Genomic DNA, 127,039 nt, shown 5'->3' on the forward strand with positions numbered 1-127,039 from the left:
ACAGGTTTGAAAGAACATGTATGAACGTTGCAGGAGCAGCAGTCAGCCCCAGTGATTTCACAGTGGTGGATCCTAAAGTTTGAAATGTGTCCGCACGTAGCGTGCAGTATGGCGTAGCAGAAGTTGCCACTCTCACTGCATTTGCAGTCTTCTTTTAAAATGAATGAATTGTGTGTAATCAATTTAACCGGCAAATTGCATCAGGTATCTGTTTAAAAGCGCACATTCTAGTTTGCTTCATTTGAAAAGCCTGATTTTCTGCGGTCTCGTACCTGAAGTGAAGATCTTAACACTTCTGTCGTAAAGCTGATCCTTTAAACCCAGTTCTGCTATAAAAAGTTCGTCAAAATACCTCAAAAGACAAAATTACCATTCATCTTCCGCGCAGTCACTGAACAGATGGATCCATGGGGGTGAGTGCTGCAAGGCAAGGCATCTTTTTTTTCCCTTTCTGCTAAATTTAACATAGGCTTCCGAGTCACAGGTGCCAACAGGCGGGTTGCAGCCGCGGGTGGGTTCGACCCGGGTGTTCTGAGTTTTGCCTTACAAAATGCCAAGTTTCTCGTGGTTTCAGCTATTAAGTCCCATTGAGGAGATGGCTGAGGAACCTCTGACTTTGCCACATGTTAAACACTGGCCAAGCAGCAGGAACAGGAGGAGATGGCTACGTGATCCCGCGTGGAAGTCGGCGGGGAGGGGGTGCGGGGCTGACCCTCCCGTGAGGCACAGCCGCGAGGGACCGGCCTGCCGGAGCCCCCAGCGGGCGGGGCCGCGCTCCGGGCCGGCCCGCGGCCGAGCGGGGCTGCTCCCCCCTCACCGCGTTAGCACTCGTGTCCGCGGGGACAGAAGCGGAGCGGCCCCGCAGGTGCCGCGGGGACCCCCCCAGCCCGGCCGGGAGCCCCTGCTCCGAGCCCCGCGGGGGCGGCGCTGCCCGGCCCGCACGTGATCTGGCAGCGAGGAGCCGCGATCGTACCTGGAGGCGGCTCCGCCTCAGTCCCAGGAAGGGAGCGGCCGGATCCGGCGGGACGGGACGGGACGGGACGGGGCTGCCGCCCCTCAGAGGCCGTGAGACGCTGCCGGCAGCGGCCATGGCTTTCGCGAAGGCTCCGAAGGACCCTTTCGGTACCGCCGTGGGCAGCCTGGTCGGTGAGTAACGGGGGGGGGCGCCGCGTCCCGCCCTACCCACAGCCCGCCTGAGGGGAGCCGGGCGCGCGCCGTTTCCCGCCTCGCCGCCCGGGGCCGTGAGGGGTGCGGAGGGACGGTGCTTTCCCGTTCTATCCGCCCGGGCCGGCCCGGCGCGGCTTTGGCGGTGCTCGGGGTCCGCGGCCGGCTGTACGGGGTCTGCTTTTGGCCTTTCAGACCGGGCGACGTTTGGAGCGCTGCAGGCGGAGGAGTGGGGACAGTTTATGCACATCTGCGACGTGATCAACGCGACGGAGGAGGGGTGAGCGGGGGCAGGGGGCTGTGGGACCGGGGATGGGGGGGGGGGGGTATGCCGGTGTCAGAGGGGCCGGCAGTGCCGTGACCTGCGCCCTTCTCCGGTGGGAAATGACAAGAGCCGGTTTTTCGTCTCGGAGGTAGCACCGGCGTTGCTCGAGGGCAGGTCAAAATCGAAAAGGCGGTGTGCGTAAAGTTACCCCAAACGAAACAGCAGCAGGGAGCGGGGCTTTTTGGTTCCTAGGGAAGAGTTTTGCCTGTCTCGGTGCTTTGTGGTCAGCCATCAGGACTTGGAGGGATTAGACTTGTAGGCTGTTCCCCATAGACAAGCGCTAGCAAAAGGTGGTAACCTAGGTTTCTCACCCAGGTCTCACGTCTTTCGTGTAACCTGTACCGCTTGTCAGGGTAAATGGGTACCCCAGTGCTCTGCAAAACCCAGCCTGGAAAAAGACCTTGAGTGTTTGGTTGCCTACGACGCTATTTAAAACTCTGTGCTTTTAACTTAAGCCAAGTTCCCCACTATGCAGTTTCTCAGCCAGCCTACATGACAGCAGGAGTGAAGCGACGGCTGGGTTTCTGTGCAGTGAGATCCATCCTACAAAGGCATGTATCCAGGGCTCCCAGGACAGAGGTGGCCTCTTGCACTGAACAGCCACGTCCTGGTTTGCTCAGCCACTTGCTGCCTTGTGCTTCCTTGTTCCCACCTGTAAAAGGGGGGAGAAGGAAATTTGTTCTCATGTAAGATCTGCTTTGGCATTGTACTGCAAGAACTCACTGCTAGCCGTGGCATATTTTAACACTGGAGAGCTTTCTCCAGGAGAATGAGGTATGCCTTAGTTTTTGCACAAGTATCTTTTTTTTATATTACCTTTTCTTTCCTTTCATTTTTTTTCGGATCCCACACTCTCACCCATGGCTCTTAGAGCTTGGAAGGTCAGTAATAACTCCCTTCTGGTCATTGCCATAAGCAACAGCACGCTTTGACCCTCAGCGTTAGTTTTTACATGAAGCTTCTATACAACAGAGCTTTTTTTTAAGAAACTGTTTCCTCTTGTGCACAGCTTATGCTTACAGAGGAACTCCTTATAACTTCCTCCTAGGCAACTACTACTAGTCACAGCCTGTAACAGGATACTAGGAACAGCAGAACTGCTGTATCTAATTAAGCAAATGGTTATTTTAATGCAATATCCAGCTCCTGACAAGAGCATTTCCAGATGCTTCAGTGAGAGAAGCAAGAAGCAGGAGTAGAATAGTAGTAGTACAGCTTTCTGCAAGGGAAAGTTTTGTTCTCTCTTGTGCTCCCGGCCATCACTTGATGCTCTACTAGTATGACTGGGTATGATACAAAATTGAGAAAAATAGAGAAATCTCTTTTTCTGATGAAGCACAACAACATTTCAAATTGAAAAACGCAGTAATGGTAAATACTCATTTAATTTCATTGGCTTTGAAATATTTTCAACAAAGATTTTATTTTTTTTTCTTATTGAAACATTGTATTTGTGCCTATTGCTCCATCTTAGATTCTGGAGAGATCCTAAAGAGGCTTTAGGACATCTTGTTTTTGTTGATCATGAGCATTGATCTGGCCCTAATAATTGTGCACTACAGATAGCCCATATTAATCAGGCAAAACTGTTTCCCACATGTGATATGCTTGATACCATCTTCCACCCTTTTCCTCCTACATAGATAGTTAAAAGATATAGGGTGTATATATAGAAATCAAAATGACTGGGCTAGAAATGCCACTATCTTTGGGGTGGAATGGGTTGTCCATCCGTACATGGTGATTACTCAGATGAGTTTAAAAGCATCCTGCAATTATAAGATTGGAAGTTAGCCAAGACACCCCTACTCCTGACAGCACTCCCAGAATAATATTTTTTAATTGCATCATATGTGAAAAATAGGTACCAGTCAACTCTTGATGCAGCTGGCAATAGTTATTCCCTTTCAAAGCAATAAAAGCTAGATAAGTAAATCTGTTGTACAACAATGAAATAATATCATTTTGGAGGAGGCTTTGCAGAGGAGAATAACTTTATTTCTCTGCACAAGTCTCTGGAGTAACACACAGCCTGCAATAACAAACCTGATTCACTGCTTTGTTACTCTAGCTCAATGCCAAAGTGATTTTGCTGAAATCAATGGGGCAATTGCTCTAGTTTTATGTGGGTGTAAATACAGGGGTGAATTTGGTCCTGTATGTCAGGCCAGCATTTTTGGCTCTTGGATGAAGTTACGAACTAGAAAAACAGTCTAACTTTACTGGAAACTTTCTCTACTTAATTTCTTGTCACAGGCCTAAAGATGCAGTTAAAGCACTAAAGAAGAAGCTTTCAAAAAACTGCAACCATAAGGAGATCAGGCTTACCCTGTCCGTAAGTACAGCTATATTTATATTAATTAGACACTGAGAAGGAAAACATTTTAAACGATAAGGTGGCATGCAAATTATCACTGACACAACTCTCCAGAATGTTTTCTTTGTTGTTTGTGTGTTACATTACTACCCCAGTGCAGATCAGATGGTCTACTGGCGTTCCATGGAGTCCTGGATGATGCAAATTCTTAAATTTGTTGTTGCATTTTTGTTTTTTTTAAACTTGTACTATGTAAAAGTAGTATAGTTCTTATTTACTCCAGTGACTGTCCCTCTGTCAGTGCCCTACCTGTTTGTGAAAGATAAGGAGGTTACTATATTACACAAAAGTGACATTTGACCATTCTGTTACTTGCCTTGTGATGCTGATCTTAGTTAAACTGAGCATGGTATGCAACATGGTAGAACATTCTATTACTTGCCTTGTGGTGCTGATCTTAGTTAAACTGAGCATGGTATGCAACATGGTGGAACATGCAATACCTGTTTTGTAAAGGTAAGTGTTATCGTGTATAAATGAGAAACTTGAATGAAAGTGTAACAATGGTAAGTTAAGCAAGGGAGCAAGACTCAGGCTAAGCCACGTAAGATTCAGATGTTATGACTGAAGTTCAGAGTGGCTGGGAATATACTCAACTGAGGTAACCTGGCCTCCAGGATCTGACAGTGTTTCTGAACTATCCCAGTTTGGGGAAGCGTTGTGATTTCAGTCAATTTAAGGTTTACTGGATTATGTTAACATAGTTCTGTGCTTTCCACTAGACTGATAATGTAGGCAGCAGCAGGAAGTTCCTAATGCTGTCATAAGTCCAGAGTTCCCAACTTGAATTACTCTTGACTGACAATAGTGCAACTGTGAGAAGTATCATTTGTATTTTAAGTTGTTGGGGATTTGTGTCTTTCGTTGTTTGTCTAGAAGTATTTTCTTCACTATTTCCTTTTTTGAGGTTGTAGAGGCCTGTCTGCCTTACACTAAATACTATTACTCATGGGTTTGGTATTTGTTGTGCAAAATCATTATCTATATCAATATGTGCTGAGAAGTGATGAAGGAAGATAGGTGATCGATAGTGTCTAATTGTAGGACACTTAGCAATTGCCCAAGTGTCTCCTAACAAGTTAAGAGGTACAGGTAAACGTGTTAAACATACCAATGTATATCTTCAGCTCCTTCCATTTCCGCACTTCTTTCCTGGCTTCCTCCTCCACTGTCTCGTGAGTCACCTTTCTGTGTGTTCTGTGTGTTTGCATAACAGAAACACTTGGTTTCCGCTGTAATTGCAATCCCTGTATCAGATCTGCTTTCTTTCTCCTACAGTCTTTGTGCACGTAGGTCCTTTGCTGAATATCTGACACAGTCAGCTGGAGTTATGATAATCCAGTGCTTACATTTAGGAGCCTTTCTTTGGATGTTTACTCTGCAGATACACCCAAGGTGACATTATAGCTTAGCACTTAAGAACATAAAAGTGGGAGAAGCATCTTGTTTCAGGTGTATCCAAGGAAGAACTTTATTACGTTGACCTGGAAGCTCATTGTATTTGCTCACAGATGGAGTGTGTACTAGGTTTCAGCTGTGCTTGTGGTTCAGCGCTTTCTCACAGTCTCTTTACTATTCCAGGCCCCTTTCTCCATGTCTGTTCTCACCCACTCACGTGTACACATGTTACTGTGCCTGCCAGGCAATCACATCCTTTTGGCCCAGCTTCTGTTTTCTGACTGTATGTTTCTTCTCCCCGAGTTCCTTTATTTTTTTTTTTATTTGTTTTAAAAAAAAGAGGTGCCAGCCTTTCCTCTAACTCCCCCTCTTCCTGCTTTTGTTCTTATGTAAGGTCTTCTATCCTTTGCCTCTCCCTCTGCCCCGGCTCCTTTCCTTTTTTTCTGGTTTTCTACCAGTACTGCCATCAGTTTGGCATGTGTAAAACCTTTCCTTTGATCTCATTGCTGACCACATATGACTCTTAACTCCTTTGTTCCCAAAATAGTCTTTCTATGTGCTATATCTTCTGGTTTTATGTTCTTGATTGCCTTAATGAAATTGTTCCTATTTCCCATTTTGAAATGCTTAGATTGGAACAGCAAATCATTGCAAATGGAAAAACAGAAATAATGTTCAATTCCTAAAACACAAGCCCGCCCTACTTCCTGTGCAACTCTTATCTCTGAAAAATTGTTTTTCTCCCAAATTGCTACAAAAATAAGGGCTCTTTTTTTGATGAACCGTAAATTATTGCCTGTATTTCCTACAGTAAATGTGGCCCTCCAGCTTTTGACACCCTACATCAAATTGTCTCTCCTACCTACGTTAGATACAACTAAGAAGGCACCAGATCTACAAATAGCTTTTCTTTTGAAATGCACTTTGATCCACTTTTATTTACTCAACCTTGAAATTCTGGAATTTAATCTTTCTAATGAAAATGCTTAAGGAGCTTATTCCCAGAGATTACACACAGGGCGAAATGTGAAAGTCTTCATCTGAAGTAACATGACTGCACGTGTTAGCCCTGATTCTGTCACTGAGACGTGTTAAATCTCAACAGTGTCTTCTTCCTTCTGGCTCATAGATGCTTATTTATTTACTCGGAGGAAGAAAGGTGAGTGCCAGCTATATAATGTGGTGGCTATGGCTTGGCTTCATGCACTCTGATCTATTGAAGTTACATGGTGCTTGTGAAGTCACGTGGATCGAGGTGTATGTGTCAGGCCATGAAGTTGCTTCATGCACAGTCTTTGATAAAGCCAAGAGATCAGGCTTGGCAGTGGTGATTTTGCAATCAGAGTGGAGAGGATTAGAACTTTTAGGCAGGAATCCAACAAAGTGTGTATGTGTTATTTGACTTCTTATTAGTAACAGACTTCAGCTACGTAAACTGTTTACGTAGTGAATGCTGAGACGCTTGTTCAGTTGTCTCTGTAGATCTCCCTTGGTTTTGTAAAGCGTTTACTGCAGTGCCCCAGTTCTGGTGCCTATAAGGTCTTAGGAACTGAACAGCACATAGGGAAGTAGTTTATGGAATGTGTCCCTCTGTACCTGGGTCCACACATACACTCTTACATGCAAAGCAGTGGGCAGAAATTTCAGATGGAATTATTGTTTCATTTCTGCATTGTTGGAAAATATTTTAAAAGAAGTCATTGGTTAGAATTAAATTTTGGAGGTGGTTTTTTTTTTTGCCTTAGGCTTTTTTCTCGTTTTCCTTTTAATACTCTGTAAGTTTTCAGATGTAAGAAAATTTTAGCATGGCAAATGTGGCCTTCAGATTTTCCTTTGTTAAATTAACATTTCACAAAGCAGAGGATCTACATAACCAAAAACATGAGAGAGCCTTCCAGTTCCTTAATCAAAAAAGTCTTAGTCAATTTTATTACACTTTGTTATATATGGGCAAAAAGGAGAAGAAAAGGACATTAAGTGGGAGCAAAAGACTTCCATATTTCCATGGGGGTTTTAAATATATATATGTAATTTGAAAGATTCAAGAGTTCTGAAAAACTAGTATTTTTGAAATGCAGAATCTTGGTAAAGTCTACATAGCCACTACACTGTATTTGATGAATGCTGCTTGTACAGGTTTCTTTTAAATGCTGGCACTTGGAAACAGTGTCTTGCTGTTCAAAAACTCTACTGGGTGGACATCAGTATATGTTTAGTAGAGTGCAGTCCTGTAGATGGATTAATGACTTGTTCCCTCTGAGTCAGAAATATGAATAAGCAAACTGTTCATCTGTGTTTTCGTGCATTCACCTTAGGTCTGAGAAGTATCCATCACAAACTACATCCATTCATTACAGCATTATGGACCATACCTGGCTGCTTTAGGAGCACATAGCCTTACTGAATTCTGAGTGAGGTCTCTATTGATAAGGAATGTAGTTGACTTTCTGTTATACCCACTAACTTCTCTCCTTTTTTGTTTCTGCCTTACAGTTTGTCATCACCTCTGGTCAGATGCCTTTTATCATTTTAGATTTGTATTGCTGTCATGTGAACCAGAGGGCTTTGGCTGTGCAAGTCGCCCCCATTTTCACTCAGTGTAGATCTCTTCTCAGCTGGATGTTTGGTATCAGCTAGCCTGGAACATAGCAGGGCTGTCAATTCCAACAGTTCTCGGGTCCTGCCTGTCATTTAGAGGAAGTTTAATGGTTTGGTTGAAGTTAATTTGCCAGTTCTGTTATTAAAAAATGTTTCTGTTGAGATTCCATTGTGCTATGTGGAGCAGTGGTTGACCTGGCCACCTTGGATCTATTAATTCCAATGGAACTGCTTGGGAAGGTGGAGTCCTATTTACAACGATAAATAACCATATTGAAATTCTAATGAAAGGTGTTATTAGCATGAAGGTGGCTTGTTCATGAACAGTCCAGTTAAAAATAATTGAGTCAAATTCTTCTTTTTCTTACACCAGTTTAGTTTCGCTCTAAGTGAGTGGGCTGGATTGGCATAACTGAGTAGAGGATCTAGCCCATTAGTTGAGCACTTTCATTCAGAGGGTAAATACTCAGTCCCTTAAGTAGGGAATTAGTAATAGGGAGTTGCATACCAAATTTCCCATGCACTGGGTTGAAAATGTTTTACACAGACCATCTTTGAAGTACTGCACAGGCAAATGACTTGGCTTATTAGCATATGTTTCATGTACTCTTTCAAATGAAAAATAATGATCCAAGCCAAGATTTTTTTTGTAATTATCTCTCAGTTTTTTGCACAGCAGTCTGCCAGCATCTCTTTGTTCTGCCCTGTTTTCATTTCAGCAATGTATTTTCTTCTGGTCTTAAACCTGTTCTCCCATAAGTTCCTGATCACACTGGGAGAAAAATCCCCAAGTCCTCAGGCTAAAAAATGAGTTACTAAAATGATTTCAACTTAGTCAAATATAGTCTGCTCTGAATAGGAAACTGTATTTAACCTACTTCTATCAAGATTACAATAGTGTCCCTTAAAATCTGTGTATCCTTTTGAGAATATAGCTTATCTGTGGCATGATTCGGGGGAAGTTTTGTCTCAAAACCCATGAAATTTTGCAAAATTTTGTTAATTTCTACCCTTTGCTTTCACCTTTCCATCTTCCCTCTTACATTGGGAGGGAAAGTAAAGATATGGTTGAAGAGCAAAAAGCAGAAGAATGACCACTTTTCATTACATGGGGCATTATATTGCTCTGGTTGATCTCCAGATTTGAGCCAGGCAAGATGCGTTCTGTTCCTGATTCTGCCCCTGCTCTTACTGACCCCAGTTTCCTATCAAGACTTGTATTGGCCTGATTTCAGGTGACTGGGATGTAGTGACAGCTTTTGATATCTCTTCCGTAACATGGGAATTGTAGTCAGCCACCTTGACCTGTACAACAGAGAAATACTATGTCATTATCACATACTGCTATATTTGATAGGGCAGACATGTTGCTTGCAGGGATCCTACTCTAAGCATTCCAAGCAGAGTTCTGGAAGTAGACTTCTTTCATGAAGATGAATCTGACAATTGGAACAATTCAGCTGTTCTGTTTCAAATCAGGGTGACCTTTAAAACGTGTGGAGAAATTGTACTCCAAGTTCTTGAATTTGTTCTTTTCTTTTTTTTCATTAGTCTCTCACTTACAGGGCAGATTAGAAGAGAGGCATTTAGTAAGCTTATTGTCTTCTCCTGTAGAGCTCTTCAGAATCTGTCAGACCAGGGTACCTATGTGGCAGGCAATGAATTAATTCTATTACTGAATCTGTACAAGTAATTTTTTAAGCTATGGACAGATTTCATGCTGTTAAGGTACTCTGTGTTCAGTAACTGCTATGACATGGAAACAAGTGTGACCATACTTCTCTTAAAACTAGTATAACTCTGGCTAACACATCTTATTTTGTATTGTATGTGTATAACAGTGCACACAGTGAGCTACTGTTTCCCTGTAGTAACCTCATCAGGCATTCTAGTGAGATAGCTGGCAATGACCTGTTCATATCCATTCGTACTCTTCCCCATAACACCTTGGAAAAAATTAAACAAAAGGAAACAAAAGCAGTCAAGTTGGGTGGGTTTTTTTCCTAGTATCTGTGTAACAGAAGCTTTTTGTGTGTACAGCTGCTTGACATGTGTATAGAGAACTGTGGCCCAAGATTCCAGTCTTTAGTTGTGAAGAAAGATTTCTGTAAAGACAAGCTGGTGAAACTACTGAATCCAAGATACAATCTGCCAATTGACATGCAGGAGAAAATCTTGACCTTTATCATGGTAAGCCTAGAGTAAACAGTAAGTATTTGTGTGTCTGCTATATGGTAAACTTTTAATGATGCAGGCCATTTCTGTGATGTAACATACTCATGGGAACCTCTTCCTGAAGCAGACTTTATTCTTGCTGCTCCCCCTTCATGCAGGGGTAGCACAGACTGGAAGACAAAGGGAGAGAACTGGAAAACTGTCAACCTCCACCTTTTATATTCCCTTCCCAGATTGTGTACGTGCTCCCTCTGTGGCTGCACTTAGCAAGCAGGATGAGAGGTAACTTCAGAGCTTTTGTGGTTCCTGCTGCTTTGAATTGAGTTAGCTGGAGTGGATAGAGGGAATGACCCGCCTTTAGTACCACATGTTTTAGAAGTGCTTGTCTGATCCACTTACTGTCCATTTCTGTGACTGTTATTGTTCCTGTTACTTCAAAACTAGACGTGGGCCCGAGGTTTCCAAGGAATGGTGGATGTGAGCGAAGTAAAAGAAGTTTATCTAGAATTGCTGAAGAAAGGAGTGGAGTTTCCGTCTTACGACACCGGCAGAGGGGGACCTAAGGTGGGGATACACAAGGGTACTTCACTAAGCATTGTAAATCAGAAACAGAATGTGTTAACTGTATGAGCTCTGTAGACAAAGAAGGTGTGTTTGGGGTTTGTTTTTATTTGTGGTTTTTTTTTTTTTTTTTTTAATTTAAATGCTCCAGGGCAGAATATGACCAACCCACTTAAGCATGTGAGCAGGAATCGGTTTCAAGTATAACAGCTAAGATGACAACAAAGAAACCTGGCCTATATAATAGTTGTGGATATGTTTTCCAAAAGGAAGCCTCTCTCTCTTGAGACTTTCAAAGTGTGTAAAGGATTCAGGCATACTGTTTAACTCAAAAATGAGAGCTGAGTGCTACAAACTTGTCAACTTCTGAAAGCCTCAACTAAAATGAGCAAGTTTTTTAAGAAAACACATACTGTTCAGAATATGAGCATTATCTATCTTTAAAATTAAACCAGGAGAGGTAGAAATCTAGAAGAAAAGATTATTGTCTATATATCTCTCCAGCTGTTTGCACAGCCTGTACACAATAAATGTTATTTAAACTTATGTCGTGGGTAGCATTGTGTAGCATCTAGGACATTAAATATAAGTAAGGCTTGAGCGCTGGACATCAGCTGAAAGTACAGGACATGTGTTAAAGCCATTCTTTCCAGAATTCTTTTTCTATTGGAATAGTTTTCACAAGAGTTTTGAGAAGTGTGAAAGCCATCCACCACTGAGTGGAACCTTGGAATTACAGAATTAGATGTCTATAATCAGTGCAGACAGGACTGATTCACATTTATCCTGAGTTTGATTTGATTATTGAATAGTGGAGTGCACAAAAGCTTATGTATTTAAAGGTTGTTGGAACAAGCTGTGTGGAGAATGCTCTCAATAGACAATAATTTTTTTCCTCACCAAGTACAGTAGAGATGATTCTGTCTGCCATGTGTATCTGCCAGTTAAAATCAGAGGCAAACCTGTTGATCTCAACAACAGCAGATCTGAACACAATTTTTACCTTGGTCTCTAGGAATTGAGGCACTTTAAGTGTGTAGTCTTGTGCAGGTTGGGTTTTGGATTTGTTTTGGTTTTTTTTATAGCAGTTGGTTCAAATTCAATGCAAACAAAGCTTTCTGCAGACGAAGTGTTCCAGCTTTTCGATCCAGAAAGCCTTTGTAGTTCATCTACAGAGACTCAGACTTAACGCCCCAACCTTTCCACTGCTTCCAGGTGTGATGACATTCTAAACTATCCTTCATTGCAGAATTGCAGTGGCACTTTGGGAAGGGCTCTTGGCTGTTAGATGGCTTAAGAGCTCAAGGAGCTAGCCTGTTCTCAGCCATACCCACTTTATCCTGTAATGAAATTTACTTGCAAACCCATTTAAAAGATATCTGAATTCCAAGCCTCCTTTAATTACAAAAAATCCATTAGATTTATTCTTGTAAATAGACCTTGCTCAACGAATTCCCTGGGAGCATTGATTATGAGAAAGCTAATGCCCAGTTGTCTAGTCTGACAAATATGTTGTGCAGCTCTCTCATCTGGATGTCTGCTTCAATTCTTTTCTTAAACTCAAGCTCTGCTCTTTTGTCTTTCAGCAGACTTCATCTCAGCCTTCTGCAAAGTCATCACCGTCTTCTGCTAATCCTGCAAAACGTTCTTTACTGCCTCTTCCCACAGGCCCAACATTATTGTTGACTCCTGAACAGGTACAATACTACAGGTTTAGAGGAGGGCAGGCTCACTTGAAACGTACCATTAATGTGTGATTTCAATAACCAGACCACTGGGAGGGACCATCATTTCAAGTGGCACAGCTCTATATCCATGGTTTTAGGTTTATTCTCTTGAAGATGTTTTATATGGTGGTATACCAAGGCAAAATAGGCAGAAGTGGGTTCAATAAATGCAAGGCTGTATCTCAACCAGAAAGTGGAATCATTTACTCAAGCATGAGAATCTTGAATGATGTCTAATGATGTTGTTATACAAATTGATAAAAGTTACTTCAAAGATAAGTGCGAAAGCCAAACTTACTTTTGCATAAGGCTTGTGTGAAGAGATGATCCTAAAAAGCAGGAAGGAAAGGACAGTTCACTTCAGTTCCTGCTTGGCCTGTAGGTAACTAAAAAGAGTAACAGTAACATTAGTGAGAGGGATTAACTGCAAGGCAAATGAGTAGTACTATCAGATTTGGATCTTAGTTTGACTGCACATATAAAAGCTGAGCTAATTCCATTCATTTTCATGGCATGTTACTGGAATAAAATAATGCTAATTAGGCCCATATTATACCTAATGGGGAAGAAAGTATGTATTAGAGGCAAGAATTACTCTGCTCACTCTGTTCACTTACACAATATTCTGTCCTGTTGAACTCAACAGATTGGGAAACTGTACAGTGAACTGGATATGGCAAAAATGAATGTGAGAGTCATGTCATCAATATTAAAAGAAAATGTTCCAGGCTCTGAAAATCCAGATGATATGAATCTTTTACAGGTATGTGATAATTCATTGGTAGGGTATGTTGGTTTGCTTTGATCAAAGTTGATTTTAAAATGTGTTGTATCCTTTCTTTTAACATCTGGATTCAGATGGCCAGATGGAATCCAACAACAGGTTTCTACCTCTGGTTTTGCTCAGCTTTCTTGTCTCCTTCACCTTCCCCTGATGTCTAGATAGTCAGGAAAGGACAATACAGCTTGCAATGCAAATTTAAGCTCTAGGGAATTCCAAGGGCAAAGGAATTTCATAATGGAGCGTTCTCTGTTAAGCATGTTCTGTCAAACAGCCCTGAGAACATTCCATTTGAACGCAGTTGCCTTGTGGGAAAATAGATGATGACACAGCCTTTCTCTTGTATCCGTCCTGGAGTTTTCAGTGCTCTCTTTATTATTACCAGTACCTTAAAGGCAGACTGAAGGCCAGTGAAGAATATGAAGCGTTGGTTTTATGTGCGTGACCTCAAAGATTGGGAGTTTGCTGTGCTATAGATGAATCCATGTGCTCTTAAAGTGTAGCCTGAGGGAAGCGTATTGCAATAGTCCAGTTTACATTTGACAGTGAACATGCAGATGTTCTTCCTTCTGTGATGTCATTTCTTCTACTTGCTTGTGGTGTTTTTTTTATTTTAGAAATTAAAAATGCAGTATTACTTTAGTATTTCACTAGTGACCTATGTCAATGGACATTTTTCTGTTTCGTATTGTCTGCAAGAATTTAAAAAGCTTTTATCACATCCTTCTGCTTTTAAACTTACCTCTGAACTTCTATGATGAGGAAGAATTTTTGGTAATTTGTCAGCATTAAATGTGTTGGAGAGCTGATCTAATTTTTGCAAGCCTTCAGTGTGCTTCTCTTGCCCAGTGGAGAGTTTCTCCTTTGCAATGAACTCTTACTGGGTGCTGTTGGTTTGCCTTCAAGGTCATGCTGTTCAGCTGTGTCCATTTATGGATTGGTTCACAACTGGAAGTGAGATATGGAGAGATAGCAGCAATTTGCCACTGTCTCTCATGTTTAATGACAGGCAGCGCTGCTGGTCTAGGGGAACCAGATAGGAGACAGATACAATCTGTCGGTGGTTTTTGCTCCCCTGGAAATTCCTCACATCTCCCACACTGTCTCTTTTGCAGAGACTTGTGGAGCTACAAGCCCAAGGAGGAAGGGCCTGCAAAGCACGGGTCTGAGCAGAGTAGACCCTAAACACGGGCAAATAGCTGTTGCAATAGGTTCCAGAGGGCTTGCTTTGCCTGCACTAAAGGATTGAGTTTAGGTTGTTCCAGCAATGGACACCACCTAAGCAGCTACTCTCTGGCTGTTCTGTGCACAATAATTGACTTCCATAGTGCTACTGCCACTAGGGAGGTTGCCAAGGTGCAAACTGGCCTTGATGATTTAACCAGCCAGTGAAAGATACCCCAAGTAGGAGAATATGCTCGTTTAATATGCTTGGCCACCTCTGTCCAGTCCACGACAAGGTAAGCATTTCTGGTTGTGAAACAGGAATAGCATGTCTTTCATTTCCTGTCTCCTACTATGGCCCTTCTACATGTGGGTGCACAGATCAGATTGCCCACAGTAAACCAGTGGATTCTTATTGACACTCCCAGTAATAAAATTGTTGGCAAAAGTTTGAGGACAGGGTGTGGAGTTCTCACTTGTGGGAGAGTGACTAAAAACTCATTCCTTCTGTGTTAATTTCACTGTTGCTCTCTCTGTTCTCTTCCCCTGTGCACTGAGTGGTGTATAGCATCAAGCATGGCTAGCCTGCTCCTTTAACAATGTTTAATGTTCCCTTTTGTTTGTGGCTCTACCTGGGTTGCTTGGATTAGGCTTTTGTTGTCAGAGAGCAAAGTTCTTTATTAAAAGAGCTGCTTGTTTAGGCTTTGAGTGATTTGGAGACATTAGTTTCAGTCTTTCTGATTATCTGGGGTCTCTCAGGAAAAACTGTAACAGGGTAAACTTTATCAGTGCAACATATTTTCAGTTCTGTAGCTTCATTAGTGGCTAGGCTCCTCCCTTTCTCCACCCTGTTTTGGACAAGCTTTAAGATGGCAGATCTCACTTGAAATGTTGTGCTGATCAGTAACGTTCGCTAAAGAATAGCTGAAACTCAGCATCAGCCAAGAAGAGTAACAACCATACTTGGTGGACATGCAGGAATTTGGGTCCAGATCATCAGTTGGTAAGAATTAGCACAAACTCATTGGAATGACTGATGATTGTTTTACCAGCTGGTAGTCCATCATTGTAAAACTCCAGTTTTCAAAATGTAAGATTGCATACATTATTGTGGGTAGGAGCAAAGCCTAGCAAATCCATGCTTGAAATGAGTGTCTCAATTTCCTTCTCTATTGAATATTGATACTTACAAAGGAGCTAGTCTGCCTGTATAATGGAGTCATAAGAAATACACATTTTTTAAATGCGGATCAGATAGTAAAGTGTGGAGTTGGAGAGGTTTAAATTTAATTACAGACATTAAACTGAATACATTTTTGTGTGTTTTATCCTGGTCTAGTTGTGGTTTAACCCCAGCCAGCAACTAAGTACCATGCAGCCACTCCCTCACTCCCTTCCCACCCAGTTGGATGGGGGAGGAAATCAGAAAAACAGTAAAACTCATGGGCTGAGATAAAGAGAGTTTAATAGGACAGAAAGGAAGAAAATAACAATGATAATAATAAAATTACAATAACAATAAAAGAATTGGAATATACAAAACAAGTGATACACAATGCAATTGCTCACCACTTGCTGACCAATACCCAGTTAGTCCCAGAGCAGCGATCCACCCCCCTCCGTCTGGCCAACTCCCCCCAGTTTATATACTGGGCATGACATCATATGGTATGGAATATCCCTTTGGCCAGTTTGGGTCAGCTGCCCTGGCTGTGTTTCCTCCCAACTTCTTGTGCCTCTCCAGACTTCTTGCTGGCTGGGCATGAGAAGCTGAAAAATCCTTGACTTAGTATAAACACTACTTAACAACAACTGAAAATATCAGTGTGTTATCAACATTATTCTCATACTAAATCCAAAATATAACACTGTACCAGCTACTAGAGAGCAAATTAACTCTATCCCAGCCAAAACCAGGACAGCTGTGAAGATACAGTACTGAAAGATACAGTACCCTGTAATCCTTATGCAGATTTGGCAAAGGGGTGCAAAATTTTTTTTTACATAAATGAAATCATTTATTTACGTGAAGTATATGTATTTTGAGGAAAAACCAGATCACTTCAAAAATAATACCAGAGCAATTTCTGAATAGCAGTGTGCAAATAGAATAATTTCCCTCTCCGTTTTTTGGTTTTTTTTTTTTCCCCTTAAGAGGAGCGAGCCAGCATTTGCAAATGTACTGCGGGGGGTGGGGGGGAAATTTTAGCTGAGTCGAAGTTCCTGTTGCTAAAGAATTTGTTTCTTTGAACATGCAAAATCTGCAGTGGAGAGTAATACAAATAAGCCATCTTTCGTTTCAACTAGCAATAATGCAAAACTCAGTAAACTCTCATAATTCTCCTATCAGCTGATTCTGCTAGGTTTGTGTTACTTTCTCAAAAAGTGCATAGATCAAGCGCATCCAAACTTCCCCACTTAGAGGAATAGTTAGAGCTAGAGAGTTGTGTCACAGAGCATTTCTGTCCTTTAGACTACTATTGTCTTTTCTGCAAGCAGATGTTGAGCAGGATCACATCCATTACATCCATGTGAAGTATCCTGCTGAGTTTAATCAGCTTCAAACAGGATTGAATCAAATTTGTTCTGCATCACCTAGAGATCTTCGTTATTTTGCAGTTTGTAGTTTAGGCTTGAGAGACAGATACATCTTTAGAAATAAAGGTAGGTCAAGAGGTAGGGATTAGATAGGAGTGCTGGCTGTGATGATAGGAGCTGTCAACCTGCCTTGCAGAGATCAAAGACATGAAAATTATGCTATTTGCAATGTTTGGTATGCATGTGGTTTGTGTAAATTAAGGAATGTTACCTGTGAGTCTGCAGCGCTCAAGTGTCTTATTTTTCTCCAGAACTGACAAGTTTGGAGACCACTGTTATGATCTATTTTTTTTTTCCTCTGCATTGGGCAGAAACTGTATAAGACCTGTCGGATGATGCAGGAGAGGATCATGGAATTGTTGGTGACAGTGGAGAATGAAGATGTGATAGTTGAGTTAATACAAGTAAATGAAGATCTGAATAATGTCCTCCTGGGACATGAAAGGTAAGTACAGGGCCTCTCCCTCACATTTGGTATCCTAACTGAATAAGTGCACCTAATGGACATGGATGGTCCCTATGTCTAATGTTGATCCTCCACAAGGAGATAGATTTTATCCTTAAATCCAGAAAAGAAACAAGACTGAAAAAGAGAAAATTATGTATTTGCCTTCTCCTAAACACTTCAGAAACAGTTCATAAAGGTAGTTAGAAAACCATTAGAATGGGGTAAAAGAAGTTAACAGCATAACCAGGAAATCAGATGGAGGCACACAAAAGTAATTTTGGAACTTGACATTCATTTTTGGTAGTGAACAGTGAATTTGTAATCTGCTACAGACCCTTTGGTATTGGTGATGGTCCTTATCTCTTAAGCATATATGCTTCCAGGAAAGAATACTTGTTCTCCTTTCTAAACAGCTTTGACAGCTTTACTGCAGAAATCAGCCATGGAATAGCATTCTGCCTCATTGCATGCTTAAGAGAGTTGTTTGCTTTTCTCAACTGGATTGAAACATGCTGTTCTACTTGTCTTACAGCAGAAAATGTTTCTTTCTTTCACACATGGAAGCACCGCAGTGCTTGCATTGATATCCTGTGTATTTGTCTATTGTGTCATTGGTAGCATGGCAAGATGCTAGCAAAACAAATTAATTTTAAACTCAAAATTCCAGTATTGTCCCCCAAAATATCATGAGTATACTCATGGAGAGTATTCTGGCTTAACAGGAACTAGCCTTCCATGTTAAGTAGTTGATCTCCTCCATGGCTAAGAAATGTTCTAAAAGTCATTATGCATCAAGTGCAATGGTTCGTGATTAAATTTAGCAGATTTAGAGAATTTAGTCATCTTTTCTTTTTAATCCTCTTCTGAATGCTGCACTGAAAATATCACTAATTCTTCTAAGCATCATGGCACAAACTTTGGGCCTAATCTTGACAACATTTAGTTTTCATTTATCCTTAAATCTTATGTCTACAGCAGTGTTGCCATATTTTACAGTAAATGCCTTGAAAGAGTTCTGTGCTCACTTCTTGCTTTAGGAAGTTTTTCATTTTAGTAAAGCAAAAATGGAATTCTGTTCAGCTTCTGTAAATCCACTGAAGTCGGATGTGGGCTTACATTTTTGTTATGACTGATGAATACTGACGAGGCCAAGAACCTTTTGAACTATGAATAGTAGCTTGCGGGTATAATTCAACAAATTCCTTATGAAAGACTCACCTGATGATTGAAGGAGCAATTAACTGGCCATTGTAAAACTGGACAGAAAACTACTGCATTTTAGTACTATAATGTTATGGCTTATATGTAATGAGTCTTCCTGGGTGTAGATGCATTGCACTTTAGAGTTGATAAGTATTAAAATGTATTTGGTTAATGTTTGTTGCATAAGACTTGTTCTTTGGAACTCCCTCTGAACAATGAGATGTGTAAAGGACAAACTCATTTTAAATAGCTGCATCTCTTTCATACTGTATGTATTGTTTGAAGACAAGTCATGCTGCATTCTCTGTTTCTGATTATTAATGTAGAGTCCAAATTAAATCAGGAGCAATCACCATTGTGCAATAAACGGGCCTCATGTATGTAGCAATGACTCCCTCTAGTGTCTCTAGCAACTTTTTGGTTCTTCCTGAATTTCAGATAAATATTTTATGTTCTGCAGTTGGAAAGGCTTTTTCTTCTGTTTCTCCCTGCATATATACTATCTTTGTGGGCCTCACCAGCATGGTAACCCTGAACAGCAAATGCAGTTGTATAGACAGTCTCATGTCAATACCACTTAGGGCTCTTATTTCTGAAACAGATTGACCTTATGGATGCTGAATATCGCTTGACTGTGTCTCCTCTGGACCCAGTGTAGGACTGTTATGATTCCTAGTATATAAATATTTATGCAGGTGGATTTTTTGGTTTCCTTTTTTTAAAAAAAAAATAATAATATTTCAAATGCCTGAAGTAATGAGAGGGCTGTGTGCCAGAACAGGTGTGTGGTTTGTCCTCAGATGCTGTGAGGGAATGTGGGGACCTCTGAGGACAGAAGGCTTCCTGGGACTCAGTTGGAAGAGTGTTCTGGTCAGGGGGAGCCGGATTTGGCATAGTGCATGTTCATAGTTACCTCTCTGGCATGAACGTCACAGAAATGTAAGAATGAACGTTTAACTCTGCAATTTCAACAGGTTCTCTCGAAACAGAGTTCGTTTTTTGGAGAATCAGAGAATACAACGTGAACGCACAGAGGTGAGTAATTATAGATGAACTGGTGAACTGCAGCACTGTAAACATTCCTTTTTCTGTTCATTGTGGAAGAATACACTTTTGATATAAGCAGATTTTATTATTCTCTAGTTGAGAGGTACAGGAGACAACAGGCTGATACTACTCCTACTGATTTTTCCAAAGTCTTACGTGCAGAATTTCATGCAAATTCACATAATTAAAGTAGCAAATAGTGTCAAATCTAAGATGGACGCTTGGTGAGGAGAAATGAGAGCGATATCTATTCAAATGCTGGTTTATTATCTCTACAACTAAGCACTATTATCTGCCATATACAAAATGAGGAACCATAATGTTCCTTTTCACTTGTTCTCTTTTGAGCATTTATAGACTGAAATACTATTACACTATCGGAATTCACTACTAGTGGTGTTGTTTTCTGAGTCAAAGCTTTTTCTGAATTGTGAATAATGGCTTGTGGCAAATTTTTAATGACTACCCTTTATTGATTGATAATTATGGTTGTTAATTATATTGCCCAAAGTAGTTTTGCATGTTTCACCTCCTGCTAAGCCATAATTGTGTAGTCACCTAGCCCTCAATATGAAAATGACTGCATTGTGAATGCTGAAATACAGCTGACAATTATTAAAAAAGGGTACAAGATGATCTTGTTTTCCTTGAAAAGTCACTATTAATACATTCTGATTATGTAGGTGGATGTTTTTCCTTGATGGATGCGCTGTTGGATTAGTTAATAGTCCAAATGGTGCAGTCTGTGCATTTTTATATTATTCAGGAGTCTCCAAGTTTAAAATGCATAATCTTTTTTAAAAAATATTTATTTATTTTTTATCTGGTGTGACCAAATCTGTATAATTCAAGACGTGGTTTCATTAAAATCTTCGGTTGGCTACATTTTTAATTCTAACATGTTCACAGGCAAAACAAATGGAAGCCTTTTCCATGTCCTAGGAAAAATTGTTGTGATTTTGAACTTCTATCCAAAACAGGACTGAAAAAATCAATCTCCTAAGTATGTATCAAATCTCAATAACACAAATAAGTAGTATCAAAATAATTGTGCAGGATCAATCAGACCATTGATATTAAACCTGTATGTAAACAAGATCACGGCTGCTTTTTAGAATTGAGTCTGTTCTGTTTCCTACTTCAGAATTGTCTTCCTTAATTTTTTGAAATAGCAGCCTTGCTGAAACTGATCTTTTCTGGAAAGCATTTTTTGTTTCATTAGCTATGTTTCACACACACAGAAAAAAATCCTGGTCTTCTCTCGTACTTGTCAGTTTTTAATATTATGATTTTAAAATTTTATATTCTGTGAAAATAGCTATTTGTTTGAAACTATACAAGTTCCTTTAAAAGACAAACAAACAAACAACACCACCCCCACAAAAAAAACAAAACACAAAAAAAACCCAAACAACTTTATTCCTTTTCAAATGTTAAGCTATACAGGAAACAGCCATCTGCTCCCTCGAGTGATCTACTTGACCTCTCTGTAGATTCTCCATCTCCTGTGTCAACAGTGGTGCAAACTGACTCTGCAGTGTCTCCTTCAGGCCTTAGTAAGTGATGAATGCACGTTTCCCTTGCAGTCTGATTTCCTAAAGCAAACCAACAAGAGCTTGGTGGAGGAATCAAGAAGTTCCTTCTAAGAAAGAAAACAAAGATACTCCTTAACTTTAAGGATGTTCCTTAAATCTCCTTAAAAGGAGAATTGATGTGTGTATGTAGGAAAAAAAAAAGTAAGATAGTATAAGGTTCCCTGTAATTTGTTTACAGTAGAAGCAATAATTTTCTTCTCCCATTAACATAAATTTGAACAGTAGAACATGCTCTGTTTTCTACTACAATGAAGACTGTAAAACAGTCTGGTAGTTGCTTGTTCTGTAGGCTTGGAAGAAAGAAACACAGATGCGCTTTTCTCATACCCTCTTGATGTCCTAGTTTTTTTCAGGAGGCACTTGGTGTTAGAAACAGTTCACTTTGAGAAAGGTACTCATCTCCTCTAACTTCAGACTTCTTTCATAGTCAGAGGAGTGAGTAAAGCTCCTGACTTTGGTACCCAGAATTACTGTTTGCAGAAGCTCCTCCTTTATCCGCTCTAGGGGAGGCCATATACTGAAGTTAAAGATGTGAATGTGCCCCCAGGAATAAATGCCTGTAATTCCATTTTAATCTCTTAGAAATAGCGAAAGGAGTTTTAAGTGGTATCTACCATGTATAGCACTACTGATGTTCTGACATTTGAAGGAGATAAATACATTGCATCTAAAACCTTTTCAGAGTTATTAAAATCTTGTCTTTCATGTGATAAACAGCAACTCGTTTCAGACTCTTTATATGTCTTCCAAACAAAATTTTACCCTTTCAATGTTCATAGTAGAAGTAACTAACATTTGCTTAATAATGTTTAAATGATTATTAATTATCACTTTGAATTTCAGATTGCATATCTGCGCACCCTGAAGATAAAAACAGGCATCATCCATCAATTTATCCGCAGCTAGATTTAGCAACTACAACAAAAGCTCAGCAATTCCCGTGAGTAATCTCTTATCAAAAAATTGTAACAGATAAAAGATCTTCAGAGGTATTAGTACTCTGTAATTCATCTAATGATTTTATAGAAAGCTGTGAGAACACAGATTTACTACTTTTACACATTAGTCCAGTAAAACGAGTGAAAACTACCTGTGTGCTAGACATTGCTTAACATGTTTAAAAATACACTACTCCTTGCAGCACTGTTTAGACATAGACATAAATTTATCTCAACAGTTAAAACATACTTGAAATATATATGACTTTCTGCTTGAGTGTTGCCAGTGCTCTGGTGAAAGGGAGAAACAGATGAATTGTATGGGTTAATAAGAGTTTAAGATAGGAGAGGTGTCCTTGTAGTTCCCTACCTTTTATGTGAGAATGGGACACTGGCCCACCTGCCCATGCTGCTTGCAGTTGTGACATAAGGTAAAGACAGACCAGCAAAAAAATAATGTAAGAATCAGAATATACAGTTTTTATAGTTTCTCAGTTACTTTCAATGTATTACTCTCTCCTAGATTTGCAGCTGAAGCACAAAACAATAGTGTAAGCAACCCAGCTGGACATTCATATAGTAATGTGAGTAATACTCATGTTCAGAATTATTATTCTGTACTAGCAACTGTCAAATTGAGAACTCTTTGGATTTATTCCGACTGCTGTCCAATTGGGATACAAAGATCTGTTCAGTGGCCCTTCTCCATACATCAGGGAACGCTCCATATTTGGTGACCAGGCCAACTTTCCTCTTTTGATACCACAGGTGCTAATATGAAAGTATATTTTCTGGGGTCCAGCACAGTCTCAGGGGAGTTTGCAGAAAGCAGTTGCTCTATTATTTGTATTTAATCTGTTGCTGTGTGAAGCAAGCTGAGGTCTCCTCCTGCTGCCATTATGTTACTCTGGTGTATTTCCTATTTCAAACAAGATATTAAAAAAAACCCCACAACCCAACCCCCAAAACTGCCCTACCCCCAAACAACCCACCAAAAACCCCAAACACTTAAAAACCAAGTACAGTGTAGGACAAATGGCATCTGCTGCAGGCAAAACACCCATGACAGAAGGAATGCAAATAATATGAAGGGGCTTTGAGGTGATGTTATGAATTTGAATGCTTTTCTGTGGTAGGCAGTATGAAATGAGAAGCAGCCCCCAAATGCACGTGCATATTCCCTATTTTAAACTGCAAGTAAATGCAGATACCTATATTGTGAATACTGCAGTCTTTGAGTCTCTGTAGTGTAACAAATTACTCAGAATTATACAAATGTGGTAGAGGTAACACTAGAAGATGTTTTGAACTTTGTGTGGAGAATGGAGATTAGATTGATAACTGTTGACCTGAGAACTTACCTGCTATAGTCTGAGTCTAAAGATAAGACAGCAGTTATATCAGTTAATTCAAACCAGTTCTCATAGAACAATCGTTCATGCACTGTTTTGCTTGATCTCCTTAGTTGGCGACCCTTTTAAGCCCAGTGCCTCTGAATCCAGTAAATCTGCAAACTTCTACATCATTAAATGGACCGTCACCAGCAGGTAATAAATACTGCAGACCACCTAACTTTCATGGAGATGTATTTTTCTTGTTAGAACTTAAGGGCTTTACATAATGGCTGTTAAAGACTAGAGGCAGCAACAAACATTCCCAAAAATCTTATACTGCTCATGGCTTCTCTTAGACATGTCTGTCCATTTTAGCATTTAAAGCAACTAGATGCATAGGAGATAATCTGCTCCTTTCAGGAAGATACAAAAAAGTAACATGCAGTAAGCATGCTTTTCATTTACATTTAAATCTGGCTTTATCTGCCTGCCTGTCTTTATTCTCCAGCTGCATCAAAGAACAAGTCACAATCACCTCATTACTACGAGATAATGGAATTTGATCCCTTGGCTCCCACTGAGTAAGTAACTTTTAAAATAGATAATATATGGTTTAGGTGTCAAAGGCAAGAAGGCTTCTGAGTTGGCTTTTTCTTCTGAGTGACAAAACGGATCACACTATTTAGACTTGAGCAAGCTGACAAACTGGATCGCTAAATTAAATGAGAGTGGCTGCATTTTGTACATTTTCTTCCAGTATTTCTGGCATAACCAATTAAGGAATAAACTCCTATAGTGTGTTGATTGAACGACATCTGTAAAAATGGTGGAGTAATGCTGCATCAAAAACGATCTACTAAAATCTTATCCAGCAATATGAAAAGGTGATAAGGGTCCTGGTAGAGGAAGATCATTGACACTTCAACAAGGTAGTTCTGGAACAAGGTAACCAAAGTCATTCCTGTTCAGAGCAATCGTAATTTTTACGAATGTTGTTCTACTGCATATCAAGAAAATCCTCAATTTAAATATAAGCTACAAAAGGGAATGGATGCTGGGGCTCTTTAGAGGGCCAAATAGTCAGATAGAAAGTAATATGAAACTAAACAGATGGCAGAACTCTCCTTTCTACCAGTAATTGCAAAAAAATTTGAACCGTCTACACAAAACTTACTTCTGAGGAACCATCAAATTCTGAGGTAGAAAAATCTCAACAAAACTTTTTTTTTTTTTAACTAGCGCAGAAATTGCATGCCACGTGATTACACTTGCCATTTGTGTTTTGCAGTCCTGTTCCCAAACTTACTTCATCAAAAGTGACAATGTCCAGAGGTACCTCATTAAATGCATAATCACAGATGCACCACAGGATTGGCTTTTTGTTTCCATGGAACCCTGGGCATCCTGCAATTGATGCTACTCCATTAGGCAAACTATAAACTCTTGGCAGTTCATGCTTGGGCAGGATTTCATGGGTATATTTTGTCAAAATGAAACAACTGTGATGTAGGATTTGCCCTGTTTCTCCTCTTTCAGAGCTATTTATGAAGAAATTGATGTTGTGCTGAAGACAGAAGTTAAAAAGAATACAGAGTGCTGAAGGTGGAGGTGAAGTCTTCTGCTGAACACACGTTATTCTCTGATGCTGGTCCTGTGCTGTGCTTGTATTTTGACACAACAAGCAATAAGTATTGGAATACTAAGCTGTGTGGAAGTTGAAGCATTACTTGGATCTACACCTTGATAATTTGTCCTAAATGTTCAACTGTGTACTCTTCAAGGTGACTTGCATGATTATTTTTAAAGTATTTTAGGGGCCTTTAAAATATGATTTTCAAATTCACCTGCATATGAAGTAACACTTGACACCTGACACAGGTAAACAAAAAGGACTTTTGCAACTATAGAAGAAAGGTTTTAAGTTAACTGTTCCTTTGTACTGCTTTACCCCTTTATGCAGCAAACAAAACTGAATGTTATGTTTACAGAAACTGCAGAATCCAGTTTCTATTTTGGCCTCATTGCTGTCTGTGTTAATCTCCCTGGGAATTTATTAAGGGGGTTTTGGTATGTAGGACTTTTCTAAAATTGGGCCTCTTGACAGATGCCTGAAGACATGCAGTGTTACTTTCCTACATTCATATTATGAATACAGATTTCGTTTTCTTTCTAAAAGCCTGCAATATAATTGGATTTTTGTCTTGGTAAGAAACGGAGCTGGGCCATGAGGTGCTGTCATCCATGATTAACAGAACAGAAAAAAAGCCTGCTTGTTCCTATGTTGTTGTTGCTTTTCTTTACTGAGTAAATATTGGAGGGGGATCAATCATTTCTTTCAATGTTCCTGCCCTGCAGAGATTGTTGTTCTGGTGAAGGATAAAATAATCATCTACAATGCAGATGAGCAATAGTTATCCATTTATTTTAATCAAGTTGTTTAACCCTGTTAATAACAGTTTTATCTTTTAATAATTAAAGTGCCTTATCTATTTTAATGCTGAATGTAAAATGTGCACTTTAACAGGTATAGTTCTCTGAATTTATAATTGATATAAAATTTGAGAACTTAGTTCCTATGTTCATAGCTGATAAGCTAATTTTCTGTGAAATACTGCATTTTAAATGTTCATTATGTTAACTGTTTAAGTTCTCAGCCAGTTTTGCAATTTTTGTAGCATAAAATTCCAAATAAAAGCAAATGCTTACTGAGAAGTTAACCCTCATCACTTCTGAGTTTTTACCAGGTAACGTGTGTATTCCATGAAATACCAAATGTAGATAGCATTGGAAGTATTTTAGTGTGAATCCCGGGTGTTTCATTGCAGTTAGCAATTTTGCAGTTTGCTGTGTGACCATTAGAACACCTTACTTCTATCAAAACAACAACCTTGAAGAAGTTTGGGGGCTTTTGTAAGCACAGGTGAAAACATAAGCTGCTTTCTTCTTATTTTTCTTGCGTTATTTGCAATGGTCTGGACAGCAGCCTGAGAATACTGCTGAAAATAGGATTTGAGGTAGATTGATCCCCCCCCCCCCCCGCCCCCGCTTACAGCTTAATTGTATTGGTAAAACCCTAGCACGCTGAAGTGTAATAAATTAAAATAGGCTATTTCAGTATGGTGATCCATAATGGATGATTGCTAACTGAACTTTGCCATATTTAAAAGCAGCAAAATGGTCACAGATGAAAGGGAACCAGCTTATTACTGAGATTAGAGAGCTCATTTTAGTTGGCAAGTGCTCAGTCTCTGTGCAAACTTGGGCTTTCAAACTCGGGGGGGGGAGGGGGGGGGGGAACCCCCCATTTTTATGAAACTGGGACTTGCCAGGGGGATATTCCTTTTTTCTGAAGCACATGGCCACAATAAAGCAATGTGTGGAAAACTCCCATCATCAGTTCAACTTCCAAAAAGACAATGGACTAAAGACAACGCATGTAAATTTTTTTTTTTCCTAGCCTGGATTCAAAGATTTGTGTTGATTTCTGCCTCCGCCGCCCCCACAGCATAACTGGAATTATAAAGTTTGCTGCTGGCTTCATACAGATGTATTTCACTTCTGTGGGCTCTACATGTTTTGGTGGATAAATTGTATTAGAGATGAAAAGTTTTAAAACTTTAATACACAGTGAAGACCTGACATGTCATCCAGAATCTATTTAAACAACACATATAATTGGTACAGTAATGCATTTTAAAGGTAGCACCCATTTATTTTCAAAAAAAGCACTTTTAAAATTATTGTATGCAAACACAATTGAGACTGAAGTAACTGGAAGTTATTTCTGATATACCCATTACCTTTTTAAGAGTCCAAACAATACAAAGTTAGTCAGTTAGTCTTACTTTGTTAGATCTCATCTGCTGAAAGGGGTAGAAAGAACTGGCCTAGCAGATGAGATACTGGGCTGAGATTAATTCCTGTCTGAAAATGAGTAGGTCACTTACTTAAACTTGCTCTGCAACTCACTCCTCATTATTTGCAAAGCTATGATAAAAAGTTATTATGCCTACCCCACAGATAATGACCAAAAGTTACATAAATACAGGCTTACGTGTTCTGATGTTAAACAGTACCTCTGAACAACTGCTGCGCTGCTGGGCAGGCTTTGTCAGACTTAAGCTCTGAATGGAGTTGATTTTCCTTTTGGCTCTTGAGGAGACTCCTTTGCTATTAACTTAGCCTGCAATTCAGAGCAGTTATTTACATGCCGCCTTTCCCTTCAGAGCATTTCATACACGAGCCGAGCTTGTCTCTGTGTAGAGGTGCCCAGTGTACAGCCCTCTCAAGAGTGAAAGAGCAGTCATTAGCAGTACAGATATTTAAAATGAGTTGAACACAACATCAAAATTTGAATACGGTATTTCAAAATGGACACCATACCACACATTTGATGTGCTTACATTTAAATTACTGTTCCTCATTCAAATGATAACAGTTTTAGAGCAGTCTGCTCTTACCAAACAAACTACTGATTCAGTAATAATTCGAGAGGGTGCATCATCTTCCGAATCATCATGTCCTCCTGTGTCATGTGAGGGTTACATAGCAATACAGTCTAACTTTGTTTAGCTTTTGAGATTTCGTGAACTGATTACCTGTTTTTACCTTTTTATAAAGGTAACTTTCATGGAAGTTATTCTTCAGAGCCAGCAATGCAATTTTAGATGCTTAATAAACTGATTTTTTCCTCTGTATTTAAATGAAGATCTCAGTTTACACTTGGGTTTAAAAATTTGCCTCACAGTGTTCAGTTAACATGTATCATCTTACAAAAAGATGGCTTGAGAAAACCCTCTCCCCTCCAGGAACAGCACGTTCCATTCTATTGTCTGATGAAAAAAATACTATCCCTAAGAAATAATATTCCAACTACATAAGTTATGGGTTTGGGTTTGGTTTTTTTTAAATGGAAATACATCCTTTTGTAACAGCAGCATGTGCCCATGGTGGTTTAATGATATAATTTTGTCTTGCACAGTACTCCTGCAGTTTTTCCTTCTGCTGAGAAATGGTTTCAAAACTGGTATTCAGGTAGCAGAAGTCAGATTGTGCAGCAATTGCCCATTACTGATATCCAGGAAGTGCTAACTTCTGTCCTTCCTTTGCTTCAAAAAAAGTGTAAGAGAGAGTGATCAAGTCAACTTTAGCCATTTTAGGGTCCTCCGCAAATTCTGGATCAATGTAGAAAAAGACAGGCATGTCCACTTCCTCTTGAGGATTTAACCGCTGTTCTTCAAAACAGAAACACTGCAGGGGGGAAGGAAAAAAGAAACCAAACCAATTAGACAACGATAGCTATGGTAAACTTTGTCTCTGCCAACACGACAGAAAGCTTCATCTTTTAAAATGAACTCTCATTCTCTGTACATTCCTAGAATCCTGGGAAGGATCAATCATATGAGCAACAAGACAGCAATTCTGTTTCTCTTGGGTTACAGGAAAAAAAAAAAAAAAGCTCTTAATGAAGTGTCCAAACATGCAAATTGGCCAGGCTAGCTCATCTTGTTACCACTTGCCCTCAAAGTCAGTGGTACTAAATACCATTAATTTGGGAGCCACTCTAATTGGACATGTACTGCAGCTTGTTATGAAGACAGTAAGGCTAAGAATGAACTGGTGCACTGTCATTTGAAAAAATCAAGGTATTTTCTTAAAAAGTTGGCATACAAAGAATGGTATCCAGGATTAAAATGAGAAAAAAGTTAGTGTATGGAAAACGATTCTCATTCATGTAAAGAAAAATGCAATCTTTGCTTTGTTCACACTTACTTGTATTTTATTGAAATACTGTCCTGCTTCAAAGGGTATTACGTTGTAGGTAGAGATTCCAATTATTGGTTTGTCAGTAGGATTTTTCGCTTTATAAAATGCCAATGCAGTCTCTCCTGGTACCACCTGTATAAAGTAATTGCACAGTCATTTTTAATCCACTGCATCCCTCAGAGTTCTTCAGACTTTAGCTAGAATTAGTTCATTTTCTCTTTTGCTGTTTCAAGTTGGTTACTTGACAAATACTTTGCTTATAAACAATTCACCCCCATTCAAAATGAAAAGCATCAATAATGTTATATGTGTGCATTTTTAACCTTAACCAGTTTCCCACTGAAGACTTCTATTATTTGCAGCAGTTTAGCAGCATACAGAGCTTTTCTAATATGCAGGTTTATATATGGTGTACACTTAATTTTTGAGGTTGTCATTCTTTCAGTACTGGACTCAGAAACCAATGACTCCCGAGTGTTTTTATTAAGAACTAATTTTAAACAGCAAAGTTAGATTAAAATGTTCGGGGTTTTTTAAAATATAGAAACAGCCCTACAACGGTAGGGGCAAGAAGAGAAAGTACTAGGGGGGGAAGTCTGGCGAAACCCCACAGGTATATATAAACATACTTTTGATGGCAATCCGATTTTGGTAGCTTAATGGGATGGCAGGGGAGCAACTATATTTTAACTACACCCCAAGAGGCAATAAACGTTCTGCCCTCTGGCAGAAGGAGACATCAGCCCTGCCTTCCTGACCTGCACCGAAAATTAAACTCTGACGCGGAAGGACTGCGGGAGCACGCTGGCCTAACGCGCCCTCAGTTGTGTGTTCTTCCAGACCGGGGCCCAAATACGCAAACCAACGGATCTGCGCCATCAGGATGCGAGGTGTGACAAAAAACGCAGGAGGCGAAACCCGACGCCTTCACGTCCGAGGGCGAGGGCGAAAACGAAGTCACTCACGTAGATTTCGCTCTGCTGGGGCTTGAAGTTCCACTGGATGCTGGAATGCACGTCCGCGTTGAAAGTGACCCTGATGACCCGGTCCCTCACCGGCTCCATGCTCTCGATCTGCTCCGAGCTGTGGCCCGCGCCCGTCGTTCCGCCCAGGCCCGTGGCCTGACAGAAAGCAAAGGCGGTGAGCGACCCGCGCCGGCCCCTCGCCCCCCGACTCCGCCGCCCTTCGCGGGCGGGAAGGGGCTGGCAGCCACGCCGGCCTCCCGCGTACCTGGCAGTACAGGCGGTAGAGCGGCACGGCCGCGTAGGACATGCCCACCATCCCCACGGCGGCGGCGGCGATGTAGGCCAGCGCCGACCGGTTCCGGCGCCGCCATTCCTCCTCCTGCCTGCGGGTGAAGGGGTTGGAGCTCCTCAGCCCGCGGACCCCCCGCGGGGCCGGCACCCCTCCGCCCGCCGCCGCCCAGAGGCCGTACCGAGCCGTCCCCTCCGCCCGCGGGGGCTCCCACCCGCCGGTACGGCACGGCCGGGGAAAGCCCCGGCCCAACGCCAGGCCCCAGAGAACGCCCGGGCCCCCGCAGCGGGCCCAAGCCCGCCCGCACAGCCCCATACCCGGCACGGCCGCAGGCGCCGGGCGGGGCGGGCCGCGGAGCGCCGCTCTTCTCGCGAGATGGCGGCGGGGTGGGTCCGCGCTCACATCGCTCCGCCGCCTTCCCCGCCCAGCGGCGGGGGGCGCGGGGGGCTGCCTGCTTCTCCGCTGGCCTCCCTTGGCTTGGCCCGGCCCGGCCCGGCCCGGCCGGCTGCCCGACGCCCCTTCGGCGGTGTGAGGGGCGGCCGCCCCGCGTCCGCCTTCTCGAGGAGGCGGTGGGGCTTGCGCCGCGGGGGCGGGGGAGCGGGGCGGGCCGCCATCGCGCCGCTGAGGGGAGGGAGCGCGGCCGCTGAGGGGGCTCCCTCAGAGCGGCGCTGAGGCGTGGGGCGAGGGGGGGGGGGGGACGGGGACGGTTCCCGCCGGTTGTCTTTCCCTCCCCGGCGAGACCGCTGAGGGCGGTGGTTTGCGTGTCGAGGTAACTGTCGCAGCCCGTGAGGCCGGCGAGTTGTAGCCCCGGGCTCTGCCGGCGACGCTGCCGGGGCTGGTGGTCGCGGCGCCGCCGTTGCACCGAGCGGGCTTTGTCCGGGAGCACCGGAAAGTCTGCGAGCGGCGGGTTAACCTAGCGAAGCCGAGGTGTGTGTGTGTGTGTGGAGGGGGGGGTCGTTCTCCTCTAAGTACCTCAGCGGGGTTCTGTGCGGGGAGGAGCGCTCCGACGGGCCGCAGGACGGGGTGGTGGACACGGGAACCTTCCTGGCTGGTTCTTCGGGGGCTGCGAGCGCAGGACAGAGTGCTTGGAAGTCGCCTTTTTGCCCGTGCTCCTCATCTTGGAGCGTTGTGCTTCTGCAGGCAGCGAGCCGGCAGCACACGGTGACCTGCACCAGGTGGTGCGAGGGTGTTTGGACAGAGAGGGGAGACTCCATCCCTTTGTTTTCCTGCAGGTCTCCCTGTCCTGCGGACACCGGTTTTATTTTTTTTTTGTTTTTCCCAGCGGTGCTTCTGTTCCTGATCAGTTTCATTTCTTTGTACTGTACTGTGTAGGGATTTGTTTTTGTTTAGGCACGAATGTTGACATACCGCAAAGTGATTGAGCACTGTTTGTAAACAGCGGTAACTTCAGGACGGGCAAGGTCAGGCAAATTCACAAACACAAACTTTTTTCCACAGGACTGGTGCCGTGCATTGTAACAAACCTTCGCTGTATCAGTGCTCGAATTTATTGCTTTAGATCACTGCTCTTCTCCTCTCGTGCTGGTTCCAGTAACATGAATCACGCAATGACTTTGGCAGCTCTTCATTTCCCATTTAGTTTTGTTGATAAAGCCCAGAGCGAATCGTTTGCCATTTAGTTGTGTTGGTAAAGCCTGGAGCGGAGCAATATTGTGGTGTTTTCTCTGTATTTAGATGGCGGGGTTTTTGATCCTTTAGGAGGAGATCTGAAAACGTTTACTGCGGGAAAATTTGTGGTATTCTGAAGTGAATTTAAGATTTTTTCTTTAATGCAGAAATGCGGACCTGCAGGAATCGGTCAGTGTGGTTTTGTGGAGACTGACACTGTGCACCTAGGGAGCCTACTTTATTTTAGCCCAGGTTGGTAGGGTGTCACTGGTACCGCTAGCACCTGTGGCCATCCTTTGTCTGTGCATTGTTCAGAGAGTTCCTTGTGCCCCTCGTACCGTGTCTTGGGACTAAGACCTTTTCTTGTTCGTGGCCATGTGAGGGTTTAGCCATACGGCTCGTGAGGTCACGAAGATTTGCTGCTGATACAAACAGATACTTTTGCGTTAGTGCTTTTGCAGTAATTTCACAGATGATTGTAGCTCAGTACTTTTAGGGTTGTATTTCTTGTTGACCTGTTGTATGCGCTAATAAAAATACAATGTGAATTACTGGGATTTTGCTGCGTTAGTGGTACATAACCCCAGTTTGTGAGCGTTATGGCCTGTGTCTTACATACTTCATGTGAGAATTCCATAGACACTGCATCCTAGACAGTAAGTTAAAAAAATGTGAGAAAGCAAGACACACAAAACACCTCATCCGCAAAACAACATTCCCTCCCCAAGTAATCTTTGCTGGAAAAAAATGAGATTGTTTTCGTCTTTAGCAGTTACGTTACTTTATCCTGGAATTGTAATCTCGGTTACTTCCATTTTTTAGAAGATTTTAATCGTGGGGGCTTCAGGTTTACCCTAATTCCTACCTCATAAATTAAGAGGAAGTTAGGCTGTCAGGTGTTTTGGTACAATATACGGCGAAGTCCGAGTTGTTAACTGCTTATTGTTTTCAGCAATGAAGTGTATCTGTTTTATCGTGAAAGTTCCCTTTTCCCACTTGATTTCAGCTAGTCAGTAATAAATAAGAATTGTTGTTGGTGTCTGAAAATAAACATCGCCATGTAAATTTCAAAAAGTGGTTTCTCCTTTTTTACAGCAGTTATTATCCTGGTTACGAGCCAGTACTTCATGTGTCAGAATTCTTCATTTCGAACTTTTATTAAAATAGTGCACCTAAGAAGATGTCCAGTACAGATCCCCTAACAAATACAGATAAAAAGTAAGTACTTTCCCCACCCTCTGAGGAGTACAACAATTACTGGATTTTAATATGAAAATTCTTCCAGTTTTTTTAGTAGGATCTTGTTTTGATGAAGTCTTAAACAAAAATAACTTTGATTGATAGTGAAACAGCCTGAAGCAACATCTTAGAAAAGCTAATACCAACAACAGTGAATTTACACATAAAGGGAAGAAATAGCTCTTAAGCTTTTCATTAAGTTAATCAGCACTTGGTTTGGACTGGTTCTGTAAAGATAAAACCCTGCACAGAAATTCTTTAATGCTTCTGCAGCTATGAAGACATACTTGTGAGGTATATAGCAGATTACTTCCTTGTACATCTAGGGTACCTACAGTGACATAAGACACTGTATGGAGTTTATGTATTATAATGCGTTACTTGTTCAGAATACTATGTCTGTGTGCCTTTAATGCTTTATATGTAATGCTTTGGAACCATCTTCTTTTTCTACTAATGCCATGGGATATATAATGATAATTATATACATTCTATAAACCGTAATGTTATCCACTTAGAAGTTGTAAGTTGGATCAGATTCTAAATGGCAAGCACAGATTCAGTTGTGATTGAAAAACGTAACTCCAGTCCCTTCCCAAACTGCTAAGTAACCATGCCAATACTGTCATCAAAACCATAATTAAAAACGGGCACAGACAGCACTTGCTGGACTACCATGTTTGGTGTGCTTGTGCAATAGAACCCAGCAAATAGTATTCAAAAGTATCAGTTGTCAGACAATTTAGCATAGATTTTGAATTATGCCACCTCATAAATAACTTGATTTTTTTTAAAAACAAATCCACAAAACATAAAAAAATTAACTTGCTTTTTACTGGGATCTGAAGAAGCAAACACTTTGCTTGTCTGATGGAAATACAGGGTGTGTAATGCAAAGATACATCTTTAAAACAGCTATGACTTGCTAGATTGATGTGGAAGGTATATTACATGAATAGTTACTAGATCACTGTATTCCAAAGGCAATTTTTCACATAAGAGGTGAACATGAAAGGTGCATGTAACTGCACTTCAGCTACATGATGGTGGAAGACTATAATTTTCTATACTTATTTATTTTCTTTCTGGGAGACAGTATCAGTGCACAATGCTTCAAGAATGTACTTGGTTATATGTTAATTGAGGTTTACCTGAACTTTAAATAATACCTTTCTTCTCTACAGAAGGAGTTAGGCTGAAACCGTTCATGCTTCTTCATAATTACAATGTTGCTCAAGTTTTTTTTCATGTTTAACAATTGCCATATAATGACATGTGTTTTCTTTTAATCTTTATGACCTGATCAGCAAAATGTATTTTGAATAATTAGTGGTTTTGGATAGATCAGAAGTAAGTGTTCGTTCATGCTATACGATACAGCGTTCTCTTGACTGTGGTCCTTAGTATCATAATGAATTTTTATCTTTTAGGGTTAGTGAACCTGAAAGGCCATAGTTGCCTAATTGACTTGTATAGGATTTTTGTAAAAGACCTTTGTTTTATTTAGAACAAAAAGATCTTGTGAGTTGTGCTTCTGAAGATCCTGCAAATCTTTTTGTCCTCTGCTAAATTACCCTGTAATCCATCTCAGTTGCTAAAGCATTACAAAACTTCCTTTAGGAAAGGTGAGTCATAATTAATAATGTTGCCAGAATAGAGTAGTTTACTAGCTGTTCGAAAAAGAATCTTTGTTTGTTTGCTGCATAAAATAACAAATGATATCTCTTGAAAATTTATTCTTACTTACTGATAATTAGATTTTATGGAGTCTTAAGTGGTTACAGTATTCCTAGATCTTTCTGGAAGTATAAAGTAATTTGTGTTTCCCTGAGTATGTTCTCGAAAGGCAGAGAACTTGCAAGAGAAGCAATAATGCCATTCTTCTACATGAATCCTTCAGAAACATTAAAAGCAGCACAGCAGCAGAATTTTAAGGTAAAGAGGGGTAGAAGCCTTGGGGATGAGTTCAGGAAGCTGAACAATGCATAGATTTCTTTGATGAAGGGATGGAGGAGCAATTGTTTGAACAAGTGATGTATTACTGATAATAACTAATAAAAAGAGGTGGGAGCAGTAAGCTTCATAGTACTTTATATCTGCTTAAATTGTTAAGAAGTTTGTCATGTCTGGTTTAATAAAAATAATTTTTTGCTTTTTAATGATGAAAATGCATAGCCTTGAGCCATACTTTTAATTGGAGGGGTGGGGGGTGGGTGTTTCTATTGCAGAAAACATGACACTGGAAACAAGCCATGCTGGTCTGCGTGATTTGTTTTGACAAATGTTCCTCATAATGATACCACAAATTGAATTCCACTGGTGTTAAGAACAGTGACAATTTTGTTGAAGAAAGGCTATTGGTATTTTATCTTCTGTCACCTTACCTAGAGCAGATCTAATTGATACGGCACTTAAAATATCGATGGCTTTTCTTTCATCGGACTGTAACGCCACTAACGCCAACAGAGTTAAACTCATCAAGAAAAGACTACAAAGGGCTGAATTTTCATCACTGAATGGATGTGAGCAATCCAAATGATGCCAGTGGAGCTCTTCACATTTCAGGAACGGGGAAGGCTGCTTTGTGTTCCCACTTCCATCACAGATCTGCTCCTTAATCTGTGGTGTGTCGCTTTACCCTTCTGCCCCTCTTGTGTGTGTAGATGCAGGCTCTGCGGGCTCTAGGGACTGACCTCTGTATATTTGAACACCATATAGTGCATTGCCTATAAGCAAAAAGATCCTTCCCCAGAACGATTACGTGCTAACGAAACCAGGGTCGCTACAACTTTAAAAAAAAAAAAAAAAAAAAATGCATGAGATAAGCATATGCATTCCTCGCATAGCCAAGCTGTCCTGCTGTGCAGCTCTAGACGCTGTGACAGATGCTGTCTCATCACAAGGTTACTCCCTGCTAGAGAGGATTCACCTTTCTGCTTAAACAAAGCCCTCGGTGAACACAGACTATTTGGTTGTAATTTTAAACTGCAGTCTTTTTAAGATCTTTTAGAAAGAGTGGGAGTAATAGGACTGCATCTTCTGATGCAAGCCTGGAAGAAAACAGTAGTTAATTCACAAGTTCTGAAAATACACATATCTCTACAAGAGCAAGCCTCATATCAGAAGAGAGTATTACCTCTGGGAACAGTGGTATATTTTTTACTTTTTCAACTAGATTATTCTCAGGGTAATGATAGAAATTCATGATTTTCATTTGCTTATACAAAAAAACGGATGTGTCGGCTTCCATTTCTACAGAAAATTAGTAACCTAAGTTCTGCGTTAGCTTTGGACTGTTGTATATTGAAAGAGTAAAAACCAAGTTAAAGCATGACACAAGTCAATACTGTGATTGAGAATGCAAAGTAATAGCATAATGGCATTTGTTTGATTAATGCTTTCGGTCTGTCTGCTTTGTTAGCTTTCCCTTTCGTTTGTGGATGTACATAATCCAGTCTGCTAGGAAGATTGCTTTAGAAAGGTCATGAGTTACTGCTTTTGACCTGGTTTGGAGGGAGCATGTAAATTATTGGAAGAACATGAGAAAATAAGTTTATTTTAATTATTTCATTTGCCTTTGGCTGCTAGATACAGATTGCATAATCACAGTTGTGGTAAATGCAAGTAAATTTTCTCTCCTTTGCGTTTATCAGTCTTTAAAGTTGCTATGAATTGCCATTTCAAACAGAGAAAAAGTAAACATTACCTCCATAGGTGAATTAGTCCATGTGACGCAGAGGGTTTCAGAGAAGATTAAGTAGGCAGAGACGCTCGTTTCAAGCTCTGTCTGTCTGGGTTTTTTTAGTTAGTAGCAGAAATTGTCCTGCATGTAACCTTTATCCAGCTGAATTGGAAACCTCCGGTGTATTTTGGTTGCTTTGTCATTGTCTTTGCTGCTGTACTGAAGAATGTCCTTACTCTCACCAGGAGATGAAGATGAACCTGAGCGTTTTGATGGTCTTTCTCTCTTATACTGGTATGCTTAACCATTAGGTTCTGACAGCATTTTTCTAGTCTGTAATTGGGAAGAGTACAGTAAAGATAATTTAAAAGCTGTAGACATTTTTAGCTTCTTTTCATAAGCAGCCAGAGTTTACCAATTAGATTGTTGTTTAAGTGTCAAGTAATATCTATTTTGTGAGGGAAGGGTTTTATTCTTCCATTGATAAACCTAGATAAATACTTTCTGCACATAAATGACTAATAATTTCTCAGGAAGACGGATCAAAAGAATATCTGGAGCTGTATGTTCTGATAAATCTCTAGAAGATACAAAACATAAAGCTGTTGAACTTCCTTGTGTATGCTGCTAAAAAGTAATAGAAAAAAAGTATTAAAAAAGTTCATTTTAATTGCCTTTACTAGAACATCTACACAAAATTATACGCAATTAGTCTGTTAGCATTCCAAGACTTCAGTTGGAGTGTTTAGTATTTAGTGTATAGTGTACATTTTTAGCATCTTGCTTGTTTATTTCATTTATTGCCTCACACCTTTTCTTCTCTGCGCTAAAAGCTTGCTTACAAGTATTTTTACATGACTTCTCAAGGAATGAGCCATGACATCTCATTATTTAATTTGCATCTTTTTCTACGAAGAACATTGAAATTATTTTTTGTTACTACTGCCAATTGGTTTAGAAGCCTGTTTCCTTATTTATTTTGTTAAGCGTATTTCTAATGTTTTGGGGGAAGTATTCTAACATTTCATTAATATTAAATAATGATAACATGACATAAATGTTGGATGGGTGCTGAATCCAAGTCTTTTTTATAGTGAAACTGTTAAAGTCCTGTTTATTTTATTAGAACTATGACAAGTGTCTTGACTTGAAGATCCATCTCTAAGTTATATGGGAGAAAAACTAACACTGGAAGTCAGCAAGATGTGATATGCTAAGCAAATTTGGGGCATTTGAAGAGCCTTGTCTTTACTTTTATGGGATGAAGTGATTTTAAAACGGCATGTATTGGAGGGATGTAGCCTTTAGACCATAAATACAACTGAATGCCTTATAAAGGTGTCTGCTCAAAGTGTCAGTTTGTTCTAGTTGCAGGTGACAACATCACGACAATTTCACTGTTTCAGAGATATCTTAGTCCTCTCCATTGTGAATTACTACTTTGTATGTTCTCTGTATCCTCTTTGTCAGAATGCATTTTATATTAGTTAGGATCTCTCTTTTGGAAGTATTGCCTGTTACTTCTAGAAATGTAGATCCTTTCCTGTGAAGTGTTCTGTGCCTATATTTGGTCATATTTCGTGATCATTTTATATGGTAGTATATAAATAGGTTCTAAGATTTCTGGTGAACTCTGAACTTTAAAGTCTGAGATTTGATCTTTTAAGAATTCATGAAAGTAGGCTTCTGTGCGAGGTTGAAATAACATTTGTTCTTTTTTATTTTAATAAACTGCTATGTGAAAACTGCTGAGAGCATGGCAGAGCAAGAAACAGAACAGTAGTAGCAAAAGGCAAGTCAGAAAAAAATAGAGTAGTTGTCTACTTATTTTAAAGATCAGTGTATCTTCTTTAAGTTTTCGAAGATCGACACAAATCAGGACAGACTTATAAAGAACATGATTTATATGTTGTCTTTCAGCTTCAAAACAGTTTAAATGCAGGGGATAATTGAAGTGACAGTACTAGGTAGTAATGCGAAAAACTCCACTGTTGTACAGAAGTAGTTTATCAAACAGTTTTGCTAGAGGAATAGCGGATTTAAGGATTTATTCTTCCTTTCTGACTGTGATTAAGTAAAAGCACTTTGGCTCACTTTTAGCCTTACAAAGTGTGCCTTATGCTCTGTCACATAGTAGCAAGGTCATGTGCAGTCTTGTCAGTGGCCAAATACACTAACTAGGTTTCATCATTTCTTTTTAGCTTATGAAAAAAATCCTTCAGGAATTACTACAGTGAAAATTATACAGTTACCCAGTTTTCTCATACAAAACCAAAAGAATTATGGGTGTTCTTTAGAAGCTGGATCTCTTGCCTGGTGCTAGAATTTAGGAGCATTTGGACCTTCTGGATTTCTCTCTTCTCTCTGGCACAGCACCTTGTAATGACATGTACTCTGGCTTTTGCAGAAATACCCAGTTTCAGACATGGAGTTCAGGCTGTGTGCTGGATTTGGTTGCGTGGGAGGATTTGGGTCACTATGTCCTCCACTTTGATCTTCTTTTCGCCCCTGCTAATGAATTCTAGTTGTTCCATTTCACTTTAACATCATGCTCTAGAAAGTGCAACTCACTATCTGATATAGAACAATATGTAGGTCAAAGCAGAAAAACCCAAGTGCTTCTGCTTTTTTCTAGAAGGGATCTGGTGAGTCTTCTCCAAAAATGGTACAGTGGTAGGACAAAGGAGCTGTGATACAACTTGAATTTTTTTATAATAATTCATCTAAATGAAAATAAAAATGGCAAACGGTAATCTGGATTCATAGGAATTCTTAATGCTTTACATTCTCAGAGTAGCATGCTGGTCATGTTTCTGATGGAACCGTAAATTTATAGGTTTCAAAACTCTAATTTTACTTTGTATTCTTCCTTAATTCTGTAGCATTATCAGCTGCCTCCAAAATACTCATCTGCCTTTAGACAATTTCAAGTGCCATCCTGGTATTTTGGCTTGGGGTGGGAGGGTACACAGGGGAGCAGGCAACAGAGTTTGGAATGAAGCCTTTTTTTAAAACAGAGAAAGAAAACAATGTTGAGTGAAGAAATGAGAGACTGTAGGGAAGAGATTATGTTCCTAAATAACCACAAAATTATATGTTAGATATCTTAGAAAATATTTTTGTATACACTGTCTTAGCTGTGGTTTTGTTTTAATATTCATTACCTGATCTAAGATGTTATGATATGTTTTTCTATCCTAAATGCTAAGCTGGACCAGGTTGTGGGATTTTGTTTCTATTTAATCATAATCCTTTTATTATATACAAAGTGGGATTCACAATTCGGCCTGAAATGCTTTGGGGGAAAAGGAAGTAAGCTACATATACTTTGTTTTACCTCAGTACCTTGTATGTGTTATGAGGAGACTGATTTTTCATTGGGGGAAAGGGTGTGGAAGAGGTATCAAACCACATGAAGCTATCACTGGAGAAAACTGGTTTTGGTTTATATTAGAGTTAAAAACATGGTCACTGTAATTTCTTTGATATTAACATAGCTCTACATATGTTTCTGTAATTAGGGATTTAATGACTTTTATTTTATTTCTTAGGACTATTATGGGCCCTCATGGAATCAATCGAGCTGTTCACCGCATTTCTTTTTCTGATTGTCAAAATGGATTAGGTAATTAGATTGCACATTCTGTTGATTCAGAGTAAACCAAATCTAGAAGCACCTGGTGAGCTTTTCCAGTTCACACTGTCATCAGTAGAAGTTAAATTTATCTGGCTTTTATGGATTTGACTGTAAATCTGTTTAGCACAGTAGGGGGAATAACCAATTTCTTGTGTGTTTCTTTTGTTTGTTCTGCAGGAGTTAAAATTATTGGAGGTTATCGGGCACAAACAGCAGAAGATTATGGGATTTTCATAAAGAGAATTCTACCTGGAGGGGTTGCTGCTGTAGATAGTAAGTAATTTTATTTTTTTTTTTGCAAACACGCTGCATATAAAAAGCTGTCAAAAGAAGTCTTTATTTTACTTTGTGGATAAGGATATTTAAAATAGCATGGTTTAGTCAGGGTTCATGATGTTGTGGCTTGCTTTAACATAGAGAAATGAAACTTGGACCCTTCATGGAAGATGGAAGAAAAAGATTTTAATACTCTCAGTTCTTGAAAATGTGTTCAAATATAGATATGGCTGGTATGAAAGCAATTGGCAATCTTTCAGAGCTGCTAAATAAGTGTTGAGATGCTGAACCTCTGTTAATTCATAAGGGATAAGAGAGTTGTTTCCTTTATAGAACTAGGTTTTTTAATGAGTTCTGATTTTTATTTTTTTTTTAAATGCTGATTAAGATCTTCAGTGTGGAAAGAAGAAATTATACTAGGTAGAGTTTGCAGTAATAAAGTTACAGAATATACTTCTGTCCTAGGCCCGTATATGGGGTTTTTTGAGATTCCATCTGGTCTTGCGCAGAATGATCTTTTAAAATAATCTAAATCTACTTCAGAAGTAATAGTTCCTAAACTTGAGATTTGCAGAAGGTTAAAAATAGAATTTGTTTTAAAAAAAATCTTTTGGATCTCTTTATTAATGTATAAAACATTGATTGCATTTATACATGGTCACTTACATGTATGTTAAGAGCAAAATTCAGCTGAAAGGTAATTCCACAACTGTGAAATATAAATTCCAGTCCCACAAATACTTGTGCTATATATAAATAATACAAATAGCTTAATAACACTTATTTTCAGTGGTTATTCTGTGGTTAATAAGACCGATTAATAGTTACAAGTCTTATCACAATGACCTAGCTTAATTATGACCAGAACCTAATCTGCTAAAAGTCATAAAGTTGTTTATTGCATTAGTTCACATGAAAGTGAAAGAAAAAGCCCCGTTTTATTACCGTGATATATGTTCACCATTTTCCTGTTGATTCATGTGTTACTGTCGATTTCATTACAAGGCCGTTTGCTCACTGGTGACCTCATTTTGGATGTCAATGGAGAAAACTTAATAGGAGTAACCAATGAAAGGTATGTTTGTACTTATTACTAAATGTTTATTAGAGCTTGGAATATTATATGGGGATTTTTTTGGACATTATCAACCACTGATTAAAAGAGCAGAACTCCACTGAGGTCCTTGGAATTCAACTGGCAATTAATTTATCCTGTAAATCTAATTCAGCAAAACTATTGTGGAAAAGTGACAGGCCTTTATATGCCCTTGTAATGACAGAATAACCTAGTTTCTTAATGATGTAGATTATAGAATGTATGTGAAAATAGCATTAAAACATATTAAGCTGTTAAAATATTTTTATAACTATGTTGGTTCAATACTGGTGAATGTAAATGATGCAGCTAACAAGTATCATTGTAATGGGACAATGAAGGAGAAAAATCTCTAGAATATGTTGGATGGTTTCTGTAGCTGGATCACCAGAGATCAATGCAGCTTCGTGTTGGAGACATGGATTTAAAATTCAAAGAAAAATTACGGTATATATTGCTGAGGGAAAGCCTGAGCAATGAAGCATACCTGAGCAGTAGTTTTATTCTGGTGTAGGCTGTTAATCCTGAAGGAGGTCCAGGAAGGCAGTAAGATGGACCAAGGAGAGATGGGGACAAAAGGGAAGGGAAAGAGAGGGCGATCCCAGTTTATTCCTGTCATCAGCTACAGACTCACAGACTGATCAGTCTCTCTCAGTTTGCCAATGCTTAATTTGGGTTAGCTGCTGGCAAGCTTTTTTCTCTGTATCTGGCAGTCAAAATTATTAACTACGTTAAGAATTTGTCCATTTTCCAGCACTCTTACCGTTACTTACCATGTACTTCTTGACAGTACCTTGGTATACTGATTTGGTTGTTTTTCCCCCGTTCTAGGGCTGTTGACATCTTGCGAACAGCATCAGCATCTAATCACATGTCTCTGCTAGTTGCTAGAGATGAAGAAGCAAAGTAAGAGAAAAAGAAAACATTGGTTTAGCCTCAAAACTAATAAAAAGCCAGCACTATATCTAAGGTTGGGTGGGCAGGCTTGCATGTATTTTTCTTTCAGATTAGTTTTAATCACAAAATTGTACCACGTCACATTTTTCTGTGTAGTATTCAGTACCAATTCATTCCGAGACCATTTGCATCAATTAAAGTAGGAAGCTCAGGCCAATTTCAGTTTAATGAAGAGGATTGAAATGTTATGTTACCAGCTAATACTATTAAAAATTATTTGCTGTGATAGTTTTTTTTAATACTTTGCACATTTTAAAATAATAAAAAATGACGAATCTGTTAGACCTACAGTACCACAAAACTGTATGATTAAAGCTGGTCTTGCCTTCTGAAACAAAGGCAGATTTAGTTATTGTTTCCCCTCAGAAGTTTACTTTTCAATCTTTAATGAGCTTTGAATTAGTTTGGATAAGTAGGTTAAACTGTTCACTGCAGCAGGTAGTCCAAAATATGTCCATTATAAGGACATTTATGTTAAATATTGCTTTAACCTTGCTGTTTAATGTTAAGCATATAAACCAATATTGGCAGAGTATAATCAGAAATGCTAGGATCCAGGTCTGTATCCCCTTTTGACTTAAATCTCTGGAGGAAATGGCTGTTACGTAACTATATTTGATAATCATTGCAAGAGAATCTGCTGTTACACTTGCCTTTCCTGGGGTGCTCCGCTTACAGAGTAATCTCCCCATAAAGGAATTTTCTCTAAATTCCTTTAGCCTTTTGTCCGATTTAAGCTTCCTCTTTCTGCTCCTTTATTTTTTTTGTATTTGACAGACATTTAAATCACTCTCTAGCCTCTGATCTCTCATTTTTTCAGACTGCCTAGATATATGCGAGGTCCACTCTTAATCTGCTTTTATCTAAAGCATACTGACCTACTTCCTCTAAACGCCTTGAATAATTAAAATCCATCAGTCCTTTTACTGTTCTGGTGGTATGCCCAATGGCCTGTGCAGAATTTGCCACTACATACAGTCCCTCACTTAGACACCTGTGAATTAATTTCTTGTGACTGTAAATTCCTGTGGTAAAAGATTATTTGATTTCTACTCAGCTGTGTTTATGTTGCCTGGGTCTGGCATTAGTTCAATAAATTTTTTCATTTAAAAAAAAAATGCATCCAGCAGGTTTCAATAACCCTCTGCAGTCACTGGAATTACTTGGCAGTTACATTCCCTGCAATCAGTTAATTTATGTTCTCTCTCTCTAATTCTGTAATATGAATTTACTGATGTTTCTGGCTTACATCATTCTAGATTATTTATATGTTTTTTTTGAACTGTTATCACTGAGGCATAAGCATAATTAAGATTATAAACTTTTTTTTTAAATTAGGCTGCATTCAGTATTAGATTAATCAAGAGTTTTTGTTTTCTCTTTAATGCATGTAATACAGGAGGTACATATTTGCTGCTTTTTTGCCAGCTTGTTACAATATGATTGGTTTCTGCAAAGAACTTCTGCTTTTATATTTCAATTTTTTTTTTTTCCGACAATGTACCTGACCAAGAATTGCCCTTTATTTCATCTGTTGGGGCTTTTAAAAAAAAGATTTCATAATGAAAAAGATAAGCAAAGCCCAAGCACATACAATATTTAATATATAATGGTATCTACCTCAGATTAAATAGACTGTAAATTTCTGAGAAAGCTAAATAGAAATTAAGAATTTGCATTGGTTTTAGTCATTCTTGGATAATTAATAAATATTTCTTCTATCCTCTTTTTTGAGGTGCCACATCTTTCTTTGCCAACCTCTTCTGGGTTCTTGTTCAGTATAGTTGAACTAACAGCATTCTTTAAAAATACGAGTATGCTATAGATATATTTTCTGATTCCTTCTAATATAAACAACTTGTTCTGGACCTAAGTAATACCACTGTCTTATCTGTAGTTGACTTGAATTCCAAGTTTTTAAAGTTTTGAAATCCAGGGTAAAGAGAGGTAATAATTAAGCTTTTCAACCAGTAGTCCGTTTCATTCATAGTCTATTGCTATTCCATTCTTATCCTTCTGTATTACATTATCTTTTTCTTGCCTCTCTCAAATGTTTGACAAGGCTTTCCTCTTTCAGTTCAGGTTGAGCTTCCCTCTCTGAGGAAGGGTAACTGTTCAGTAGAAACAGTAGCATGTTTCAAAGGGTACATTTAAATTAATGCCAAACCCTGACAGAGACGATCTTTTTTTTGCCACAGGAAAGAATTTCACGACCTGATGGATAAGTATGGCTCTCACAGTGACACCAACTCTGCAAGAAGTTCTCCAACACAGCTGTTAGCTGGTAAGAGATTGCTTCCCAGCCTGACATAATCCTGCAGGACAGTAGTCATACTTTGGTGGAGTAGAAGCTTTAACTTAAAAGTCTTTTCATTTGGGGGGAGGGTGTATTGAAGGAAGACTGAAAGTCAGGCAAAACACACGTTTACTTAGACTTTAACATTTAGTTTGTAGTCTAAACATGTAACTTGAGTGGTTTGTGTGTCAGTTTCCCCAGTTCTTAAAAGAAATATAATACCACCTACTTTCAGCAATTTTAATTAATGAAAAATGTGAAAAGTATTTGGTATTTGTAGATTAAATATACCATAAGATTTCAAAGTACTAATAAAAATTTGAGCTAGAATACCATAAATTCTAATCCTTGTGGAATTGTTGCCTAATTAGGGTGCCTTTATATAGCATGAGTGATTTTATGAAAGTCAGTTGAGGGGGTTTTTTTGCACCCAGTTTGAAAAAAACCATCACTTGTTATGTTTTAAAGAATTATTCCTGGAACCCTCGGTGGCTCGCAATTCTTAGCTGTGTAGACTTGAGCTTTCTTTTGGTTGTCTGATTGCTTATAGTTTCTCTGTTTTCTTACATGAAAATAGTCATACTGAACTTACTTACGTGAGTTGAAATTTTGTGCTTTTTCCTAAATGTGTGTTTTATTTCTTTTCTTCATTATTTCTTTTCTTAAGCAAAGTCTACAGACAGCCCTTCTTCTGGGTCATCCTCAAGGTCACAGAGTCCTCAGTTGCATCCGAAGGATAATATCAGCAGAAATAATTCTGTCCCAACACCATCTCCAAAGCTTGCAAAGTACTTTCCAAAACTGACTGTAACTCTCTTGTGTGAGCTGTTGAAAATGCTGTATTTGGCGCATCAGGAAAATTTTGCATTGAGTGCTAAGTGTCCAATTTTTTTTTTTTTTTTTTAATCCTGTAACTTATAATACTATTGCTGTTGCAAAATTTTGGTTTTAGTAAGTTATTTTTCTCATTTATTTATTGCTTATATGGTTGAAGTAGAATAATCAGGTTGACTTTTGATCTTAGTGTCTCCTAATGAATTAATGCTTCTGGTTCATGAGTACCTAGGTACTCCCATAAGCCCTGGATATATATATAGTAGAGAGGAGCCTTGTGAAAGAATGTGTTGATTCTTTTTGTAATTGCCAGAAGTAACTCCTGAAGTTGCTGATTTTGTAGTAAGTAGGCAGTGTAATGGTTGACCATGGCGATTAAATGTCTCCTATTTCTGTTTGTTGCTGTAATACATATTTGTGCAATCAATAAGATAAAGATACTATATCACTTGAGTCTTTACTGAGTATCTAGTTCTGTGAAGTAATTGTACTTTTCTTTCTCTTTGTAGGGATAGCGCATTTCAGATAATTTCTGTTTGCAAAGGAACAAGCCTAGGTTTGAATATCATGGGAGGAATTAACAGAAATGAAGGGCCTTTGGTATATATTCAAGAAATTATCCCTGGTGGTGATTGTCATAAGGTAAAGATCTTTCTTCCCTCCCTCCCTCCCTCCCTCCTCCTTCAGTCACCTGTATTTTTGCCTTCATTTAGTACCTACTTCAGTATTTTATATATACAGTTATATTTTAAATACAAAATTTGTTTGTGTTTCTCCTTGCTTTCTCTTTAAACATAATTATCTCATTGCACCATAGCATGGTTACATGGTAATGAAAATTATTCATGAGTTCATTTGAGGTAAATGAGGATCTTATTCCCCAATTTACCTATGAGAAAGTAAGAAATCATCTTCTTTATGAGGTTGCATAATGCAAGGTATATCAGCAAGGATGGGACCAAGCTACAGGTTGCATCTCTTTTTTTTTTTTTTTTTTTTTTTTCTCCTTGGACATTCAAAAAATCATTCTTCTCTTAGACTTAATTTAGATGGGTCCCTGCAGTTGGAAAGCATTGTGTAGGCAAATTAGAAAAAAAATATTCTCATAATGCAGACTAATAGAATGTGTGAATCGGTACTGATTACTGTTTTCATTTATGACAAATGCAATATGTAAATCAGGAGGGCTTGCCAGTTTAAAAAAAAAACAAAAAAAACCAGAACTGTCTGGTTCAAGTACACAAAACTGTTTATCCAAGTGTCATCTTCTGCATCTTGAGTTATTATGGTTATTTTGATGTGTAGATAACCAGTTTCTGCCTCTTGCCAAGCAAGAGGGTATGGGTTAATTTCACGAGCAATGAGTTTTGCCCCAAAACAATCTATAGCTATTTGTGACTGAATTTTTGTAGATTAAAGTTAATCCTAAAATGCCAAGGTGGGGGAAAAAAACGCAAAGTTTCTCCAAGACTTCTTGTAGTAGGTAAATGGTAATCATTCTTCTTTTGTTTTCTCCTATTTTGTTGTGGCTTCTAAAACATTTTTCTCATTGTAAACATATAATTTAAAGCCTAACACACATAATAGATAGACTGAGACCGAGACATTAATTTGTAGTAGGTTCTAATATTAGCAATAGTAGAGGTAATTTCCCAATCTTGGTTATCCTGTTTGAGAAACCTAAATAGCAAGCATATTTTAAATCTCTGCCACATGAGGGCAGCATTGAAAAGGGTATCTTTTAATAGGCTGGATGCAAGCGAAATAAAAGATATACAACTTTTTTCTTTAATCAAAACCGAAACACTAAGTGACAAAAAAAGGTGGTAAGTGCTATCATAGGTTTGAAATAATACAGCTAAAATTATGGTATGCCGGTATTAAAAATTTAAAATTATACTGGTCTTGAAAAGGTATTTTAATTGTTTCCTATATATCTTTTTCTGTACACAGTTTTTTTCACATGGTCCGATTGATACTATGATTAATTTCTTAAGAGCTGAAGAACACAGACATTATGTGTAATTTGATGTGTATTACATTAGACAAATGTCATAACTAACTTTGTAACCATAGGTGAAATATGTGAATTTTCAGTTAAATTGTTGAGGCCTTTTTTAAAATGTGAGTAAAGAAAGCTTTATCTTAGTGAGAAATCTAATCTAGCACATTTAAAGTCTTGTCTTACAGTCTTCGAGAAATGTGATATGTTTCTGTGTTGGTAGAAAGTTTGCAATGAATTCAACAGAAGGACAAACTTGACAATGTTATTTCTATTGTGGTTTTGACTGGTGAATTCCTAATAGATTAATCTGGTTTTCTCATTAAGATTAATATGGCTAGCAAGTGCCTGAAGAGTCCCATGTGAAGCCAAGAATGTTTGGTTTTGAAATACAAATTAATCCAGCTCACAGTTGTATTAGGAATACAGGAAGCTTCCTGTAGTCAGATGGATTGGTACTCCTTGATGGAAAATTTACTATCTGTGGTTTGTTTGTTTGGGGTTTTTTAACAGAAGTAATGCATCTGGGTCCAAATTTCTTCTTCTACACAATATCTGAGATCCATTCTGTCCGATGAAGCTTTTATAATGACTGCTATCATGGTGATTAAATGATCATATGATCTGCTGTTTATTTCTGAAGATTGTCAGGCAGAATATATAGCCATTCTTGATATTTCTTGTCTTAACAGATCCAGAGGAATATGTTAGTGTTGTGATTCTACACTTCTTTCTGTAGTGTTAGCGATTAATATAAAATTTGTGGGTTTGTTTTTTTGTTTATTATGTTAGGATGGACGATTGAAGCCTGGAGATCAACTTGTGTCCATAAACAAAGAGTCAATGATTGGTGTCTCCTATGAAGAGGCAAAAAGTATAATCAACAGAACAAAGATGAGGTATCTGTTACTGTCAAACACCTAATCCTCCAAAATGGTTTATTATATGATATTTATGAACAGATTAATGCAAAATGTCTTGTCATGTGTACTTAGAGGAAATACAAGTGTTATTAGGTTTTTTTAAATATTCAGTTGCAATATTATTTCATAGAAAAAGACTCAAATGCACCTTTTAGACCTGTAAAATTATGATTCTTTAATTCCTTTCAAATTAAAAACAAAACCCAAAACCACATTATTTGCCTTTTTTAATGATGGGGAATAGAACATCCTTTTAGAAAAAATAATTAAATAAAATCACACACAGTGTTGTTGGGGAAAATGTAATTTTTGCAAGAGTAACTTATAATCCTCTGAAAAGTATAGTATACAATATGTTGAAACTTTTTTAATTTTAATTTTAGGTTTGAAAGCTTTTGGGAGATAGCTTTTATTAGACAAAAAAATGTTCCCAGTTATTCAGAGAATCTGCAACGTCCTTCTAGCCTCTTAGCATCTTCTGTAGCATATGGAGAGCAACAGGCTGCAGTACTTAGTCCTCTTGCATCTCCTAATGGGAAGCTTGTTTCAACATTCACTCCAAATGCTGTGAGTATACTTATTACTCCTCTCAGTATAAAGAGAGCAAATGGTTATTTTTCCTAATTTTATTGAAATTTCAGTATAGGGTTATTTTAATTCAGTTTCCCTTCTAGTAAGAAAATGATGGGCTGTTTTTCCTGCACAATATTAATTCTTTGGAATATCAAGACTTTTCCAGAAAACATGTTGTATAATGGTAGAGTAAACCACAATGATGAGAGGGATGAGAGTATTAGTTGACTTGTGTTAAGAAAACAAATCAAATAAAGTAAGCGTTAACCGGGTTCTTAGATACAGAGTTCTCCTTACTGTTTTTCTAGGGACTAAAGTTTCAGAATTAGATACATAGTTATATATTTCAGAGATAAATTACTCTCTGATTACCACTTATGTGTGAGTACAGTACAATCTCACAAGTTACACTTCCTCCATGATGATGAGATTTTGATTAAAAATCAGAGTCCTAGAAGAATGTGGGTTTCTTCCCCTTTCTTTCGGCTAAGCAACAATTGTTGGTTTAATTCATACAGCGCACCATTAGTGTGAGGAAGTAATGTTGACCACAAGAAAGAAGATTTTAAAACTACTCTATTGCAATTTTAAAAAAACATTTTCAATTTATCACATTTTTAAAACTAAATATTGTCTTTGAACAAGGAGGACTAAAATGCTCCATGTCAAACACAAAGTCAAAACAGGTGATTCTCAGTTGTTCTTACATTTGTACTAAAAATTCTTGCCCATTTTTCTTTCCTGTTAGAGATACAAACATTGAAACAGGTTGCCTAGAGAGACTGTGCTATCTTAATATGTGAAGATATCCAAAACCTAACTAAGGTTTTGAGAAGGCCCTGATCTAAGTTTTTTGAATGGCATTCCTTCTCACCACTGTGGCCCCCCCTGCCATGCCTTCCAATTTCTCCTAGGGTTGTTTTGATCTCTCCAGCCCTGTTTCTCCTCTGGTTTTCCTTCCTCTCCCACTCTTTTACATTAATGTGTATTTCTAGTTTGGCTTGTGATCTGCTTTAGAAATAGTATTTCATGACTTTTGATTTTCTTTCATAGATGGAAACTGGAGTCAAGATGGGAGAGCAATCTCCAATTACTTCTCTAGACAGCAGTCCTACTGATGTGTCTGCCACTGGTAAATGGTGATTTAATTCCCTGCCACCCTGTTTTTTCTTCAATAACTGTCATACAGAAAATAGTACATAGTGAGACTCAATAGTCTTTAAAAAAAGGAATATTGCACTATTTTGTAGTACTAAATGAAGGACTGAGATCAATGGATTGTTTAGTAGCTTCTGTCAAATATACATTATCTTACTTACATTATCTTTAATAAACAGCTGAAACCAAACAAAAATGAGTGATCACAACATTTGCTATACAGCAGTAATGATAATAGACTCAGTAGAAACCAGATAATGAAGACTCACATATAGATCAAGGTTAGGTTGCCATAGAAACTGTGCTTTCTTGATTTGATGAAATTCTGTGGATGTATACTGCTTGCATTTTTTTATTATTTTTTTTAATCAGGGCAGCCTACTGGAAGCATAGAAATAACATGCAGACCTCTAACAGTCAGTTTTTCAATTAATAACAAATAGAATATATACGTGTATATTTATATTTGAGAGTCATGACGTTCAAACAAAGATAATAGTCACTTTGATCATATCTCTAAATATATGTTTTGAAAACAACACTGAGGAAAAATGGAGGTTGTGGAATTTGGTCAGAACCAAATCTGAACAATTGTAATTCATTTGGGAAGCAAATATGCATTATATTTACAGTGAAAATGCAGTAGTCTGACATAATAATGAGAGTCTCCGTTGACACAGTAATATAACTGATTCTGTTCTGTATTTCTGTATGAAGACCTGAACTATATTCTTTTCCTTCAGGCGGTAGTAAGTAAGCATAACCTGTGCTTCTCAACTTGATCTCTAATATACTGAGAAGAGGGAAGACAAACATACAGGATCTGATTCATTCTAGATGTCACTCCACTGATGTTATTTAAATTGTACCTGTGTTTATAATGGCCCATATTAGATATCCTAATTTTAAATGAAACAGTCTACTTATTGCAAATCTGACCAGTTGTCTTCCTTGCTTGAAGGGTGAGCTGACTGAATGTGAACTTTTGAAACTGGAAAGGTTGTAGTATTGAATACAGCTGGAGTTTAATGATCACACAGTTTTTTCATATTAATCATGAAAAACACCACAACTAAATCAGGGGAACAAGACAAAAGGCTATTTTTTAATATATTCAGAATATAAGACTCTTGGTTAATAAAATGTGATACACAGGAGCTTCATTGATGCTTAAAGAGACCAAGAAGGCCACAGTTTCTTAACATATCTGAATAATGTAGCTAGTAGAATGGAAAGTAGAAATACTTGCAGCTTCGGTTTGTACTGTTTCTTGTCATTTTTCTTTTTAGTCATACTTAATAGCACATCCTTTGTCAAAGCTGCCACTTCTCTCATGCTGCCCTTTTTCAAGGATAACCTTTCAAAGATGACCTTGCAAAAGTAAAGTAGCTCTTAGACTATTTTTTTTAATGCTGTAAGAAGAATGAGCATAATTTTGATAAATTCTTCCAAAACTCATACACAAGGCTTTTTCATTCTGAGTTGAAAAGAAGTGTGCCAATTCAGCTGAGGTTCTAGCCCACTGTCTTCAGAATTTAATATAGCATGTGAGAGGTGTTAGTGTCAGAGATTTTCAAGATGTTTTGGTTTATGCTTTTGGCATATAAAGAGAATGTAAATTACTTTGCGCTTGGAAACAGATATGCTGTGAAACTTAAAAAAAAAAGAAGAAAAAAAGAATTCTGTGTAATTCCTTCTGTTCCTTTAGAGAGAATCTCAAAACTGCAAGATCCCTTAGTTTTCAAATGCTGGTTTTGGTTTCAGTACCTCTCTAGCCCATTAATGAAATAATGAATTAAGATCTAAATTACATTTATAAATAATGAATGCAAACAAGTATTCTATTTCCTTCTGCAAAAAAAACAAGTCAATGGATTTGTTCTATTTACATACATCTAAAATCCAAAGAAATTGATAGTTAGCTGCTCCTTTTGCCTACTGTCTATGATCAAAGGCTTCCAAAGGTTGCTGCTTCTTGTGTTGTATCCACAGGTGTGTCTGAAACATGACAAAGCTGTCACTGCATTTCTCGAGTTCCATTAAAACTAAGCGCACCCAACCAAAAAAAGCAATTATTCTGAAATCTTGCATATGGATTGCTTAGTACTGCTAGCTTCTTTTCCTTTCCTCAGCTTAATTATTTCTGTATGTTGGAAATAAAATAGATGCACCATAAGTTATTAGTGCAACTAGCTAAAATTATGCAAACTTGTATTTCTGACTATAAGGACTGGAGGGGAGGGGAGGATGGATGATGGCTTAATGGATGGTAGTTCTTGGAAGACAGTTCCTCCCCAGGAAAAATTACTGAGGAGCCTGCTGGAATTCAGTCTAAGCTACCTCCACACAGCCCTTAGTTGGCAACAGGTCATTCCTTCTCTTTCCACAGTGTTTTCTAGATCACTAGATATGGTTTTGGGAACTGGTGATTATGCTGAGGGTGTGTCTTGAAGGTCTTTCTCGGAATTCACAAGTGTGTTTCCCCTTCTGTTTCCAGAGTAACTGTGTATCTCTGAGAGAAGAGAAAATATCACAAGTCTAAGCCATATGCTTGATGGATCATTCAAAGTTATTCCTGGTTTCTTTCTGCTAATTTGCTACTTTTCACTTTTTGATGTGAAAAAATGGTTTAAGTGATTTTTGTTTATTATAATTATGTCCTTAAAAAAAAAAAGTCAATCTAAATATTAACATTTATTTGTGGTATTTAGTTGGCATCTGTTTGATGAGCAGAGCTTCAGAACAAATTTTTCAAAGCAGTAGTTACACTTAATTTTAAATTTTTTTCTTCTTAGTTATCGCCCCCAGCCAGAATGACGATTATGAGCTACAAGGAAGGAACTCTACTATTCGTCTCAAAGCAGAAAAGCTGGAGAGGGTAAATACTTAAAATCTTTTGAGTTTTCCTTTCTCACCCTTCATGATGCATGTAAAACATCTGGAGAATATTTTTAGGTGGACAAACTTTAAAGTATAAATTACACACAAAATTTTCTGTTTGGATAGTTCTTTCAGGTTGCAGGCCAATATTTCATTTTATATATTGGGCAAATTACTGTTTTTGTTAATCTAATTACTGATTAACTCTTCTGGGAATCTGAACATCCCTCAGGATTTTTAAGGCAGTTATTAAGGACAAAGGGGTTTGCTTATTACACTCATCTGTATTCAAGGTTAAATAATATCTGAATATCTCTCAATTAGAAAGAAAAGTCACAGAGTGTCTCTGGAATAAAAGTGTTGTCAGTGAGAGTGTACTATGATACAAAGGCTCTTTGAAGTATAGCTCTTTAATTACTCCCCCATGTCCCTGCAGTCATTATCCCTAGTCCTTTTTTTTTCTCCAAAATAAGTTTTCTCTTTCCAGGCATTGAATTATCTTGGGATTCAGCCCACGGATGAACAGCAGCAAGCCCTAAGGCAGCAACTTCAGAAAGATTCTAAAGGAACAGTGTCTTTTGGAGGTAATAATTTGTTAATTACCATGGAAAATAATGAAATGTAGAAATACAGAAATGATAGATAACAACCATTAATACATTTTCTGTCAGCATTGGGTTGCTGCTGCAAATAAAATGATACTCTGAGGCAAGAACCTTATTCTACTGTGTAAAAATAAGCTTGGAATTCTGAAACTAAGTAATTGGAAAGAAAATCACAAATTTATCTAATTAAGAGCAGCCTTGAGAAAGTTTTGGGTTTGTGCTCACAAATTCCTAAGCTTTTGCCTCGACAATAGGATACTGAAATTGTTCCAAAAATTACTTGGGAGAGTATTGATGGTTAAAGAGACTTCCTGAAGCAACTGAACTGAGAGATTATTAACTTATTTAGTTTGTGAGATGAAAGAACGTTGCAACTATTGCACATAGAAGAGGTTTACATGGAGACAATCATGATTCTTCTTCTAGCTAAATCTAATTCTGATGCGAATGAGCTGCTTCTGTTGGTTGTGACAATTTTGGTAGGTGACACTAACAATTTAAGAATATTTCTCATAAACTGTGAGACACATGATGGTTCTGATGCTAAAACTGATGGAAATTTTCCTAAAGTTTACAAAAACCAGCATCATACACTAGTATATGAAAAATAATTTCTTGTACTTGACCATCCGAAAAGACACTGGATTTTTAAGTACCTTATCAAGAAACATACGGGATCTTCCATCAGATTTTATGTGGTATAAACAAAATGACCTTTATATTTCCACTTTTCTGTCATACATAACAGAATATTTTTCTTCTTTTAATACATTCAAAATGAATGGATAATCCAAGCCATGTTGATTGAGAATGCTTTAGTGTTTGTATTTAAAACTTTCAACTCGGTCAACATCAATTTTACCAGGTCTCTATCAGGGATTTAAAGGAAACTATGAGGTGTGAGCTAGCACGGAATGTTTTCTTTTTCCTGCAGAGACACTGTATCTCCTCTAGTAAAGTCAATTCATTGGGAAGGACAGGTGTATAACAGGGGTGCAGAATTCTTTTAATTTTTCATGGGGGTCTGCCAAACATAGGGCATCTCTACCCAGGTACTTTGAAGGTGAACTTCACACCACCTTTTGTTTTGTTTTCTCCTTCACAACTTGATTCAGGGATATTTCATCCCAAGACCTGTTTTGTACATTTTTACTCTTATTCTTACCAGCTTTACCAAATGTTTCTGTTCAGAGGTGTGTCTGACTTTCATATTTTCCTTTAGAAGGCTTCTAGAGGGCAGATGCTGCGTTTAGAAAAGAGTAGCCACACATTGCGATATTAGTAATTGCGTTGCACCTAGTGATACTGCTACTAAACTGAACTTGTGAACTACAGCAGCAAAATCTAAACTGTTTTTTAGATTTCATCGAAGTTTCAAAGAATCTGTTCTCTATGGAATTGAATGCAACAGATGATGGCCAAAAATCTGTAACATTTGGGATCAATGAAATTGCCAGCTTACTGGATTCACAGGTAAAATATGTGCCTGTGCAGTGTTTAACTGTTGGAAGGAGATTATTGGAGAATTTATTCTATGTAAGATTACTCCAAATCTTGGGCAGATGTTTACAACAGCTCCATATCATGGTGTTCTTTAAGATAACCTAGTTTCTGTAAAGCTTTTTAAAGCAACCTACTTTGCAGAAAGCAATTCACGTAATTATGTTGTGATTTGTTATTAAGTGTGGACAACAGTGATTTACTGAGGTTTCTTAATGGAATACATATTGCTACTACCTGTGTGAATGATAAACAATTATTGGGCCCAGTGATTTGAACTACTGCTACATCACTTTATCCTAGAAGTGAGCTTAAGAAAGAGCATTTGCAGCATAGGAATACTAAAATAAAATTACATATTATTTAAAATATTGAAGAAAACAGGGGCTATTAGTGTTGTATTCTTGGTACTTCTAAAAATACTTGTATTAATCCTTTTTAACAGGAAAAATAATTGTTTATTTGGAAGATAAGTTGGTCAGAATTTTCTTAAACATTTTTAGTATTTTCAGTGCTTTAAGTTATTTTAAAATTAAGATTATCCTCTCATTTTATTAACAATACATTTTATGATAAGATGTTAAAGATTATGGAAGATACAGTTAGCAATACATTCTTAACCTTACGTATTTAAATACGCACAGTTTGTAACCTGTGATTCTTTGGAGGATGACATGGAAAGGCTTAAGGAAGAAAGAAATGAAGCTTTAAAAGAAATGAGTAAATTAAAGGTAATACTTAATTCTTATTTGCTTTAAATTATTCAGGAGATGAATTTCTTTTTGACTGTATATAGTAATTTACTGTTTTTCTTCTGAATCTTATGTGCAATTTTTGATGAATAAATAAAAAGGCAGAGCAAACAGTCCTAATTATGTTTGGAGATTGTATGCTTACAATATATTTCTGGAGAGAGTGAATCTTATTTGTTAAATAATCTTGCTTTTTAATCTGATTCACAGAGAAATGAGACTAAGCAGACATTTCACAAAAGTGAATTTGGAGAAGTTACTAATTTGCATAGCAATTTTATTTAGAAATGTGTGATCCTAGTAACCGCAGTGTCTGAGCATATGCTAATACTTTTGAAAGAAGTCAGAACTGGAGGATAAATTAATCTGTTTGCAAAATTAATACAGATTTTCACAGACATTACAAAATATGCGAGCCCTAAAGCAACAAACATATTTATTGTTTCTTAATACCCTGGGTGACAAGCACAGTCCTATGCTCCTGAATTTCTTTTTTGACAAGCCAAAAGATAAAAAATTCTGGTTCTGTATTCAGCGTACCCAACTCTTGTCTTTGCACAGGACTGGAAAATTGATCCCAGGATATAGGCAGTTCTAGAAATTGCCTCCTGGTCCAAAAAAATTCTTTCTTGCTGTAGTTACAAAAACATTGGGTTGATGTGCCCAAAGATCTGTTCTTCATTCTGTGCACAAAGATTCTTCTGGAAACTTTGCACTGAAAAGAAAGAACATGATTTATATTGAACACTGAAGTAGTGAATACTTATCATGAGTCCCTAAATTGCTGATGTGGAAAACTGGCGATGATCAATCTATAATCACCTCATTTCTTATAGTCTTCCCTTAACAATCTACAGTCAAATACTTGATCCTGAGTGAGAAATACTATTGGTCTGACTCAGTATAAGAATCTTCATGCTTTTAGAGCACTTTTTTTTTCAAATTTTGTTAGAACTTTTAACCTTCTGAAAGTGGCATACCTACAGGCTTCTGCTATCAGTAGGTGAGTGAAAGAATGGTCAAATGTACAATGCTTTAAAATAAGTTGATGTGAATATTAGGTTGTACAGCAGTCTGTTAAACCCACAAAAATGTCTGTATTCTGCTATTTGTTAGGTGGCTAGGTAACAAGAGACTTCAAATGTGTATTTTACTTATATCACATGAATGTTCAGTAAATAATCCTCAGATGCTCAAGGACCTTAAACGGTATGAATGAACTCTCTGAAAAACTAGCTTTTAGAGATTAAAATCTGGTTTTGTTACAGATTTTATAAAAGCTGTTGATTATTTATTATTTCCACCAGAACTTTTCTAGTATGTGTGTTTCTGATTATACAACATGATTAGCAGACATATGTTGTGGCCTAGAAACATAGTAGTTGTGCAGAAGGCAGTAAGTACATTGATAGAAGTTAAATATTCCTACCTGTAGTTTTGAAAGAGCTAACTGGGTTTTAGGAATAAAAACTCTTTCTCTTTCAGCCTTAAGTATTAATTATTTATTCCTTTTTTTTTTTTTAACAGGAAGAATTGTCTGAATCTGTGAATTTACAGAAACAGTTAACAGAGGAGCTACAAATAGTCAAGCAAGTAAGTTGATGTTTCTTAAAAACACAATTTATTTATTTTTACTGTTTTTTGTGCAAGGGAGAAAGGAGCACTTCTTTCTTGATGCTCGTATAGACTATACTTTCACACTGATTTCAACACAAAGTGGTTCTTTTGTTATTACAAAGCTTTTGATTAGAATTGGAGAATATTGATCCTTAAGTTTTTTTGGAGCGATAATACTTCTCTGCTGTTGAATTGAGGTAGGAACCATAAGACAAGCTGGATCAGATATGTTGGATAATAATGTAGTAGTACCTTTCTGATCTTAAGTGTTCTTGAACTGATTTTGCTGTTCTTAGGCAACAGCATGCCTAATCTACAGTCCTAATGTTAGCTACTTCATATTCTGTCTCCTTTATCTATCTATAATTATAAGAGAAGAAATCAGAGTTTCTCATGAAATTAAGCCTTCTTGTGTCTTTTAGAGGAAATTTCCAAATAAACATTAAGTGTCATGTCATTTATAGCCTGGATTCAAAATCAAGTAACTTTCCTATTTCCTGCTTCTACTGAACATCATCCTGTCAGCTCTTTTCTTCTTATGAGCTGGCTGCCTTTCTTCTCTCCTGCACTGCTACACGTATTCCATGTAGGTTTCTCATGGCTATCTGTTCCATCAGATGTCATATGTAAAAATGCAAGATGCAGTTTAAAAATCTTCCTGTGTACTATTATATAAAGATTAGTTTTATGCTTTTGCTCCTATGTGTAGATTGTTCAGCACCTCCTTTATCACCTTTTATTCCTTGACTATAAGAGAACTGCTTGAAAGCTTTTTCCATTAGTATTGTGATGTTGCCCTATATACACTGTGGGACAGCAGGGAAATAAATTGGATTCTTTTTGTGATAAAATTTAGCTGGAAGTATGTTCCAGTAGTGCACCTCATGTTTCAATTTGCTAACGGGTATTCAGTCTGTTGCTCTAGCCTAGAGCAGATGTTCAGTCTATCAGTCTAGACTAAAGCTAGTACAAAGTACAAACCCCAAAATGCAAACAGTATGGACATCAGGTCCTCAGCATCAAGAGTTTCAGTTCACATACCTGCTCTTCCTGGGAATGTAGACTTGGGCAAAGCTGTTTTAAAATGCTCTAAGTGGCAGCAATGCCAATTTTCTACCATGTGAGGTCCTCATATTTTTATTTTTCTCTCAAGTACTGTCATGTGATAGTGAAGGTTAGTTTTGCAGTAAACCTCCAGGGGATAAATATTCTGATTTTCTAGTAAGCGTTTTAAGTAACTGCTGTTGAAAAGGTTTCATGTAGCGAAGTGAAAGAGAAATAATAAATTATATGTAATTACAGCGCTGTGTGACCTATTTTAGGAGATAGAAGCAGGCTTTTAATTGAAATTTTAGTTCTGTTTGTACTTGGTGCATTTTCAAGTGTTTTCTATATATTTCTGTAGTTCAGAACCAGTGTTGATGCTGAGATTCATGGTGATATGAAGTTTGAAAAAAATAAGCTACTTACAGTACAGGTTGCCATTTAAATTATGATAATGCATTCCTGCTTGAGCTGAAGTTAGTGAAATGAGTTAATAAGTACAATATTGAGCCCTAATGGCCTGATTAAAAGTAAACAAACAAACAAACTTAAGTATGTGCTTAAGGTCTTCTGAATTCAATACAGTTTAAACATTTTTTTTAAAATCACTGCTTTCCTGAAAAGAAACAAAAGGGTTTTAAATAAGGATATAGGATACCAGTCATATATTGAGCTATCTTTCGTGGAATTTCTATTGTCTACTAATTGTGAATCACAGAGATTACAGCTTAATTAGGACAGGCATACAAATATTCTGGTTAATGAACATGTTTTGTTAGTACCGATTCATTAAAAAGTGCTTGAATCAGTAGCTAACAGGATAAACAAACTCTTAAGATTAGAAATCTTGCTAAATTTGAAATGAGGTAGTAATTATTTTCAATTATTGGTCTATGACAATTAAAATACCTTAATTTATAGATCTTTACTTTGAGATTTTGATATAGCACTATCTTTGGGTCTCCCTTGAAATCATATGGAAGCTGAAATTGGCACAAAACATAGAAAGGCACTTTTGAGTACCTGAAGTCTTGTCAACACCATGAATGTGAGATCTGTAACGATGTCTTCTATCTTCCTGGACAAGTTTGACTGTATTCTGTGCTGCCTGAAAGTCCTGGGTCATACCAACCTGAATGATTTCTTTACTAGAGTTTTTTTTTAATGCAGTTATGGTCAGCTGAAGCACCTTAGCTAAACATAGTAAATGTCAAAGGTCATAAAGATAGGATATTGTTTGTGGTATCCCATACTGACTGCTGTGCTTGTATTTCATAGGGCTAAGAATTGCTATTCTATGCTTATGTTTTCTAAGGGGAAGAGAGGTGCTTTGCAGACTAGACTTGAATGGCTGCTATTTTGGAAGCAATATGTAATTTATTTCCCCCTGCCTGAAAGAAGCATTGAATTTATTTTTTATTTCATTAGCTTTTTTTATTTTAATATATAGTAAAGACACTCAAAGTTCTTTTAAAGGATGTTTTCAGCATACAATTTTTGTAGAATTAGTGAATAAACATAATTGAATTGTAACTACAATTTTTCATGTAGTTTGAAAGAATACCTTTGTTCCTGTGTTTGTGGTGGCTGGAATATTACTCAGATAAAACCTTCTCCTGACACTTGAATTTATCCAAGGAAGAAATAGAACCTGGCTTTGAAAGAAACCTGTACCTTGAAATTGATTCTGTTAAGGATTCAGTTTCTCTCCTCCAGCCTGCAGTTTCTTATTTGTTGTAGTGGCTTCATACCAGATTAGGACAAATGGTCCCATCAGGCATTTATATAGATTAAATATTAGCAGCTGCAGATTCCATTTCTGTTGCGTCTTCCTTCATACAAGCAGTCGAATGGGACAAGAGAAAATATTGCTGAAGCATGCTGTAATCCATCTGTTCTTCACTGATGGGGGCCCCTTACCTGCATATAAGTAAGAGAACCCACCAAGTCAGCGCAGTGCCAGCTTCAGTAACTGTAGAACTGGGAAACCTGATGGTATTGTTACCCTTTGTGCCTCCCTGCTCTAGCAAACAGCTCTGGTTTGTCAGAAAGTTTTGCTAATTCTGGTTTAGTGTAGATAATCTTTTCATTGTAATGTAAGAATCCATTGTTCATTAATGATTCCTTTAGGTCTTTCACTGTTGAAATCTGGTCGTACTTAGTCTGCTATTACAGAGAAATTAATATTCAACAATTGGGTTTCTGAAAAAACAGTGGAGGAGTAAAGGCAATTCTGGATTAGAAGAGATTAAACCTTTATCTCAAGGAGGTCTTATTTCGAAATGAAGACCTCCCTTTTCATTATAGCAATTTTCCCATGACTTTTCTCATGTCAGTTTATTTCAATAATTCCTATGTGTGCATTTTTAAGATGCCGCTCTTTGTCAAAGCCTCTGTGTTCTTTTATATTAGTCAAACTTAACACCAGAGCATCTTCTCTTTTTTGTCTCCAAGACTCTTTTTCCACCTCCAGCCTATTACTGAGGGATACCTTTGCTACTGAAGACTACCAAATCATCCTTTGTATCAGTAGGGCCAGCTTTTCTGGCTGTTGAGTCACATTGTTTGTTACCGTGGCAAGAAAATGTCATCTACAGAGGCTGTATTTTTGACGTCTACTTCTGTAGATTCATAACTTCTTAGAAGCCCCTGTGTTCTCCAAATTGTTTCTGGGAAAAAGAACTGGTATGAGCAGTTTGCAGGAGGGGTGGATTGTTCTGGTGGTCTTTCAGTGAGTGCTTTCAGTAATGACCCCTTGAACTGCTTTTAGTGCTGTGCAAACAGACAACTAAAACGAACTAGTCAAATAACAGAAAGGCATGCAGCAATAAGCTTTTGACTAGTCTGTGTTTCCAGGTGGAGGTGATCGTTATGTAGAACAGGGTCATCTAATGCTTTGTGCTTCCAAAAGAAAAAAACCTAAAAATCATTATACTTGCTGTCAAATTAAAGGTTATTTAAATTTATCTCTTATCACTTGTGTTCCTATAACAGAAACCTCTAAACTATACAACACCAATGTCATCTGTATTCACTAATGATGTTGCTGTTTGCTGCATGTGTGGTTACTTCTTCTAACGCTTTATTTTCTAAGAGACCAGAATGTCCTTGGCAAACATCCAGATTGGTATTATATTGCAAAACCATTGTAAATATGAGGAAGATGATGTCCTATATATATATGTAACAGTGTACAGGTTAAAAGTAGTCTGAAACTGAGATTGGTAGATCATTTTACAGAAAAAAACGTTATAACAAAGTATAGAAAAACATGACTTGAAGGATAGTGACTGCAGAGAACAAATGCTTCTAAGTTAGGAAATAATAGAACGAAATCTGCTTTTGTAAGCTTAACTGACCTCTCTAGAGATTTATATTATGACACCTGTTAAATATTATATGAAATTTCTTCCACAAAAGTAGGAAGATTTGGTCATTTAGGTTTTTCAGAAATAGTGATTTCAAGCCTAGTTTCTAGAAGGTTATTTCCTACTTATCGTAGATTCATAGTGTGTTTCTCCTCTGCCCCTACCTGTTTCCCTTCTAGTCCCATTCTCAGTGTTATAATAATAATAAGGTATAATAGGTAGACTAGGAATAGGATATTCACCTAAGTGTCCTTAGCTGAGGAATTCGTACAAAGAATTTCTAGCTCTGTGAATTTGTATACTTAAAGCTTATAAATAATGATTTAGAAAATTCATTTAAAGTGACTTTTTCAACAGATTAATAAAAAGCTAAGGGAAAAGATGGTTTACTGGTTTTGGTGCCAGTGAGCCTGTATGTCTACATTTTTAATGAGCAGTTTGGTTTTTTCCTAGTGTAAACTCATCTGTTGTCCAGACCTTTAGTTTGACTTTATAAATTTACAAATCAAAGTTAACTTGAACTAATATTCAGTAGTAAAATGAACTGAGCAATATCCTTCTTGAAATGAGATTTTACATTGAGGGATTACTTTAGCTGAACTAAAAGCTAACAGTTTCTAATTTCCTGTTTTCCATACGTTATTTATATATAAATTCTATATAACACTATTCTGTGATAATACAGGATAATGATATAAGAGAAGGAACTAGGCAGAAAAATAAAGAACAGCACTTATTTTGAGAACAGTGTGGACTGAATACTTACATTAGTCCCTCTACATGGTGTGCAAACTCTGAATTGAGTGTGAATTCAGGCAATAATAAAATGAAATAACATCTCATTAAAGTACTTTTTTAGTATAGAAGTGATGGAGCAGATTAACAGTATCAGGTGCATTTCTGTAAAACCTTTCATTCAATTAGATTTACAGTAACTGTAGAATTCGTGATTTAATTTATTAGGAAAATTCTCTCTCTCTGTAAATACCTGTTCTTTGTTTGCACATCATACACTTAAAAATTAGCAATTGAACCATCTGACCATAAATACTAGAAGGCAGCTCTAATGCCAACTCCAGTACTTTTGAGCTAAATCTGTACTTCTTTGTTAGCTGGAGTTGTAACTTCTCGGCTAAATTCTATCATCTATAGGAAGCCAAGGCAGCTGTAGAAGAGACAAGAGCCCTGCGAAGTAGGATTCATCTTGCAGAAGCTGCACAAAGGCAGGCTCGTGGAATGGAGATGGACTATGAAGAAGTAATTCGCCTATTAGAAGCTGAAATTGTAGAGCTGAAGGCTCAGCTCACTGATCATTCTGGCCAAAATAAAGTAAGCAAAGCAGTCGCCTGTCGTAGTTACCATGGTTTCCTTGCTGTTGTCATGTATCTTGTTTTCATTTTCTTTTCATCTGCTTTTCTAAAGTAGGTCACTGTTTGTCTTGTATTATTCAATAACTGGAATGATGTGTAGTGAAGGGGGTAATGTGAAATGTGTGAGTCTTCCTTTATCCAGATATCTTTGGGCTGGAAAAATACGAGCTAGAAGCGTATGTGGGTCATAGGTCAAAATGGCATATCTCAAGCGTTAAAATATGGAATACTTTCTGGACTGCAGATACATTGCCTTTAAAGACTATACATATATTTGTATGTTTCTGTTAGGCAAATAATAACGGTATAAAGTCCAATACTGTTCTTAGGTAAATTTAGATTTAATCAAGATATTCATTTAAATGGTACTAACAGTATCCTGCCTATTTTTTTTTTATTTTTTTTTTTAATTGAGCCTCCTATTTTAAAACCACTTGACCTCCAGTGAGGCATTTCAAAACATGCTAAGGAATAAAATTTTTGAGGCACTTTTAAATTTTTCCCCATAATTGCAGATCCATTTTCTCCACACAGCTTGAACAAGAGCAAGCAGTTTGGCATTTGTGTGTTTACCTTGTTTTTCTCGTGAAAAATGTATATGCATATGAATTGATGAAGAAAGCCTTCTGAAATGTTGCCTTAGTTCATCATGAGAATTAATTCAATATTACAAGGTATTAAAAGGTAAAACTGAGCTCTATGGTATACAAGCTTGAAAAGAAGCAACATAGCAAGTACATGTAGCTCCCAGGGAGGAATGCCTCTCATCTAATTGTGTGTGTGATGAGATGAATCACACCCTAGAAGTTCTTCTTCCAGAACATCTGGGTGAGATGCCCCATCTTTTATGTCACGTATTTTTGCAGCACTGTTTTCTAGGATTTGAATAAATACAAAAATTTAAAGAAAGTTGGAGCATGTGGGTTGCTTTCTTAGAGATTTGTTACCGAGATGCTAGCTTGAATTCCTGAAATTCTGAGTGAGCACTCAAATAACTCAGTTGAGATGTGATTCTCTGCATTTCTTATTCAAAGGAAGCAGTATCAAGTAGGTACCAACTCTATAGTATACTCTTTTTAGTATGAAAGAGTGAGGTCCCTCTGAAGGTTACCAGCTCCTTCTCCAATAGTGGACAGTGAGATTACCAAAGAAAGGTGTTTTAATCAACAGATTCTTTGACATTCAGAGTGATCATGATTCTGCTGCTTTGTACAGTGTATACAAACAAATATGTGTACTCATTTGCTTCAAGTAAAGATAATATGTGGGGTTTGCTTGTTTTTTTTATAAGAGTTTTATAGTAGGTAATGGGCTTTCAGAAAAGATCACCTACAGTGATGTAAAAGTTTATTTTTACTGATAGTGATATTTTCTTAATTTTGGAGAGTATTTTGGTCTAGATCTTCTGTTCAGCAGCCAACTTAGCTAAACAAACATGCCCATATACATGTGAATACTTTGTTCGTGTGAGAGGACCACAAGTAGTGCCAGGGACTCAAGCTGAAACCTTGAGCCTCCAGAACTTGATCTAATGGGGCTCACGTTCTCTGTAGCTGAAGTACAGAGTGATGCATAACACTAATCAATAGGTTATATAAGTGCATGTAGAGAAACCCTAGGGAGTAATTTTTCTCCAAGATATGCCATAATTACTCTGTTGGCCAAAGGATGTACAGATGGAAACTCATGGACTGAGTTTGTTCATATACTGATTATTTATGCCACCCTGCTGACAGATACTGTCACCATCAGGTTGGTGGTTTTGATCCATTCATGAATCAGTTCAAACTGTCTTAAGTTTTAGCCCTGCTACTCTTGTTAGCCGCCTATTTCAATTTACCTTTTTATCATTTGCCAAAATCTGTTGCAGTTTGGGAGCTGATTTACTAGAAGATCAGGCATACCTGCCTCAGGAGCAGCTATGTTTTTCAGAACTGTAGAAAAGAGTTCAGGTTAAACATTTCAGAAATCCATTTCAATTCACACCATATATCTATGTGAGCCAAGGGAGAAAATGATTAGAATAAAAGCCTTAAAATATCTTTCCCAGGATAACATCCAAGACTTGAGAAAGAGAGTTACAGTGCTTGACTGCCAGCTGCGGAAATCAGAATCAGCTAGGAAGACCTTTGAGGTGGCTACTGAAAAATTGCTACAATTTGTAGAGGTAACTTTGACTTTCATTTCTAGTGATTTTTTTTATCTGGAAAAGTTTTGTGTTGCTGTTTCTGAGCAATAAACATAATAAACTGACTGTAAACCAGTTTGTAGAGATCCTTTCATTGCTAGAAATAAAGATGGTGTATAAGTGTGCAGATCTATGTAGGAATTTACTTAATCTTTAAGTTTTGCTGTATATGAAACAAATGAAACTGATCAGATAATTTTTTCATCTAATTTTTCGCAAACTCATACCAATTTCTGCAAAATATCCCAGAGGAGAAAGGCAGGAAAAGTAATATTTGATAATATTTTGAAATGTTATGAAACAAAAAAAGTTATGTTGTTACATTGATTGCATTTAAAGGGGTTATAGTGTTTTGGTTTTTACTTTTACACTTCTAGCTGGGAGAGACTAGACTCTTTAATTGCAAATCAAATCCCCTACACCCAAATAGAACATCAAATAATAAGGTGTTAACTTTTTGACTGTGTTGATTTATGAATTGTTAACTTCTTGACTATGGCCAACAGGTTGTGCATGAAATACTTTCAGATAACTCTACTTCCTCGACAGTTTTAAGGTAATGAAATGGCATAGTTATTAATATTGAAATGGCAATATGAATGTCGAAAAAGTCTACTATTGTTTCAAAGTTTCCAAAAACTGTCTTGTAGCTATTTTTCTTATATATTTTGCTGTATGTTTCTTAGTGTCATTTTATTGGAGGAGAGGGAATGGCATGAATTACAAACTAGGCTTTCCGGATACACTGTTAGTAATTACATAGCTACGGTTGTCTGGATGCTTCCATAAAATAATTGTAACATACTAAGGATTAGTTAGAATTGCAAGGAACCTTAACAGTCGGTTATAATTTTTTTTTTTTTTTTTTTTTTTTAGATTTGCCCAGGAAATTTTGCATCATCATTAAGCCAGTAGCATATAAATAAATTGATAACATGTATACCCATTTAAGTTGTATTACTTTTCTTGTTTAAAAATGTACCTAAGAAAATTCAACAAGGTTTAGAGCAGCCTTTGGTCCTTCAGAATATCCGCATGATTGTACCTATATATCCCAGATAGCTTTCCATTAATATTTGTGTAACAGTAAAGTAAAGCTCTCAAGGAAATCAAATTTATTTAAGTGAAGTTATCTGGGACTTTATTTCAAAAAAACCCTGCAGGATCAGATCATCTATTATACTGTAGATATCTGTGTTCTCACATGCTAATCCTAATCAATTAAATGCAGTTCCCTGCATTGACACCGCACAAGAGTGATGTTGCATGTTTTATAAAGTTCGCAGACTTTATTTTAGTAAATGGATTGATATATAAAATACAAAGCTAAGGTGACAAACTGACTCACTAACAGCATAAAAGATAAGAATTGGGTCCCCTAAAGCTGTGTCCCTCCCTTCTTAAATGCTAATATGAAAATTACTTGTAAGTTACTTTCCTGACACCCACTGAGTTCTTGACATTAGGTTTTGAGACATGAATGTAGTTTGAATTGAACTTTCCTAATACCTTTATTGTACTGACAGAACTGCTTCTAAGGCAAACTCATCAATTTAGTAGTATGAATCTTTTTTGTTCATACAATGAGACCAAAACCAATCTAGAAATACAAGTCTACTTTATTAAAATAACCATTTCTTTCATAATTGTACAAATAAACACTCTTTTTTTTTGTTCTTCTAGTGACAGAAGAACAACATTGTCTGCTAAAGCACTTCTTGCACGGTTGGGAAGGATTGGACCTACTGTCACAACAGCTCTTGCAGCAGAAGCGAGAGACCTTGCCAAGTCTGTCCGTGCCATTTTGGAAGTAGATTGTGAGTGAGTGTGTATGTCTTCGTGTGCGTGTCTGCATGTATACATATGCATAAATACTTCCTTTCTTCTATCAGATGTTGTGGCTTTAGCATCTTGCTTGCTAACTGAGAGTAGCATGTTTCAGTAATCAGCATGTGGGCTTTTTTTCTTAAATGTGGAAGGATCCTGAGTAGAGGTTCTGTTTGGTTTGGGTTAGGACTGTGGTATAGGTAGGGGATCCAGAGTCCAGTGTCTTTCAGAGTGGTGGATGACCTACAAACACAGGGAAAGGGCTGCTGCTGCTAAGGGCTATCCCCTTTGTTTTTCTAACACTCACCATAACCTAAACTTACCCTACCCACAGTCAGAACCTTCTCCTACAATTGGACTATTTTCATATGGTGATTTGGCCACTTTTCTGTTGTAAGCTTCACCCAGTAGAATTGGTTCACTGTATTATTTTTTCATTTCATTCCAAGATTACAGAGCTGCCTTAATTCTAGCTGCTTAAGATTTAGTCAGTACTTCCTAGGACTGATATAGAATGCAGAATGAGGAAGAACTAGTATCTGTTTAGAGTTAGAAGTGGTTTTCTCTATTAATACCCTTAAAATAGTAAGTGCATTTCCTCCTTAACTTTAAGCAGATATCCCAGGATAGTTTATTGCATGTGTTTTACCAGTGTCAAATGGGTGGAATAATAATGACCTTATTTAAGTAAGTTCGGTATATTTTCTAATTCACTGAAGGTTGTGGAATAAATAATAGTGAGACTTTTACAGAAAATATATAGAGTAAACAAAGAACAAAAAAGTAAATTAAATAAATCTTTGTAACAAACAGTGTTTTGAATTATAATGAAGTCACAAAATATTTTTTGGATCATAAATACCCAATGCATTTTTCTGGAAGAATATTTCCTTATCTGATAGCATGTATGTTGTTTTGTTAATTGTCAGTTGAAAATTTCTTCTGTTTATATTAAGCCAAAGAGAGGAATTTTGTTCCTCTTTTACTGTTCTTTTACTAGCTTTTAATAAGAATACAGTTGTTTAATAAATCAAGAAAATATTTATTTTTCTGAGGTTTAACCTGGGAGTAGGTAGACATTTCTGAAAAGACGTAATAATTCAGAGATACACAATACTTTTCATCCCATTCTAGAAAGGCTGACTGGGCAAGTGATAAGTTCTATGCAAGCTGAAATTAGTCGCCTGTTACAGAGTGCAGTAAAGCCAGTGGATGGTATTGGAGACTTCAGTGATTTGCTGCCACAGAGCAGATCATTTAGAGATCTCTCTCAGTGGATTCAATCTTTCTTTTCACTTTTGTACTTCTGTTTCCCTTGCCTTTTGCACAGTCTCTTTACTTTTGGGTTCAACAGGCTTTTTTCTAGCAAAGACCTCATGAAAGGAAAAACGGAAGTGTAATATTAGAAAGTATTTTTGGTTCTGTTAATAGCATTCATCACTCTTCCAAAAACAAGGACTTTCTTGTAGTTCGAGATCATCTTGACCTAAACATTAGGAGGAAGAAGTCAGAAGTAAGCATCACATGGGATTCTAGGGACTTGGGTTTCCTTGTCTCAGAAGACATTACCTGAAACTCATTGAAACTCACTGGTGGGAGTATTTTCATTTACCTTGATGGGCTTTAAACAAAAGCAGTCTAAGTCAACAGGATTATGGAATATAAGCTTTAATAACTCAGTATCTTAAACCACACAGATATAGATCCTTCTTCCAAGATACAAAGGATGCATCAGAAGGACAAGATTTCTTCACATTTTTAGAAAATCAGGGCATTATTGTTAAGGATTTTTAAATGTGAGTTTTGAAGTCAGGAAATGCCCTTGAGGAAGCAAATCCTCCAGAGCTTTCAAATCTGGTATCAGTTCATTAGCAAAGAAGATAGATATTTTTATTTAAAATTGGATGTGAACTGGCAGAATAAATCATTCATAGCACCGGAGGACAGTGAAGGTTCAGTGTCAGTTCAGTGTGCACCTTCATCAAACTATAATTAGAATATAAACTTAGTCCAGGGTACCTTTTTTTTTTCCTGGAAAACTTAAAGCAGAAAATTAATGCCAAAATGAGGAATATGAAGATTTCCAGAATCATGTAAAACTAGAAGAATTTCCTGACTGTAATGCTCTTATTTTCATACCGGAATGTGTACAAAATGTTATTCTTCTGAATTTACATGAACATGTATCAAAATGTCTTACTGAAGATTTTATTGCTGTAGGGAGTGAATGTAGCTGCAGTTTCATTTGGAGATACATGTATATCCTCGGGTCATTATCAGAAATCTGTTCCCATTGGTAAAAATTATGCTAGTTCATGAGCAGTTACTGTAATAAACTGCATGCAGTTAGAAATCTAAGAAACAACTGTGGCTTATTATATGATCCCCTGTTCAGATCATTGAAATGATTGTGTATTTTGATCGTATTTACCTATAGTTGAGCAGACATGTCAGTTCTAATCCAGCTTAGATGGACTGATTTGCAAAAATAGAACAGAAATGGCCTGACACATTACAGGAGTTTTTGGAAAGGTGAATTATGGTTGACAGTAATCATTGAATCAAAGATTTGAATATCCTTTTTACATTGGTTGGGAATTAATTTAGAAAGGGACTGAATAAATATATTTGTTGAGGCAATGTTTCAAGATATTAAAAATGTCTTATTTGACATTATTTATGCAACATTTATTTATTACATCACTCTATGGAGAAGAAAGCAAAATAAGAAGATGAAAAAATTGTTCAAAAGTGTTCAGAATATTAGAGTTAGAATTACTGGTGGAAGCAAAAAGAGTAACACTGGCCAGGAGAGGAGATAATTGGTTTTCCACCAATGACAATGGTACAGTTCTGTCACATTGAGTTGTTTCTATCACACTACACAGGAAATCGTGCAAGGAAAACTTTTAGTTCTAAATGCAACTGAATTGTAACATGTGGTTGCGTCAAACATAATAGGTAGGATACATGTTAGAAAGCTCTGGAGCCACAGCAGGGATCCATTTTATGAACCTGAGGGTTAAAAATAGCTCTGCAGAGAAGGATTTAAAGATTGAACGTCATCCTTCTGAGTTCATTCTGATTTGGAGAGTATTACAGATAGATTTGGGCTCTGACGAGCTTGTGTATGAGATTAAAGCTTTAAACCTCGCTCGCTTTCTCTCTCTCGCTTTCTCTCAAAAAAAGTAGTTAAGGCAGAGTAACTATTTAATAGCATTCTGTCTGCAGTGCTCTATGCCAGATTCTCACAAAATGTTTCCCATGTGATCTTCAGTTTTCTTGCAGATGGGCTGTCATAAAAAGGGGGCTCTCGTGTGTGTAGCATTTTGCAAATATCATACATCAAAGAAAAAAGTATAATGGACATTACATTGCAGACTGAAGGTTTTCTTGTTTTCTGGAAAGATGTCCACAGCATAATAATTTGCTAAAGAATTCTTAGAGAATTGGAGTTAATATTTTTGAAATTGCTAAGTGGATAAAAATATATAGCTGGGCAACCATCATGATACATTTTACCTTCTAAATAGAACTTCTCTTTCATTATTTGCTTCATTTTGTACAACATGAAGTAAAGGAGCCCTAACCAAAATATCTTTTCGATACACTTACAATACACGTGAAATAAAGTATCAGTGCAAAGACAAGGTTGTGGAGTGTTCTTCCAAAAGAATACTGCTTCCCTTGTTAAAGATCATCCTTGACAACTGGGTCAAAGTGACATATTTATGAATTAGCCACACAAACTGTCCTCTTCCTCCATAATAGCAGGACATTTTGCCTGAGAGAAGAGGTTTAAAGAAATTTAGTGTATTCCTGAAGATCTCCAAGTACATATTGCCTTGTGATAATGCTGCAAATAGGTTTTCAGCTTTGTAGGTTGAATGACAGCTATGTGAGGTCAGTTTGGCGATTCTTCAAGTGAGGACTCTGTTTGGAAAAAAAAAAAATAAAAAATCCCAACTCGTTTTCCAGTGCTTACTACTCCAAGATCCTCAAGATCCAAAAATGCAAATAAGAAAGTAATAAACAGAATAATCAAGCTCATCCCTTGAAAGATTCATCCTTCATCTTCTTGAAAGACTGTAAGCTATTTTTAGACAATGAGTCTTGAGAGGCCTTTCTGCCTTGTAGAATACAAGCATCTCCTGAAGACATAAAATTACTTTCATCATACAAAGGATAATAATGCCTTAGTGAAAGAACTGTAGCACTTAGTACACCATATGGTGCAAATCATGCTAAAAAGAATTGAGAAAGCATTTTCTTCTTTTCTGTTACAAAATTAGAAAAGAAATACACTTGGTACTGGTAATGGCCAAAATCTGATTAACCCTGGAACATACTTATCTCTTCATAAAAGAGCAGGCAATCGGCATTTTGAAATGTGCACTAGCATAATGTAGCTTTCAAGTATTTTGACTGCTAATTTCCTCACTCTGCCTCTGAAATTTCTATCAAAAAATACAACCTTGCTGTTGTTGATATAATCCCAGTCATCAGTATCCATTAAATGCTATGAAGCCTGCTTCTCTGCTCAGCAGGAGCTCAAGCAGTGCACCTTGAACTATTTTTTCCCATCATGTTCCTTTAATCTGTTGTCAGCCTGGGATCTGACACATGGCAATCGTGCTGAAGTTCACTAAAATGACCTCCAAATTAACATAGCTTCCAAAAATGCTACTTACCTTACTGATACTGATCTTGCTAGTCACTATACATTTGATTATGAAGATCCTACAGGCAGAAGTTTAGTTGCCCAGTTTTTGTATTCATTTTCCTTGCATGCTGACTATCTATAAAAGGAAGGCAATGGAGATTGCTGGTGGTCAGCATCCATTAGTGCTCGTTCTCTTGATAGTTAAGTTGCTTTTGATTTTTGGACCACAGACCAAGTCTTACGTCTCGGGCATTAAAAGCTGAAATATGGAATCTATCCATTTTTTCAGTTTAGGTGTTTTTTAAGTATGTTATGGTGAATTGCCAAAACCATTCCATATTCAGCAAAGTGTTAGTTGTCCCCTCCCATTCTTTTGACAGTGTGGGTGGAACAAAGTTAGAAGGTAGAGTAGCAAGTCTTCGCAAATAATAATCTGCTATTTTGAGAAGAGCTAATATTGTTAAGTATTTATATTTCTTTTATTTATTTGTTGCAGCCCTGGTGTGTTTGTTTATTACAAAAGAATTAATGCTGTATACATTATTACTATTTTGTTCTTGAAATTAAAGATGAAACAGTGCTATAATTTTGTACAGATAGTTGGCTGTAGTTCATCAGGAGAGCTCTGAAAAAGTTGACATGTAATTGTGGGCTGTCCCCCACACCTTTTCGGTTTATGTCTGTACATCAAAATCCAGATTTAATTGTAAGATGGGTAGGCATACCCTGGCTAACTGACTTTTGTTAATTAGGCTAGTGATATTAAAGTTGCATTTGCAGAGGCTGAATATCAAAATATGAGTCTTCTGTTGACCCCAAGGATATTGCCTGATTGCTAGCACTTGCTGAAACTCATTCTATCTTCTTATGTTTTTAGTATCAGAAATAGAAAATTATTTCCTGCAAGATCATCTTTGTGGGGACAATTCTGCACTGGGAGGATAGCATACTTTTAATATTCTTTCAGCTAATAAACTAGAACTATACCTTTTCTTCCTTACTGGAAGAGCTGCTTGGGAAGGAGCAGGATAATGGATAACTAGAAAGATAACTCTTTGTATTCATTGTTCTGGCAAGGCCATAAATATTTCAGTGAATTACTGAAATCAGAAATAGAAGAGACCTATTAAATTATATAACGTATATCCTGAATGCATCTGTACAGCTCCCCTTTTTAATAGTCGTTGACTAACAAAAGAATTAAATCTTAAAATTAGTGCTATATGCTTTAAAGAGGTTATGTTTGTTTGAAAATTAAACAGTTTCTGAGACAGCACTTCCATTAGAAAATATTAATTTGTTGAAATTAAAATCTGTTTCCTTTGAAACTTTCAACAACAACTAAAGAGGTGAGTTTTCCCAAAAGAGAATTTATCAACTGTTTTATCCAGTGAAAAATTTCAGAGTTTTGCTAGGCCCTGAAGGTTGAAGATTTTTTTCTTCAGAATGGGAGGGTAATTTCATTTTTGTAAAAAGTAATAATATAAAGTTATTAAATTAACTTCTTACTGTTGAATCTTTTCTAAGTTGACATTTTGAAAAAAAGAAGATAAATTCCGGAATCACCATCAGTTACCAAAATCGGTAATCTTAGAATATGACCTGGTCATCAGTGGCTCCATTTACTTGCAGAATCATGCTGAGTTTTGAGCTCATGGGGACTGCTGTCTTTTGCCACAGAATATTGGCACTGTATTCCTCATGTAGCATCATGGCATTATACCAAACATTGTCAACTTCTCAAGAACAATGCTCAAAAATTGATTTTTCCATACACAAGAGCAGGACTTAGGTGTGCCTGTAGCATGTCTTCCTGGTCTCCACTGAGTTCTGAAGGCAACTTGAGACATAAAACCTCTTCCTTATGTAGTTGAAGCATCTCCCAGTTTGTCTTGAATTTGGAATTTAGTTGCTTTCTTGTTTGCTCAGTCTCATCTTGTAAAGGTAACTTAGGTCAAGACAAGGTAGAGCAAGAGAGGAGCTTCATGCTGGCGCTGAATGCATCACTTGACCTAGTTTCTGCGGGGCAGTGGTTTTCTGGTTTCCAGCTCTGCTCAGCAGAACACTTTGTAGGAGCTAGGGTCAGTTGTCTTCCAGCTCAACATGTGCTCGGGATCATAGGTCCCTGCTATCAACCACACACTGTGAGTGACACTATGCAGAAACGGTGGCTACTACACAAACTGATAGTTTGTCCAAAAATTAAAGTAGCAAGAAATTTCAATATTATTTTTGATTAAATTGCAGAGTACCCACATTTCTTGGCTGATCTGAAAACTTTGCTAGTGCAACACAGGAATATAGTTTGGGAATTGAAATAAAACTTAGTAATTTTCCTTTTACATCTTCAGTGGTGTAAACTGAGAATAACCCTTGGCTTCATTTTAATTGTTCCAATACATAACATCAAATACACGAGATGAGCTTTTGCCCTGTAATATAGACATTGATGAATTTTTGCCTCGTTCTGAAAATGAGAATGTTTCATAAAAAGATTGATAGCTTATCAGCAACTCTTTAGACGCACTGCAAATCAGATCACAATGAGAAGCCCAAAGGTGAACAACTTACGTACTTTCCGAAAAATTAAAATTCAAAGTTGCATAACAGGCAAAATGGTTTCTATAGTCCCTAGGAAAAGAATCCAAGCATATTTAATACAATTTTACAAGGACACCATCTAGAATTTAAAAGCTTATTCTACATAACTGTTTACTGCAGAAAGACTTTGAATTTTCTGCAAATCATTTAAATTTCCAATCTTGCCTGCATGGTAAATAAGAATGAAGAGTTGTAATTTTGACAGTGTTCAAGAACTGTTTGAAAAGGAAAATCTGTCCAAGAATTTTAAAATGTTTCGTTGCAACAGAAAGGAAGCATTCCACCTGAGAAATATAATAGTGTACAATTCTTAAAATATTTCCAATTTAAATTAAAATGAGTGTGCTTGGATATTAAATTAAAAATGGATCACTAGACCTGTGAGACAAGTCCATTCTTGAATCTGTAAATCTAACATGATCTACTTTATTTCCATCATTTGTACACCTTGACTAAAATTATTATTTCCATTTCATGGAGGAATTTGAGCCATGAGGCGGCTGACTTGCTCATTCATGGTGAGGTGGTGGTGGGGAGGCAAGGATTTAACAGAAGTCTTCTGAAATAAATATTTTTTTTCTGACTAGGTGTCATATCTATAGGAAATCCTGAAAGCAGCTTTTTTTTTCTTCCTGGATAGTAACCTACTACTACTAGACTCTATTACAATATAGGTAATATTCTTCTACATTCTTAGATAACTGTCAAGTTTGTTAGTGATTTATAAAAATACTTTGTTTCTGTTTTACCATCACTGTGTGTTATATTTATGCAGTGCATTTTCACTGAACAAAAATGTCAGTTGGTGCCTTGACTGTGGAACAGTGTTAAGTAGCGCCTTTACACTGTCTTACCCTCTTAAAGGTTTCATTAGAAAAGGAAAATGACTAATGAGGAAGCATCGACTTAAGAACAGAGACAGCCAGCATAAGCTTCGTTAAAGTTTTCTGAAAAAAGTTTTACTAGTTTTGGTTTCTTGCCTTTTTTTGTTGTAGTTGCTATATTTTGGTACTATATGTTTGATGTTATATTTCAGTGCTGTGTACTTGATCCAAAATAAATTTTTAATGCATGGTTATCTACATATTTCAAAGTAATTTAGAATTATAGCTGTGGTTTCCAAGCTGTAGTTTGTCAACAGCCACTGAACCACCAAACTCTTGTAACTGATTTACAGCTTGTCTACACAAACTTAGCATTTTTACATTCTTCTCAATTACAAGATTCATTATGATAATCTATGAGAATTTTTGAGGGTGGGTAGTGATGACTGACTGAAAACAATTTGAGACCACTGAGCTATAACATCATGACTGCTGAAATAGCAGTATTTAAGTGCATACATGTACCTAAAAGCAGTACCTGTAATGTTACATAAATAAGGTCTATGAAGCCAAATCAGGGTTGAATAGTTTATTAGAAAGGTAGTAGACAGCAAAAAAACTTCCACAGTTTTACCTTTGGCTGTGGTTTTGTTGTTGTTTTGGTTTGGTTTTAGTATTATTATTGGGGTGTGAGTTCAGGTGCTATCTGACAAGCCTAAAAACCCCCATATTATAAAGCCTGTTTCTCTGGCCAGGATTGGTTTTGTTTTACAATAAATACTTGGAAGGAGATAAGTGAAGAGTTGTTCAGTACATAATGTAATTAAAATTTATTACTCCTGTGAACATAAGACATAAAAATGCCTTGCAAATGGGAAGCAGAAGAAATGTCTGTGTGTAATGTAAATTATGCAAAAGTTCAGAAAACTAGCACTCAGCTAGTACTTTCCCACCAAGGAATCAGAAAAGATTTGGCTAGAAAGGACCTCCAGCAATTGGGTAGCGCATCCACCTGCCTCCAGCAACATGAATTATATCTATACTAATCCAAACATGTATTTGTCTAGCATATTCCACAGCTTCTGTAGGCTAACTATTCCCATCTTTAATTATCTTTGCCATTAGAAAGCTTTTCCTTTGGCCTAAATCCTCCTCGTTGCAGTTTAAGCCCATTACTACTTGTCTTCATCCCTATAGTTATTGAAAACACCCTACTACTTTCCTGTTTGTGGCATCTTTTAACATATTTGAAGACCATATTGTGTCTCCACTCCGTTTTCCATTCCCCCAAATAAACTGATACCAGTTTGCTCATTTTTTCCTTACAGAGCATGTCTTCTAGCCATTTCATCACCCTTGAATTTCTCTGAATTCTCTCCAATTCCTCAAAATTGTATTGAGTTCTGTAGTTGAGATCTTCCTGTGGGAGACAAAAACGGAACAATAAGTTTGTTTGCTTTAATATATAGCACACCAGCTCTTATGTCCCCAAATGGTGTTCCCTTTCTCTGATAGCTTCATGTTAGCGATTCGTATTAAGTTTGGGCTTTCCTGTACTTCAGAGCCTTTTCTGCTGAACCAAAGGCTAGCTAGACAGACCCCTCTTGCTTTTGTGCAGCTGATTATTTGCTCCTGAAGTAGTACTTTACTTTTGTCTTTATTGAATTACACCCTATTTATTTCAAATATTTGATACAGTTAGTCAAGCTCTTACAAAATTATAATCCTGATTTTCAATGACATTTCAAAGAAATGTCCGTTTACAGATGGGTTTTAAATCCTGAATTACCCCTGAACTTTCCTTACTTGGACTAAAACTACATTTTGTTGAATGTGAGTGAGGAATTACATTGTTCTCACCTAACTGGTCTTACTTGTGGGTATTGTTGCAGGACCTAGCAATTCGACCCCACTTGTTTAATTTGATGTCTGAGAATCAGAACATTACAGTAATTGTGTACAAGTAGAGAAGCTATATAAAAGGTGACACTAATACAGACAGAATAATTTTATAACCTGATCAAATAAAAAAAAAATATTTAAAGTATCAATGATGAACAAGTTGCTACTTAATTTATTGGTGATCCAATCTTATTCCCAATGTTTCGCAGCAAGGAAAAAGACAATTCAATGTCTAAAGCCTGAATTTAAGACAGTTCTTTAATGTGACCTAGATTTCAGAACTCTGTTGTTGCTGCTAGGAAAGCAATTTATTCTCTCTCCATTCACTTCCCTTTAATGAGAAAAGATGAGTCAGCTTTTGAATAGGCACTGTCTGTACTGACTTTCAAATCAAAACATTTTAATAATGAAAAACAAGTAAGTGATATTATTATACCTTAAAATGCAGATGAGCTAACAAGATTATTGCAGTCTCATTAGTTTAATTTCCAGTATCTCTGAAGGAAGACTTCATTAAAGAGCAGACCTTTAGAAGTCTATGGACTCGTTTAGTCCATACTGTGTCCCCACTATGAAAAAATTAATTGACTTTGTGCTCTTCCCATACAAGTTGTTCTTGCTCTTGGTAGCTACAGAGACTGAAGTCAAAACTCTCCAGAACTAACAATTTTACTGGATGGTAAATGCTTCCTAAATTGTCCCTCTATTAATTTCTGTTGACATAATGCTTAGAATTTTGGTATATTAATCCTTAATTGTAGTATGATGTTTTGACATAAGAGGGGAGGAAAAAAGCTTCCAAATTTTATAGCACAGAGATGCAAATTGCTCACAGAGGAAACACACAGATGAGACGGGAATTGAACCTTGAGGTCTCAATCCCAAATCAGTGTCTCAAACTCAAGGCTGCCCGCCCTCTTTTGATTTGCAAGCACAGTTCAGACATAGTCAGCTGGTTACGAGGAGATGTAGGTGACCTGGTGTCTCTCTGTGGGTATGTATGTCTCCACACCAACCACAGAGCAACTGTCTCGTTATTTCAGGTACCAAAAAATAAAGCAACCAGTCCAGTGTGGAGCTGAACCAAAGGAGTTGTGCAAACTTTTGTGCAGTTAATGCTGAGTTAATTTTCTGTGGCTACACAGCTATGAGAGAGCTGGATTAAAGCTGGCGGGGGGCGGGGGGTTGATCAGACCTTTGTTTCGAATGTCAGTGTATGCTAAAGCTATCAGTGCTCATCTTGTCTAAGAAGGTTGGTATGCTTTTCTGTCAGTTCCTTCAGTTGTCACATTTTTTTCACTTTTTTTCAGTAGGTAGGAGTGAGAAGCTGAGGGCTAGCAGAGTTACTTAGACATATATGGTGCACAAATGTGATAATTTAAATGGAAAGAAGTACAGAGAAAGTTGATTGCCAAGAATGATATAGGAAGCTTTTAAAAAGTATATTATAAGGAGAATTTGCAAGAGGAAAACATAATCGCTTGGTGCTTATGAAGGAGACCTAAATGATGTATAAAATGTGCATAAGCCTCATATTAGATCTACTACCTCATGCCATAAAGCATATGGATCATTAACTGGAAGTTAAGGATGGAGGTTTTGCCTTGCACTGGTGATTGCTACAGGTATTACGTTAGAATCCTTTACAGCTAAGGTAAAATAAAGTATGCTAATTTAGGCACAGGCGGACTTTTTTTCCCCTTCAGATTTATAATAAAAAAGGAAAGGTATCTATCCTAGTTTCTAAGAACTTTTGACACTATTTTTAAAATATGCTGACTTTAAAGTCATGTCTTTCTGTAAATAAAACCCTTCTTTTATTTACATGTAGCTACAGCAACAGGCTAAAAGGATATCTTGTATTAATGTATTTTTAAAATTCTTGCTTCAAAAGGAAAAAGCATTACCTTGGTCTGTACTTACTGAGAAATGAGCTCAGCAGAGCATAGTTCTGTGTCTTTCAATTGTAGGTGGTTCATGCCAGCCCCCTGTGCAGTTTAATTTCATCATCACTGAAAAAAAGTAAGATATTACTTAGCAAGAAAGGCATATCGTGTAATACTATTGCTTTTTAGATCTCAGACAATTTCTGCTCAAATCTAATTTTAGACAGTCATTTTAATTCGTTACCAATGAATGCTTTCTAATTAAACTTATATTTAACAATCACATGCGTCAGTGAGCAATGTGAGATGACAGTGATGGAAGTGGGTGGATAGCACAATAGATGGTGACAAGAGAAGTTGATCCAGTAAGAAAGGAGGAGATGGATGAATTCCGGAACAGAGGAATCAGGGGAACAAGAGAGTGGGGAAACTGAGGAGAAAAGAAATGGTTTAGAGCTGGGCCATACAGTGAAGTATTCCAGGCTATTCCTAATTACCTAGTCCTGGTGGTGAATGCCCTGTGTGCAGAGGCTTTTATTTCTGGAATAAGAATGTGTTATTCCAGATTCTTTTTAATCAGCTGAAGGTGGATTGTACCAATTCAGAACAAGAATGTTCTCAAGAGAGTACTTACTTCTATGAATTTAACTTTTTTTTAGCCCATGTGGCATTTGTGTAGAATTCCCCAGTTATGGGCCATTTCTCTAATTTTATAATAAATAACGTGTTTCCTGACTTCTGTTCAGCAGTTTGAGATTTGTAGGTATAAACAAAATTAATTTCAAATTAACTTATGCAAATATTCCTCAAAAATTACTTGTAGTGTATTCAATCAGCAATTGAAATAATAATGTGTTCTTGACCAGTCACAAATAGACAGCATCACGTTAATAGTCAATACTGGAAGACTGTAGAAAAAAACCTGCAATTAATTCATAGAAAGGAGTTATATTTTTTTTAAAGCTGGATAAGACTGAAAAAAAAATGTAATGGGAAGCATGCTTACCATTTTTAAGACCTTATCAGGGAGCACTAATACCTATATGATCTTAGAGTGCTGTATTTCTCTTGCTGTGTCACTAATTGAGACTCTGTTATTGCAGCCTTTAACATTAAAATAAAATAAAACATCTTTTTTGTTGGCAAACTAAAGCAGATGGGAGCCACTAGAGGATAAGGAGAACTGATATGATTTTTTTTTTTTTTTTCTTTGCAGCCTTCTCTGTGAAGGAGGTAGATTTCTGCATTCTGCAGTTTTCTGATTTTCTGTATTTCCTCCACCTTATCCACAGATTCTTCAACCACAATAAACAAAAGAATTTGGGGAGATTGGTCACTGCTTTCTTATGTATTTTCACTGGACAGCTGGTAGCATTTTAGTAAGAAGCAGTGTAGGTGAAAAATACAAAAATAATTGTCAGATAATCAGTGTGCTAAATGCATTTTTAAAAGACAATAATATGAGCCAGTAGATTATGCAGACTTTTTGTATTTGGTCAGAATGAGCTAGTCTTAAACTCCTCTCTGCTTTTATTATCCCTTACCTTTGAGGGCTTATGCTTTCCTGACCTAATGGCTAAACAAGCATATTACATTCATGACCATATAGCTATAGTGTTGAAGGACATACTGCTTAATGGTATCTTGGCTTTCTCCAAATTGATTGTTGAACTTCTGACTATCAAAGCTGTGGTATGTGAAAAGGCATTGTAAGCCAAATGTGACACACATCGATTGTATTATAAGCATATTGAAATGATAAGCTTGTTTTTCTCAATGTAAGTTGCTAAAGAATTCATTTTTTCTGGAAGGTGATTACATTACAAAAATAATAATCACTAGTAGTACTTCGAATTCCTTTCACATCAGCATATCAAGGAATGCAGTCTTTCTTCAGCTTTTTGTATGCTAAAAGATGTTCCCAGTTTCACATCAGTAGCTGGTGCAGATGCTCAGATTCTAGCCTGTGACAGTAAGTAATGGCAAGAATCTTCTGTTTTACCTCTGGGCTAAAAGGAGGACTTATCCAAAAGTCGATAGGTTTTTTTTTGTTGGTTGCTAGTGGCTTATTTACCTTCCCTGTTCTCACAAAAGTCTGCGTCTTCCCCAGTGTACCTTAGAAGAACAGCTTCTATTTGCTGAAGCAGACTGTTCAGTACTTAATTGGCTGTACTCTTTCTATTCCCTTTAAAAGTCGGAATGTTCTATAGTAACATTATTGTGAAGTATGTACTGCAAGCTCTGGTGACTTCTGCCATATCTGTATAATTGGTTGTACACGTTTGATTGCCATCACCTAAGCAGAAGAAAAGTATTTTATTGCCCTTATTAAGTGTGTTGCGCTTATTTTGTACTTTAACTACTAACCTCCTGCATGGATAAAAATGAGCATCAGCTAGATTGTTTGCTTCTCATTTTAATAACAGTCCAAATTGCTTGGATCCTACAGTACCTAAAACTTTATTTGAAAGGAGAATATTAGTCTTTATTTGAAGGATATGTAGGTTTGGGGTTTTTTTGTTGTATTTCCAATATTCAGCTTCTGAAACGTTTTTAAAGTAATGTTTCAGGAGGGCAATTCTTGAAGACACATAGCAGCAACCTCATTGCTCAGATGAGTATAGCTCTCACTCATTTCTGAAGAACTTAAGTCCACACGCTGGGCAGAGTTTGTTCTAAATTTGGATTACCTTATTTGCTAGGTAGGAGAGCACTATGTCTACAATAATGTCTGATCACATTTACTGACTGAGGTAATTCTTATTTCCTTAAATTAGTCAGTTGATGGGTCATTGTTCATATATTACAATTTCTGTTGTATCCATACTGTTTCTAATTAACTGTACCAAGTTATTCACAGACAAGTATTAGAAGAAAGACATTTGTAACAGTTTGTAATTTCAAAATTACCATAAAGATCTTAAAGTTGATTATATAATCCGTTAGCACGAGAAGCGAACTATTTTATAACTCTCATTCTAAACTGTAACCTGATGTGTAATTGTTTTAATAAGAGATTAATGAGTTTGAACATAGATGGGTCAGTTATTAATCATATGATTAATAGGAAATGGGAAAACACAAGGTCATCTTTCACCATGCCCTGAATATTCAAAGTAAGAAAAATATTTTTCCTGAAGCATGGTTTCTAGGAAGACTGAAGGGAGACAAGCCGATCTGCCAACCATGCTCTAAATTAGCGTACATTTCAGTTGCTAGTATTTCCCAGATGTCTCCACTTCAAAACTACTTACTCCATCTTTGTTTTATTAAATTACCAACAACAAAAGAAAAAGAACAATTTCTTTAAAATGGAATTTGATATGTGAAAGAAAGGAATGGAATGTCCCCTTAGCAGAGTATTATTCATAAAATGGAACACATTTGTTTGTGGGAAGAGCACTTAAAATGGGCTAAAGAATAAAGTGGCACACCAGCAAATGCCAGAAGTGCATACTCGCATCTGAAAGCTGCTTTTCTGAACCTGAGTACTTATACTTAATTCATAAATAAGCAGTACAATACAGTATATATTATTGACAGCCTCAAAAAACAAAGGGCCATTTTATGCCTGCACCCCATTGAACACCCTCAACAAACAAGGCTGGCTATTTCTCCACAAATTTTTGCTTTAGCTGTGTCAAATTGTGTAACTCGCAGAAGAGTGAGTTGTCTTGCATCATACGATACCTCTAGTCTCATATCTGGGATGTTCCCATATTCCAGTAGCACTCAGGAGTCCAAGACCAGATAACTGAGAACCAGCAACTCAGATTTTCAGCTTTCCATCCTCTTTACATTGCCTAGATAGCTCAAAGAGAAGAGCCAAAGGCATTTGGGTTCTTAACTACCCAATTTTGCATTATTATTGAGGCCACATGAAGAAGGTTTAAGTGTTGGTAAGAGTTGAATTGGTGGGTATTGAAAAGAGATCAGAATTCAAAACCTCATTTACCAAGTGACGGAGAAAACTGTTTATCGTGTTCTTTAGGAAATCTTGTAAATCAGAAATACTTTTAGAAGGTAATTCCTATTTCTTAAAAAACTTCATCATTTTTGAGAATCTAATATTAAATATAAATAAATCATAAGGAGGTAAATAAAGGGTAGTTCTGAGCTAGCTCATCCTCTCTTACTTAAAAAAATATGTATAACTGAAAAAGTCAGGCTAGGTAAAAGGATATGTAAAAAAGACATCCTTATTTCTGTTGTTGGTCAAAGAATGTGTTCAATGTGATACTGAATACTTGTACTATGTGGCTTTTGAATTCCAGCTGATATTGCATCCCTTAAGCTCGATACTTTATATTAATTCCAGATGAGGTGGTTTAATGATACAGCCATGAGATTGTTTAGCCCTAACAGGAAACGCATTGTAGCCAGACATCCTTTTTATGGTGGATGACAAAGCTGTGACCGCTGCTGGAAATCAGCTTATGCTTCACAAAAGAGTTTTTAGGGTGAGATTACCACCTCTGGTAGGCAGCTATCCCTAAGCAGTGTTTCCAAATTCATCAATAATGTTTGTATGACTGTTTGTAATGGAAGCAGGGTTTTAAAGTCTGGCCTTAAGGCCAAAATAAGGCACTTAAGGACATACTTATCTTGAAGCATCTAAATAGTCCCATCTTGAAGCATCTAAACAGTCCCACTTCAGCCAGATCTAGATCGAATCCTAGTGAACAGTAAATTTTTGAATAATTCTTACTACAGTCTCTAAATCTCTCATTTCCTTTGAGCAATTTTTTCAGAAAATAAGAAAAATAAAATGTATTTGGACCGCAGTATTTAGGCATTAGGGAAATAACTGTCAGTTTTGAGTCAACTGAATATTCATGCTATGGTATCTGCTTTTATTAGTTTCATCTGCTGATCTCTACATTTCTTTCGCTTTAATATTTTTTTACTAACTTATTGGGAAAAAAAACACCCAACTACATTACTGCAGGGTTTCTAGGTTTGATAACTGCCCAGTAAAATGGGGCTTTTTCCTAATGTCTGTATTTTCCCCCTTCTTCCCTTAGGGACATGCTTTGATTGATCATGCTATGTGCCTCTTTTATTGAGGGAGAGTATATGCATTCCATCTTGGAAACAGTAGGCAAAATCCTCAATGTCTGTCGCTTCATACAAGTTTATAATTTGGGCTGATGCTTATCTTTCTACTTACTGCAACCAACCAAGTATCGATGCTGGTGCATTTTCTTTGTCCTGTTAACCTAAGGAGGTGATAAAGATCAATGAGATGCACACTTTATCAAGTATCAGGAAAATTCTATTTGCCCTAGGGTTTTAATTCCTTTCTGCTTTATGTAATGTTAACTTTACAGTAGTGGTTATCACAGCAGGCATCTCGCAGCTGAGGAGGCAAGCAGTCACCAGGGACACTGCCTTGCTGCTCTGTGACCAGCTGCAACACTACTGGTATACATACAGCAGCAAGCGGTTAGTTGTTTTTCTTTTTCACGTAGAATTATAGAAATCTCTTTTGCATTAACCCTAATTAAATGCATATACTCAGAACAAAATAATGGTAGGTTATGTATTTTGGCTAACATGCACTCTCTCAGGAGACTATTTATTCTGTTTGGGCTTTTGACTGTCTCCATTTCTTTTGCATGCGTAATTACTTTTGCAGTTTTACCTTTTCTTTACCTTGCAAAAGATAAATAATCACAAATATTTGAATAGCCAGAAGCCCTGTATTTTCTGCTGAAAAGAAATTATTTTTAAATACTGGAAATCTGTAATTTTTTTAAGATGATATATGCAGACAGCTGCAGCCAAGATATATTATTTATGAAGTTTCATCAAACACTATAGCAATTCACAGAAGAAATTATAATTATGTAGGAAACCTAATACTGCCCAAGTTTATATAGGCTAAATGCTGTATCTGTCAGACTATATTTCTGACTGTTTGAGCTCCTTTACTTCCCATTTACTCCAGGTGAGAGCTTAGCAGTCTTTCAAAGCAAGTCCTAGGGCAGGCAACAAATCTGACCCTGGATTGTGTGAAAAAAATAGAGCACTAGGAAGTAGATCAAATTATGAATGATTCATGGAGAAAGTGAGCTTGAAGGAAGTGAAGATGATGTCTAGGGAAATACAATGCAAAGCATGAGAGCCTCCTGGCTACCATGGGAAATACCAAGAAATATAAGTACAAATCTAACTGTGAAGGAAAGGAATAAAGGGAACAGCAGTGAAAAATGAGTGGAGAAAGAGTAAAGAAGTGGAAAATAAAGGCATTAAAAACCCTACAGGTGTAGGTGGAACTACAAAGCATATAAAGAGTGGATAGGATATACAATCCAATGCATATAAAGTCAAGGCAAATAAACTGTGGAGATAATCTCCAGAGTCTCATTTATAGGTGACAAATGTATTCAGTGTTTTTGAAAAGGGTAGTCTTTCATGGTTAATAAAAGACTACAGAGCATCAGTTATCATTGCTACCTATGTGCTGTTCTTCATTTAGAAGGAAAAAAAAAAAAGAAATAATTTCAGTCAAATTACTAGTGGAAAAAGTGTAATTATCACTGTTGAATGAAACAGGTGATGTAGGGGATCCATGGGAGCACAGAGCAGATGCTGAGGGGTTTATTCATAACAGCAAATTCGTTGTCATTTATTTTGTATATGCATGTTGCATGCAGAAGTGAGGAAAGGCCAGGGCAGATGGAAGCAATTGAAGGATGAATCCTATTGCCATTTAAATCACTAGAAAATAGCCATGTTGAATAAAGGTCCTATCTTTTATGGGAGAGGAAGGAAGAACTAGTGATCATGTCTAGCATATTTATAACTTAAAACATTCTTTTCTTCCTTCCTTCATGGGAGTCACAGCCTGAAAACCATTACACAGCAACTACCTTGTATTTAAAGGGAAGTAGCTGTGGATTATTCTCTCTCAAAGGTAGTAGGTGGCATGTTTTGAGGAACAGACTGTATAGATCTATGCTACATTGAAAAATGGAAGAAGCCTGAGATAAGTGACTAACACAGGGTAAAAGTGAAAGGAAAAAAAATCAGTCCAGTGTGCTTTTTGCTTTTCAAGCTGTACTAAACAGCAATGGTGCTGTTCTACAATTACCAATTTTCAAGTTCTTGAATTCTAGAGTTTTGGTAGACTTCTTGTTGTTCTTCACTTGGTGCCTACAGGTATAATTACTTCTCAGATGGTTTGTACCTGCTTCACTGTGCCAAGTCATGATTCAGTAGCTGTAATGAACGCTGTTCATCTTTGAGAACTAAAGTTATCCCTTTCCAGGTTTTTAAGAAGTAAGGACCACACTAGGGACAAAGGTGTGATGATGAGAGAAAAGAAAATGAGCCTTTTAAGAAAGAAATTCCCAAAAAATATGTGTGCACTTAGGGCATGCCTTGGTATGAAGCAGTTTTCAAAGATCATATGGTGCGTGCAGTCCAGCACATTTTCCAAATAAAAGTTTTAAATCTAAAGCAGGCTCACAGATGGTTCTAATGAGCTGGTCTTTGAGATATACTGTGACTTGAACAAAAATAGTTTAACTCCTAAGACACTAACATTTCGAGATGCTTTTAAAGCTAAAGCACTTGCAATACAATTTTCATGCATATTTTAATTTTATATATATTTCTAGTCTCCAAAAAAAGAGGTTTTTCAGGACCTTGCACTTCCCTGTGTATGCATTAGAATACAGTATCTCAAAAGCATACATCAGGAGCATTTTTGCGCTTTGACGGATGCTTCTTTCTCCAGCACCTTTCAAACTCGACAAACACTTGGTTTTAAACAAATAGTAATAAAAAAAGTTAAAGGTTTCCTATGAAAATTTGAAATGATATAATATAGCACCCTACTAAAAGTATTACTCACCATTCTCATGGACGGGACTTTCAAACTAAGAACAAAGTCCAAGACTGAGTTTTTAAGATTGGCGTGAATGATAGTTACAAAAGAGGAAAAGACAGCACAATTTCTTAGTGCATGTAAAAGTGGCACCCTTTCAGAATTATTTATTTTCATTTATGCTAAACTTTTCAGTATTAAATACTTTAACTCCTGGAAACATTACTGTAAATCACAAAATTAAGCAATGCATTTAGTAAATTAACATTTGTCAGGATATGTAGACATAGATAAGTCTATGTAGAAATATCTGTACATATTTTCTCTGAATCTGTCTCTAAGTGTCTTGGAGTTTGTGTGTAAATTCCCAAAGAATTATATATAAACACAAAGGTTGGTGATAAACCAAACAGCAGAGTATTTCATTCTGCCCAGACTTCTATCTCATATAGTTACTAGCTTCTGTATGTAATAGCTGTAAAAACAGACCTCAGCAGACCACAGGCATAGGGGTTTTGTGGTCACTTCATATAGGTGTAAAATTACAGTAAAAAGTTCAAAAAGAGTTAACTGCTACACTCTAATTTGACCAGACTCTTAGCTTCTACAAAAGAAATTCTAGTAATAAAAGTATCATCAAATGGTGTATAGCTTTCTAGCACAGCAAATACTTATTAAATTGTATTGTTTATATTATTATCTGTTACAAAAATAGTAAGAATTCATTTATAATCTTTTTATGGCATGGTTTGAAATGACAGCATTCTAACTTACACCATTTCAAAACTGTTCTTTGTGTCACAAGCTTTGAGAGACATCTTATTTCTTTATTTTATCTTAGGTCTGCCTTATGGATGGGAAGAAGCTTATACAGCAGATGGAATCAAATATTTTATCAAGTGAGTAGTTCTGGGGTGTCCTGGTTTCAGCTGGGATAGAGTTAATTGTCTTCCTAGTAGCTGGTATAGTGCTATGTTTTTGAGCTAGGTAGGAGAAGAATGTTAGTTTCTTCTTTTCTGTTCTATTAAACCGTTTTAATCTCAACCCACGAGTTTCACTTCTTTTCCCGATTTTCTCCCCTGTTCCACTGGGGGGGGGGGGGAAGTGAGTGAGCGGCTGTGTGGTGCTTAGTTGCTGGCTGGGGTTAAACCATGACAGGGAGTCGGTCCTGCCCTACAGCAAGAGGGAAAATGGGTTAGAGTTGAAATAAAAGCACATCAAACTAAACACATTTCTAAACCTAGAATTAATGGGAAAATGAGTAAAATAACAAAAGCTGTTGTATATACATCTTTATTACATGCTTTGTATACATCTTTATTACCAATATCACTTGTTCTTTTCTGGGTTTTGTGACTTCACTGTCCAGAGGGCTTAGTCACAAATCCAACTGAAATCCAGTGAGAACTGTGTTTCTCAGTCCTTCAGGTGTCTTTGAAAACCCTAGTGTACAATGTTGAAAACTTCCCCAGTTATGTGTTTGGCCCAATAATGGACCCAGGAGATAAGAAAAAAAAATATCTCATCCCCTAAATAGTTTACAAGTATAAATATCCATTTTAAAAAGTGCCCTTGTATTTTGGGAAAGTGGAAGAATTCTTAGAATTCTTTTAGATTTTTAGAAGGTAGTGCTCTGGTTTCACCGAAATCTAAAGTTACTGATGTTTGGCGGGGGGGTTGATGTCGTATCCAGCTCCCTTGCATGGGAGTAAGTTGTTCTGTTGCCGCAAGAGGGTGAAGGAACAGGACTGAAAGCATTTAGTTATATTTACAAAATAATCAAGAGATTTCCAACTTCCATACCATTCATTTAGAAGAAAAGTCATTATACCCTAGACTTTACACTTAGATGCTAAATGGAGACTTACTAACTTGAGTATCACAGAATATTGACATTTCACAGTATCACTGGCTGCAGGTTAAGCAACTTTTATTCCATTGATAATGCCACTGAAGCTGCACCAGATGGAAAAGCCTTCTCTCATATTCTGCATATATACTATTTTTTGTTCTTGATTTTTACCCTATGAAATTATGCCTACAGTTTCCATAGGGTTTGCTTTCTACATTTGCAAGTGGTTGCCAAAGATAAAGCCATACTCCTCATAGCTGGCTTATTAGAAATACTCATATTAACTAGTAGTGAATGTTACTGACCGGTGTTCAGGACAGACATTGCAAGAATGAGCAGTTATTATGCACCCCCACAAAAAAAATTACAGAAAAATATGTCTATGTCAAGAGTTACCTGTGATTTTTTTAGAAGATATTGCAAACAAATTAATTTTTCAAAACTCTCCAGAGACTAGAGGAAAGGTGACATTGATAAGATGTTGCAATAACACAGTGTCTAAAGCATAAAGAAAACTTCTACAAATGCTTTAAAAGCAGTAATCATTTGAAGATGTAATCATCTGGGTAAAAAAAAAAAAAAACCACTACAAAACAAAGCAGTAATCTTAGGCCGTTGTTATTTGCTTTTTGTCTTTCCTTAACTCTAAGATTTCCTGAGTGATCATTTTTCTGAAAGACTAGAAGAAAAAATGCAGTGCAAATTCATTATTTACAAAAAATTATTTTTTAAAAATTATTTTTTTTTATTAAATCCAAAATATGGTTTATATCCTGCTGATGTCTTCAGTTTGAGAATTGAAAGCTTTTTTACAAAGACTTGCTTGATAAAAGCTATAGGATTTTGTTGTGTACTATAGGAAAGATTTTTTTTCAGTTGTATTCTCTGATTCTGGAGGAAAAATGCATGAAAAAGAAGTAGCTTGTGCTGTATGTCCCAGAAACTTCAGGAAGTTAATTGGACAGTATGCTGTTGTTTTTTCCAGAATATAGTGAAAATTATTTCATATAATAGGGTTTTTTATTATTCTTCTAAAAGATTGAAACAACTGCTGAAAAATATAATTCATCTCCATTCCATATATATCATTAATCATTGTTTAATTAATAGCTAGTTACTCTAGCTGCTGAAATTTGCATATTGTTTAATTCTTATAGTGCCACGAAGACGCTATTTTGCAGGTGGACTTCCACAGTCTCCTAAAAGACAGGAAAGGCAGCAAATAAATCTTTGCAGTGAGGTAAAATTACTTTTATCCCAAACTCTTATAAAAAGTCACATAAATAACATTGAAGTTTATGTATTAGCTAGCCAAGAAAAGCAAGGACTTTTTTTTTTTCTTTTTTTCAAACATACTGCTCTGTTGTCCTTGACTCACCCCATGGTGCCTCGAGCTAGATGTATTAAAGCAGACATGTTTTTTTTCTGCAGAGGTTTCCAAACACACCATATATGATACTGCATTCCAGCTCTAATCAAAGGGCAGCTTTTATTTTCAGACAGATGTAGGTTACTACATGGGATTTATACCCAAAAAAAATTGTAGAAAAATAACTTAGGAAATGAAAGTGAATTAAAAGCCAATTTCATAGCAATGGAAATAAATACAAGGGCAACTATTAAAAAAGAGCACTGTTCCCTTGTTCTCCATCTGTCGATACAGGGATCCATTATAGGACAGCTGGAAAGTTAAGGTGGATGCTGGATTCTGTTCTGGGCAGAACACTTGCAGTACTCTAGGTTTATCCCTGTGTAATTGGAAACTGAGCCTGGAGATAGTATTATCTAGCAATAATAGCAAATAAAATTTAGCAGCAGAACAGAAGAAATCTCACATTCTTGAAAAATTTTCCTGCTTTTTTTCTTTTCTGGTTTTGTTACTGTGCTTCTCATACAAGTACTTCTCTTGATGACTCAGCAGAAAGCTAGATTTGCTGAACACACAAGAAATTTCTTTTAAGTTCTGCGCTTGGATGCCAAACTATTGCAGATGTGACAGTAAGATGTATATTAGCAACAGCAGGATCTCAGCTAGTCTAGGTGGTGGAAGCCTAATTTGCAGAAAGCATCAGATGTTTTGCATGTTATCCCCACTTGCTGAAACTACAGATTTGAATTGAGTAGTTCACATGAAAAAGCTTTTTCAGGAATTTTTGCATATCTCGTCTTTGATTCTTAATGACTCATGAATGTTCTTCCCTCTTCTTAATGCGCTCCTAGCATTACAAGTGGTAGTGCCCCAGTTTTTCCATCGTTGTTGCCTTCTGAAATCTGTCCTGTAAAGTTCTGCATACCAGTCTTTATGTGGCGGGCGAGGAAAATCTATCCATTTTAATTGCGGAGAAGGGTATGAAATCACCCTTCATGATCACTGTCTAAAAACTTACATTCTTCTGAATGGAGCCACCACACTGAAGCAGTGTTAAGAGCTCTTAATGCAGTTCATTAGAATGGAATTAACTGAGCATTGCAATAAGACGTCATCGTAATTAATATTAATTTTAACTATTTCCTTATTTTGTTTTCATCACTGTCTCCAAATGCCTTTGCAGAGCGTAAGCCAGGCTTTTTGCATGCTTGAAAATTCATACCTCTTACTATACCTTGTAATGTGTGTGAAGTCAGTCTGAGAAAGTTAACTATTTAGAGCAAGGAGCAGGGGTTGCTTAAGTCCCTTGTTTCTAACACTGAATGGTAGAGATTTCAAGATGAAAATTCTACCCAACATTGAAAATATCCTTTTCTAGGAGGAACTTAGCTTGAGGTGCATCGTATCAGCTGATCCTTTTCAGTAGGATTTAATCTAATTGTTTAAAAGGGGATTAGCAGAATAGTTGATACTTTACCGCCCTGGTACTAGTACTGTAACCTTCTTCTTCTCTTTGGCTGTGAACTTCAATCCTTTCGTTCGTTGGTGTTTAGAACAGCCGAAGCCATGAGGGGCTTAAGAGTATTTAAACGCTAGCCCACTTCCATGTGTACAAACAGCTAGAAAAACATGTTATAATTCCCTCAGTGTAGCCACAGTTAAACTGATCTTGTATGTGAATTGTAAGTTTTCCTATTATGCAGTTAGTCTGTGAGGCTATATAGAAGCTGCAATGGCTCTGTTTAAATCTACAGCAGTTTTACAATATGCTAAGGACAATCAAATATTATTTTAATTAGTAGTTGCCTTCAGTTCCAACATGCTTTATTGTGCCATCAAGTAGCTGAGTCCATAAATCTATATGTTATAAATCTAATGCAGTAAACACCCCAGAATGGAATCTTAATAGCGCATAAGCTTGAGACAGCTTGCTGTGAAATTTCCATAAATATCTCTGAAGGGGGTGTAGCAATATGAAGTGCATGAGAAATCAGAGTTTAAAAGAAGCAAACCAGCTGGCTTGTGTTACACACTAAAGTGAAACCCACTTATGTGAATAACTGACATGAATAAAACATTTACATGGCTATATTCCTAAGGGGCTGAACAGCTCTCTATACCTACCAGGGAAAGCTGTATCTTGTCCATGAACCCTCACCTTAAGACAATTTTTGAAATCACCTCTTTTATTCAGGAAATCATTTCAGTTTCTCTGTAAATTATTTTCAATCAACCAGGTTGCTAAGATCAGTCACAAAGTGCTGGCAAGTGTGAAAAAACTACCTTTTAGACCGCTGGTGTGTCATAAACTCACATGATCCTGTGCTAGGCATTAAGGTCATGTGTATAGGTTTACCATGAAATAGCAAACAGTAACGTAAGCCTCTCTGAGTTACATCTTGGTATGCATTGGAAAAAAAGCAAGTTCAAGCGTCCTACTAATATGATATAAATTAACAGTTATCAGAAGGACAAAAATTACACCAGTAGACTAAAAGGTAAGGATGAGCTTCATTGCTAGTATAACTGTGCTTCCCTCCTGCTGGAGAGTAAAGGTTGAATTTGGCCCCAGGTATGTTTGAAGGTAACCTGGTGTACTTTAAAGCAATGGAGAGGGCAAACAGTACTTTATTTTACGTGTAACAATACAATCAGTCATACATACATAGCACCAGCTTCATGCCCCATCAATTAATGTGTAATAGAAACACGTTACTGGTGCCTGTTTCCTCACCAATTTACGTCTGGTATTTCTATCACTGTTTGTATCAGCCAGTTTGGTTAAGAAGAATTGAGATGCTGACCTCATTTGCTCGAAGTGACAACTAAGTGTACCCTAATGGGGTTTTCAGCAGTCCGTTGCAGTTCCAAAATCATAAAATAAAATCATAGAAAAGTCTAGATTGGAAGGGATGTCTGGAGGTCATCTCATTTAACCATCTGTTGAAGAGTAAGTTATCCAGAGCCCTGTCAAACCAAGTCTTGAATATTTCCAGTGAGGGAGATTCCACCACCTCTCTGGGCACCCTATTCCAATGTTTAGTTGTTCTCACAGTGAAGAAATGTTTTCTTAATCTGGACAGATTTTCCCTGAAGCAACCTGTGCCCATGGCAACAGACAAAAAGCAATACATCTTTGTGGGAAAAGTGCCTCCATTTTCTTCATAACTACCTTATAGGTATTGGAAGACTTTGATTAGAGACCCACCCTCCACCCCCCAAGCTTTCTCTTCTCTAGGCTGAACAAACCCAATTCCTTCAACATTTCTTCATGTGCCAAGTTCTCCAACCCTCTAATCATCTTGGTGACCCTCCACTGGATCCTCTCCACTTTTTCCATTGTCTGTCTTGAACTTGAAGGGCCAGTGCATTGAAGAGACCCCATGTAATAAGGTAAAAAAGTTCAATATTAATTAATTTTGCAGCAGTGCAAACAGAAAGTGTATTCTATCATTGAACAGATTTTGTGAATTAGTAATTTCTGGGTTTGGTTTTTAAGTAGGAGAAAGAGTCTGTGCATAACTGCTCTCACAATGAAGTACCGTATATGCTAATTAATTAGTGGTTATACACTGGTGCTTTAGAATCACACAGGAACAGTATAAAAAAACTGTAGCTGGGACACTAATTTTTTTCCCCAGAAAACCCACTATAGTTAATCTCTTCCATCCTCCCACTACATTCACCTTTAACATATGGCAGCTCTGTATCATGAGACTGGCACCTAAAATTAGGTAGGGCCTTGCTATTCTCCCTCCCACTCCCACCCACTCCTTGCATATGTATACAGTTTGTAAGGACCAGCTGTGAATTTTGCCCCTGTAAACACTGTTTTTCTAGCATTTTAATAGGACTAAGTTCCAACTATTCCATATTAACTGCTATTTTCCTCAAGAACATTTATCTTAAATTTTCCTGAAAGACAAGTAAAAGTTCCCAAATATTTTAAACTTTGGAGATCTTTTCCTTAGATATGTTAGGGCCTGTATGTTTTCTATCTTATAACAAAAGGGAAACAGTAATATTTGATTTAGGGTTATTTTTCAGCAGTTTATCTAAAAATCAGAAGTTTTACATGGAAGCTTTGGATGCTTCAGTGTGACAAAGTAGGCATGAAGGTGCCTTAATTGGAAGGTATAGAATTTGGTTCAAGTTAAGTAGGAGCCTAAAGTCAATACTTGTAAAATACAGATTAATAAAAACCACACATGACATGTTCTGGTAGCTTTTGAAATCATACCTAACAAATCGGGCTTCCACTTTGAAAGCCAACACATCCTACTTATATATTTTATAATATTCTATTTTGTTTGGTTTTGCTTGGGAAGGAGCCATCATTAATTTTACTGAAAGCTGGGCATTCACAGAAACCGTTTATGATTTTATGACTGAACTAAGAATAGCAAAGCATGTGTGATAGATGAAGAACTTCTGTAGTATAAACATTGATGTTTTATAGCACTAGAGCTGAAGGTAACATCATAAAAGGAAGATAAATCACAGTTGATTTTACTTACTGCATGCTAAATTGAAAAAACAAAGCTGTTCCTTTGATAAGTGTACTCTGCTTATCAGGAGGGACCCAAACCCCAACATACTGAGGTGTGTTCAGCTTCACCTTGGCTGTCCCATGCCAGTGTATACTGGTATATTACAATATACTGGTTGTCTGCAGGTTATCTAAGTAGCGGTTGGACTGGCCCTTCCTGGAAGAAATCAGGTTCAGTAACGTTCAAATCATAGCATAGCTGATCTAGAAGTAAACTTCTGTATGTTCCACTCAAGTTTCAGTGAGTTTAGTTACACCAAAATTATCAGTTATCAAAATCATCATTGTACCTGTCCCGATCTTAATAACTTTGATGTTTTGTGAGTAGGAACGGGTACTCTGAGGCATGGAGTGCTCTCTCTTTTCATTGAGTTCAAAGAAAGATGCAATACTTTATCTCTTAAAATTGGACCTTTCCTATTTTACATGTCACTCAAAAATAGATGTTGCTTTTGAAAATGTTTCCTCTTACCTGTCATCCTCCAGTCCTCCTATCTGAAAACAGAGGAAAGAATAGTTACATAGTCACAAGAAGTTGCAAATATTTAAATAAAACTGGCTCAGTACTAACCAAGTGCTAACTGTTATTACTGCTTTTTGATGTGTAATGATCCAAAGCTCTCTGCATCCATCATCTCAACATCAGTTCAAATGCTTTCAGATGTAACCATATGAATTTGGGTAATCCTGACATTTTTCTTTTTGATTCTTGGATAACCAACTTGAGAAATCTCAGAGAACTTTTATTTTCACAAAGTGTTAATGCCTGCCGTCTGAAGTACATGACTCTCTGCTGTGTCTCAAGTTGTTCACTAGGTATAAATATATCCACAAGTAACAGTCCTCTTCTGAAAATTGTATCCCCTAGTTGTTCTTTGTCCACAGTCACTGTTGAATGAAGAAAGACTTCTTATTAAAAGACACAGGAATGATTTAGTGTAAGACATTTGTAACTAAAAATTCATGAAGACTTACAGATAGCTAGGATAAGATGAAAATTCCAAGTAATTTCTAAGGTTTAGAAATTGTTTCTTGCCAGATACTTGGGTTGTAGGGAATTCAGTTTCTCTGATTTTCACTGAAATCATTTTGCATGACTATAAGGAAAATAATCTCAGATGTAAAACTAGGAAACCGGGCATTGGATTTTATGACATGAGCTTGTAATACAAGAATGTTAAGACCTTAAGCTGCTTTTGGTTGGGCAATCTTTTTTTTTTCCGGAGAGCTTGGTTGTTTTTTTAATATCAAGAACCAAAATGGAGAAACATTCTTTCAGCTTCCACAGCTATGGCACACTCTGTCCAGGTACTGGCCTATCATATAAGGCAGCTGTTAAAATTTCTTCTGTGAGAAAATACATAAAGCTGAAATTATTTTTTTGCCGTAGACCTACAAATCCCACTGAAATCAGTGTGCTGATTTTTGTTACCTCTGCTGGGTAATTTTACTCTTACACCGATGTGACCAAAGGTCTGATTCTCACCTGTCTAATTACTTTCATGAGTAGAACTGGAAATATGACAGTTCAGACTCCTACTAAATTTTTCTTTGTTTTCTTTGTTTTCTTTTCTTTGATTTGGCACTTCTGGAACGTTATGTACACCATGCTACACCATCAGTTCTCCTGAGATCTCCCTGGGTTTCGGGAGAGCTCTCAGAAGCAGAAAAATGCACAGCAAGGGTTTTTCAGTATGCACTTCATCTGAAGCATGGGCCTAAGCCATCGCTCCAGCTTTATTTCATTTTAGTATGCATGTAGCTTAAACATAAGCCTCGAGCGTGCTCTGATGCATTTGCAAATAAACTGCACCAGAATTTTTATTATGTTCACTTAGAGACACAGGATTATGAGTAACTGCATATATTAAAACACCACTTTTAGAGTAATAGCAGTTGGCTAATACTGGGGTGAGACGGATTTCAGGTAGTGCTTTAAAACTGTGAAAAGTTTGCATATCCTGTCACTCAAACCTTTGGGCTTATTCAGCCTTGGCTCAGATCCTTCTGTTACTACTGTTTTTATTTTAGATTGGGCCATTTGTTTATTGTTGACAATTTTTAATGATATAGCACATTATTTGGCTATATAAATCTTCTTCCTAGTGATTACTGCCTTCTGAAATTGCTCATAGATTTTTCTTAGTAGGCAAGTGTTTAATCGGTTTAATCAAGGAATAAGTAGTGAGACTGTCTTCTGGGGTTTCACTTTATATCCCTCAATCTTTAATTAATACTCAGGCAAAATCTGCGATCCCTGAGGGAAATACAAGAAACATTTATGTTGCCTTAGGACACGGTTCCATGAGGTGACAAGTGCTCTCGATCTTATTACAGCCAGTAGAAGTTGAGGTCCCTGCCATCTTCCAGGACCTGCCCAGCACTCCTGGGGTACTATTAGATGTTGCATGTTCCTTTTGAAATGTTGTCTTGAAAGAGGGTACAGTCTGAAACCAGTTTTAACAAAAAGGAGAAAGAAAAAAGAATATTTAATTTCAAATAATCTGATTTTGACAAATACAATACAAAAACTCTTCCCAAACTGCCTGTAGGTTCCGTGTCTGGAAACTGTCTTCCCCAGATGCTCTCAGAATTGATTGATTATACTTGCATCAACGTCACCCAGTTGTTTTATTTTGTTCTAATTGCTTATCTACTAGATTAAAATCTTTTAGTTACAGTTCAGAATAAGTTATTCCTTGCAGATCCTCCCAGCATTTGCTCTTCAAAATAGCAAGAGTTTTCCATTGCGTGACTTGGTATCCCCTTACAGCGTCTGCTTTCCAACCACTGGCATTTTCAAAGGGGATACCAAACATGACAGATACCGTGACTGGGTCTGCAAGCAGCTTATTTCATGATATGCATTGGCATTGAAGAGACAATAAAATAATAACAAGTTTAAATTCATAAGGGACAACAGCAAAGTGTTAAAAGCCCTGGCTCTTGAAAGCTGAGAAATAGTTCTGCTCCCGAAAATCGTGCAATCCTAAAGAAAAAAGGAATGCACTCACAAAATGTGGCAGGTGCAGCTCCAGTAATGACACATTATATTCAATCGGATTGTAAAGCAATTTAGAAACACTATCAGGTAGAGATTTGAGGGCAACAGAATTAGCACGCTTCCAGCATTTTGACCATCCTGTGTACCAAATCTTGCTATATAGTATTTACCTAAACTCCACAATCATGGGAGGGAGCTGGGCTGTAACTAAAAGGTCTGCCATTACCGTGATCCAGTGGTCTGCCTTGAGGAGTAGCAGCTCCCTGGTACTCCTTTAGATACTCCATTGCCACCTGCTGGCACGAGGAAGGGTAATTCTGTCTCACCCTACCAAGACATGAAGGTCTTCCAGGTGCCTGGAGCAAGCTAGGACTACTCCATTTTTGTGCAGAATCTATTTTTGATGGTATATTTTATTATGCAATGTTGCGGAAGGTGCATAAGGAACGTTGATCATCGCCCAAGAGACTTGCATTAGCAAGTTAGAGAAGTATGAGTAAAATAGAGATGAAAGAGCCGGGTACCTTCTCAAAGCCGCAAGATTTGGGACTGGGTTTTAAAGAAGAAAGAGGATCCTTGCAAAGCAAAAGGCTGTTCCAGGCACAAGGGGAGCAGAAGCAGAAAGGCCCAGCAACAAAAGACAAAAGGCAGTAATTAAAACAAATCTTGCAAAGCTGTGCGTGGTCCAGCAAAGAGCTACACAGACTGAGTCTGTGCAAGAGCAAGCGGGGAAGATGATATAACCTCTAGATGAAGTATTAAGTTTCAGGATCTTCCTTCGGTGGCATTGTTCTTTATATTCCTGTTGCTCTGGCCCTCGTTAGCTTCCCAGCCACCACTGCATGGGGGCCTACGTACTAGCGTGTTACAAAGGAACGCAGTCTCCCATATTCCTAGTCGTCTAGCAGATGGCATACACTCCTTTCAGAGTAACTTCAGAAATTCCCACTGGGCTATGCGTGTAAGTCTAAAAATTGAAAAAGCATAATATGGAATATATTTCTGGGTAGTATGGAGCATGTCCCTTTCCAACCCATTGCATCTACATCTAGCAGTGCTATTTGCTACATTTTAAAATTATTATTTCAATAACAACAGTGAAAGCACTAAAGGGTAAAGCTTTCAGAGCGTGCATTTTCCTACGTCTCAGCCTTACGGTTATCAGCAGTACTACACTGCGACAATGGCTTTGCAAAAACTTTCAGTTGTGCACAGATCGGTAAAAGCTCCATCAAGCATCAATACTCTTTAGCCGAGCATTATTGCATTTTAAAGGGCTAGTGAAGTTTGGGAAATCAAAAAGTAAGACAAGAAAGATTAAAAGTTTAGCAAAATTACTACTGTGTATTAAATGGATTTAGGTTATGGGGTATGTTCATTTAGGGAAGAAAATGGCTACCTTGGGGTTTGTGTTATTTCATATGAGCAGAGTTCTGCTTTCATTTTCATCTTCAGTGCTGCTCAGTTTGGTAGGGAAGCACAGGATTCATATGAAACCAGAAACAAGTCAGATTTCAAGTTCAGATACAGCTAAATCCTATTTGGTCCTTAATGAGTAATGGTCCCTATTCATTATGAGAGTTCGACTGATCAGTTCTTTAAGGCTGCGTCTTGTCTCCTGAACAGATCTCAAACACCTGGGTCTTGCACAAGATTGTTCCTTTTAAAGCTAAATAACCCTGGTACACAGCCAAAATTCAGCCAAAGATTATGAATGTTGTCCTATGTCAAAAGGGGGAAAAAAAATAATTCCAAGAATACTGCATGACTGCTTTGTAGCTCAGCATCCTGCACAGTGACCTGCAGCAGTTGCGTAGTCTGTAAGACTCTTCATGATTCCCTGCTAGGTTCCAGAGCTTGGCCCTAGTTGGAGAATACAGTTTAAGGTGAAAAGCATGTCTTGATAATGCTCAAAATCTAACAAAGGGCAGACATTTTTTCCATTAGTTTTTCTTTGAAATTTTCCTTTAATTATTCTTTTCTTAAAAGAGAAGATTGTCTGAAGTTCTCGTTTTAAAAGAAATCATTTTCCATGCGAAGAAGTAAGAGCCATAAGGACCGTAATTATAATGGTATTTTAAATAATTCTCTACCATTTCTCTGCCAAAAAAATCCCTGTGTTCTCATGTTTTGTTTTTCCAAGCTCTGAAATTTGTCCTGCAATTTACTAATGTTAAAAAGACAGAATAAGCTACTGACATATTTCCAGATCAAATGTTTCTGTTTTCTAACAATAAATTTGGCTACCCTCTGACAGCAATGACTTGTCTGAAAACCTAAAAATCTTTAAATATTGTTAATTGCTCTGAAAATGTGAAATTAATCTTTCGAACAGGAACATTTCAAATAGAAAATGTTTTAAATTTAGAATTTGTAATGCTGGCTTTCCAAATATTCCTTTAATATTCAAAACAGTTTCATCAATTAAGCAAAACCTAGAGGTAGATTTTAATTCCCTCTCACTTTTATTGCTGTCCCTAACACACAAATCAGAGAGAATGTATTTCTAATACAAGAATGTTCTGCAAACCAGTAAATCTGGGATTATCTCTTCGGACTGATTATGTCAAAGCTCTTTAGCCACAGCACTTTTGGAGAGCTAAAAATAAAGAGCGGGGAGGAGGGGGTGTTATACGTTTATTCTGTACCTAAATAATCTCTGCGTATTGTGTGTGTCTGTCTACAATGTGAGACATGGTATCTGGACTTTATTTATAAGAGTTCTCCTCCTAGTAAGGATTTTGGTAAAGGTTTTAATACAAACCATCCTAGTAGAAGCATTCATGGGATAAAGTCTAGTGCAAGTTTAAGAGAACTGAGTTCAGATCAGAAGCATTTACAGCAGATTGGCATTAGAGCAAAATTTGGCCCCATATATTTTGACAATGGATAAAAAACTAGTTCTCTCCTTTCTTACCAGTGATTGAACAATGTTATGCCATTGAATATAGACAATTGTAATCCTGATTTCAATGCCACAATTCTACACTATTAAAGATCTGCAGAATTTCTGCATTTAATTTGTATGAGAACAAAATCAAGTTCTTACAGTGGTTAGCAGAAAGTTGGGCATGCTATCATTTGCCTCCTGGTCCTAAGTATGTAGGAGGAAAATCTTCTGAAGAATAAACACTTAACAAAGAATTTTTTAGTTGGTTACATCAAAGACCCATGAATGCTTTTCCACATAACTCTTCTACTCCTGTGCAGTTTCACCCGTTTCACAGGATTGATACTGCATGCTCATGAGAAGATAAGAGCTAAGGATGTAGGTACACAGCAGGTCAAGGCACGCTACATGGGGAAGTCAAATGGGAAAAAATAAAATTTAAAATTAATTTTGTTCTTATTTAAATTCAGTAATGGATTGCTGAGAAATGGCTTGATAAAAGCAGGCAATATAAACACTTAAAATAGTACTGCAGGCAATAAATCTTGCATTGGCAGAGCTGGAATGGGTGGAAACCAGTTCATTCAGCTCCCCTGATTCTGCAGGTATTGGAAGGAGTTCTGTGTTGTTATGCAGATAAATGAAATCACATGCTGGGACTTTAATTTAGAGTGCTATCTTCAGTATTAAGCCATATTGACTAAATTTTTTAATTGAAAAAAAAAAACCAACAACCAAACCCATGGCATTTCCTGACATTATAGAAAACATTGCAAAAAATACAGCAAAGATGTTTTCCTAAGTATATTTACAAATATAAATATATTCATACTATAAATATGAATACATATGTTTCCCTGTGTTGTGGAATAATGGAATCGATGTTCTTGATTGGACAGTTTTTATTCACAATTCTCTCATAAAACATTGTAATAGGACTCTCTAATAGTCTTCGTGTTGGCTATCTTCTGACTTGCTAAAGGTAAACATTGGAAACTTTTGGAAAGTTGCTCTCATTCCTAGTAAAAATGGTACATTCACTTTCTTAGAATGTAATGATTACTGTATTTGAGAATGGTTAGTATCTGCTGCGTTGTTATTTTCTGTAGCTACATGTTATTCAGTTATACTTCTGGTTTAACTTCTGTGAAGCTAATCTCTACAGCTCCAGTAAGGTGATGCACATTTTTGTAATATACTCATGAAGGAATGGAGTCCATCCAGTGCTGCTCTGACCAAAAAAAGAACTTATGAATTGTTTTTACACATAACTGGAGCTTTTGGGTTTGTGTTTGTGGTGGGCATTTTTTAAGGGTAAGAACTAAGGATATGGCCTTTATCTTCCACATTTTGTTTTTCTTGCTTGGTTCTTACTCAGGCGTTGCTTCAATTGAAGTAGTGGCTAAATTCATGGATTACCAGTTCAGCGATAGGTTAATCTACTAATGCAGCTCAAGATGTGATTTACGTTAGCATTGTACGCACCTCTTGGTGAACAGTGTTGTTGTCCTCATCATATCCAACTTATTCTGAGCTCAATATACTCAAATGAAAGGTGTGGATACAAGATAAGATCGTAGCACGATCATGTTGAGTGAAATAATGATCCCCATACCCATAACTCAGTGTAGTGGAACATTTACTCAAATTCCTACTTTAACGTATCAGTTTCCATAATCGGATATTCAAGAGAGCATTCTTGAAGACAGAAAGACAAAATCCGTTTTCACTTGAAAAAGTAAATCTGGAGTAGTTCCATCATGGCATGTCATATTTAATTAAACCCATGCACCTGAAAGGTGAATATAGGCATGGGCTTTAGGTACACTGTATGTTAGAAGTTGTGAGAAGAGCTGTTTGTCTTTTGTGGCGTATATTATAAGTACAATATTTTTCAGCTAGTTCTTGTAATGAACTTATATTACGAAATTCATCTTTGCACTGACTTGACTATAAAAACTGTGAATTTATTAGCAAGATTTTTTTAAGTGAAAAGAAGCTATTTCCTTTACCAAGAACACATTATTCCAGAAGGGAGAAGAGGCTGTGTCTTGCCCACACACAGTATGGTTAGCATGCATACTACCAATCATAAGGTGTACAGCGTTCTCACCCACAAACAGTAAGCCTATTCCACTTATTTGTCCTTACCAAGCCTTGATCAGGTTCTTTCCATTCATATAGAAGCTTACCAAAAACTATAAAGCAGCTTAGACTGCATGTCAAATGTAGGGTTTAAGCCTTAAAAAGTAGTACTGACTCCCTTTTATTACATGTGTAAAGGCTGTGGAAGCACGTCCAGAATTTGGTCTAGAGGACGTGTAAAGAACATTGGTTTTTGGATTTATTCGTCAACCTTCTTCTGCGAGAAGAGGAATGACTTAGTGATGCTAGAATATTAGTTTATGTTCTAACAAACTGAGCATATTTCTATGATGTGATTCCACATTTGGTCAACTTCTTCTTGTCCACTATGCCTCAGGCTTTAACTGGTATGATGGCAATGTTAATACCTTACTAGCTTGTTGGAGTTTTGTAAGACTTTGCTAGTCTGGGCTGTACACTGTTGCTGGGTTAATTGTCTACAGCTCAATTAACAGGAAATGTCACCAGTCTGTATCAGGAGTCTCTTACAAAAGCATTCTCTCTAATGTATTGGGAAATGAGACCTTCAGTCCAGGTTCTAGCACCGAGAAGACTCCACATTTTGTTTGTAAAAATCTCATAGTTAGCAAGAAAAAGAGAATTCCGTATCTGAAGGAGTTGTAATGATCATTACAACTCCTTCAGATACGGAATTCTCTTTTTCTCTAGACCAGACTCTATCTGGTCTTTCTTGTTTTGAGATTGGTAAACCTGTTTTTTCCTTCTTGTTTCTTTTTAGCCATGTGACACAGACAACGTCATGGATCCATCCCGTAACAAGTGCACTAAGCTTGCTTTGCTCTGAGGATGATGACGATGGAATAAGAGAGCTTCCCAGGTCCAAGAGCTGAGGACGACTTTGACAGAAAGTAGTTTGTCTAGTTTCCGCACGTTAGTGAAGAGACGCACCCTTTTTAATCTACGTACTTTCTAGTCTAATATAATAGTACCTGATGACAATTCTCCCCTTTAAGTCAGAGGAAGTTCTGCCGTTTTTTAGGTGGGTTTATTGATGGGTGCTACAGAAGATGCAGGCGCTGCAGAATCTCCCTTCAGTCCTTAATCTGTCCTGGTTTGGTGTGCAGGGATCAGTCTTATCTTAGGGCCCAATCTAGTCTTTTCATGACTTCTCTATTGGCATAACTCCCCTGACCTGAAGTGAAATTTTCACAGCTTTGACCAGCATGAGTTAAGACGGGACCATTGCTTGTAATTTCACATGGCAAATTCCAGGTCATGGTTGACTGAAAGATGCAAGGTGAGCTTTTTTCCCTTTCTTTAACCAATGCTAGCGAGTGTAATGTAGATGCCTTTTCTTTAACTACTGAAAAATTTTATTTTTATGGAAGAAATTTGCAAATAAGTTTTGCTAATAGAAATTTAGCAACAAGTATTGGAGCCCCGATGACATTTAAAAATAATACTTTATTAAGGTTGGTGGTTAAGTTTTAGAAAACAGTCTTTGATAAGTTGTCAAGCAAAAAGAAACAGTTTTGGTAGAGGACACCATACTCTGTCAACAATATGAGGCAAGAATGAAAATTATTCTACTTTTGTACTCTGCTAAACCGATACATACATGCATCAAATACTTCAGTGGAAGCTGTGAAGTTTCAAGTACAATGAAACCTGTGAAACCACCTCCAGGATCAGCAGAAATCAGTCACCTCCTCAAAGTTGGTCTTTAAGTAGAGCAAAATCATTTTGTACACATTGGCGATGATTAAAAGAGGATAAAGAAAATGACGGGAGGTGCTAGTGCAAGCTAATGAACAGGTTTCACTGTACCTCAAGAGCACAGGATATTTTAAATTTCATTATTCGCAGCACAATGTATGATGTCAGCTTTGTCAAATATATGATTCTATGCTACATTTTTCTGGAGGATCTTTATATATGTGTGTGTATGTGTATAACATATATGGTCGGTGTTGACTAATGACTGAAAGAAAGAGCTGAAACTTTGCAGAAGCACTGAGGAATACGCCAAAGGAAAACCCTATCTCTGACCTTCAGTCCAAGAAGCTGAACAGGATTGTAACAGTGTGAGGAAGGCAGAGGCTGCAATCTGGTTTTTTTCTGAGCAGCAGACTTAAGGAATTCAGAACCTCCCTGGAAAGGTTCAGGCACGCTGCTGTACGCCAGCTCACCTCTATTGGCCGATACAAAGGAATGAGGCTGTGCAATCACGTTTTTTTTAAGGTCGGTTTTCAGCAGGTGTGGCATTGGATTTAAAAATCCTTGTACTCTGAGGAATGGATATAAAGACCAGACTTATTTGGAGCTCTGGTGCCTATGCCACACTTTCTGTCCTCAGCATTACAGAGCTGTGCCAAGTCAGGCACACTGTAGCTGTTGATCCTTTGAATCAAAAATAATATACCTTTTTTTAAAGCCCAAGTCAAGTCTCTTCTTTGAACGGCAGTGCAGCAATCTACTGCATTTGGCCTGTGAGCTGTAGGGCACATCACTAAATGTTCTTCCTGGAGGAACAAAGTGCAGTGCACAAAAAAAGTTTTTTGCAGGCTTTGCTGGAAGTAGATGTCAGGATATATTGAATAAGCAAATAGGAAAAATTGTTTTGTACTTTTAACTAGGTCAGAACCAAATTATCCATGAATCTACACAGGTGGTGTGGATTAGGAAGAAGAGCTTGCTCAGCAGACCCACAGTAACTTATATTTCTAAGAAAGCTTGTCAGAGCAGTAACACATAAATGTTTTAGCCGTATTTTGCTCCAATGGCTCCTACGTGCTTCACAGACTCCTTTGTGTTCCCGGAGAACACAGTCTTGACGGGACAGAGCATGTGCTTCAGTTTCAGGGTTGGACACCATAGAAGCATTTTTATTTAAATCCTTTTTCCTGAAAATGGCACAGACTCATGACCCATAGAGGATCTATAACGTTCTGAATTCCTTGTGGTATTTGCTGTAGCCTTAGTAGTTGTTTGGATGCTTTATGACGGGCGCTTTCTGTTCATACTTCCATACTGTCCAGACTGCATATAGATTCCATTTTTCCAATTCTCTTCAAGTGAGGTTTGAATCTCCACTTGACCCTCACAGTCTTGATTTATTCTGCTTGTGGCTTTCTGACAACTAGCTGGGTGTTTCAAATAGGAGAAGCTATTTAGGGACAGAGGCTATGGATCAGGCAGGCTTCATGAGCAGAGACTTTATAGAGACCTAACAGCAATTTGAAGCTGTCCTTCTGTTAGATCAGCTGGAGGAGGACAGCTATGCACAAACTGCTTGCCCTTCCTGGGGAGCTGGTAATGATCTCTGGCTCTGAGCATGCAATGCACAGCCTGCTGTGCACGAGAGGGGGAGAAATCGAGACAAAATCTTGGCGATCTGCCTGCTCTGCTTACTGTCTCCACCCACAGATGAGAACATTTCAGAAACTTGGAGACTATTTCTCCCTCTCTTTTATAAATTTGTCTAGAAATTAAAGGTGTTAGAAATAGATCTCTGCATCTATCTGGCTTCTTCTCCGGTAAGCATTACCTCTTCAGATAATCTGCTAGTTCAAATTCTCTGTTATTGAGACTACATTTTCATACCTACAATCTCCAAATGTTCTAATCTATTTTTGTACGCTGGCATACTTGTTTCCTAGGTTATTTCTCTCTATCTCCCCTTGTCTCTTCCTTTCTGTGAAATAGTTTGTGAAATTATTTTGATTAAGCTGAACTGTGTATATTGAGAAAATGGTTTTAGGATAACTTAAAAAGAATTTGTAAAGAGCAGTTGTGAAAATATGCAACACTGTAAACAACAACTTTTCATTTTTATTCCAGAATAAAAAAATGTAAGTGGAAAAGTAATGAAAGTGCATGTTATATCCTTTAAAATAATGAAACTGCCACTTTATAAGGGCCATAAATGATTCCTGTACCTCAATTTATTTTCCATCTAAAGGTGACATTGTGAAAAATACTGTTCTGGTACACAATGGTGTTAATCTTTACCTGAATACTTGTGCCGCACTGCCCTTCAAATACTGCAAATATTCCAGTAAATTTAAAATGGCACATTCTCCCATCAAAGCAAATAGCTTAACACAAATACCTACACAGGCATATTAGATACTCAGCTTTGCAGGTGCTAAATAACTTCCTTGTAACACTACTCAGTGTCTCAATAAATTAGGTGATCCTTTCATCAACCCCGCCAGATAAATATAAGCACACATACCTATGTGAGCTGGCCATTCCATAAACACCATTTAAATATTCACATAGTGGTCAGGCGTATGTGCTGGTGGGTGTACAGCCACGCTGCCGTATGATGGCTGCACTGTAGTTTTCTACAATAAAGCCTATAGAAAAGATATAGCTATTACGTAAACAAGTACATAAATCCTTTAGATTTTTATGATCAGTTGGGGCGGGGGGGGGGGGGGGGGGGAACTACAGTTGCTATTTGCACAAAGATACTTAATGCAAAGCAAGGACCACCTTGGACACAACCTGACGGCACTAAATCTGTTCTGACACCAATTTCATTTGGAGCCTTAAGGACTCAGAGGGGTTTGCGGTGGTGCCAGACTCCGTACAGAGAATGTCACTGTAATTCTCAAGTAGTGTTATTCTCCAAGGATGATCCTACTCGGCCTTTGTTTAGAAAGCCCCCTGTTTAATACCATCCCCTTTAAAACCATAACTGATGCAGACTACCGTTCCTCTTTGTACTCAAAACCATTCGTGGTGGTGGAAATCTCTTGTGTACTTCAGAGTACAGATTTCAGTGATAGAAAGTACTTAATTCTTATGTAATTAAACAGTACAAATCACTTCTTTTGTCTACCTGGGCTGTACATGTTACTGAATCAGCTCGTCCTTACTTTGTAGAGCTGTTAGAGGCATGTAATGGGGCAAAACCCCCATGGTCGGCCAAGGACAGAGAGAGAACAAATCCCACTTTTCCTGCTCTAGCAAAATTTTTCAGAATTATGAAAACCCAACTTTTAAAGGATGCTAAAAAAGCAAATCAGGCTTGCTACAGTTCCTGTGCAGTCTCTATGGAGCCTCACCTACTTTACTTACGCTCCCCATGGTTGTAGTTTAAGGAACAGAAGCTACTGGTGTATCCTACCTAGAAGTCAGTTGGAGGCCTCTACTGTAAATTAAGGAATAAGAAATTACTTACACTAAAATAAGAAATACCATAAAATAGAGGTAATTCCTGTAACTTACCCTTTTAACTATCATCTGATTTACTTCAGAATATATTTGCTTCGTGGGCACTATCTGTTGGGTGGCCTCATCAGTTCCTCAAAGCGGAGTTGGAGTTACCTTGGGCACCCGCTGCCAGAGCTAGCCAGGTTTCACCGCGTGTTTTGCTGTGGAAGATAAACCTGACAAGCCGGAGTATTGAGAGACAGGTTCAGTCAAGCAAAGTGTTTAACGCAGGTTGATCTATCCCACGTAACGTTCACCATCTATTTAAATGCTTCTCGTGACAGGCTGCTTTATGAACCTGAAACAAATGGTTTGGTTGATTTCTTTAAGTCTGTTTCTGACACGCAGGAGAGTGTCTGCTGGTGTTGAGTGAAGGCAAGGAAAACCCTTTCAGAAAAATGTTTGTGGTTGTGGAACAGGCCAGGCTGTGCAGGACTGGCTAGTGGGAAGGGCTCTCCTGAAGCTCAGGAACTGCTGTTATGACTTGGCCTGTGACATCTTGACTTTTCTGGGAACCGATGGGATTCTTAACACCCACCTCAAGAAACTCACCAAGTCAGAAACGTTAATGCTTACTCCAAACCAAGCGCCAGAATTCAGTGGCCTTTTTGCAAATACTGCTCTGAGTGACTTTTGTATGGCTCTACCTTAAGTCGGTAGCAAAACTTTAAGTCAGCTTAGGAACCTTTGTCCACTTCGGTGCTCCTGGTCCTCGTGTATTGTCCATACCGCTCTGCTCCGAGGAGCATCAGCTTGAGCTTCAGCTGCTGCACATGAGCACAGCCCCACCAGTTCAAACGGAGAGACCTGTCAGCTCAGGCTCTGGGGGCAGCTTTGCGAAGATGTTTAGCAGCTTAAAGATGTTGATGGAGTTAATGGGAATTAGGCACCTAACCTACTTAGATGCTGCTATAAATGCTGCTAGGCATGTTTAGGTACCTAAATACCTTAGTAAATCTTTCCCCTTACTGCTTGCAATGATAGCGTACCAAAAATCAAGTACTAATGAATAAAGCCTAACCTTTGTCCTCTGTAACCAGCTTTGCCTTTCCCTGAGGATTGTTTTCGGGTAATACTAAAAATACCAGCCATCTCACAGGTTGTACCATCCAGATTCTGTTCATATCTTTTGGCTTCATTATTTATTGCTCATTCTGGATTTTTTTCTCCAAGCTGTGGCTGATGTTGCCATGGATTTAATAGATTGGTATTTTCATAACACTCTTTTAAGCTAAGTTATTTTATTACAAGGTAATGGTATTGAATTCTCTTCCCACAAAGATGCAATGAGTTTTGTATCATTCATCACTAAGTCGTATAGTTGAAAAAAATGGAATGGGCCAAAATCTGTTACAAATAGAGCCTCATGTTTCCCAATATGAGGATGGGAAGTTGAAATCTAATAACCAACACTGATTCTGTCCCCATGGTACAGTATCTGAGTCAAACCCACACTAGTTAAAGCTGTTCATTTAAAAAGAGTAGATGAAAAAAAAAATCTTTATCCCTCCTGCTCCCAGTTATGTTTTGGGACGTTAGTGCATCCCTTGCAAATTCTGTCCCTGAAGCCATAAGGCCATGTTCGATCTGACGTATGTGATAAGGATCTCCATTTACAACTTCCAGGATTAGCTGAGCTTAAATATGTATAGGGTTAGCTACTGTCTAAAGGTATTTTCTTACATTAGAGCATATATATATATCTTCTAGGTTCAGCTATTCTCAGCATAACAGAAAGGATGATGATGTGTTTAGTAGTTACAATGGCACTCAAGACTCACAGAATTTACTCCGGCATCTTTTCCAAAATGTACCTAAGCTATGTTCTTTCTTCAAGTTATGAAGGCTATTGATGAATAGAGATACTGAACTGCAACTATATGATGCCTTATTATTCACTGGGGGCAGCAAACGAGGGAGTTTGCTGAAATGATTGCTCGTCTTGACAAGGAAGTATCCAGTTTCTCAAGGCAGTCATTATGGGGAATATCAGTTTGATTGCTAGGCTTCTTGGCTAAAAGCAAACCATGAAAAATCAGTAGTTTTGCCACTGCTGTGGATAAGTCACAATTTCACCCTGACCCCCAAAAGCCACACACCGATCAGAGATGTCTTAATCTCTTTTTAAGTACCCTGCTCTTTAGCTGTTAAGTAGTCAATATTTCCCTATGGCCTTATTATTATTATCATCAAGAACAATCCTTGCTCTTGTACGTGAAGAGAAGTCATTAAAACGTATGATTAGAATGGGAAAAGAATTAAAATTATGTTTGTGGCCTAAAGTTAAAATATAACAATAATAGCACTGATATGGGAGAGAGAAAGGATCTTAGGAAAGGCAAAGCATTGGGGTTCCTTCTGAAGTTTTCATTTTTGCTCCAAAGCCTGGTAATGCATCACCATCCCTTTCCAACCCCAAAGGCCTGAGAAAACCAAGATCACTGAGCTCTCCAGGGATGGTAAAGCTTTCAGTCCCCAAGCAGCAGGCTGAACTGCATTTTTTTCATCTCTAGTCTGTGCCAGTGGGGACCCTAACGTTAGGTACTGTAATTAGTCACCATGGGGGTTACACGTCCCAAGTAAAAGACAACTGTACATAATTGATGTCATGGCATGAGCAGGAGGAGAGAAACCCATTAAGAAAGCCACCTGTCACTCTCAGATCAGATTATTTCTTCAAATTAAATACAAAAGTGTTGTAAATAATAAAGATACAGAGGAACAGGAAATAGGACACCAACAGCATTAAAGTATGACTGTCTTGTTATTTGGCCATTTGAAAGATGCAGCCAAAAGGAATCATTTTGTTATTAAAGGAAAATGTGTGAATGCGATTAATCTCATCTCATTCATTTCTCTGTGTGCTCGTTTTTGGGAATGTAGTCTAGTCATTTGAGCCTAAACTCTCTATGGATGTCCTTAACCCATTCTGATTTTGGATGCTGCAGTAGCATGGTAATATAGGCTCTGGTGTTCCAATAACCTTTTAGAGTCCTGCAGTGAATGACATAAAACCAAAAATCAAATCAATAGTAAATGTACACTAACAGAAAGTCCTGTGGCTGGCTGAAGATAACAGAAAAGTCTGTTTTACTGCTGTGCTCAGAGGTTATTTAGTACAAAACTGAACTCTGGTTCAGTTCACGTTTGTTATCATTGCTTGTCCTGGCTCTTACGTATACACAAATTAACCTACTTACAAGTGAATACAATTTCAGGAAAGTGAAGGAAAAGGCCTTTCACCACATTCATAAAAATACAGATTCCTTCTTGTAAGAAAACTTGTTAGCCCTCGGGAATGAAGTTTTGCTACAGCACAAGTGGGTGCCACAAGAGGACTCCTCCAGGCAAAGGACAGCTATCGCTCAGAGAGGTGAGCAGCACAGCAGGATAATGAGCAATTTGGTTTCTGGTGTGGCTGAGAGAAATGACTGCTCTCCAAGTAAGGAGAAGTATCTAGTTTCTTTCTTTGCTGTAGACAGAAGGGAAAGGCAAGCCAAGGGTCTCTGCAGCTGGGAGCGAAGACAGTGGCACAGGGTCAGGGGCTTCACCACGTCCTTCAATCCGCAGTGCATGACAGCTGGTTCCTCAGAAAGGATCATTACCAGGTAAGTTATTCCTTGCTCTAACAAGTTTTAGCTTATTGTAGTGGAAAGTCCTCAATCAAAAAAAAAAAAAAAAAAAAAGGTTGCTCTGTAAAGGTACTGACAAACTCTAGCTCCAGGTGGGAAGGTTAAAGGAGTAGAGACATGCACAGAAGTGTGTGTAATGCCTTGTCAAACCCAAGGCCACAGCACAGCCTCCTGTCTCTTTTTGTACTAACCGCACGTAGTTGTTGTTCACCGTATGGATGCCAACACAACATCTGTCTGTAGCTCTCCTCTTGCCTTGCCCAGTTCTGCTCGCTCCCCTAGAGCGAAGCAGCTCTCAGCTGCCTTTTCCCTGTCATCTACCGTGTTTCCAAGGGAAAGACTGCAGCTCTGACAACTCCCAAGCAGGTAAATTGAGTTTGCAGTAATCCCGAATACCTGAGATGAGAAGGACGGCTCTGCCATGGAGGCTGAGGGCTTTAAGAGCAGGGAAGGACAGGGAGTCAGGCAGATGTACGTGCCTTATGTCATGTGTCCCTGCCAGGGCTGGAGCCTAATTGGATTTCACAAATGTGACTTCTGTGTCTCTTGATCGCAAAACCAAATTAAACCTCAAGAAGTTTCAAATAAATCCCTACCTGAAAATTTGCCTCAAAGAGAAAATTATGATAGTCTCGGTTCAGTTTTTTCTCTGCCCCAGAAGGGGAGTAAAATGAAAACTTCAAACCAAAACTATTGCTTTAAAACAAATAAGAAGAGAAGCAAAGCACAACCAGCCGATCTGCTGAATTCCTGGGTGCACTGAATAAAATCAGTCATGTGATAATGATGGGATTTTCTAGAACACCTTTTAGGCATGCCATTTCTGTATTAAATCTATTCAGACGTCCCTAGAACATCTGTTTCTTCTATAAAATGGGAATAACAGCCACTTTTTACGGTGCATTGACAGCTACAGATAAAAGCATGGTAATTGCTAGTAGTGACTACTGCCTAACAAGAGATTTTCTTGAAAGTTAACCTGTCAAGATTTTTTAAGACTATTGCACATCTACGTGCAGATGCTAGATGAGAACCTCAGCCGTGACAGCCCTGTGCCAGTTTACACAATTTTGGGAGGTGGGGTACATGTTAAAATTATAGATAACAGTGGGATTCGAATAGATTCAAGCCTCGAAGTCAGATCACAAGCGGACTGATGTCTGGAGTCGCGGTAGGAGAGGGAGCAGAGTTCTCCCTCTGAGGCTGCCTGTTCCCTCTGATTTGCTGCTAATGTGACCTAAAATCAGTCAGAGCTGCTTTAGCACACTGGGCTGCTCTCCCTCCCTTCGGGGAGACACTGAAACACCTGCTAAAATACTGGATAGCCCAGAAAGAGAGGAGCCAATTATAGCTAATGCCCGGGAAGATCCACAGCTCTGCAGCAACACGGGTCCTCGCTGCTTTTCATCTAGCTCCCTCTTTCCCTATGTTTATTCATGAGTCGGGGTGCAGAGAAGATGAAAAGGCTGCCAGCAGACTTCTCCCTGGAGTCACCACTTGAAATGGTAGCACATTTCCAGGGAAGCCTCCTCTGCGTTCATAACAAGACTGATACTCCCGGGAACGCCGCAGTTCCTCTGGAGTTCACAAGGCAAGCAAACGTTCTCCTTATTGTCCAAACACTGAGGCACAAGGAAAAGTGACTAAACCTAATCTACTTTGGTACGATCCAGAGCTAGAGTGAAATTTTACCTTTCTTGAACAACCCAGTGGCAATATTGCGATGGATTTGCTTGGTGCCAGGCTGTTCTTCTGGTCTTTACGGCAGCCACGTGAACAGCTGTAAAATAATACCTGAAAAACAAGGGACAGGGAAACGTGAACTGCTTTCACGCAGGGCTCTGTCAGAGCAAAATTCTGCTGCAGGAAACCTGGCTGTCATCTTTTTTTGCAATAGGGAATGGCAGCTATTGGAGCAGAAAAAAACCCATGCCTGACTGAAAGCAAGGAGACTTTGGGGAGGCATCAGCTTGGAATAGCTCCTGCCATCCTTTGTTACACCCTTGCTCCGTGAGCAGGGATGGCCAGGAACCGGCTGTCGGCGTGCTCGGTTCTCCGTATGCAACATCCTCTGCTACGGAATAGCAGTTACTCCCCTGGAACCCCTACAACCTGGAACAAAGCTAAATCAGACTGATTTTTTTTTTTTTAATTTTGAGGGGAACTGTTATAAATATTGAAAAGAAATCACATCTCTTGTTATCTGTTATAAAACTGGACAGCGTAAAATTAATTTTTTTTCTCAGTTGATTTGCAAACTCTCCTTAGTGCCCTCTGTGCTGATGCCTTACCATAAGGCTGTCTCTGAGTGCTGAAATGTGTATTCTCTAAATGAACCAAAAGCACAACATTTTGTGTCTGTAACTGCAATGTGTGTTAGAGCTACAAAATCCTCTCCCATGAACTCATGTGTATTCTACTTTTTGTTAAAAGTTGCAAGCACCTTCAGATGACACCAAATCCTACATTTATAATAAAGCCAGTGTCACCTTTCCAGAAAAGACAGTGGCATGGACCCTTTTCTGACCCTTAGGCCAGAAATACGGTGTTTCCACTGATTTCTTTGATTTTAAAATCCAGTCTATGTGGCAGTGAGATACAGCACCTGAGAAATTTCAACAGCCTAGTGAGAGTGAATTGTTCTCGTAGAGATTACTCACGAGCTACTAATCTTAGCGTAATAAAGCCTTTGACTGACTTCCAAAGGACCTCAGTGCAACTCCTAAGTAAAACCAGTCTCGCCTACTAGTAACCCAGAGCAATCAAGGTGTTTCCTTGTGGGACAGCATCTTGCAGAGGTTCCCTGTCCAAGCCAGACTGACGCTGCAGCAGGCAGACTGCCTTTACCCCTCTGATGGGCTGAGGACGGCAGGGCTCTCAGCAAGCGTTCGGCACCCGGCAGGATTAAACCCTGAAAAATCTAACTGGGATCTAGGCAGTTCAGATTTCGTATGATGAGCAGTTATTAGACTGTTCGCCTGTCCTAGCAAAGTGCAGAAATCTGCAGTAACTGAGATCAATACGGACTCCGTTACTAAGCAGACGCCATCTCCCAACCTCCGAGCAGCTCATTAACGGGGCTTGAGAGAGCAACAAGAGGATATTACTGCGCGGTTCAGAGAAACATAGTGTACTGCTACAGGACTTATTACTGGAAACAAGTACCGGGCTCTCGTGTATGAGAGGCTTCCAATCTGTCAGTGCCATAATAGGCCTCGTTACCTTATTTATGCAGGAAATCACGCAGCTAACTCCTGCAAAGATTCACATGGGATACAGGTGTAACTCTCTTAAGATCCTCCTACCTGCTCCTACAGGAAAAAGAGACAAACGAGGAGAGAGACGACGCTGACAGAAACCGAGTGACTTGCCCGAGGTCACACAGCAAGCGGTGGCAGGGGCTGGCAAGACGAGCATTAGTCACCAGCCTGGTGCTTTAACCCCTGTACTGAACTGTGTTGATGAGTGAAAACTCCAGATCAGGTGTAAAGGTTTAAGTTTGAAGAAAATTTTATTCTTCAAAGGCAGTATTAAAAAAAATGGTTCAGAACTTCTCCATCTGATCACACATTTCCAGTGATGGAAACTCCTGGACTGCATGTGTGATAAACATCGGATTTAGCTCTGCGTCTTTCAGTGTTGTTGCAAGGCTCTTCCCACCCAGCTGGGGCCTCAGTCTTGATGTCCTGTAGCTTAAAACCCGATTGTAAGGGATTGTAAACAGGCCGAGAGTAAATACATTTCTCAGCCCCACGGCCAGGAGTACAGGATGCAGACCGCTGTGAGCCCAGCGCTCCGGTAACTCGGGGTGCCTGGGTCTACTGCTTGAGGAAACTCAGCTAATGAGACAATATGGCCCCGTCTGCAGAAGGGACAGCTTTTCCAAGGAAGAAATCACATAATATAGCAGCTGACAAGTCAGATAATGACCAAGATAAAATAATGGTGCTGGATGTCTGGGGCAAAGCATCAGAGAAATGTTCCAAAAATCTTGTCTCAAAGTCTACAGCACTTGAAGTTTTGTTTCTGTTGTACGGAAGCTTCTTGACCATAGAGGGATTTCAAACACCCGTTGGCTCCGGTTCTCGCCAGGACAGAGAGGAAGGAGCGTCCCGAGGAGGGGAACCATCACTCAGTTGTACAAGCGCAAGTGCAAAATATTGCGAAAAGCTGATGGTGCTTAATGGAGTTAGCGGATGAAATGCTTGTATCCATGGTATCTAAGAAGGTGACTCATGTCACCACTATAAATACTAACTTGCTTGCAACGAGTATATTCTAGTAATATCTGCATTTGTACCGCATTTGCATAACAAGCTTGTGCTAAGGTTCCACTTCTTCCAATGTTAATAGTGCATCTCTCAGGATGAGGTACTGGTGTAAAATAGCCGAGGCCCAAAGAGAAGCCATGCTCTGCCCCTCCGTTCCGCAGCTGACGGCACTAAGGGCTGACCCTATTATCAAGCCTTATTATGAGTGCATCTAATCAGCGAGGAAACATCTCTGAGTACATCTTCAAGAGCATAATACAGTAACTGCGATTCAAAATGCTTGCCTCACACAGAAACAAGTCACTGGCTCCTCTCTGACGTTGTTAGTGCTTTCAGCCATGAAGAATATAGTGATGCCACCAGGAAAGAAAGGTAGCTGCAAAAGGGATGACCGTAGAAAAGCTGCGTGCCAGCTTATTTGGATCTTTCCTGGGAAGCAGGAACATTGCAGTAGAGCATCTGAAAGTTCCTAGAAGAAACAACAGACCTCATAAGGTAAAGACATCAGGCAGAGCTCCACTGGCAATCTGGAATTCGCATCAGCAAATAGCTTTGGATGTTTGCACTTGGAGAAGAGACTGTAACTTGCCTCCCTAAGGAAAAAAGGGGAAAAAAAGAAAAAAAAAGGCAGCCTCTCCAAATTGACAGAAGTGCTGTTCACTTCTGAGCTTAGTGAATGCAGTGAAGCAAATGCAAAGATGTCTCTGGATTTCAGAACGTGCTGCTCCCCCAGCTAATTTAATGAGCGTGGAGACACACTCCTCTCCTTTTCTGGCTAAATGTTGAGGGACATGAGTAAAGCAGTGGGGAAAAGAGGATTGTATTTGTGGCTGGTCTGTAGTCAGAGGTCTTTTAACTGATAGAAAGAGGACTTTTCTTAAACTGTACTGAATTCTTAATGATTTTTTAGGAGATACAAATAACTTTCTCATTACAGAGAAGAAGAATCTTCTTCTCTCCCCTTGTTTAAATACTGGCTAGCTCAGTGGAGGTGGAAAAAAAGCTGGAAAGCTGGGTTGGTTCAACACTACAAGGCTTTGAAAAAAATATTGGTAGACAAGCACTTCTCCTCCATCCAGGGTCATGAAACAGTTGAGATTTAGCAGCTTTGGTAGTTTTTTGCATGTGTTATTGTACGACTTGAGATTCTGATAAAATGGAAAGATAATCAAATTGGAATCTCATTACGATGTACCTCTCGTAAGATTAGTAATTTCACAGTATATTAATTTTTTCCTAGATTAGTTTAAATGCGTAACAACACTTGATTTAACAGCAAAGCATGGGCAGACAGTATTCCAACATTGCTGCAAACATCTGTTCTGAGTTACCAAAATTCCAGCTGAAAAACAAATATTTCCACTATAAATCAACCAAAACATTATCCTGAGTGTTGTAACAGATGCAGAATGATTCTGGCTCACTCTGCCCTGTGGTTTGGCTCTTTCCTTAAAATTGCTGTGAATATATTTATTTACACACTTCAAGAAATATATACTTGAAATGGCTATTTAAGCTTACTTAGAATATGTCTGATGTTAGTTCAAAGCTAATGGTCAGTTGACAGGCTATCTTATTAACTACAGATGCTACCAATTAGCATAAATTTTAATTACAGCTTTTCAGATAAACCCAGTCTAGAGCAACACTTAAAGTCCAGCTCAAGTGTTCTGAATGCCTCAGCCCAATACTACTAGAAATTATGACTGAGTTTGTGCAAGGGGGGGGATGTTTGGCTTGGGTTTTATATTCACTCTGTTCTGGTGTGCTTTGGTGGGTTTTTTACCCCGTTGTTACTGCTGCTATTAATCTTTAGTTTCATGAACTAAATGAATCAGAAGAGGTATTGATTTAGCTGGACTAAAGGAATGAGATTTGTTTACCAAACAGGAAATTTGGGAAAAGGCTTTGCAAGAGACTTCCTGGTTAATGGTCGCAGTTTGTGAATAAAATGGTCTGTTTAGGCAGAAGCTGCAGTTCTATACTTCTAGGTGTTAAATTGCATTAAGCTGCATGTGAGCAACTCTGATTAAAGAGTTTCAAATATTTCATATGTAACAGAAATGACAGATAAGGAGAGAACTGAACTACGGTACCATAAATAACAACAAAGTCTTGCAAGGGGGAAAGAGAAGTCCTTTTGGTTTAGCCCTCTTTGCACAAAATATACTTTGGGGGAAGCAACAATGCTGTGTTTTGAGGATGACGTGTAGTTGTTAATCATCTTCTGTCTTAAATGCTTGGAGAAAAGCAGTGTGTGTAGACTAAATATAACCGTGCCTTTTGTGATGGTTGGGAAATGGGAGCTGCAGGCTAGTTATCCAGCCCACAAACAATAGGAACACATGGTCCATCCGAAGCCGCGATGGTGGCCAACAGAGCACTTCGGGGAAGTCACAGGGCCCGGCTCACGCTGTCACTGCGATAGCGGTGTGTCGGACGGGGGTTTTCAGGAACAGCGAACAGAAATCGTACAGGGAGGGTCAGCTGTAAGCACCTGCGTTATTCCCCTTCGGAGATGTCAAAGTTACTATAAAAGTCTAGGAGCACCTCTTCTAAAGGCAATTTGTTAATTGAGACATAACAGTAAAAAAAAACCCCTGCATATATTTAAAACATCATAAGAATGTGTATTTTCTTCAATATTTCTATTTGTAAAGAGATTGAAACATTCTATATGCAGTAGGCTGCATCCCTTTTATGGCATTATACATTTGCTTTATATATTGTTAATTAGACCTAATTTAGGCCTTGAAAAGAAAAATCTCATTAAAATTCTGATTAGTGATGTTGGCAAGCAGCCATCTAAAAAGCCTCTATTTCTTCTTTTGATAAGTTTGAAACCACTATAACAAACAGTAAAAATAAGATCACAGCCTTCTTTCTCATGCCAATCAACATAATATATTCTCCAGGTCAAAGCCATTTAAGGGAAAATAAAGGAGAAGGACATCTTTATTTCCTTGCATACATGCTGTCAGATGGCTATAGAAAACTGTAAGCATGTTTATGCCCTTTAGCAGTTTAAAAAAAAAAAAAAACAAGCAACAAAGACCCCCAAAACTGCCTATGAAAATGCTAGTTGTGAGCCTTCAAAAACAACTTACTCTGCAAGGCAATTAATTACAGATATTTTTTTAAAAGGCTTTAAAAATGAATGGGAGTAAAAATAATACAAAGCTGGTTTAATATTAAACTATTTGTGTCTGATGTTTTCGGTATAGCTTTCTGCCTGATGCTTTCAATATAGCTTATAGTCTAAATGCCTGGCGAGGAAAACATACAGACAAGAATATCTTTAGTTCAAATACAGTCAGCTACGCATCCACATTACTGCAGATCAGAGCAGATAACCTTAAAAGAAAAAATGACATTAAAAAGAAAAAGTCAAAGGCAGAATAAAGCAACAAACAATAGCAATGCTTCTATGCTTCCTTGTGTCTGCGTGTATATCGAAGGGTTATTATGATACAGCTGCCAGCTATCGTTGTATTCAACTCAATTAACTTAAACATTTCACTTCAATGCATAAAAACAACTTTACAAAGCTGAACACTGTTTGAAATGGCAAATATTATGCATCTCTTCTAGTGTACATCTTTTCTGTACACATCTGTCCTCGCAGGAGACGTTAGCAATTAGTCTAGTCTTTTGGAAGCTAAAATGGGCAGCGGGACTTCGGCAGAGCTGCTGACTCCAGCGGAAAGGAGAGGTAGGAGGACTCGTGGTTTGAACACTCCGAATCTGTTCCTTTCCCTCGGAGCACAATCCCCAGTGTGCAGCTGCTCCATCCTGCGTCACAGCGCGTGGCAGCCCTGGACACTGGTAAGACAAACCGACATACGATTATGGGAAAATACGTCCTTTTTCTTTTGATAAACACAGAGCCACACAACTGAGATCCAGCTTTGGGGTTCTCCATATCAGTAAAGCTGATTCTGTGTTTGAATATACATTTAAAAAAATCCAAGTTACTAATACTATGTTTTTTCCAAGCCCTCTTAAACTGTAACCTTCAGAGATCTAATCAGACTTTCTGTATCAAATAAAGTAGCGAGATACACACGCGGAATCCAGGGTACATTTGACTCTTAAGGCAGTGTTCGTCGTTACTGTCTCTATGTTGCATTGCGATATTTGCATAAGTAGGTTTCCAAAAACCTGGGAAGCCTGGTATGCCAATATTTAACATATTCAATGTGCATATTCTGATACTGAGATAGCAACTAGTTTCCAACTGGAATTTCTGATGGGAGATTTAAACAGAATAAAATGGACTATAAGAGAGATGATAATTTAGCAGAATCCCCCTGGCTGGGCTAAGGAAGGGTACTGCAGGCTGACATTAGTACCGGGAACCTGTTCTGCTGCTGCATATAACTGAAAGTGGGAGTATGTTAAAAAAAGAGAGGGAAAAAAAACCCAAACCCAAACCAATCTCATCTGCAAGACTTAATGAATCTAAACCTACGGGATAAACTGCATACAGATTAATAAAGTGCGCTTCTGCACTACTTGCTGCTCTTTAAAATACGTGCAGTTACAATGATTCTTTCATAAGGAGACATAGCATGACTTTAATGCCTTTATGTTTAGAAGCCTGATTTTTGTCTGAAGGAATTCTCCCAGTTTTCCACAGAAGGTCAGGCTTTCTTTCCAAAGATAAGAGAGGTTTGCCACATTTCTGGGTTCTTAATAATCTAAGCCCATGGGATTAAAGACTAGTTTGGGTTTTCTGCAATTTTTATAATTTTTTTTAAGAGGGAAACCTGGGAGCAAGGTGGATGTCACAGAACTGATCACAGAAGTGCAGGACCGAAAGAAATCCCAAGCTTAGGGCAGCCTTGCAAGCCTGAAGCCCAGGGTACTAGTCAATTCACTGACTTTCACAGACCTCATTGAAGAACATGGGTTTTCAGTATCACGTTCTACGGATCTGGATCTGATAAGCCCGTGAATGCAGAATACTTCAAGCTAAATTCTGCCTGACCTTCCCCAGCACCATGCCTCTGGCAAGCTCTCTGAAAACAGCCATTTGAAGTCAGAGAAATCTGGGTCATTGACTTCAATAGCAACTCTGAATAAGGAGGAGATGCTCAACTCCTGCACCTTTCACTCCTCCCTTCTGTTACAGCTCTGCCTGGGGATGGGCTGTTTTATTCTGTGCTCGTGGGTGCTCTTCTGTCTCCAGTAAAACCAATGCCAACTTCCAAAAATCAAACAGCCTGAGCATGTAAGAACAGCTATTTCTAACTGTCTTTCTGCAGTATGCAAGCCAAAAGTGAGAAAGGAAGAGGAATGGAGCGCAGAGGAATAAATGGAAGGATCAAGTTTTTTCTCCCATTGGCACCAGCTGGGAGTTGCCCTTATTCAGGGGAAGTTCTGACTGCAAAACAGGCCAGCTACTCCCTTATCTCTTGTCTCAATCCAGTTCTGTCATCTGGCTGCTTAGACCTACCGGGACTAAATAATTCGCCAAGGCACCAAGGGCAGTAGGTGCTTGAAATGGGCTTGAGAGGCTGGTTAATGCTTTACAAGGTTAAGGCTGCTTTAAAAAGCATAGCAGAGTATTTGTTCCAAAAATGTAGTCATCACTGAGAGTAATACTTGCTGAGTTCAAACCAGGTCAGCTGCCCAGGCAAGTACATGTATTTGATCTACTGTCATGGTAAAGGCTGACTGTAAACTTTGGCAGTGAAAATTATTAATCTTTCAACTCATAGCGTATAAGCAATGACTAGTAATACCTACTTTTCTGAGAACTGGAATGCCTCTTGGAACCACCCCAGATTACTTAAAAGAAGTTCCTCTGCCATCACCCAAAAGCAGTTCCAAACCTGTCTCTCCCACATTCAATTAAAGCTAAAAAAAAAAAAAAAAAAAGGTGAGGGCAGATCATGGTTCATTCAACAAGCATTTTTCCTCTTGCGAGGAGCCACAGCAGCTCGCTCAGCTGCACACCATGTGGACAATAAACATCAATTTTTAAGTAATTCAGTACTGTTGGTAGCAGCTTTCACTTGGAAAACCAAGCAAGGACTACTTCCAGAACCTCTATGATGGTGAAGGACGTGGGGGACAGGGTTTGCTCCTTGGTGCTACTCAACCTTGTCTTCAAAAGCTGTTGCTCTTTAGCTCCAGTTAGGGTGTGGGTATCTGAACATACTCATGCGGCTTTTTATGCACCTCTGTTACACGTCACATAATATAGCTGGAAATGTACCGCTACCTGAGGCCAATCTGGGAATGTTTCACTGTTGTAGGACAAATTAGAACTAAAACAAAGGCTGAATCTTGATTCTTTTCAAATTTTTTCCTCTGGTTTGTGGGTTTTTTTGCGCATCTCACTCGATCCTTTCATCCATTGTTTTGGCTTCTTAAAGGGTTGAGGTGGGGATCCCTCTGTCGATAAACCAGTAAGTATTTAAGGTACAGTAAACCATTTGCTTTTCCAATCTGTCCTGTGCCTTGATCCAAAAGCTTGTTCTCCTGCATTATTTATCCTCTCCACCTTGTAGCTCGTTATCCGTCCCCCTACTTATGCAATTCTTTTCTCCAGACAGACCATATTTAAAAGAAAGCAGCCTAATCGAGGAATTAAATGACAATGGCAGTCCAGCTGCGACTGTATGCATACCTGATCAGAGAGAGTTTTGCTCAAGTTCAAGAGATTTTTCAAACTGCACATACGGTACTGGCTCCTGTCTAACCCTGAGCAGAATGAGATGGTCAAAGGGCTGGATTCTTCACACCAATCTATATTTAAACACCTATGGAGCCCTAGATTACGAGTGGACTATGATATACCTGTCTTCCAGCACAGGAGCAGGTACCTTTCCATCTATCAGTATCAATATTTATGCTGAGTTGTGATTATTGCACAGTGCTCCTGGCCCACTTTTATCCATGTTTATGGAGAAAATACAAGTAGGTCTTCTGGAAGATACTGGTTAGATGGATCCCTAGTAAAACTTTCACTCAGGCTTTCTGCATGGGGAAGAAAAACTGCAATCTTGTTTCCAGAGATACTTCAGAATTCCCAGTTACCATTGCAAGCTATGCAAATATAATAGATAGAATGGGAACTGCAGCAAAATTGTGGAGAAAACACATTTCTCATGAACTACGCTGAATATTTTATTTTTTTTTTTACTTAAAACAAGCTGTACCTCCTTTGTAAAACATGTTTAAAATAACCCGGGGGGGGGGGGGGGGGGGGGGGCTGCCGCGGCTCCGACGGGTACCGCTTCTAACGTAAAACAACGCACGGTTGGCGCGGGTCACCGTCCCAGCCAGCTCCGCGGCAGCGGGCCAGAGCGCTCCCGCTCCGAACCCGGTTCACGGGAGGTGAAACGAGGGGGGAGAGGGTGGGCAGTGGTGGGTTTCGTGCCCGAACCGCAGCACAGCAGGGGCCGCCGCCGCCGCCGCCCCGCCGCTCACCTCACGCCGCTGTGGGCCCGCAGCAGGCAGCGCGCGAGGGGCTACCCGGGGCGGGCGGGGCGCGGGGGGGGGGGGGGAGAGCGCGCGGCCCGCCCGCGCCCCGCCATTGGCCTAAAGTAGGTCAGCCCGCGCGCTCACGTGACGGCCCTCGCGCGCCTTTCGCCTTCCCGCCCCGGCTGCGCGTGACGGCGGGAGCGATCGGTCGCGGTCGCCGCTCCCCGCTCGCCGCCGTGCGGGTCCTCTCCTCAGCCCCACCGGGCTGCGGGCAGGGAGGAGCCCTCAGCCCCGCCGTTACTTCAGCCCTGTTTGCCGTCGGTGCCGAGGTCGGCCCTCGGCGGGGTGTCGGTTCCCACCGCGAACGGGGGACAGAACGGGAAGGGCCCGGGTGGTCGGTCACACCGCCATGTCGGTAGCACAGCGGCCGTTTCCAGCGTGAGCGGCTGGGCAGGGTGCAGCGCGGGAGGCTGGGGTCCTGCGGGTGCCTGTTCGTAAGGCTCCCTGCTGAAAGAAAAAAAAAAAAAAAAAAAGAAAAAAAAAAGGGGAAAAAGGGAAAAAAAAACCCCAACCAGCGTGTGTCAGGACGGCCCCGGGGCTGCGGTAACCGGGGTGCAGGCCTGTGCTGTCTGTCCGGCAAGGGGGGCTTGTGCTACCAGAGTGGGGGGGGTGTCTAATCCTGGTACTCTTGGCCTGTAGGTAGAAGGACCCCTTAAAAATGTAAAGGGTTTTTGAGTTTAAAATTGTCTTTTCAAATTGTCTTTGCTAAAGAAAAGAATTACATTAAAAAAAAAAGATGATCTTGGGAAATGGTATGTTAACTTGTGTGTACTTGGTTTGAAAAAATAGGGTCTTTGGGCCATGTAACTGTTGACGTTTCTGGGATGAAAACACCAGGGCAGAAACATAAACATTAGCTGAGATATTTTTTTTAATTGGGGTCCTATCAAGATATTTTCTATATTAAAACTACGTAGCTGTCATAGTCCTTCCTAAGCTGTAAAATAAACATTTTATGGGTGAATGCTAAGCCAAGAATACATGCCAACAAATGGTATTTTGGTTGGAAAATGCAGAAATCCAGTTAGCGTATCATTAGCTCTGTTTTGGTTGTGTTAGCCTTACCTGGAGTGTAGCGTGGGGGGTCAGCCAGTGGTCAAAATAGCACGAAGGAATTGGGGACCATCGTTGGAAAAGCGTAGCCAGTAAAAATCGGTCACTGGTAGGTACACACACCACCAGCGTTCAAAAACAACGCAGTGTCCTGACAGCCTGGCAATTTAGGTTACTTGGTATGAAACCTGCCTGTGTGGCAAGGCTGGAGTTAAATTACTGCTCCTGTTGTAGTGTGAGACTGAAAACAACAGCTCGAGCACCATACTCGGGTACTTTGCTCAGCTTTTCTGGCTGGTCGGTATATCAGGAAGAGTTGTTTCAGCTTTCTCATACAGGAAATTCCCAGCTCCTCTGTGTTGGGAATGCAGTCTGTAACTGTATGCAGTCCTCAGTGTCTGGTTGCTTCATTTTGCTGCACACTCACACAGATCTACACATAATTTATCCTGTTCAACGTCAAGGAGTGAAACGGTGCAGTTTTCCTGTCATTCTGTTGCATTGAAAATGCTGTTTCTTTCTGTTGAGTATATTTTGTCTGTAATGGTCAAGGACCGTAAAAAACATAAGGAGTTCTGCTCCAGTTGAGCTTTCATTACATCCCTAACCTTGTTACTGGTGTTTCCCAATATCCCTCTTACTTTTACATCTTCTATTCTGCTTAGTCTTCTTTGTTGCTTACCGTATCTCCTAAATCTATCCTTTTTGTTCCCCTTTAAACTGCATAGAAAAACATTCTGTACTGCATCTGCATATGGATTGCCAATCGTTGCCCTAATCTTTATGTCAATCACTCTGTAGCTCTGTAATTAAAGGTTTCCACTAACTAGCAATTTGGGCATCTGAGGCAAGGTTGGTATGCGTACAATCATTTAATAATCTAGTGCTTTTTTCTGGTTAGGTGACTTAAAAACTACTGCGCTGCTACTATCATATCCCTGCTTGAAGCCCCTCCAGTCGTGAACCATGCCGCCTCTGTGGCATCCGAAGGTTCTTCCAGAACCCCTGCTCAGTTGTGCCGTAAATACGTTAATATTACGCTGTCTCTGGTTCTGAAGGGCCTGCCGATTACAGTTGCCAATCTTCAGGTTTTGGTTGGGCCGGTGGGATTTTACTGATTAAAGTGTACTTTGGACTTTGATTAGGTGCTTGTTTTGGTCCGATTGTTTGACTAGACGCTAGTCAGCGCACGTAATCATAGACAGATACATAAGGGGAGTACATAACTGTTCCAAGCAGACTTCTGTTCCTCAGGCAGCTTTTATTTCTAAATACTGGGCACTCCGGCTAAAACTTTACGCACATAATTTACCTTCGTTTGCTTACAGTGAGTATTTGTGATTATTTATATTTGTTAACGGTAAAAGAACTGACTTTTGAAGAAAGAGTAACAACTAAATACAGATGGTAAAGCTTTGCAAAATGCCATCCCTTCCGACACAAAACTGGGCCGAGGCAGCGGGAACCCTGCTAGTGGTGACAGCCGCCTCACTTGGGCCTATCTATCTCGGTAACCGGCGAGAGAAGCAATCTGCTCACAGAAATGCGACCTACGGAGGGTCCTGTGTGGCTCTGAAATGAAACGCTCGCAAGCCCGGTACCCAGTTCCCTTAGAAATGGATAGAACCAGCATCCGCCTCGCCTCCTGCGGGGCGCCAGGGCAGTTCGCCGGCGGGCCCCCCCCCGCCGCCTCGTCGTCCCCCTCCAGCCGCCCTCAGCCCGCCGTGCTCCCCGTTGGGCTGGGCGCGACCCGCCACCCCCTCACACGGCGGCAGGGCCCGGGGTCCCTCCGGCCGCGGCGGCGGCGGGGGGCGGGGGGGGGGGGGGGGATGTGTGTGTGTGTGTGTGTGTGCCCGCCCCGCTCCCCTGAGGGGTACGGCCTCGCTCCCCGCTGCTGCCCTCACGCTCGGATGCACCCAGCCGGGTCAAACATTCAAACTCATTAACATTCCTCCCGGTTACCGGGGAGACGGCTCCGGG

General features: G+C 38.4%; 3 protein-coding genes across 13 annotated transcripts; 2 read left to right on the forward strand and 1 right to left on the reverse strand.

The window, feature by feature from the left end:
• Positions 1 to 1,042: 1,042 nt before the first annotated feature.
• On the forward strand, positions 1,043 to 26,220 carry TOM1L1 (target of myb1 like 1 membrane trafficking protein). 2 transcript variants are annotated; one of them, XM_049811792.1, is made up of 15 exons: positions 1,043 to 1,146; positions 1,360 to 1,444; positions 3,746 to 3,824; positions 9,903 to 10,052; positions 10,482 to 10,601; positions 12,185 to 12,295; positions 12,972 to 13,088; positions 17,180 to 17,313; positions 19,494 to 19,554; positions 21,005 to 21,122; positions 22,005 to 22,101; positions 22,623 to 22,683; positions 23,565 to 23,646; positions 23,942 to 24,014; positions 24,970 to 26,220. In XM_049811792.1, exons 1-15 carry the CDS (start codon positions 1,089 to 1,091, stop codon positions 25,031 to 25,033), a joined length of 1,410 nt encoding a protein of 469 aa, XP_049667749.1. In that variant the 5' UTR covers positions 1,043 to 1,088; the 3' UTR covers positions 25,034 to 26,220. The 2 variants fall into 2 exon arrangements, with proteins under 2 accessions (XP_049667749.1, XP_049667750.1); XM_049811793.1 differs by having other exon boundaries at positions 12,188 to 12,295.
• An 817-nt stretch (positions 26,221 to 27,037) lies between these two features.
• Positions 27,038 to 30,886, reverse strand: LOC126043417 (cytochrome c oxidase assembly protein COX11, mitochondrial). The gene is made up of 4 exons (XM_049811803.1): positions 30,430 to 30,886; positions 30,165 to 30,320; positions 29,206 to 29,331; positions 27,038 to 28,683 (listed from the first exon to the last, which is right to left on the reverse strand). Exons 1-4 carry the CDS (start codon positions 30,766 to 30,768, stop codon positions 28,501 to 28,503), a joined length of 804 nt encoding a protein of 267 aa, XP_049667760.1. The 5' UTR covers positions 30,769 to 30,886; the 3' UTR covers positions 27,038 to 28,500.
• STXBP4 (syntaxin binding protein 4) lies at positions 30,321 to 107,240 on the forward strand. 10 transcript variants are annotated; one of them, XM_049811771.1, is made up of 24 exons: positions 30,913 to 31,022; positions 32,250 to 32,334; positions 33,178 to 33,300; positions 40,555 to 40,628; positions 40,818 to 40,913; positions 41,922 to 41,991; positions 42,844 to 42,918; positions 45,168 to 45,253; positions 45,933 to 46,053; positions 46,609 to 46,741; positions 48,894 to 49,000; positions 49,408 to 49,591; positions 50,651 to 50,729; positions 53,551 to 53,633; positions 54,123 to 54,219; positions 55,601 to 55,713; positions 56,385 to 56,471; positions 58,020 to 58,085; positions 63,674 to 63,850; positions 65,942 to 66,058; positions 66,586 to 66,635; positions 67,763 to 67,896; positions 88,458 to 88,515; positions 104,165 to 107,220. In XM_049811771.1, the coding sequence occupies exons 3-24, from the start codon at positions 33,263 to 33,265 to the stop codon at positions 104,274 to 104,276; spliced, it is 2,157 nt and encodes a 718-aa protein (XP_049667728.1). In that variant the 5' UTR covers positions 30,913 to 31,022; positions 32,250 to 32,334; positions 33,178 to 33,262; the 3' UTR covers positions 104,277 to 107,220. The 10 variants fall into 10 exon arrangements, with proteins under 10 accessions (XP_049667734.1, XP_049667728.1, XP_049667731.1 ...); XM_049811774.1 differs by lacking the exon at positions 30,913 to 31,022 and adding an exon at positions 31,079 to 31,222 and having other exon boundaries at positions 104,165 to 107,240; XM_049811777.1 differs by lacking the exons at positions 30,913 to 31,022; positions 32,250 to 32,334 and adding an exon at positions 30,321 to 30,339 and having other exon boundaries at positions 104,165 to 107,240.
• The last annotated feature ends 19,799 nt before the right edge of the window (positions 107,241 to 127,039 follow it).

Source organism: Accipiter gentilis, chromosome 10 (assembly GCF_929443795.1).
Source record: "Accipiter gentilis chromosome 10, bAccGen1.1, whole genome shotgun sequence".
Lineage (NCBI taxonomy): Eukaryota > Metazoa > Chordata > Aves > Accipitriformes > Accipitridae > Astur > Astur gentilis.

Coding starts and splice junctions, on each gene's coding strand:
- TOM1L1 (XM_049811792.1), top strand. CDS start 1,089: ATGGCTTTCGCGAAGGCTCCGAAGGACCCTTTCGGTACCGCCGTGGGC. Junction 3,825..9,902: donor AGATCAGGCTTACCCTGTCC/GTAAGTACAGCT, acceptor TTGTGTGTACAG/CTGCTTGACATGTGTATAGA. Junction 24,015..24,969: donor GATCCCTTGGCTCCCACTGA/GTAAGTAACTTT, acceptor CTCCTCTTTCAG/AGCTATTTATGAAGAAATTG.
- LOC126043417 (XM_049811803.1), bottom strand. CDS start 30,768: ATGGGGCTGTGCGGGCGGGCTTGGGCCCGCTGCGGGGGCCCGGGCGTT. Junction 29,332..30,164: donor CCCAGCAGAGCGAAATCTAC/GTGAGTGACTTC, acceptor TACTTTATACAG/GTGGTACCAGGAGAGACTGC. Junction 28,684..29,205: donor AGTATTTCAATAAAATACAA/GTAAGTGTGAAC, acceptor TCCCCCCTGCAG/TGTTTCTGTTTTGAAGAACA.
- STXBP4 (XM_049811770.1), top strand. CDS start 37,230: ATGTCCTTACTCTCACCAGGAGATGAAGATGAACCTGAGCGTTTTGAT. Junction 46,742..48,893: donor CTGGTGGTGATTGTCATAAG/GTAAAGATCTTT, acceptor TTATTATGTTAG/GATGGACGATTGAAGCCTGG. Junction 53,634..54,122: donor AAGCAGAAAAGCTGGAGAGG/GTAAATACTTAA, acceptor TTCTCTTTCCAG/GCATTGAATTATCTTGGGAT.